General features: G+C 40.6%; 1 protein-coding gene across 1 annotated transcript; it reads right to left on the bottom strand.

Moving 5' to 3' along the window:
- Positions 1 to 966: 966 nt before the first annotated feature.
- LIFR (LIF receptor subunit alpha) lies at positions 967 to 82,615 on the bottom strand. The gene is made up of 20 exons (XM_047766721.1): positions 82,418 to 82,615; positions 60,600 to 60,754; positions 58,879 to 58,993; positions 55,871 to 56,007; positions 50,554 to 50,717; positions 44,763 to 44,937; positions 42,202 to 42,456; positions 35,808 to 35,937; positions 35,198 to 35,367; positions 33,006 to 33,151; positions 31,200 to 31,362; positions 28,825 to 28,895; positions 25,846 to 26,059; positions 16,846 to 17,025; positions 13,070 to 13,171; positions 12,219 to 12,386; positions 9,311 to 9,472; positions 8,077 to 8,170; positions 6,135 to 6,213; positions 967 to 5,761 (listed from the first exon to the last, which is right to left on the bottom strand). Exons 2-20 carry the CDS (start codon positions 60,733 to 60,735, stop codon positions 5,138 to 5,140), a joined length of 3,285 nt encoding a protein of 1,094 aa, XP_047622677.1. The 5' UTR covers positions 60,736 to 60,754; positions 82,418 to 82,615; the 3' UTR covers positions 967 to 5,137.
- Between the last annotated feature and the right edge of the window lie 39,281 nt (positions 82,616 to 121,896).

Here is a 121,896-nt window from a genome sequence, read left to right as displayed (position 1 = left end):
TTGAATTTATTGGTTTCTGTTTCTTCAACTAGGCACATTAAAAATATTCAGAGGATTTCCCTCTTAAAGCACTACTTTAAATTTCCATAAAAATGTTACACAGAATTTGTCTTGGATAGGTAAATTCTATAACATGGAGACTTATAATCCAAAATATTAACATTTTAAATGTAAGGATAAACAAGTGCTACTCATGGTTAAAAATAACAGAATTCTGTCATAACTCAGTATCAATTATAAGGGTTTGGATATATTCAAATTACAGCCCCTGAAATTTTACCATACCCAATAAAGCCTGACATTATCAATTAACAGAATGTTGTTCTTAATCTTCCATTACCAGCATTAAAAATGGTTCATCTGGGAGTTCCCGTCGTGGCGCAGTGGTTAACGAATCCGACTAGGAACCATGAGGTTGCGGGTTCGGTCCCTGCCCTTGCTCAGTGGGTTAACGATCCAGCTTTGCCGTGAGCTGTGGTGTAGGCTGCAGACGCGGCTCGGATCCTGCGTTGCTGTGGCTCTGGCGTAGGCTGGCGGCCACCGCTCCGATTAGCCCCCTAGCCTGGGAACCTCCATGTGCCGCAGGAGCGGCCCAAGAAATAGCAAAAAAAAAAAAAAAAAAAAAGATTAAAAAAAATGGTTCATCTGTATTATAACTAGCATGAAGATGATCATGTAATAGTTAAGAAAAAAGTACTAATTTAAAGGAATTTAAACGTCACCACGCTATCAAAATAAGAGGTTTAAATATTAATAGCCCTGGTACATAATCCACAGAGGTATAAATAGACCAAATTCAAAACGAGTCATTTCCAATGATATTCTAAGGTCATATCTAAAAGATGCAATTCCTCTAAGTTTGGCCACAAATTGTTTTCTTCTGTGAAAGATTTCCTTCTGAATATAAAAAGATGGACATGGTACCATGAAACTTTATTTCAGCAAGAAATACCAGTTTAAAATAAATGCTTTGAAGAAAGTTTATCAAGAGAATGAGTGCTCGTCCTAGTCAGCTAAGCTCACACCTTGTTGGTTTGCTAGAAACACTTGTTGGTTGGCACAAACATGTCCCGCATTGTGTACCCATCAAATAAGATACTGTGAACACTCAAAATTAAGCTGGAATAAGGTATCTGGTGACGTTTTGTGATATTTCTGCATGAGTCTTTCCCAGGTTTTCAAACTGTGGAGTCGCTTCTGGAGTAGATCTGAATCTTCAAGCCAAGAATCTCAGATCTGCAAAGCTGGATCTTGACATCTACTGACCTTTAGGAAAACTCTGCTGAATTTGCACATTCTGGGATGGGTCTCTGTCAATAAAAAACTGACTGAACTGTCATTACGTGCCTAGTCTTTGTGATTAGCTAATGACCCTATATTTGAGATGCCCAATTTCATACGTTCAAAATAAGGAAAAAAGGGCATTTGATTAAAAAAATACACAAATTTTAACAAGGTTCAAAGCAGAAAGCAGTAAAAATTAAACAAAAACTTTTTTTTTTTTTCCTCAGATTATATGACTCAGCAGTAGTAAAATTTTGAGATAACATTTTTTTGCAGACTGACATGTTAGGGAGTACTTTCATTTCAAAATATCATAAAATTGATTCCAAATTCCTTTTGGAAGAAAATGTTCCCTAGCCTCCTTCACTAAACTACATCTCATTATTCAATACAGAAAGGACTATAATATTCTTGCTTTTTTTTTGGCCCCACTGTGCAGTGGCTTGATGTGGGATCACAGTTCCCAGACCAGGGACTGACCCCAGGCTGCAGTAGTGAAAGCACCAAGTCCTAACCACTAGACCCCCAGGGAACTTCCATAATGTTCTCTAATTATGACCAGTATGAAGACAAGAAGTTACAGGACTAGTTTCCAACAAGAATACAAGCTGCATGAAGATTTAAGAATGTGACTTTCACCACATTTTCCCGAGGAGTGCGATTGGACTAGATATATTTAAATGCAATCCTTTAGATTCGTGAGCTGGAGAGTAATGCTGGTATGGAAAAGGAGGCTGAAACCTCCTCCCTTAAACTTTTCTGTGAGTGGCTGCCTCTGTGTCTAAGCACCTCTCTCACCTCAGCACATGAACATCAACTATCCAGATACTCGGGTCACAAGGTCAAACCCAGGCTTCTGCAGGTTCAGCACACTGAAACTTCAATCACATATGGATGTTAATCCATGCAATACATAAGTACAAGGTCTAGCTCATGTCAAAAGCCTAGCTAAGTCTTCTAAGAATATTTTTATATTAAATATTTTTTAATTAAGATGGCCACTCACAAGAGAAATGCAGTCACGATGACCACCAGAATCTCCATTCCTCCCAAGGGAAGCTTGATTTGAAATTGGCTAATAAGTGAACAGGCCTGTAGGAAATGTGAAAACATGTCCTTTATACAGCACTCATCAAGACATAATGCAATATACTTCTAGTTCAGACATTTAGAATTTTCCAACCAATGATTGGGTTTTAGTTGGAAACCCTGGCAGCAAAGAGGGGTTTCTCAATTATTTTCCCAGTCAGGAGGGGCTGGAGGGAATACTTCGGGCCTCCTCTTCTAAGCAGCCTTTAGTTGGCCCGTCTACAGAAAGAGCTAATCTACCTGGACAGAACCAGGCCTGGTCCCGGCACTGACAAACGGCACATTTACCAGGGTCTCCAGTGCCACAGCAACTGGATCTGGGACAGAGGGTGTTTTTCTGCCCCGTCTCCCCTCCCCTCTCTGTCCCCACAGGCCCAGGTGGGACGGAGGTGGGGAGGTAATCACTTCCCATCTACAGAGTAGATCTAGCTTCAATTCAATGGGGAAAGACAAGGAAATCCTCAGACCTAAAGCACATTCTTCTAAGCACATTGCAAATTAGAAGGAGCCTGCCCAGACAAACAGAGCCAATCCAGTGATCCAGTGTACAGACGGATCTCTTGAGAGGCAGGGGAGAGGTGAGCTGCACTTTGAACCATTTTCACACAGAAAAAGCTGCGAAGACTTGGACGGAGTGAAAGGACTTGAGCTCCAGTGATATTTACCATTAGTCAAACAAATGAGTCGTTATATATAGGCTGAGGCACTGGATCCAGATGGTCACAGCTGAAAAGCATATGCATTAATGGCAGAGATCAAACAATCTCTTCTGGCCTTTTCCTATTATCTCACGATAGTGGGGTTAAGATCAATAAACTTCTACCTTAGCCAACACTTATCCTAAGGAGATGAGGTATAGGACTGCTGCCCTTGTGGTGGGCAGGAGGGGTGTGATAATGACGAGCTTCTGCAGGGAGAGAAGGTAGCCTTAGCCTCTGTCTGGGTGGAAGGAAAGGGAAGGAGCCCAACAGGAGAAATGAGGACAGGGTGATCTGTTCAGAGGTGCTCTGGTTGGATACAATTTTCATTGTTGAAAATTATCATGCAGTTTTACTACACTATGTGTATACCTAATTAATTGTATTTCATTCCACATGTTTATATATCAGGAAGCTCAGGGATTTAATTGAATCCTAGCAATTAAAATCAGGGTTCATAAACAGAGTACCTAAATAGATTTTGCCCCTTGTCACTCATATTGTGCCTTTTTTCCACAATATGCTTTTTATAATGATACATTATGTTGGAAAAAAAAAATAACTGATCCATTATTTGTAAGTACATTACAGAACCTCAGATGATTTTAAAAAGGGCATATCTTGACTTACTCAGATCTTCCAAATTTTAAAGTACTTTTGCCTTAACTCTCAAAAGACAAAATACAAAGACAACCTGAGGGCAGGGAAAATGCAAGATAATGCTTTTTAGTTTTTCAGTTTTGCTTTTCCAAGAACCACATTCATTCTAGACATCACTTCTGAAAATCAGAGGGCAGAGGGTGCTGTGCTAGAGTTAGCAGAGCAACTTCTGCGCCTTTAATACAAGTAGGCCCACTGACTCCAAGCCCTGCATGAAATAGCCCTCGAGTAACTGTCCCTGTAAGAATCCTTATTTTTTTAGTTTTAATATTTAAAAGTCTGAGGACGGAATCAAATAGTCTGGACTGATGATCCTTTAAGCGGGAGGAACTGCTAAGGTTGCAGGAGCAGAGCAGGAGGTACCTGCCAGAAGGTGTCAAAGATCGTCACTGCCTGGGCAATGGGGCTCAATGCACGGTCTTGTCAGGAGGAACCGAGGCCAATCTGAACTATCCAGAGAGCTAATGGTGCCAGATATTGCTTAGTAGTCATTTGAAATAGTAAATCACTGGAATTATATGTTTATGAATAATATTGAATTTGTTCATATATTATAAAACTGACCTGTGTCAACAAAAACAAAAGAGCCAATAATGATTTTTTTTGAAAACTCAGTATCCATAGTCTTGGAAATTTAAGTTTTAAATATTAGGGCACCCTAATTAGGGAAGCTAGCATAAAAAATAATGGAACAGTTTGAAAAACCTACCAAAGAGAGAAGACATGATTCTGATTTGGGCTGGTCAGTGTCACGCTCATTTTCCAAGTTTGTACCCCTGAGAAAACTGATAACCATTATACAGTAGGCACGGAAATCAGCATACGTTATCAAACAAAACACTAAAGAGCTGTTGCTATATTAAAATTATATTAATTTTTTTAAAATGCAGTGGATAAAGAATAATGGTCAAAGTTTTAAAATCTATGCTTGGCTTTCACCTAGAATGGAGCAAATGCCAGGCAAATAAACCTCATCTGTTACTTTGACATTTTTCTCCCTTGCCTGCAAATCTGCTTACAATTCCAAAAAGCATATGCATGAGAACACCTGATGATGAACAATAGAACAGAATACAGTTGCTGTGGGATTTGTCTTGCACATATGGACCAGGCAGTTTTCATTAGTGAAATGCTTCTTGAAGGCAGAACAACATGAGAATTCTCTGGCTCGAATCACAGATAGCTCCCAACCATGAGTTGTGTGGACTGAATTTCTGAGTTACTGAATTTTGGCGTTTAGACTACATTAAAAGCACATGAACACTTGCAGTGTAACTCTTGTGAGTGACATCCACCTCACTAACCATGCTTCACAGGATCCCTCCAAGACACCCAGTGCTGCTGCGGCAGCACTGGCAACAGGAGCTTATTGAGATGGCAGACTGGAGTGTCGGGGGACACTGTTGTTAATCATTTGGTTTGTTCTGAAAAAAGTTTGTAAAGGACCACCCTCCTCCACTGGATTTAGGAGAATCTTCATCTTTAGGAGGAATCAAAAATTGTCGGGAGTTAATGGAGCAGGGGCTTCCAAAAGAGACAATTTCACTGTTGCTGTCTGTGGACCTAGGTGAGTCTGGAGATACTAAGTTCCAAGTATTTACATTTGCCTGAGGTCTGTAAGCTGCAATTTTGTCTAAGTCATCATCTGCAGCCAGATCTTCTACAGTAGAGGTAATGGGGAGGTGCATCTGAGGCTTATAGCCTGCCCCCACCACAGGGTCATTTTCTGGTTCTTCCTCTGGTTTTGCCTGAGGCTGGTACATGGACTGGACGTCGATGTAAATGACCTGTGAGGCCCCGCCGGCTTCATCCACTCCTGGGTTCCCTATCTCTTCCTCAATGACCGGTGGACAATAGGACACAACCACATGGTTTTCGGGTTCTGCATCAGAGCTCTCTTCCGGACGCTCAGCTACTGGAGAGATTATTTCTGTATCTTCTATTTTAGGAACTGCTGATCGAGTTTCCAGAACCTCAACATTATTTGGGGTACAAGGATTCATTTCCAATGTTTTAAGAGCACTGTTTCCCTAGAAATAAATTTTAAAATGGATTAGGGATGGCACAAAAGCTGCTGTAATGCCCCTCCTACAAAAAGAAACATTTTTTTTCCACAGCTGCTAATAAAAATGTGTCTCTACTATTCTGTAGTGCACAATAGAGCAAAGCTACTTTTTTTTCTACATCGGTGTTTTCCTTTGCTCAACAGTAGTGGAAAAAAAGGGGACAGTACAGTATAAAATTAAAATTAATAATTTCAGAAGTTCAGCAGATGTTAAAGCTCTGCTATTTTCTCAATACATTTTACTTTGGGTGATATCTGCATGTTAAAAACTTTTCACAAAAGACTAAAAAAAAGGAAGTCAATACTTCAAAGGTAAATGTAAGAAAATAAAGGATTACCTCACAGACACTCTTTTGAAACTGAAGAGCTTTACAATTTTCTGGATTTGGAATATCAGGGTAGAAGGTTTCTTTAATCCTTTAAATAAAGATTAAGCACATTTAATAATAAGATCACCAATTAGACAACAAATAAGTTAATAAGTTATCAGGCTTATTTTGAATACATCAATGAACATTTGAGGTAAAAATGGAAGATGATTTTCAGTGTGATCAGTCACCAACAGCTTTTGAAACAATGCATTGAGAGGTTCTATTTGAAAATTAGAAACAGTACCTTTATTTCTAGAACTGTAATATCTTATGAAAATGAAAATGCAAAGAATTAAAATGGTGATTATGCTATCAAGTCGAAAGTCCAATACAGGCATTACTCATCTAATCAAAATATGCACACTGCAGACCGGACTAAGCATGGCTGACTACTTGGAACATATTTGCATTATGCAGTCCTCCACTGCTGAAAATAGGCCCTGAGCTATTAGAAAAAGGAAGGCTGTTAATCTTGAGGAGCAACTGAATGCAAACAAAAATGAAATTTGTTCAGTGCCCCATAGCTGATAAAAAGAACCAGTGATTATTTGAAATTCCTGCAGAAAAAAAATTTTTGTTAAAATAAGTCCAAAATGCTCTAACTTCTAAACTATCTGCTTATTTTATCTTTGTTTGCATTGAAATCATTTTTAAAATGTGATTTTTGATAACGAGAATATGGTCACCAAAACAGGGTATGCTATAGTTCTGAACTATTACTATTCTGATTTACAAGCCAGGATTGCTAGTGTACATTTTCTTCTTTATCACAGATGACAGCAGTTTTAAGGCGAGTGAGAACAGTCTCAGCATGAACACAGCCCCCCAGCCCAGTTCCGGCAGCTGGGCTGGTCAAGCACTAGGCACTTGCCCCTGAGCCCGCTCACCTCACCTCAGCTCACACCACTCTCACCCTCTCGCTGCACTCTGACACACAGTTCTCTCTCTCCAGAGGATCAGCTCTTTCCAATCTCTGGGCCCTCACAGAAGCTGTTCCCTCTGTCTGGCCCATTCTTTCCCCTCTTCATACCCTTTAGGACCCTGATCCAGCAGAATCCACCAGGAGCCCCAGCTGATCACCTCCACTGAGATGGGTCCCTGCTCCTCTCCTCTCATGGTGCCCCTGCCTTCCCGGCCCCCAAGCCCACTTTGTATGCATGTATTCATTCACTGAGCATGGGTTTAACGTCCTTCCCACTCTCCTCTAAGTCTAAGGACCATGCTCATTTAGTTCACTACTATATCCCCCTTTCCATGCGAGGGGCTGTGCCTATTTGTTGAATAAATAAATAAATGACTGGATTTTCTAACTAGGTCAGCACCAAAACAAGGGAAATTGTGATCATTAAATTACATTTAATCTTATATATAACTACTGACATACTTAGGCCTGTAAATATTTTTTTTGAGCACAACTGCTATTAGTTTAATTAGTAAATACTATAGGGAAAAATTTACACTTTCACCTTTTTTTTTTTTTTTTTGCCATTTCTAGGGCTGTTCCCACGGAATATGGAGGTTCCCAGGCTAGGGGTCTAATCGGAGCTGTAGCCGCCGGCCTACACCAGAGCCATGGCAACGTGGGATCCGAGCTGTGTCTGCAACCTACACCACAGCTCACGGCAACGCCAGATCCTTAACCCACTGAGCAAGGTCAGGGATCAAATCCAAAACCTCATGGTTCCTAGTTGGATTCGTTAACCACTGAGCCATGATGGGAACTCACCTTGTTAACTTTAAAACCTGAAAATAATGTGCCATGTTCTTGCTTAATATTAACTCCAACATTAATTCTGACTAATACAGGTATTTTTTAACTACCTACTTTCCACCAAAAACTTATATGTTAACACATAAACTAAATAAACATGCCCCTGAGAACAAAACAGCAAGAGTAGCAAATCATTACCATTCTCGTTTCCGATAGCAAAGGATACTTGTTACCACTCCAACAATGACTGCCACTGCCACTGGGATGAGAATGGCAATAATTAATCCCACAGCTGAAAAGAATATTGAAAATGTTAAAATCACCATTTTTTAGTATTAACTATGGAATAAATTCATACTACAAGATTAAGTCAGTAGATTACTTGATGAAAAAAAATCCTAACTGCTCCAAGGAAAATAAAAAACTACGCAAACATAACCTTTAAAAAGTGCTGTAATAATTTTTATGTTCTTTAGAGCAGGGCTTCTCTACCTTGACCCTACTAACACCTCTGGGAGATACTTCTTTGTCATGTGTTTTGCAAAGAGGAGGCTGTCCCATGCACTGTAGGCAGTTTAACAGCATCTGTGGGTCTCCAACCACTAGATACCAGTAGCTCCAACCAAAATGTCACCAGGCATTGCCAAGTGTCTCCTAGAAGGCAAAATCACCCCCAGCTGAGAATCATCTCCACATGGTCCTTTATTTAAGGGTGAATGTGAATTCCAACCCAGGGCTAGAAAAAAACATTTTTTTTTGTCTTTTTTAGGGCAGCACCTTCCGCATACAGAGGTTCCCAGGCAAGGGGTCGAATCGGAGCTGTACCTGCCAGAGCCACAGCAATGCACGATCCGAGCCACATCTGCGACCTACATCACAGCTCATGGCCATGCCGGATCCTTAACCCACTTAGTGAGGCCAGGGATTGAACCCAAGTTGTCATGGATGCTAGTTGGGTTTGAAAACTGCTGAGCCATGATGGTAACACCTAGAAAATACACTTATGATCTAAAGGTCCTGGCTGTTGACAAGCTAGTCAAGTCTATCACTCTTCTCCGCTTTCCATCTTAAATTTGTTAGTGTTGTGCTTTATACTTTTTTAAAAGGATATTTCTTACACTCTTCCTTGATATGTTAAAATCACAGAATATTTCCGGCAGAAAAATTTAAAACTATTGACCATTATATAAATTCAACATGAACTTAGAATTCTAGACTTCACATGCATCTTTAATTCATTACTCTCTCAAGTACTCGTTAGGCCATAAGCTTCAGATTACTGATAATAAATATGAAGTCATCCTAATGCCCTTTTAACACTGCCTTCTACCCACTATAAAAGTGCAAAAAAACCCTGAAATTTTAAAACCAACAGCTAGAAACACAATGCATTCAAATATGGAAAGCAACTCAATGGCAACATTTAACTCACAATTTTCCTTTGTCACAACAAACATGCTCTTCTCTGGGCCCATTCCTCCGTCTGTATAGGCTCGTAAGACTAGATGGTAACTGGTTTTACCCTGAAGGTCAGCAATTCTCAGTGTCTTCTGGGATATGTCAGTAATATTCTTAACCTTTACGTCAGAACGACCTATTTTTAAAGTGAAGAAGATTATTAGTGATCTCTACACCGTTTTAAACACATGGTTACTCAAACCTGTCATACCCATATCCTTTTTAAATGAGTGAATGCTGGCCACCTCAGGACCAAGCCCATGGAGCCAGCCAGAGCCGTGTTCAAAGTTCCATCTTTGCCAGTCAGTAGCTATGTTACAGGCCTATCATTTAAACCACTCTGACCTTGAGTTTCTCCAACGTGAAATAGAATATCACAACTTACCTCTCAGGGCTGTGTGAAATTTCTGTGCATATTCTCTACAATACTGCCTGGCATATAGCGGGCGATCAATAAAAGTCTCTTCTCTTTCTCAGAGTATGAAATCCCACCCAACCAAAAGTCACTGGGGCGGGGACACTATCACTCAGGTTGATGGTGCCTGTGAGCCAAGTGAGAAACTCTAGGGAGCAAGAACAGACATCGAAAGAAATGGCCCCAAAGTGTGCAGGCAATGAGGCAGTGTGCCTGAGTTCTCAAATGAGACACTAGTGAGGAAGCCTGTGAATCATTCTGAAGGGAAACGTGAAGAACTATTTAAACTATTGTTTTTAAAATTTAACCAAAATAATACAATAGTTTAAAAACTAAATCACACTATGTAGCTAATAACCAAAAGTAGCAGTTTTCTGTCAGTACCCACCTACAATCACTTTAAAATCAAGTTACTGGTTTCTCTGGGTACTAACTTGCATATTTTGAAATAAACTTAGATTGGCAATGCTCACTTTTAAATTTTAGACATTATCTGCTCCAGTCCACACTGCATCTGTTTCCTCTTACTTCTCCTGGTGTCTTTCATGTTAGCAGATATCTCAACCACCTAATTATCCCTGTCCATTTGTCATGTTCAAGGGTGAGCCACTAAAAGGTGCACTGGAAGCTTGATGTGCATAGGTGGGGTTTATTGGTTGGTGGGCTTTACTCATCACTGGTGGGGAATGACCAGGTGGGTTCCTGGCTTTTCATTAGGATAATACCCCAAATAACAGCATCTTTTATGTCTTTCCTCAGGAGCCATTTACTCTGATCCTCTCATCACCTATCCGGGAAGTAGGCCTAGCTGAAGTCCTATTAATTAGGTGGGAAGGAAGAAGAGGGCAGGTCATACTGTTTATTACGGTGTCCCCTGTCAGAAGGCTCTCTGATTCAGAATAAACCTCTTGTTCTCAAGCAGGGGAGGGCAGTCACATGAGCAGCTCAGAGCTGGCGTAGAACTTGGGGCTTCTAACTGTTCCTTCCACAGACTTTCAATCAATTCCTTCTGTTCAGGCCAGATGCATCCTAATCGTTGGCCTGTAGGATGAACCAAATTACTTCTCACTGATCCCTGACTGTCCACCTAGATTTCCCCATCCTCTAGGCCACTTGGCCAACTTCCATACGTCAATGTTTCCAAATCCTCTTTTTTGCTTCTTAAGTTGTGTGTCTTTGTGGCCTAAAAAAATATATACATATATTTTTTTGCTTTTTAGGGCTGCACCCGTAGCAATGGAAATTCCTAGGCTAGGGCTCAAATTGGAGCTGTAGCTGCCAGCCTACGCCAGAGCCACAGCAATGCAGGATCCTTAACCCACTGAGAGAGGCCAGGGACTGAACCCACATCCTTATGGATACTACTCAGGTTTGTTACCCACTGAGATACACAATAGGAATTCCTCTTTGTGGCTTTAAGCATTTTTTTTTTTTCTATTTTACTCTAATTTTAGCAACTAATCCACCCTAACTAGAAGTCTACATGCTAGAATTTTAACTGGTTCAATTATAAAATTTCTGAAAATCTGAAGGAAATTACACTAGACTCTGGATGTTTGCAGAATCTGATCTTTAGGGCGTCCCTCAACTTTGAAGGTTGAGGAAATGCAGAACCTGGTCATCTGGAGGAGGTGCATTTGCAGCTGCTCTTGGGAGGTGACTCGGCTAGTGCCCAGTTGATCAGCATTTCCATGCAGCCTTGTTGTTCTCTACTTGTCAGACAGGCATTAAATAATTCAAATGATTTCTTGCCAAGGAGAGGTCGTTAGTTGGGAAAATGAAAGTTCTCAAATTGAAGACATGATACGCCTGTGTTGTTCAGCCATGAATAAGAAACATCTGATTCCCAACAGAAATATAATTTAGAGTTTAAAGCCAAAAGTCTGCGATAAACATTTCTGTATTATAAATCTGAGGATTCTCAAAGGTCCCTGGACATAACACACTAACCAATTGTCAAGGACTGACTGTACTTTTCAAGATTTAATGGACATACACATTATCCCTGATCAACAATTAAGTCAGTAGGGCCATGGCTGTGTGGATGGTTCTTGTCAGATAGGAGGAGGCTTCCAGGCCATTAGTTAGGTTCCTGAGTTTTCTCCTCCATCATTACAAGTACAGGAAGACTTTTTTTTTTTTAAGCAATCTTCATAAGATGCTATATGTTATGGATCATGCAAGATTAGTCAGAGATCGTCTCTGTCCTATGAGACTCAATCCAAAGATTTGGATTTAAATGATTTCTGAAAGACTACATGCCATTTATCACATGTGATATAAGAATCTTAAAATTCTCATATTCATCAAATGACTGCATATTCACTTTCCTATTTTTCAGAGAGTTTTGGAATTCAGTATAAACTACTCAGCAGCATTTTCTTCCCTCTTTTTCTTTTCTTTTTTTTTTTGTAGTTTAATAAAGAACTTACAAGAAATAGTATAATTATTCTAGTAATTTACCTACCTGATTCCAAACCCTCCATCTTAAATGTATCTCTCTCTCCTTTTTCAAAGTAAAATAAATATCCTCTTAAAAAGCCTCTAAGCTCTTCCACAGGAATATCTTCCCATTTCACTAAAATTGAATCTGCAGATGTATCCTCAACAGTAAAATTTGGTGCAACAGTTGGAGCTGTAGAAGGAAAAAAGTCAATAGCTAAATGAGGGTTTACTGATACAGAGCATGACCTTAGGTTTTTTTCTTTTCTTCCTTCCTTCCTTTCTTTCTTTCTCTCTCGCTCTCTTTCTTTTCTTTCTTTCTTTCTTTTTTCCAGCCTTGCCTGCAGAATCCTTAACCTCTAGGCTACCAAAGAACTCCAAAGCATTAAAGTCTAATGAGATTTTTAGCTTCAAAGACAGCTAACTTGGAATTAGAATTTCATTCTCTATTTAATCATAAACTTTCATAGATATTATCACACTTTTGCTGTGAAGACACAAAGGTAGAACTACAACTTTTAGAAGTGATACATATCTAGGGAGGTAACCTATGTAAAATCTTTAAGTGGCTACTTAAATAGACTTCATTTACATTTCCCCTCTTTATTGTTAGTTTTAAATTAACAGTTTTTAAATTTGTATAAGTACAAATTAAGTATTTTCTGACACCCAAATTAAGAATTTTCTCAATGACAACAGTAAAACTGCGAAATATAAACACTGAAGAAATGAAGAGTAAGTAATTATAATTTTAGTTTTACAAATTATTTTTCTTCCTTGAACTAATAAATAATTCAATCTCTTTTTAGAATTCAATCTTACAATTATTAAATATTTATAATTTCTCGTTATGCCTTGAACTCTAAGAAAACTTACCCAATTCTTCTATATATCCAATTATAGAACGCAGTAATTGATATCCTTGATTTCTGCATCCATACAGGAAAAAATTATATCTTATGCCTGGTCGAAACTGATCTATAAGATGAAAACAATCAGCAAGCTTTCATAAGTACATATTACTATGAATATTTGTCATTCATATTTATAATAACTCACTCTGAAGTTTCCAAAGCTAATTTTTTTTTTTTTTTTTGCTTTTTAGGCCCATACGTGCAGCATATGGAGCTTCCAAGGCTAGGGGTCAAATTGGAGGTACAGCTGCTGGCCTACACACCAGCCACAACAATGCAGGATCAGAGCCTCGTCTATGATCTACACCACAGCTCACGGCAACGCCAGATCCTTAACCCACTGAGCAAGGCCAGGGATCAAACCCGTAAACCTCATGGTTCCTAGTTGGGTTCGTTTCCACTGCGCCACAATGGGAACTCCTCCAAAGCTAATTTTAAAAAAATTATAGAAATATGGGAGTTCCCATTGTGGCAAAGTAGAAACAAAACTGACTAGTATCCATGAAGACTTGGGTTTGATCCCTGGCCTTGCACAGTGAGTTGCAGATCTGGCGCTGCCATAAGCTGTGGTGTAAGTGGCAGACACAGCTCGGATCCTGCGTTGCTGTGGCTGTGGCTTGGGCTGGCAGCTATAGTTCTGATTGGACCCCTAGCCTGGGAACTTGCATTTGCCGTAAATGTGGCCCTAAAAAGCAAAAAATAAATAAATAAAATATATATACACACACACAAACAGACCTGCATTTTAAAAATTGGTAAATATCCAGAGTGAAAACTGGTTCAACCAAAATTAAATGCATTCACCTCTGCTGTAATGAAAAGTTTAGGGCTGTAACATGACATCACGTTGAAGGGGAAAAATGGTAATCAAGACTTTCATTTTGTTCCTTCAAATGAAGCAATGACAACTTCTTCCCAGATTTGGTCTAGGGTTAGTTTTCTAACCTGTCTCAGGTGCATATCATGACTCTGAAAAGTTCTTCCCTAACTAGCGTTCTTCTTGGGTTGGAAGGAACCCGCTGATATTCCTGTGAGGAAGAACGTATCTTTCTTTCCAAGAAGCAGATACTAAAATTTCCACTCTACCATGACACTACAGTGTTAAAGGAAATGGGCCTTAAAGTCTATTTCTATTTACAGCATCACCATTAGTGTCCTTGAGTTAACTCCACAAGACAAGCAAGAGCAGAACTTAACTTTAATCTAAGTTGGTCATTTTAAAATGCCTCTTCAATACAATGCAACGGGGGAAGTGCTGGGACCACAGAGGTGGACATAACAAGGCCCCTGGCCTGGAGCGGCTGGCAGAGAGGTGGGAAGACAGACGAGGGGGGGGGGTAACTCTAAGACCTTGTGTTAGACTAGAGGGACCTCTCATAGCCTGTGTGTGGCCCTTTCAATGAGGCATCAAATGAATCTAAGAAGATCAGAAAAGAGCCACCAAGAGGTGCTATTTGAACAGCGCCTTGAAGGGTACTTAGTAGCTCACCAGCAGTGATCTAAGAAGAGACTGCTTTGGGGGAAATGGCAGCCTAACAGGGCTGCATCTAATTTGTGGAGTACCATTACTCTCGTATGGTTAAAGCACTCACTCTCTGATTCAGAACACCAGTGGTCTACAGGCTCAAAAGGAAGATGGTCAACCTCTAAAATCTCTTTGCAACTTTTCTCTTTGGGGACAAGTATGCTTGAGGGTCTGATTTTACACTGCATGTCTGTTAGTAAAACCAGTTTTATGTTATAATTATGCATATCAATATTCTATAGGGTTCAGCCACCTTAAAAAGGAAAAGAGTCTGAGTGGTTTAGAGCATTGGGACAATGTTTTGAGATCATAAAAGGGAGAGGAGAGTTGAAAGAGTAGATGAGAAAGGAAGAGGAAACATGCCTATTGTGGCCACACTGTGTCCTAGCAGCTGCAAATAAAAGACAAAAATCCCCAGCCTCTTAAAGCTCTGAATAGCTCTGAGTTGCTTTAAAGTTAAATTCCTGGTGTGATCAAAAACGAGTTTTGTGACCTTGGGCAAGTTACCCAACTTCTCAGAGCCTTTGTTCTTTCAGCCGCAGCAGGGCCTTTGCTCATCTGTCTTGGCAGTGCAAGTCCTCCTTCCCATCCTACAGGTCTCAGCTTACATTTATATCCTAGATATTTTACCTAAAGAGGTACATCTCCACATCACTCCACTCTGCCTGGTCCATGCAGATTATTCTCAAAGCCCAGGTGAGAAAGGATGGAAGAGTGGTCAAGATTTTAGAGTATACTTCCAATGTGTCAGGCTCAGGCAGACACGTGAGGGAAACACAAGGCAAGGGGCAGGGAAGAGGAGAGCAGGGTGCGGCTGGGCACACCAGTTAGTATATTTGCTATAAGAAAGGATAAAGGCTGAGTTCCCATTGTGGCTCAGTGGTTAATGAACCTGACTAGTATCTATGAGGATTCGGGTTTGATTGCTGGCCTTGCTCAGTGGGTTAAGGATCCGGCGTTGCTGTGAGCTGTGGTGTAGGTTTGCAGATGTGGCTCGGATCTGGTGTTGCTGTGGCTGTGGTGTAGGCCGGCAGCTGTACCTCTGATTTGACCCCTAGCCTGGGAAGCTCCATGTGCTGCAGGTGCAGCCCTAAAAAGACCAAAAAAAAAAAACAAAAAAAAAACAACTGTCAGGGTCTTGGCCAGTTACCCATGTGAAGGAGTTTGGCTGTACTCCAAGTAGAACTGGAAAATAATCTGCAGCCACATGTAGGAATCAGTGAACGGGGCTCACCCTTACCATTTGAGAGTGAACAAAGTAAATGAGCAGAATGTGCTCCCTGAAAGGAGGAAATCAGCAGCTGCTGGCTCTCCTGAGCTTCACTAACACCTGACGGAGAAGTGATGACGTCAAGAAGCTCACTACTAACAGGTTCCAGAATTCCCAAAGGCAGAGGCACAGGCTGCTCTCATCAGCTACTCAGAGGGCAGTGACAGTGGAGGGAGGGCTATAACTGCAAAGGACAAGCCTGGAAGTTACCATGAAGGCCTCCTGGCTGAACCTCAGGTGGCACAGTATCAGGGCAGGTCACTGTATGGGCTCCTTAGCAGTCAGGCACTGGGCGCTGCACCCTGCCCACCACTGTGCCCTTGAGCTACATCAGGGCAGGTAGTAATGAGTGCAAGTCCATGGTGCTCAGAGACCTGGCCCTGGGCAAACAAGGGCAAAAAGACAGTGAGTTGAGATCACAGTGCTTACAATTTTGCAGTCTGCTTCTTTTATGAGCATCTCCCTCTGCTGTTAAATATTTAGTGCTACTTACCTTTCCATTCTGTAACTGTGCCATAAATTACTCATTTTCCTATCGGCTGCTTGGGTTGTTTTCAATTCTCACAATTATAAATAATGTTGTGTTGAACATTCTTAGATGCAAATCTGTGCTCTCAGATTATTTCTTATAATAAATTCCTAGACAAGTAATGACTAGATCAAAGCCTATGAATCGCTTTACACAAATACTGCCACAAACCACCTTCCAGAAAAGATAAACCAACCCACACCCAGCCCAGTGGTGAAGGGCTACAGTCACTGAGCTGCAACCAGTCACTCCATGTGTTGCTCTTGTTAGAAATGTATTTTTTGGTGGTGAGCATGCTACGGTGTAGACAGAAGTAGTGGTGTACACGTGAAACTTACATGACGGTATAAACCAATGTTATCCTGATAAAAAGTAAATTTAGAAGTATCTTGAAGAACTCTGAGAGACACTTACCAGATTCTATTACAGTTTCAGTGCTGTTTGAAGGGACTTTTTTCCAGTCCATGAGGCAGGGTTCAGACCGAGATGAGTTACACCATTTAATTACGTAGTCGCAAGTCATGTTGGGGTTGTAATTCCAAGTGAGGAGAATCCCATTTCCCATTCCAACAGCCTGCTCTACTTTGAGATCAGCTTCAAGACAGAAGGATATTTTACCCGTGTTAAAAATATTTTAAGTAAATCTCATGAAAATGGGCAAGAGTTATAAAAATGACCTCACTGTACAGATATCGTAATGTAGTCTGGCTCTTTTTGCTAACTAGATGAACTGTTAGCAAAGTTTAGAAGCACTACTGCTCTTTTTAACTATGGCAATTACCTGTACACACAGATTAACCTGGCAGCTGGAAGAAAACAACAGAAAAGCACAGAGGATCAGGTAGGGATAGAGCAGGGCTGGGACATGGAGATCAAGAGCCATGCAGGCTGGGGCAGAGGGCATACGGGCACTAGAGGGGCACGGCATGGAAACGGGTCAGAGGGCAGGTGGGAAGCTGGTGAAGAGCGCGAGGGCAGGTCAGAACCCCTCCCATCGTCACCCCTGTGGATGTGAGCACCATGAGAGCAGGGGGGCTCGTCCCTGCAGCTCCAGCCTGGGGCACAGACCCTGCAGAGCAGCAGCGCAATGCAGTGAATGATGGAAGGCAGACTGCTGCCCTGTGGGCAGGTGACTGAAGGGATTCTGGAGCCGGGCAGGGATGAATGTGGTGGAGAGGAAAAAGCACCCCTAGAGTACAGAGGGGGTGCTGTGGAGGTTAGCGGAAGGGGGCCAAGTCTGGCTTCCTCAAGTTGCCTATCTCAGCCGAGGTGATAAGGGAGGCCCAAGGCTGGGGGTGAGGAAATAGCATGGTTAGGACAGCGTGGTCAAAGGGGAGAGGGAAATTTTCCATGTAATAGGAGAAAAAAGTAATTTTTTTTTTCTTTTTCAGCCCCACAGCATATGGAAGTTCCTGGGCCACAGCTGAGACCTGCACCACAGCTGCAGCAATGGCAGATCCTTAACTTGCTTCGCCACAGAGGGAACTCTAGAAGTAATTTCTATAATTGATATATATTAAGGGTTCAGGAAAAAGCCATGGAAAGGGTTTTTTAACAAAATGCATGCACAAGCAACTACTACTGGACACAAGACAGCAATCTGGCTTGGAACAGAGAAGACTTTGGATATGACAACTTCCTGGCTCAATGTAACTAAAATCCACAGCGTAAACTTCAGCTGAGGCTGCAAGGTCTCCAACTTGGGAGAGCCTCAGGGAATAATCATTTGTCTGGGCTTCAGTAACTGTCTGAAGACTGATGACCAGACTGTTGTTAGTTCCATAAATTACTATCTCCTGAGAGACACAGAGTAGAGGTATGAATATAGTTCCTGAATTAAAAAGATAATATAGCTGTTGCCTATTGTTGTGAGGGCTGTGAAATACCTATTCTAAATCAGTAGGTTATCTTGTTTTGTGTGTTCACACATCTCTCCCTTTTGTTATTTTTGCCTCCACACCACTGCCCGCGGACCCTTCTTTCTGGTGTTGTGTGTCTGTGAAACGGATTGTGTGCTTCCATTCCTTACTTCTAATGTACCCATGACCTACTGAAACAAAGGAAAGAACCAGTTACTTAACAAGCAGTAAGACACTGCCTCAAGCAAGAACTGAAAAGATACTCAGGACCCACATTGGACCAATTGTTCTTTCTCTAGGAGCAGGTGGCCATAGTGTGGGACGACAGCAAGGTGGGGGGTGGGCAGGGAATGACTCAGAAGAGGAATTAACTCAGAGAGGAGGCAGGGGTGGCACTGAAAACTCCTGATTCAAAAGCCTGTCGGATGGGATTAAGATGGTGGAATAGAAGGACTGGAGCTCAACTGCTCTCCTAAAAACAACAAAATTCACAACTAAAGGCTGAGCAATCTTCAACCAAATGGACCAGAAACCTTAAAAAAGATATCCTACTCCAGAAGACAAAGAGGAGGCCACATCAAGATGTAGGAGGGGTGATTACGTGATATAAACAACCTCATACCTCCCGGGTGGGAAGCCTCACAGACTGGAAACTAACTGGTTCACAGAGACTCACCTAAAGGAGTGAGAGTTCTGAGCCCCACATCAAAATCCCACATGTGGGGATCTGGCACTGGGAGAAAGAGCCCCTGGAACATCTGGCACTTAAGGCCAGTGGGGCTTGTGTGCAGGAGCTCCACAGGACGGGGTAAACGGAGACCCCATTCTTAAAAGGCGTACATGGACTTTTATGTCAACTGGGTCCCAGGGCAAAGCAAAGTCTCCATAGGAATCTGGGTCAAACCTGACTGCAGTTCTTGGAGGACATCCTGGGAAAACAGGGGTGAATGTGGCTTGTTGTGAGGGAAGGACATTGAAGGCAAAGCTCTCGGGAATATTCAGCAGTATTTATTTCTCTGGAGGTGGCCATTTTGGGAAAGTCTGGCCCCACCCTTCAGTCAGCACTGAGAAGCTCCAGGGCAAACAACAATCCAGGTGGGATCACAACCCCACCCATCAGTAAATAGGCTGCCTAAAGACCCCTCAGGCACAGAGCTGCCTTTAATCACATCCAGAGACTAAGCCCCACCCACCAGAGGGATTAGAATCAGCTCCACCTACCAGTGGGCAGGCATCAGTCCCTCCCATCAGGAACCCCACAGCAAGCCCCCATACCCACTTCAGCCACATGGGGGGCAGACACCAAGAGTAAGAGAGGCTACAACTCTATTATCTGTAAAAAGGTCAACACACCAAAAACCTATCAAAATGAAAAGAGAGAGAACTATAACTCAGATGAGGGAGAAAGAAAAAAAAAAAAAACCCAGAAAATCAGCTAAGTGAGGAGGAGATTCTTATTCTCCAGGAAAAAGACTTTACACTGTCGATGCTGAAGATGATGCAGGACATTGGAAATAAACTGGAGGCAAAGATGGACAATTTACAGGAAACACTAACCAAAGAGATACAAGACATAAAACTTAAACAAGAAGAGACGCAAAATACAATAACTGAAATAAAAAATTCACTAGAAGCAGCTAACAGCAGAATACAGGAGGCAGAAGAACAAATAAGCGAGGTGGAGGACAGAGTAGTAGAAATTACGAACGTGGAACAGAAAAGAGAAAAAAAAGATTGAAAACAAATGAACAGAGTCTCAGAGAACTCTGGGACAACGTGAAGCGCACCAACATCCATATTATAGGGGTGCCAGAAGGAGAAGAGAGAGAGAGAAGGGGACAGAAAAAACACTCCAGGAGATAATAGCCAAAAATTTCCCTAACATGGGAAAGGAACCACTCACTCAAATCCAGGAGGCACAACGAGTACCATATAAAATAAACCCAAGGAGGAACACCCCAAGACACATAATAATCAAACTGACCAAAATTAAAGACAAAGAGAAAATCTTGAAAGCAGCTAGGGAAAAGAAACAAGTAACATACAAGGGAACCCCAATAAGGTTATCAGCAGATTTTTCAGCAGCAACTCTGCAGGCCAGAAGGGAGTGGCATAATACTTAACATGATAAAAGAAAAAAACCTCCAACCAAGAATACTCTACCCAGCAAGGCTCTCATTCAGATTTGAAGGAGAAATCAAAACCTTCTCAGATAAGCAAAAGCTGAGAGAATTCAGCAACACTAAACCAGCCTTATGACAAATACTAAAGGAACTTCTCTAGGCAGGAAAGAAAAGATCAGCAACAGGAAACAAAAATACCACAAATGACAAGGCTCACCAGTAAAGGTATATGTACAGTAAAGATACGAAATCATCCATGCAGAATTATACCATTAAAATCAGAAATCATGAGAAGAGGTGGGTACAAATAGAGGACACTGGAGATGAACTTGCAATTAAGAGAACAACAACTTAAAACAATCTCATACACGTATAGACTCTTACATCAAAACTCCAGAATAACTGCAAACCAAAAATCTACAATTGATACTCAAAAAAGTAAGAAAAATCAACTCAAATACAACACTAAAGATAGTCATCACACCAAAAGATGAGAGAACAAGACAAGAAGGGAAGAAGAAAGAGTTACAAAAACAAATCCAAAGCAATTAATAAAATGGCAATAAGAACATACATATCAGTAATTAATAGACTAAACGCCCCAACCAAAAGACATAGACTGGCTGAATGGATACAAAAAAAACAAGATCTATATATATGCTGTCTTCAAGAGACCCACTTCACTTCTAGGGACACACACAAATTGAAAGTGAGAGGATGGAAGAAAATACTCCATGTGAATGGGAATCAAAAGAAAGCTGGAGTAGCAATACTCATATCAGACAAAATAGACTTTAAAATGAAGACTATTTTAAGGGATAAGGAAGGTTACTACATAACGATCAAAGGATCATTCAAGAAGAAGTTAAAACAATTTTAAATATCTACATACTCAACATAGGTTCACCAGAATATATAAGGCAACTGCTAACAACCTTAAAAGGACAAATCAATAATAACACAATAATACTGGGGGACTTTAACACCCCACTTACAGCAATGGACAGATCATCCAGACAGAAAATTAATAAGGAAACACAGGCCCTGAATTAAACATTAAACCAGATGGACTTAATAGATATTTATAGGACATTCCATCCAAAAGCAACAGAATACACATTCTTCTCAAGTGCACATGGAACATTCTCTAAGATTGATCACATCCTTGGCTACAAATCCAACCTTGGTAACTTTAAGAAAATTGAAATCATATCAAGCATCTTTTCTGACCACAACACTATAGAACTGGAAATCAACAAGAAAAAAACTGCAAAAAACACAAACACGTGGAAACTAAACAACATGCTACTAAACAACCAATGGATCACTGAAGAAATCAAAGAGGAAATTAAAAAATACCTAGAAGCAAATGACAACAAAGATACGACACATCAAAACCTATGGGATGCAGCAAAAGCCGTTCTAAGAGGAACGTTTAGAGCAATACAAGTCCACCTCAGGAAACAAGAAAAAGCTCAATTAAACAAACTAACTTTACATCTCAAGCAGCTCGAGAAAGAAGAACAGACAAGACCTAAAGTTAGTAGAAGGAAAGAAATCATAAAGATCAGAGTAGAAATCAATGAAAAAGAAACAAAGAAAACCATAGAAAAGATCAACGAAACAAAAAGCTGGTTCTTTGAAAAGATCAACAAAATTGATAAACCCCTAGCCAGACTTACCAAGCAAAAAAGAGAGAGGACTCAAATCAATAAAATTAGAAATGAAAAAGGAGAAGTAACAACATACATCACAGAAATACAAAGCATCACAGGAGACTACTATATTCAACTATATGCCAATAAAACAGAAAACCTAGAAGAAATGGACAAATTCTTAGAAAAGTACCATCTTCCAAGACTAAACCAAAACGAAATAGAAAAGATGAACAGACCAATCACAAGAACTGAAATTGAAACTGTGATAAAAAACTTCCAACAAACAAAAGTCCAGGACCAGATGGCTTCACAGGCGAATTCTATCAAACATTAAGAGAAGAGCTAACACCTCTCCTTCTGAAACTGTTCCAAAAAATTGCAGAGGAGAGGAACACTCCCAAACTCATTCTATGAGGCCACCATTACCCTGATACCAAAACCAGACAAAGATACCATAAAAAGAAAACTACGGGCCAATTTCACCGATGAACATCGATGCAAAAATCCTCAACAAAATACTAGCAAACCACATCCAACAATTCATTAAAAGGATTGTACATCATGATCAAGTGGGATTTATCCCAGGGATGCAAAAGTTCTTCAGTATCCACAAATCCATCAGTGTCATACACCACATGAACAAACTGAAGAATAAAAACCATATGATCCTCTCAATAGATGCGGAAAAAGCACTCCCTAACACCATACACAACACCCATTTCTGATAAAAACCCCTCAGAAAGTGGGCATAGAGGGAACCTACCTCACATAATAAAGGCCATATATGACAAACCCACAGCTAACATCATTCTCAATGGTGAACAGATGAAAGAATTCCTGCTGAGATCAGGAACAAGACAATGATGTCTGCTCTCACCACTACTCTTCAACATAGTTTTGGAAGTCCTGGCCACGGCAATCAGAGAAGTAAAAGAAATAAAAGGAATCCAAATTGGAAAGGAAGAAGTAAAACTATCCCTATTCGCAGATGACATGATACTATACCTCGAGAATCCTAAAGACTCTGCCAGAAAACTGTTAGAGCTCATCCACGAATTTGGCAAAGTCGCAGGATACAAAATTAATACACAGAAATAGACAGCATTTCTAGACACTAACAATGAAAGACCAGAAAGAGAAATTAGGGAAGCAATCCCGTTTACCATCACATCCAAAAGAATAAAACAGCTAGGAGTAAACCTACCTAAAGAGACAAAAGACCTGTACTCTGAAAACTATAAGACACTGATGAAAGAAATCAAAGATGACACAAATAGATGGAAAGACATACCATGCTCTTGGGTTGGAAGAGTCAATATTATCAAAATGACTATACTACCTAAGACAATCTACAGATTCAATGCAATCCCTATCAAATTACCACGGACATTTTTCACAGAACTCGAACAAAATATTTTAATGTTTGTTTGGAAGCACAAAAGACCCAGAATAGCCAAAGATATCCTGAAAAAGAAAAATGGAGCTGGAAGCATCAGGCTCCCTGACTTCAGACTATACTACAAAGCAACAGTCATCAAAACTGTATGGTACTGGCACAAAGACAGAAATATAGATCAGTTGAACAGGATAGAAAGCCCAGAATTCAACCCACGCACCTACAGCCAACTCATCTATGACAAAGGAGGTAAGAATATACAACGGAGAAAAGACAGCTTGTTCAATAAGTGGTGCTGAGAAAACTGGACAGCCACATGCAAAAGAATGAAATTAGAACACTCCCTAACACCATACACAAAAATAAACTCCAAATGGATTAAAGACCTAGATATATGACCAGACAGTATAAAACTTTTAGAGGAAAACATAGGCCAAACACTCTCTGACATAAACGACAGCAACATCATCTCAGATCCAACTCTTAGAATATTGACAGTAAAAACAAACAAATGGGACCTAATTAAACTTAAAAGTTTCTGCACAGCAAAGGAAACCCTAAACAAAACGAAAAGACAACCCACAGAATGGGAGAAAATCTTTGCAAATGAATCGACTGACAAGGGATTAATCTCCAAATTTTGTAAACACCTTCTGTAGCTCCATACCAAAAAAACAAATAACCCCATCAAAAAATGGGCAGAAGATCTAAACAGACAATTCTCCAAAGAAGACATACAGATGGCAAAAAAACACATGAAAAGATGTTCAACATCACTCATTATTAGAGAAATGCAAATCAAAACCACAATGAGGTACCACCTTACACCGGCCAGCATGGCCATCATCGACGTCTACCAACTATAAGAGCTGGAGAGGGTGTGGAGGAAAAGGAACCCTAGTACACTGTTGGTGGGATTGTAAATTGGTGCAACCACTGTGGAAAACAGTATGGAGATTCCTCAGGAAACTCAAAATAGAACTACCATTTGATCCAGCAATCCCACTCCTGGGCATCTATCCAGAGAAAACCATGACTCGCAAAGACACATGTACTCCGATGTTCATTGCAGCACTATTTTCAATAGCCAAGACATGGCAACAACCTAAACGTTCACTGACAGAGGAGTGGATCAAGAAGATGTGGTACAGGACTTACCGTCGTGGCTCAGTGGTTAACGAATCCGATTAGGAACCATGAGGTTGCAGGTTCAATCCCTGGCCTTGCTCAGTACATTAAGGATCTGGCGTTGCCATGAGCTGTGGTGTAGGTTAGAGATGTGGTTCGGATCCCACGTTGCTGTGGCTCTGGCATAGGCCGGCGGCTACAGCTCCGATTAGACCCCTAGCCTGGGAACCTCCATATGCTGCAGGAGTGGCCCACGAAAATGGCAAAAAGACCAAAAACAAAGCAAAACAAAAAAGATGTGGTACATATACACGTTGGAATATTACTCAGCCATTAAAAGGAAAGAAATAACGGCATTTTTAGCAACATGGATTGACCTAGAAATTATCATGCTAAGTGAAGTCAGCCATACAATGAGACACTAACATCAAATGCTTTCACTGACATGTGGAATCTGAAAAAAGGACAGACTGAACTTCTTTGCAGAACAGATGCTGACTCACAGACATTGAAAAACTTATGGTCTCCAGAGGAGACAGTCTGGGGGGTGGGGAGATGTGCTTGGGTTGTGGGATGGAAATCCTGTGAAACTGGATTGTGATGATCATTATACAACTACAGATGTGATAAATTCATTGAATAATGAAAATAAATAAATAAATAAAAACAAAACAAAACAAAAAAAAACCAAAAGCCTGTCAAGGCAGCCAGGCAGGATCCGTCTAATCACTGGTAATCCATCAAACTTAAAGGGGGGTGCTAAGAAATTTTAAAATTACATCACAATTGTTTTTTAAGCTTATACTGAAGATCTAATTTAGTTTTAAGAAGAATTTCTTATCAAAAAGGATTCCTATTAATAAAGAATATCTTATCAATAAAGCTGCCATTTAAAAAGAGTAGTTTTTCCTACCTGTTTGAAAATAGCCCAGCTGACTTAAGCATCAACCCTCACAGTCTTGGGGAGATATATGAAAATGGTATCTGGATAAACTATTAAAATATTTCTTCCTAAGAGTAATACCCACCACGACAACTCTACAACACTATGTGTTAAACTAACTGGGCTTAGTCATTATTTTATCCATCAGTGTAGGTGGTTCAAGTCAATACTAATGGCTCTCAATGACTACTCGATGTTAGTCTGCTTGTTCCTCCTTACCTATCAGCAGCAACAGGTAAGCAATACCTTCAAAATGATTCACCTTAATTTCCTGTTCTTATGTACTGCTTTTATCTTAAGTACTCACCATTTGGAATTTCCATACTAGCTATTTTAGAAGGTGGTGAGGAGCCAACAGAATTTTTTGCCACAACACTGATGATGTAGTCATTTTTATCAAGTTGTATTTCTGCCTTGTGCTGAGGATCAGGAATCTCAGAAAGGGACTGTGTTTCCTCATCTGAGGAGCATGATACATTATAGGAAAGTATTTTTCCATTAGCTTCATTAACGGGTAAAGGCTATGAAAAACAGAAAAACAAATTCTGTTATAAAAACCTGCAAAGACTGATTGTGTGACAAGGAAAGGCCTTGAAACTAAACTGGACATGCCACTAATTCTAACAAAGTAACATCAGAAAAGATGAAGTGGTTAACAAGTGCTCAACACAGATTTAAAATCCACCAAGACCTGGATAAATCAGGAAAGCAATGCTGAAGAAAAAACTATATGTGCTGTAAGCAGTAGGAGCACACAGAAATATAAAAATTAGCAACAAAACAATATTTAGCCTCACATTTTTCAGAAACAAAGCAAAAAAATTTATGAGAAGCACTGCTCTACTTAAACTTTAAAAAGTATGGCATCACGTGTCTTAAAAGTTACTGTTTTCTCATTTACTGCTTAAAAGTTACTGTTTTCTCATTTTAAAAGTTACTGTTTTCTCAATGAGTAGTACTTGCTCATTACAGAAAATTTTGAAAATATTCAAAAGTTGGAAGAAAAGAAAAATCTCCCACACTTCCATCTCTTAAATATTCTTACATTTTGATATTTCCTTCAAGTTGTTTTTCTAGATGGAGACTTTCATTACAATTGTTTCAAACAAACTATATAATTTTATATTATTTTTCACTTTTCAATAATATATACTTATCCATACTAATATAGTTATATACATTCTAATAGCTTTATATTTCATGTAGTGTTTTTACCAGTTTACTTGAATATTCCTTAAATAAATGAAATTCAAGTAGGTCTCAATTTTTCACAATACTAAAATGAACCATTTGGTGCCACTTTTTTTTTCTTTTCATGGTTAGGATTAATTCTTTTTTTTTTTTTTCTTTTTATGGCTGAACCTGTGGCATATGGAGGTTCCTGGGCCAGGGGTTTAATTGGAGCCTATGCCACAACCATGGCAGCACCAGATCCAAGTCAAACCTGCCACCTATGCCACATGCTGCAGCAATGCTGGACCCTTAACCCACTGAGCAAGGCCAAGGACTGAATCTGCATCTTTGAAAAGACAACATCAGGTCCTTAACCGGGTGAGCCACAACAGGAAAGCCAGGATTACTATTATTATTACCATTTGCTTTTTAGGGCCACAGGTGCACTACATGGAAGTTCTCGGGTTAGGGGTCGAATCGGAGCTTCAGCGATTGGCATATACCACAGCCATAGCAACTTGGGATCTGAGCCATGTCTGGGACCTACATACCACAGCTCGTGGCAATGCTGGATCCTTAACCCACTGAGCGGGGCCAGAGTTACCGCTGAGCCATGACAGGAACTCCCTAGGAATAATTTTTAATGTGGGTTCCCAAAAGTGGACTTATTGCATAAAAGAAGATAAACATTCAGACTTCTTTATTTATATTGTTAAACTACTTTTCCAAAAACTGCTCCAATTTATATGGCAATATATGTGACCCTCTGATCTAGAGAACACTGCCATTAATACGCTGCTGAAGACACTGTTCCAGCAGAGGTTCCCCTGTGGTTCTCCAATGGCTGGCCCAGTTTATTCATTACCATCCTTAGACCCATGGGCTTCATTTGATACTATTCACTTCTTCACACATCCCTGACACCCCTGGTTTCTGGAAAACTGCTTTCATCTGGTTTTCCTGCCCTTCTGACCTTCTCAGTCTCCTCTGCTGGATCCTCCTCCTTTGCCAGTCCTTTGTATGCTGCCATCACCTATGCTTCTACCCTAGTTTCTTTCTGCCCTGTGTGCTCTCCCCCAGCAATCCCATGTATAAGCTACTCAAAAATATGTCTTTAGCTCTGATCTCTCCAGAGCTCCAGAGCCTTAAGTCAAACCACTACTGACTGGACCGTGCTCCAATATCATTGGCACATGTTTAAGGAACGCAACATGTCCACAACTTAATTTTTCACCCAAATATGGCACAATCATCAACTAGTCACTGAATCACGTCAATATTTTAAATCCTTGGTTAACCTTCGAACAATATTCTGAAACTTCTCTACATTGAAGTAATTTGTATAACAGTTACAAAATTATTGTGAAATCTGAGTCAACTGAGTAGCCCAGGGACTTCTGAATTGAGAGTCACTTACAGACAGCCTCAGAGCAACGGAACATGTGCACAACTTGCTCACAGACTACACTTTACTCAAAGCTGTACTGACGTCAATAACAAAACTCAGTATTTAAACTGCTCCTATGAAATCTGATGGAGAAAACAAATGTTCATGGTTTGGATGTCCATAAATGAGATAAAAAAATACAGCAACAAAAATGTTTGCTCTAGTAAGGAAAAACTAGTAAAATATAATGCAATTCATATTTTACCTAAAATTTTGCAAAACTATGTAAAACTTTACAATTGTCATAATATAATGCAATTTATTTAAGGGAAAACAAATTACACATGATACATATAAAAGGTTAGTTTCCTATTCTTTGAAGAAAAAAATGCAACATAAAAACTTGGGATTCTAACTTGTAGTTTCTGGCTGTATTTCTGACTAAAGTGAGAGCGATGGAATTCATGAAATCCTCTGTCCTTTACGGGCCTCATAAAATCCAACTAAAGAATGCTCAAATCTGAGACAGACATCCTCCCTACACTGACTGTGGTCCAACTGCAGTGATGAGAAATTTGAGGGTTTTAGAAGCCAGGCTACATTCTCAGCAATGCTGCACACTAAGCCAGTCTGAGGAATCCTGGCAACCTGCTAACCCAAGTACCATATATAAGTAATTTAGCATAATAAAGTTATTTAAATATTCAAGGAAAATTAGATATTTACCTTCCAATATATTATTAAATTTTTTCCATCAGAACTCCACTCTCTCCAAGTATCTGGTCCTTTTGAAGGAACTAGGAAAGAAATGTAAAAGTTAGTATCTGAAGGTGCATACTATGTCTTTGGATAATATCAATAATTGGGATGGTAGTGTTTGAAATTTTTATCTAGACTTTTAGAATTCTCAACAAAAATGTGAAGCAGTCAGTGGCTTCCACTTAGAAATCAAAGCAACAGAATAGCTGAGCCCTGAACATATGTAAAAGACAAGGCCCCTAACAATGGGTCAAAATCACCCACAAGGCCCTAAGAGAGGGTACCTCTCCGTCACACATCCTCCTACCTCCCTAGCTCCTCATCAAAATGCCAAGGACACCTGCCCCAGGCGTTCTGCACTTTCTGTGCCCTCTCCTCCTCTGCCTAGAACTTTCCTCCTTTGCATTAACCATGAAGCTTGTGTCTCCACCTCCTTTCTATCTCAGATTAATGTCACCTTATTAGTGAAGTCTTTTCCAGCTACTCTAAAATTGCAACTCCCCATTCCATTCCCCAGTGCTCTTGCTAGGTTGATTTTTTTTTTTTTGGTCACTCTCACTGCCATACTATTATGTAAACCCTTAATAACTCATTTCTAATCCTCTATCTATAAACTCCATGGGCAGATGTTGTTGTTTTAGTCACTGCTATATCCCTTGTGACCAGAACAATTCCTGATATGTCCTAGCTACTTAGTATTTGTTAAGTCAATTAATGCCTTCATCTTAATGAGGTATAAATAAAGTGTTTCCTTTTGGCAGCAACAGCTCATCAACTGAAGGCCAAAGCTCCTGCAGTAGCCTGTCTCCAAAATGACCAATGATCCCTGTCATGCCTCCTGACATTTGCCCTCTGTGGTCCCTCCTGCACCGTTCAAGGTTGGCCTGTGTGACCAGCCGGGTACAGCAGGTGTGATGTTACGTTCTTGCTGAGGGTAGGCCACAAAAGACATCATGGAGGCTGCGCTGTAGAGAACCAAGACTGGGAGGTGCTGGCTGCCATACTGAGGACACTCCAGCAGCCCTATGGAGAGGCCTGCGTGATGAAGAACAGAGGCCTCCTGCCAACAGCCATGTGAGTGAACTGTCTTGAAAGCCAATCCTCTAGCCCCAGTCAGGCCTATGGCCCTACCTCCATCCTGACTGTAGCCACATAAGAGACTCTAAGCCAGAGCCACGCAGCTAGGCTGCTCCTTAATTTCTGACCCACAGGCACTGTGAGACAATACATGTTTGCTGTTTTAAGACACTGAGCTTTAGGATAATCTGTCATAGCAACAGATAAGTAAAAAACTCTCTCCCTGGACTTAGACATGATCCAAATAACTCTTACACATACTGTAAAGCTTCTCTTATCTCTCTAGTCTTTAGATGGGGAGACAAAAATCTGGATTAATGTTTTTGTCTTATTGCTGGTTAAATTTTTTAGAAGAAATTTTATACTTCCTATATTATATAGTACAAATAAAGCCTTTGCTCTCTTTTGTTGGATAACTTCTGAAAATTACAGCTATTTCTAATTTTTTTGCTGTTGAAGATGACATCTGATTAATCAAGAATAGAATCTCATTCTGTCTTTGGAAATTGTTATGTTCAAAAAACTAGTTACCTGATTTTACAAATATTTTGGCCTGGGTGTACCACAGAAACCAAAGTTTAAGACCCTGTAGTCCCAATCCATTTCTTAGGCCTACGTCACAAACAAAAATTCCACCAAATTATCATTATTAATAATTGTTTTCAATGAGCAGACACCTTAAAGTAGACTATTAAAATTCCAGGAATAGGAAGAAAGAGTGTGAGAAAGAAAAAAATCACCCTATAATCTTAATCTTCTACAGATTCAAGTTTGGTTCCCTATGTATCATTTTTTTTTTTCTTTTTATGGCTGTACCTGCAGCATATGGAAGTTCCTGGGCTAGGGGTTGAATTGGAGCTACAGCAGAGACCTACACCACAGCCACAGCAACACTGGATCCATAACCTACTGAGCAAGGCCAGGGATCAAACCCATAACCTCACAAAGACAATGCTGGGGTTCTTAAGCCATTAAACCGCATAGGAACTCCTGCATCTTTTTAATATAGTTGTAACCTTACTGTGGATAAGGTAGACTAGTCCTGTCATGAAACACATGCCAAGCATTTTTCCATATTATCCAAAACTTTAAAAACTATCATTTAAAATGTCTGCATGATATTTTACTAGTAGGTATTATACACCTACACAGTTTCTCTAAACATTCTACTTTTAGTCACTTTGGTGACATTTTCTTAAAAAAAAAAAAAGCATAATTTCAGGATCCATGGTAATAATTAGCTATAAATCATTCAGTAAACTTACTGGCTTCTGTGGTTAGATACTGTTTTTCATTGCTCCATTTGCTCCATTTCCAGAAAGGCTCAGTGCAACAACGAATGCGAAAAGTATAAAGGGTATATGGATTTAACTTGTCCACAACAGCAAGATAATTTGAATTTTCTATTCCTTTCACTGTGACAGTCCGCTATTAGAAAACAGATAAACATATATATTACATATTTTTAAGAAAAAAAGCCTTTCTTTCTTTTTTTTTCTTGTCTTTTTGCCTTTTCTAGGGCTGTTCCAGTGGCATATGGAGGTTCCCAGGCTAGGGGTCTAATCAGAGCTGTAGCCACCGGCCTACACCAGAGCCACAGCAACACCAGATCCGAGCCAAGTCTTTGACCTACACCACAGCTCACAGCAACGCCGGATCCTTAACCCACTGAGCAAGGCCAGGGATCGAACCTGCAACCTCATGGTTCCTAGTCAGATTCGTTAACCACTGCACCACGATGGGAACTCCAAGAAAAAAGCCTCTCAAATGTGTAGCATAAATTGACTGAATGTTGTAACAGTTTACCTCCCTAAGACCAAAGACAGTTCATTCAATATACTTCAATTCTTATATAAATGCCAAACCAGTGAAACTATGTTCTATAATAGGAATAAATAAAATTGATCTTTTTTTTTGTTTTTTTTTTTTGGGCCGCGCCCGCAGCATATGAAGGTTCCCAGGCTAGGGGTTCCAATTGGAGCTACAACTGCCAGCAACTCACGGCAACGCCGGATCCTTAACCCACTGAGCGAGGTCAGGGATCGAATCTGCAACCTCATGGTTCCTAGTTGGATTCCTTAACCACTGCGCCACAACGGGAACTCCAAATTGAGGTATCTTTTTAATCCAAATGTTGGATTTAAGTAATAGTGGTCAATTACATTATGCAGAGAAGATGACATAATTTTGATAATCAGTCAATGGCTACTGGTGATGCAACATACCTTAATATAATTTAGTAATCTAAATGATGACCTTGAGGATTAAATATTATTATTTGGATGGTATTTGGAAGCTTATTGGAGGCAGGCACCGTCTTATGCATCTTTTTGTATATGGCACTTAGAATCTCTAGTGTGACACTAAGCATACAGAATATTCAACAAATACTTGAACTAAATAAAATCAAGATGAAGCAATTCTAAACAAACGTGAGGATGTGCATGCCTCAGGAGTTTCTGAGTTTCCAGTTACCTACTACAAAGGGCTTTGGGTTACATTTTGCAGTCTGACTGATTTTCTAGAAATTGTCAGTAATTTTCCAAATGACTAAGTATAACATCATTTGTTTTGGACCTACCACAAATTACAAGATGGTGCAGCATAAAAGTCAACCTAAGTATTTAAGTAATGTATGAAAAAGTCATGTTTTGACATATAATGACCAATTATAACTTGCTCCTATCGCTGCGCTTAGCAGTTTTAAAAATCGCACTTCTCTCTGGTGCTGATCAGGCCATTAACTAACGCCAAAGGCTATGTACAGCAAAAACTACTTGTTCACTTCACAAATTTATTGAGCACCGGTTATGTGCCAGGTGCTATACTAGATATGGAAACATTCTCCTCTGAATAGTAAAAGTCAAACTTATGTTCTCTAATATCCAGTATTATAACTGTTTTTAAGTGCTAAATATAACGCTATCATGATATTGATATACATAATGCCTTGGCTCTTCTTAATCTCTGTAAGTAACTGAGAGATTATGCACATCAATTAATTCTTTTTGAAAGTTAAGTATTTTAGCTAAAATAAGCTCAAAGGAAGTTTAGATAAGAATTTTACTTACCAATTCACGTGCTAAGTTAGTTTTACTAACTTCAATTTGACATAACAGTTTAATCTTTGCAAAGTTGCCTGGTAAATGCCAGGAAAGAGTAACAGCTGTTGAATTAATATCCTTCACTTTGATTGAAGTGGGAATATGGGGATGAACTGTAAATATAATTTTCAAAGGTTATTTTAAAAGCTATTTTCTAATATGACAAATGAAAGTCAAAGAAAACAAAAAACAGGAGAGGTGTCATTAGTGCTGATCAACAATATTTTACCCACTATTTGTGGAATAAACAAATCTCACCTTTACTGCTGACATCATGCCAGCACTTTTTAAGAACCAACCACAATCAAATTTTCTCAGGTGGCATCAGAAATACTAAAAGGTAGGAGTTCCCATCGTGGCGCAGCGGAAACGAATCTGACTAGGAACCATGAGGTTGCAGGTTTGATCCCTGGCCTTGCTCAGTGGGTTAAGGATCTGGTGTTGCCATGAGCTAAGGTATAGATCACAGACGCAGCTCGGATCCTGCACTGTGGCTGTGGTGTAGGCTGGCAGCAGTAGCTCCAATCGACCCCTAGCCTGGGAACCTCCATATACCCCTAAAAAAAACCAAGGAAAAAAAAACAAAAAAAACCCTAAAAGGTTGTTAGATCATAGCCTCCACCTTTAAGGAACTCCTAATTTACTTGGAGAATGACAAAAAGAAAGAAAACCAACAATAATATATACAAGTTAAGTCCTAGATGTGTGGTACCAATAATAACTGCTACAGGCATTGATGTGTAAGTATAGATGTACAGTGAAGATGGGACTTCAGAGGCGGGCTGAAGGATGAATCAGACTGAAATTGGCAGAACGGCTGCAGAAAAGCATTTCAGGTTGGGGTCTTGGCAAGAACAAAGGTACATATCACAATGGTGATGGTATATATTAATTTGAGTAATGGTGAAGAATCATGTGGAAAATAAGGTTGCAATGGCAGAAGGCAGACACATGCAAACACTGCCTCTCAAGTATAAAGTACAGGCTTTCTGACCTTAGGGGAAAAAAATCAAGAAATAAAGATGATGCAAAGAAATAACTGATAAAAATGACTTACATTTACAAACAAGGCAACCAGAGTGTCTACTAAGCACTTGCCAGGCTATGTTTTAACACGTTTTGTTTAAGCCCTGATGCCCCTGACTCTGAGTCTCTATGAGGAGGCCTCCACTCCACTGTTCTGTGTTGCAGAGCCTGCCATGGAGTTGATACACATGGAATGACCCAGGAATGAATGCCCAAAAGAAGGACCTCTTTTATTTCTATTTTGGGCTATATATGAATAGGATTGATAAAAAGCCACAAATTTTCATCAGCAGTAAAAAGGAATGAAGGATGTATTGACACGTTCAACAGCGTGTATGATCTCAAGAACATCATCCTTAGTAAAAACGTCCACCTCCAAAGGTTACATAGTGTACAGACTCCATTTATAAAACAATCTCAAGATGACGAAACAACAGAGATGAAGAATAGATTAGTTTTTGTGGGGGACTGAGATTTGAGCATGTGTGTGCTGGTGGGGGGTGGGGATGCTAAAGTGACAACAGGAGGCAATTCCTTTGGGGCCATAGAACTGTTCTGCATCTTGATTACACTGGGTGATTCGTGAATCTATAAATGGATCCAACTGCACAGAACCCCCCCCCCGCCCCGCCCCCCCCCACAATTAAATGCCTATAAAAACGGGTGAAAACTGAACAAGGTCAGTAGTCTAGTTTGACAGCCTGGTTCAGTGTTGAACCAGTGTCAGCTGCCTAGTATGGATATGGTACTGCAGTTACATAAGATGTTACTACTGGGCTATGGATTTAACGTGTTAGTATTTTTGCTAAATTATGAGTCTATAATTATTTCAAAATAAAAAGTTTTTAAAAATTGGGCAAAAGATATTTTCAGAAATTAAAAACTGTTAGATAAAGCTACTTAATGGCTTCTCAGAAACAACCAATTCAAAATTTTATTTGAATTCAACAAAACAGTAAAACTTGAATTATAACTTTTAAAGATTTTTAAATGGAATTTACAAAATGAATATTAAGTAATTATAAAGAAAATAATCAATACAAAGTAATCCCTAGAAGCTTTTTTCATTAATCTCAAGACATTTTACCACTTCTAAAGTTATTTTTAAGATACTGGTTTATGCAGCAGCTTACCTTTTTCAGTTATGTTAACTAAAAGTGTTGATTCTGATTGACCCAGAGGATTATGAGCATTCAGCGTAAAATTGTATATTTCTTGGTTTGGAAGCATTTGAAAGAATAACTGATAGCTTTCATTTGTGGGCACTTCAACTCTTTTAAATCTAACATATTTTCCTGAAAAACTGAATTAAGAGAGCATTAAGGAATATTAAAATAACTTCAAAATGGCAAGGGATATATTGCAGAAAAAAAAATGGGTAACTTTCTAATAACTAATCTTTTAAAAAGAGTTTTTATTTATGATTACAGATATACTTCATACTCAGGAAAAGAAAATACATACAATATAGAAAATAGAATAATCAGCCATAAGCTCACTACCCAGAGACAGAGTCTGTTCACATTTGCAGGTTCTCCCTTCTAGGCTTTTTAAGAAAGAAGATTAAGATACCCAGTCTGCCTGTGTTTAAACTGCAGTATTTATAGTACACCCAATTTTCTACAGCGTATTTGATTTTATATATTGCTCATACTACAAACGAAATAGAGCCTTTCCCTGTGTCTTTTAACATCCTTCCAATGTACTCTGCGCTGTGTGACAACCTTTCCCAAACACCTTTACCTTTCAAATAAAGTGTAACTTGTATTGCGTGGGCCCACCAAGGATGTTGGTCTTCCTGGATTCCAAGTGCATATAATCTCTTTTAAATCATACGTCTCACAGTTCAGTTTTTGAGGAATATCAGGTGGATCTAAGAAAGAAATATAAAAAAAGGTATACTTTGATTGTATACATTTTCTCTGCAAACGTTATGTTTCGTAAATGTTAATTACATCTTGGAAAATTTCCTTAAAAAAGAAAATAGTTTGTCTGCATTTGAACGATGCAGGAATTACCATTCTTTGTATAGCATGTTACGTCAGAGTTCATATTACATTAGACATGATGGATTAAAATATACTAAAGAATGACTACTAGCTCATCTGGAAACTCCCCAGGAGCAACCTGAAGAGATCAACTACTATTTTCTTCCCCTTAAATTCTATTTTGGAGTCCATTAAATCTATCAGAGGAACCTGTGCCCAACTAGTTAGATAAATCTACAGGTTAAAAGTATTATTACCTATCATCTTTATGTTATGATTTGAAAAGGAGTACCAAATCATAAGTCAATAGAAGCCATGTTACAAATTTCAGAGTTCTGAACTAAGTTATAAGAACTATTATTTACAAAGTAACTCTTGGTAAAATTCTGCATCTCCTTATATTCAAAGTGACTATTGCTCTTTGGTTGTTTTTGTACTTTAATAAAACTGTTCTGTTTTTGTAGGGGCAAGATTAGAAAAAAAAAGTGTTTCTGTTTTTGTTTTGTGAGAACTTCCTGTGATAAATGAAAATTCTACAGTCTGAAACTGATTTCAGAAAGTAAACTTTCTGAAACCTTGTTTCACCAAGCATATACAGAAATTGATACTTCCTACTGCCATATTTATCCAAACTATCTTTCATTGGAGGTGAGTTTTTGTTAAATAATTATCTACTCCTTAAAAAAGTCTAAAATATAACTTTTTAAAAACCTAAAATTTTAAAAAAGTCCTTAGTTTATCAAATAAGACTTAGAAAATTTCACATAGCTGACGGGATTAAGATGGCAGAATAGAAGGAATGGAGCTCAACTTCTCTCCTAAAAACAACAAAATTCACAACTAAAGACTGAGCAATCTCCACCCAAATGGACTGGAAACCCATACCCTACTCCAGAAGAAAAAGAGGAGGCCACATCCACAGGTAGGAGGGGTGATTTCGTGATATAAACAACCCCATACCTCCCAGGTGGGAAGCTCCACAGAATGAAAACTAACTGGCTCACAGAGACTCACCTACAGGAGTGAGAGTTCTGAGCCCCACATCAAACCCTCACATGCTGGGATCTGTCACTGGGAGAAAGAGCCCCTGGAGCATCTGGCATTGAAGGCCAGTGGGGCTTGTGCGCAGGAGCTCCACAGGACCAGGGGAAACAGAGACTCCATTCTTAAAAGGCGTACACAGACTTTCGCGTGCACTAGGTCCCAGGGCAGAGCGAGGTCTCCACAGGAACCTAGATCACACCTGACTGCAGTTCTTGGAGGACATCCTGGGAAAACAGGGGTGAATGTGGCTTGTTGTGAGGGAAGGACATTGAAGGCAAAGCTCTCGGGAATATTCAGCAGTTGCCTTTCTCTGGAGGGGGCCATTTTGGGAAAATCTGGCCCCACCCTTCAGTCAGCACTGAGAAGCTCCAGGGCAAACAACAATCCAGGTGGGATCACAACCCCACCCATCAGTAAATAGGCTGCCTAAAGACCCCTCAGGCACAGAGCTGCCTTTAATCACATCCAGAGACTAAGCCCCACCCACCAGAGGGATTAGAATCAGCTCCACCTACCAGTGGGCAGGCATCAGTCCCTCCCATCAGGAACCCCACAGCAAGCCCCCATACCCACTTCAGCCACATGGGGGGCAGACACCAAGAGTAAGAGAGGCTACAACTCTATTATCTGTAAAAAGGTCAACACACCAAAAACCTATCAAAATGAAAAGAGAGAGAACTATAACTCAGATGAGGGAGAAAGAAAAAAAAAAAAAACCCAGAAAATCAGCTAAGTGAGGAGGAGATTCTTATTCTCCAGGAAAAAGACTTTACACTGTCGATGCTGAAGATGATGCAGGACATTGGAAATAAACTGGAGGCAAAGATGGACAATTTACAGGAAACACTAACCAAAGAGATACAAGACATAAAACTTAAACAAGAAGAGACGCAAAATACAATAACTGAAATAAAAAATTCACTAGAAGCAGCTAACAGCAGAATACAGGAGGCAGAAGAACAAATAAGCGAGGTGGAGGACAGAGTAGTAGAAATTACGAACGTGGAACAGAAAAGAGAAAAAAAAGATTGAAAACAAATGAACAGAGTCTCAGAGAACTCTGGGACAACGTGAAGCGCACCAACATCCATATTATAGGGGTGCCAGAAGGAGAAGAGAGAGAGAGAAGGGGACAGAAAAAACACTCCAGGAGATAATAGCCAAAAATTTCCCTAACATGGGAAAGGAACCACTCACTCAAATCCAGGAGGCACAACGAGTACCATATAAAATAAACCCAAGGAGGAACACCCCAAGACACATAATAATCAAACTGACCAAAATTAAAGACAAAGAGAAAATCTTGAAAGCAGCTAGGGAAAAGAAACAAGTAACATACAAGGGAACCCCAATAAGGTTATCAGCAGATTTTTCAGCAGCAACTCTGCAGGCCAGAAGGGAGTGGCATAATACTTAACATGATAAAAGAAAAAAACCTCCAACCAAGAATACTCTACCCAGCAAGGCTCTCATTCAGATTTGAAGGAGAAATCAAAACCTTCTCAGATAAGCAAAAGCTGAGAGAATTCAGCAACACTAAACCAGCCTTATGACAAATACTAAAGGAACTTCTCTAGGCAGGAAAGAAAAGATCAGCAACAGGAAACAAAAATACCACAAATGACAAGGCTCACCAGTAAAGGTATATGTACAGTAAAGATACGAAATCATCCATGCAGAATTATACCATTAAAATCAGAAATCATGAGAAGAGGTGGGTACAAATAGAGGACACTGGAGATGAACTTGCAATTAAGAGAACAACAACTTAAAACAATCTCATACACGTATAGACTCTTACATCAAAACTCCAGAATAACTGCAAACCAAAAATCTACAATTGATACATAAACAAGGAATCTCTGGAGAAGAAATATATCTCATAGTAAATAAGCGCATAATCCACCATGAAGGGGGTCATTTGACATCATTCTTGGAATGCTGAAGTCTTCTTAGATCTGATTTTGATTTCCTCTCCATCAAAGAACTTATGATAATTATAATTAAATAATGCCACTGTACAATTAAATAATTCAGTTCTACAATTGTATTATTAATAACCATTTCTCTCCATGGTACAATGTAAAGTCTATAATGTCTTGTTTATCACATCACCTAGAATGGTGTAATATCTTCATTGAAGAATCAATGAGATGGAACAAATTGTGAGGACATATTTATATAGTTACACTGTTTTTTTAACCAACTTATGCATTTTATATTTTACTTATTTTCAGAGGGTGTATTATTTTTGTTATGCTTACCAGTTAAGTTATTCTTTTTACTATGCTATATAAAATATTTAAGGTATATAAGGCTTTCTTCTTTATAAATTTTAGTTGCATAATATAACAATTTAATATAATGCTAATTTTTAAAGAAAAATTGAAATGTAATAGATAAAACTAAGTAGTAAAGATGAAAGCCATAAAATTGGGATAAAGTATAGAATAAATTTCCTATTTGTCTCAGCATATTTTCCATTCCACTTCTCCAGTGGGAGTCACTTAATCTGTTTCTTAAGATCCATGTTATAATAATCTGTGTGAATGTAATTGTGTGTAAATGTATGTATTTTATTCTGTAAAAAAATAAAAATAAAAGGGATTGGAAAAAAAAAAAGAAAATTTCACATACTTTCCCCAGAGATAAGTATTACATCCTTCAAGGTATCCTAGGTAACATTAAGAGAAGTAATGAATATTTATATGACATTTTAACAACTGGATAATAAAACTAAGCGACATGTTTATTTTGAAAATTGTTTTAAACTTAAGGTCAAACTTTTTGTCATCTTATTAAAATACCCAAAATTCTGACTATATTTAAACTGCTGATTACTTTAGGATTTGTCAGATATATTAAGGTGAAATACTTAAAATCCAAATAATAGGAGCAAACTAGACAGAAGAAGAAGGAGGAAAAAATAGAAGCAGGCAGTATTTGAAATATAATGTACTCACTAAAAGAATCAACTGAAAATAGGCAAAAGCCTGGTATAAATCAACTGTATTTCTAAATTGCAGCATATAGAAAATGCAATTTAAATACATCAATTTTTAATAGTATCAGAAAACAACACCTAGGAATAAATTTACCAAAAGATATATAAGACCTGATATTCCTCAAACAAATCAAAGAAAATCTAAATAAATGGAAGAATATATACACCATGTCAATGGTTTGGAAGACTCAAAAGTGTAAGGATAAAATTTCTCCTAAATTGATAGATTTAATGTAATAGCAATCAAATTTCTGGCAGGTTTGAATATGTATGTGTGTGTAGGGGAAATGTGACAAGCTGATTTTAAAATTCTTTTCAGTCTTTTCAGTAAATGGTAGGTTAATAGGATACCCATCAGGGAAAGAAAAATGTATACTGATCTCTAACACACCACAGCCTGCCCTTGCTGTAAGTTTCTAAAGAGCTCCTTCTGAAGTGAAATGCTACCGCTTCTCCTGAATTGACAAATAATGATTAATATTTCAACCTCCAAATGTTACAAATGAAAGCTAAATTAAGAATTAAATAGGTTTGCTCTAGTACTATGATAAAAGATTATTAGAATAAAAACAGTGAATATTCTCCTTGTTTACATTTTAAGTTTCCATTCTTTTAAGTGAATATCTCACTTTTTTTTTTGTCTTTTTGGCATTTCTAGGGCTGCTCCTGCGGCATATGGAGCTTCCCAGGCTAGGGGTCGAATCGGAGCTGTAGCTACCAGCCTACGCCAGAGCCACAGCAACACGGGATCCGAGCCGCATCTGCAACCTACACCACAGCTCACGGCAACGCCGGATCGTTAACCCACTGAGCAAGGGCAGGGACCGAACCCGCAACCTCATGGTTCCTAGTCGGATTCGTTAACCACTGTGCCACGACGGGAACTCCTATCTCACTTTTTGATATCACTTATTAAGCAGCTTTACTACACTGATTCTCAACTTAGATTCCATGATCATTTGTGAGGAATGCTGCCAGTCATTTCCTAAAATTCCATTTAGGAAAGAAAATTTAATTTTCAAAATTTAAATCTGAATATACCCTCACTCTCACTTGAACTTCAAAACACCTTACTGGGAAGGCCAAAAGAGAGTAAGGTTGCAGTCATCAAGCTGAGAAGGGCATCTAATTCCGGTTATTCCCTTGGGAATCTATCAGCAACTCAATGTAATTCATCACAAGTTTCTATGAAAGTAAAAAAGAGACTGCGAGTGGCCGATCTAGAGGACAACTGAGAATCATTAAGAAAAAAAAAAGTATAAGAAAAATCACTAAGCAATCAAAAGAAAATCACAAAATCCGCTTACCACATTTTACAGACTGTATTCATGACAGCCTTGGACCACTGAGAAGCTTTAAGTTAAACTGTGAGGAGGAAAGGAAGCACTGCGGCAGCACAGCCCTCAGTGCATCATAACGTTACAGTTACCGCAGGGGAGGGGGCAGAAACAGTCTACCTACAAAATTACCTGTGGCTGCACAACACAAGCCACAGTGGCAGGGCAGTCCAGACACAACCACCTTTGGAAATGTCATGGAACGCTGGAAGTGCCGGAGTGACCGTGTTAATGAAGACGCCCTGCGTTACAGAGCGTACATCACACACAGCGAGAGAGCACTCTTCCTCTCCCGCATCCTCCAGGCCCCCTCCTCTCATCAAAGAAGCACATGCTGGGCTATTGAGAGATTCTGTGTAGAATCATTATAACTTCTGTAATTTAAGTACTTAAAAAAGGTATGCTTTAATGAGGTGGGAAATGAAATTTACATGGAAAAATTCCCAAACAATGTGGGATTAAGAAATATCATACACTAACTATCCTTGACTCAACAAAGCTGTTAACTAAGAATTTAAACTAAAAATTAGCAGTTGAATGTTTCAAATCTTACTACAAAACCTACAAATTACACAGATATAGGTATGTAGAAAACAAGCTTAGAACTCACCTTAAAACAAGCAAAAATTCTGGTACCTTCATATATCATTTGTACCAAAGAAAAAAATAAGAAATAAAACCAACCCCCCAAAAAAGCATTAGGGCTCTCAAGAAGGACCAAAACAGATAAACAGAAACTCTTTTAAAAAAAATCATATACTTACATCCTGCAAAAATAACTGTTCCAAACATGTTATCTTCTACTGAGAAAACCACATTTGTTCCACTACTTTCAGAAGCAGAAATATTACGGATCTTGATTGCAACATTTTTCCCATCAAGATGGATAAGGGGACAATTTGTTCTGCCAATCTGTGCCGATAACACTTTTTCTTGAGTCACACAACAAACTGTTATATCTGAGCCTACAAGTACCACTTTATCTTGAGGAAAAACTTTAGTCTGAGAATCAGGAAACCCTAGAAAGAGCAAAAGGAATTATAAATACTTTAAAAGTCCTTTACATAAATTAGCCCAGTGTACATAAAACACACTGTTAGGTACCTTGTAATAATGGTGGCCCAAAGATAAAGTATGTCCCTCAGGTTTCAAAGGAGCAAGGCATACATAAGAAATAAAAATGTATGTGGTTTTATTTACTTATGATGGGGTGATGGTGGGGGAGTAGAGGGTATTGTAGGCCAATGTCTAAGGTCACAGGTTAATATCTAAGAAGTCTAAAGGTTCAAATTCAGTGGGTTTATACCCACATGTGAAAAATCCATGCCAAGAAAAAGATGTTCATTAAATAATTTCATTCCTTTGAAATTATTCTATGTATTTCTATCAGACATCTTACTTTCCATCAGCCTACATATATAGTTAATAAGCAGTCCACATCCTAAAGAGCCCTTTTTTAAAAATCCTTTGTTTTTATTTTCCTAAAGAGTCAATTATAAAAATTTTCTCTAGTCTCTACCTACTTACTCTATAATCTACTGCAACGTGGCTTCTACTCTGAGCATTTTACTAAAATGGCTGGCTGGTCTAATTGCTCAATCCAATGGCAGCTACTCAGTGATTTTTCCTTTAACTTCCACAGCATCTGGCATGTTGACTCAGGTCTTCCTTTTCAAAACTCCCAACTCTCTTGGGGTGCAGACCACTGCACATTTGCTATTCTTAGCCCTCTGCTTTACTGGCCACTTTTTCTTCTATCCTCCCATCTCACACAAGCTTCCATGGGATGTGTTCTTCGTCTCCATGTCCCTTTTCTTGAGTTAACTTAACCTCTAAGATTTTTTAAATTTTACATCACATATGTTAATGATTCTCAAATATACAGTTGACTCCTGAACAATACAGGTTTGAACTGCATGGGCTCACTTATGGATTGTTTTCAATAGTAAATACCATAGTACTACACCATCTGTGGTTGGCTGAATCCTAGGATGAAGAACCACAAATAGGACGATCTATGGATATGGAGGGCCAACTTTAAATCATATGTGGATTTTCCACTATATGGAAGATCAGAGCCCCTGACCCCTGGTTGTTCAAGGGTCAATTATGTATCTCCAGCTCCAATCACCTGGATGCCATCTAATCACCTGGAGGCCAAACTTACATTCCCAACTGACAGTGAGAAATTGCTCCCAGACACTTCATAGCCACCTCAAGCTCAACAGATTAAAAATGAAATTTGTCTTTCCCACCTAGTTTGTTCACACCATTTCTGTCTCATTGAATACCATCACCAGATGCCCAAACAGTCATCTCTGGCTCTATTTTTCTTCCCCTACCAAATGCACAGTCACTAATTTTGTCTCTAATTTCTGTTTTCATACCTCTTCCCCCTTTTCATGTCTAAACCCAAGTGTCCTAGTTTACACCCTCACCGTCTTGCTGAACTGCAACAAGATTCTCCTTATAAATCTGCCTGCCTCCAGTCCTTCCTTCCTCTGATTCATTTCTCCATATTGCCACTAAAGTGAATAATCTATAATAATTACCAGCCTTGTAAGGGCTTCATTTTACTGTCCTTGGTTTTCCAGGCCTTCTTTCACACTGCCAACATTCTACCTGCATATGAGTTTTATTTAACGTACAGACGATTTTTGGTATACCTGCAGAGTCCCATGTTCTCTGCAGTCCATAGGGGTCTGCTCTGGGAGCAAAAAATTGGGAGTCATTTTTAAAAAAATATGGACTTGATCTCATTACCACCTACATAAAATTCTTAAATGTTTTTCAATGCCTATCAAAGTGATTTTAAAACCTGGATGGGAGTTCCCGTCGTGGTGCAGTGGTTAGCGAATCCGACTAGGAACCATGAGGTTGCGGGTTCGGTCCCTGCCCTTGTTCAGCGGGTTAACGATCCGGCGTTGCCGTGAGCTGTGGTGTAGGTTGCAGACGCAGCTCGGATCCCGTGTTGCTGTGGCTCTGGCATAGGCGGGTGGCTACAGCTCCGATTAGACCCCTAGCCTGGGAACCTCCATATGCCGTGGGAGCGGCCCAAGAAATAGCAAAAAGACAAATAAATAAATAAATAAATAAACCTGGATGTTTATCCAATCCCTCAGAAGTTCTTTAGAAATACAGATTCCTGAAGCTGATCTCAGGGGTTTGAATCACAATGTTCTGGGACGGAAGGCCTGAAAGATTCCCAGGTGACCTTCATGCAGCCAAATGGGGTTCAGGGAAGTAAAGGCTTAAACTAAACCTTTCCCTTAAGCAAGACTAATCCAATTCATCTGAGACAAAAATTCTTTAAACATGTGCTTACAAGAGATATTCTTCAGTGGGCTCCAGTCACTCCACTCTTTGCGACCAGAGAAGAGAGGATCATCAATGTAGCATCTAATTCCCACGTAGTGAGTGGCACACTCTAAGGGCATGTCTGAGGTCCAGCTCCAGTGATGAACTGTATCTCTGCCGTTCAGAGTGGTGTTGTGGGTCACCTACATAACGAATACAAACACAAAATTCCATTTCCAAACACAAAATTCCATTTCCAAGGAGTGTCATGTTCTGCTTTCCTTCAGAGCTAAAAAACCCACAACAGACTCTATGTAATCACCAGCTAAGTAAGCTAAACTATCTCAGTTTTCTATAAGGCACAAAAGGAGAGTTACTGCCAATTTAGGACCAACTTCATCATTACACAAGATGTTGATATCCCAAAACATTCAATAGGGTGTGCAAGTATACCATTGCTTTAAGATGATCTCCATTTTTCACGGAGAAAAAAAAAAAAACTAATGGATTTGTACCTCCAAGAGTTAAAGTCAAAGAGAGGAGAACATCTCAACAAAATAAACTATTGTTTTAGACTGGATCTTCTTTCTATTTAAGTATTATCTATTTCAAATTTTATTTTTAAATATGCAAACTTATAACAAAATATTAATCTGAATTATGAAAAATGGGCAAGATTTCAATGAAACACTGAGGAGATATATATATTAAAAGAGATCCTGAGGAGTTCCCGTCGTGGTGCAGTGGTTAATGAATCCAACTAGGAACCATGAGGTTGCGGGTTCGGTCCCTGCCCTTGCTCAGTGGGTTAACGATTGGCGTTGCCGTGAGCTGTGGTGTAGGTTGCAGACATGGCTTGGATCCTGTGTTGCTGTGGCTCTGGCGTAGGCCGGTGGCTACAGCTCCGATTCGACCCCTAGCCTGGGAACCTCCATGTGCTGCAGGAGTGGCCCAAGAAATGGCAAAAAGACAAAACAAAACAAAATAAAAACAAATGAAAAAAAGAGATCTTGGAATTTCTGGTTAAAGACAACAGATTAAATAAATGTATTTCCTTCCCTTTACCTCTTGAAATCCCTCTAAAACAATAGTATGCAGGTTTTTTTGTTTGTTTTTGTTTTTTTTAAGGCATAGGTGCACAAGGGAAAAAGGCAGAAGAAATAACACCAGTAAGATTTTGACACTGGGAAGCACTTGGACAATGACAATTGACTCAGAGGACCTGAGAAAGCTGAATCTTAAGCCACCAATGAGGAAGCCAGAAACAACCTGATTTCCATCATGGAAAAGCCAAAGGGCTCAGGAATTGTTTGCACCAGGTTCCCCTGAAAATACACAATGAAGGTGAGGTGCTATAGGAAGACAGCTTGAAAGTTGTTTGAAGAGATGTTAGGCACCCAGACCTGTCTCCCACAATCTATTCCTCTCAGCCAAAGAACAGAGATTTATGCTCTGGAAAAGTAAAACAGAATTCCTCTGAATTTAAGAACTTCAGGAAAAGTTGAGACTGGGGAACACCATACTAAAAACAGGGAGATTGCTAACCATGCATTATGAAGGCCAGGGCACTCCTGCCTTCTTCCCTTATTCGGCCCCCAGGATACTGACGGCCAAGCATGTACTCACCAGGTAAGAGTCAAAACAAACTTTCCTGGGGCAATATGAACAGGTCAAAATAAAAAACTAATATTAAGACTTTTCCTGCTTGACAGCCCATCCTTATCACCTACAGTGAAGCCCCATCTAGGCAAACAGAAGTTCCAATTAGATTTTTTTTTTTTTTTAATTTTAAGAACCATTCACTTAAGTACAAGCAGCACCGGGATGACCAGAAATTGGAGAAAAAGTTCAAATATGAAAGTCAAAGATCAAAATAAAAGAGAAAAGCAACTTGAAGGAATGGACTGCACAGAAAGAAAAAAAAAATTAAATCTCTGATATCCTCAGAGATAAGAAGAGATATTATATTCATGAAATAAGAACATGATACACTTTATTTTTTAATTTTTTTGATACACTTTTTAAAAAAAGGACCAAGAACAAAAAGGGATCACTTGTATATTAAAAAAAATAAATAATGGAAATTCAATGGCAGGACTGCAAGATAAAGTTGAGGAAAAACTGTTCATAAAATAGAGCAAAATATAGACGGAATGTAAGACTGATAAGACAATTAGAGGACCAGTCAAAAAGTCCACTTTCTAAAGAAAGTAAGTTCTAAGAAAAGAAGCAGAAAATAGAGATGAGGAAATTGAAGACATAAAGTAAGCAAAATTTCCCATGGAACAATGCCTTCAAAATCTTGAGAAAAGTTGCCATCTAGAATTCTATACCCAGCTAAACTAGAAATCATGAGGGCATTCAGAGTAAGGCATTTTCAGAAATGTCATGCCTCAATGTGTTCATCAAGCAGCATTTTACATTCCCACCAGAAGCATATGAAAGTTCCAATTGTTCTACATCTTCTCAGTATTTGGAATTGATAGTCTTTTAAATTTTACTGGCAACCTACTTAAAATTTTTTAAATAAAATACATCTGCAAGCTATCACTGCAGTTAGCAGAGACTATCTACAATAAATACCAAATAACTACTAGAATGTATGCTTCCCCCAAGATGAAGAAATAAGAGGGAGACAAGGAATTTAGGAAAAAGTGGATTCATTATAAGAAAAATGTAAAAGGAATCCTCTAAATGATGATGAGGCATAGCTTCCTAACAAATATGTTGAAAAACACAGAGGTTTGTCTTGAATGAGTTACAGGCATGTCCAAACATTAATTTCTTCAAACCTAGGGTTGGCTACTATGAGTCGAGGCTGCTGGAGCTCCTGGGACAACCTTGGCCACAAGAATATTCAGCTATTTACCACACTCTGCACTATACAAATACTGGCAGTATTCATGTGAATTCTTATGTGAAAAGGGTTGGGAAGTAAGTCAGAAGGCCCTCAGAAGGATTTATTCATAAAGACAAAACTGATAAAATATGTTTGAACATTCTGACATAAGATTTACACAACCTAGAGAGAATTTAGGATTGAATTAATGAAGCAGACAAATAAAACTAAAAATACAAGATAATATGAGAAGATGTACCAAAAAAAAAAAAAAAAGGAAAAGAAGAGTATACACTACTTGGTTCAGTTATGAATGGTGTTTATATGACCATAGTATGCATAACGAATACTTGTCTACCAAATATTGTAACAGAATGATACTGGGGAAAAAAAAGAGGAAATGGAGAGAGAGAGAAAGCATATATGCATGTAAGTGCATGAGCAGGTGACTGTGTGTGCCCATATTGGGAGCTGAGACAGGACTAAGTTTTCATCTTCCACTGTGTGAAGTTAATAAAACATTGTTCAAAAACTGAAAAAAAAAAAAGGAAAAACAACATAAGCATAAGTATGCTATCTGGAAAAATGGAGACAAATAAAAAAAATAATTGGCTAAAAGAACTGAAATTCATTATATACAGGAGAGACAAATGAGGAGTTGAGGGGGCTACGGAATTCCCAGGGTCACTCGCATCCTGGTCTGAGCAGGGCACAGTTTCCACAGCTGTCTGTGAGGTTTTGGGCAGAAACTGTCACATTTTATATGAAACTTGTAAATGAAACAGCTGTCTGTGAGGTTTTGGACAGAAACTGTCACATTTTATATGAAACTTGTAAATGAAACACTCATTTATAGTGTTTTAGGGTCTTTAATAATCTCCTATTACAAAATAATAGCATTATAACCTGTCATAAAATAACTGATTAAAATAATTCTGCTTTAAATACTAATACTAATAATATAAACAAAAATGTCACATTTTACTATTGACAGGAATAACTTTTTAAAATTAATTTGTTCTAGCTCTATTTTTCTTGCCTCTTCCTATTTTTCCCCATACAAAATTTTTTTTTCAAAGATCATATTCCCAAAAATAGGGAATTACTACTTTGTCACTGCTGTCTTGTTATGCATCTTGTGGCAATGAGTTATATGACATTAGTATAATATCACCATTTGTTTATGTTTGATTTCACTTACACAGCGAAGATTATCCCTCTTATTCTAACACCCCTAAGTTAGTCAAAAAACCCCATTTAGCCTCCAAAGGAAGTAATGACAACTAACAGCTCTTCAGCAGCTTTATAAATATCATTTACTTCAGCAAATATTAGCACCACTTTACAAATAAGAAAAAGGACGTTTTGAGAAATCATCCTAAGCCAGTAAGCAGGAACCCAGAATACAGAATGTTAGGCCATAATAACAAACTACACAATACAATTTTAAATAAGTAATAGTTTTAGGACAACAATGGTAGAGCCGTATTGAAGTTAGCTGTAAATGAGACTGATACACAAGAATTGTCATTAAAATTAAAGAAATGAAAGCATCTTAGACTGGGGTAGTCAGTATGGGCTTTAAAATAAGGGGTAGGATTTGAGCTGGGTCTTGAAATGTGCATTCAGTTTGGAGAGGTGGAAAGGGGAGGACATCTTAGATGAAAGTAAGTCTACTGATATGGAATATGAATCATACTGGTTAAGAAAGAACACAGGCTCCAGTCAAGGGTCTGGGTTTGAGTCCTGGCTACACCACTTAATGTCTTCCTATGACTGTGTATCTTCATCTGTAAAACAGGATGATGCTAACAGCGCCTCCCCCAGGGACCGGTTGTGAAGATGTAAACTATTAACATATAGAGAGGTTTCATAACAGTGCCAGAAACATAGGAAGCATTGGATATTGTTATTTTAAGGATGTGATACATAGTCTGTCAAAAAGGAAAAATAAGACAGTGGCTCTGAAAACACAGAATAACCCTATTTATTATCTTTATAATTATATTTATATACTTAGGCAAATAACTGTAAAATCATGGTGTTCTAATTCTTAAGTCTACATATAATAGGCATATTTCAAGTCCATCGAGGCGGAAAAGTATAAAAAGAAAAAAGGGGGAATTCCCATATATGAGCTGTTAATACTTTTCACTATTATTTCTCACTATTCCTTAGATTAAAAACAAACTAAAGACAGATCATGAGGAAACCATTCACAAACAGGATTAAAAAAACTGGAGGAAAAAAGCATGTACTGTGAAATATAAGAATGTTATTTTGGATTCAGATAAAACAAAGATTTTTACAAAATTTTTAAATAATTACAATGGCTAAATAGACTTTAAAACATTTATTTTTATAATATTAGGCAGTTTATAATAGACTAAATTATATGTATATTTTTAATTATTATTTTTTTTTAATTTTGCTTTTTAGGGCCGCACCTGCAGCATATGGAAGTTCCCAAGCTAGGGGTCGAATCAGAGCTACAGGTGCCAGCTTACACCACAGCCACAGCAATGTGGGATCCAAGCCACCATCTGCTACCTATACCACAGCCCACTGAGCAAGGCCAGGGATTGAACCCACATCATGGATACCAGTCAGACTTGTTTCCGCTATGCCACAATGGGAACTCCCTAAATTATATGCATATTTTTATTTAATTTAGGTAAAAACATGCATTTCATAAAAAGACTAGACATGAATACATGAATATAATATTTACCATGTTCAAGTGGTATATGCATAGATTAAGCCTCCCTTAATTTCCTAAACTTCCTATAATGGTTACACATTATTCTAATAATTTAGGATTTTTCCATCACATAATATGGTTTTCAATGAACCCTGAAAGGATATCCGATCTATTTCTTTAACCTTTAATAATCTAAAGGTTCACTGATGCCACCTTAAATTTTAATTATTCAGTTTATTTAATGTCACAGAAAAAAAATTTATTTTTGTTCCAACTTACTGATTTTACGATTTCCATATTCTCTTTACGCAGAACTTTAATTTCCCAGATGACATTTGAGTGACGTGGAAAAACAGAACCCTTGTCATTCCACTTGAGGTGTAATGTGGAAGTTGAGAAATCAGCAGACAAGTTCAAGATCTCTGGAGTGCCTGGAATTAAGGCTTAAAATAAACAAAATATAAAACTTAGTAAGGTAGGTAATGATTTTTCACTTTGTAATTGCATTAATCAACTAATTTTGAATTCCATTCCATCTTGATCAAAAAATAGTTAAGCACATTCTCGCACCTACTATTGAAAAAAGAGAATACATGTATTAATTTGTATAAGCAGCTCCCAGTGATCCATCAGCCAAATCTGATAAAATTATTTATTAGCCAGCTGTTTCAAATTCATAAAAAGCCTTCTAATACGAACAGCAACTGGTTCCCACAACACATTCGTGTCATCAGGTCTGGACTCTGCAAAGAAGGAACATTAGAGAGAAGTAAAAGTGCTCCTTCGGTAGGGATTATGGAAAGCTTGCCATCTGTTTTCTCTGCACCCTTCCCACCCATCTCCAATTCAGAGCCTCCATGCTGGGTGAAGTCACTAACTTGAGGATACAATCAGCAACTACTGGCCTAAGGAGCAGTAAATAGCAGTAAGACCACAGTAATGACCAAAGCATTGAGCTGAGGAAGCCAATGGGGTACCATTCAGATCTAAGAAGTATTTGGCAGGATTTGCAAAGTCCTTCAGAAAGGCTAGTTTGCAGTGGTGTTTAACAGGCCTGCAAGGGATTAAGAAAGAGATATGGTGATCAAGCAGGAGACAGCTGGGTAAAGCCTGGCTAGAGTAAAAAAAGGACATGGCTCATGATGCCATATATGGAAAAGAAAGGACAAGGTCTGATGAGCCCTTTGAAGAAATGACTGGATCAAAGAAAATGAAGGATTAGTATGACAAGATATGAAAACACCTAAGATTCCTCAAGTCTCAGCCCAGAATGGAGAAAGAAAGGCAAAAAGAATCAGGGAGCACTGTGAGGAAATGCAGGAGCCTGGCTGTGGCTGATTAAGCGTCAGGACAGAAGAGCCCATGAGAGGGGGCGTGCAGATACTAGATGAGAAGGGGACCAGTCAGAGTGCGCACACAGACTAGAGGAACTCGCTGAGCACAGCTAGAGAAATGAACACGACACAAAGACACAAAACAGCTGAAGCTGGTTTGAGAACTATGGATAAACAGTCATACCTTCAAGAAGCCAGAGACCCCAGCAGGAATCCCAAGAGGGGGTGACAGAGAGGCAGAAGGAAATCAGAGAAAATCCGGGACTGCTGAGAACAAAGGAAAAGGGTTGTTATCTAGGATCAAGAAAATAAGAGTTCAGAGAGGAGGGCTGAGCAAAGACCACTGACACAGTGAAAGTACTGTCAACATCTGAGAAAGTAGGCTGGCAGGGCAGTGGGTCCTGAAGCTGCCTTATAAGAGGTAAGGGAAAAACCACATCCAAGGACATGGCCTCTCACAGGGAGAAGCCGTAAACCAAAAGTAGCAGAAAGAATAAGATACTCTTCAAACGCTTCAGGTCTTCCTATTGTATTACAAGGGAAGGTAAATTATAAAAAAAAAAAAAAAAAAAGGATCAGTGGAAAACACACAAGGTATGAGCCTGTTCTGTTCTGTGAAATGCAGGCTTTCTGGTATGAAGGGCTTTCTTGCCTGTTCTCTCCTCAAGTGACAGGAAGTTGAAGGTAGGTTAAAAGAAATCCAGAGACATAGGCTCTCAGGCCCCAGATCTATCCTAGTGCTCCCCTAGGAAGCTCAAGGACCATTAAGTAAGGTCATGGCCAACCTCGGCAGCAGCTGGATGTGCTGAGTAACAAAAATGGCAGAGAAAACCAATATAAATTAGTCTTGGAATTTAAACGTAAGTTTTGAATGAACTCACCTAAAATCTGCTGCCACAGTGCTCTATACCGGATTTATGTAAACTTTTTAGGGCTGCACAAGAACTAGAACATGTGGATTTAAAGCCTAAACTATGCAACACGGTCAACAGTTACACAGCTACATAAGGAGAGTGGAGGATGCTTTACAGAAGTTTTAAGTGGGAAACTGCTTTTTAAAAAGGAGAAAATGAGGAGCAACAAGCTGATTCAGTGCCAAGAGGGGCAAGTTCAAGGTGGCAGGGCAACCACACAGAGAGAGGCTGCCAAGAAAGCAGATCCTTCAAATGTTTCAAGATGTTACCATGTAGAAACTTAAAACTATGAAACATGGGAGTATTTTATTAAGGCAATACTCATCTACTAAAATGCTTCCTTTCCTGAAAAGTACACATAATTTATATTCTATCTAAACAGCAGTGGGCTGCTTTTCAAAACCAAAGACATATCCAATATCTCAGGCTAAAGACAGCAATAGCCATAATCACAAATGAAAAGATTAAACACACTTTCTTCCCCGACTTCAGAGTACAGGTCTTCATCGACTACCTGGGAAGTTGCTCTAAGCTCCAATGAGCTGTCACTTGCATTCCTTTCCAGCTAAAATACACTTGAGGACAATGTTAACTTGCTTTCTAGAAACTAGAAACTTTTCAGCTGGAAAAAAATTTCATCAGTGTTCTTTCTTTTTTAAAGTTGGTACACCTTTACCCATAACTTCACGCCCTTTTTGCTTTAGAACACTAGATACGGGAGCTTTCCTAGCTCTTTTATAGGATCCATGCTATTTATTCTGCCTCAGATGGATCCAAATTTTTAGGTTATTTTAAGGAATTTAGCAATTAAAAAATCTTATAAAGACTTCTTTTCATGCCTGTGCTTGTCAATCAGAAGCTTATTTTATATATACGCATATATGTTAAATATCTTGTTTGTTTTATATGTACACTTCTGAAAGCATCTTAAGATCTGGAGGAAACTTAACTTTTCATACTTTCATTAAGCAGCAAACTGCCAAAAAACCCAAATCTTCTAATGCACAGCTTCACTCTCATTTCACAGCTTCTCCTGCCCATGGCGGGTGCTCAAACATTTGCTGATGCATCCACCTTCCTCTCTTATGTTCATCTAATTTGCTTTTCCATTTTCCTATCAGTATTTTCCTATTTGAGTAGAAGTAGTAATATCTTAGCATTGGGATACTGTTCATCTAACATTCTAATCACAATCAGGCCCATTGTTATTAAAATGCTATCAACAAATAACATGATATGCAAAAACAATGAACTATTAATCAAATAAGTCACAGAGTCTGTCCTGATTTGCCTTTTTAATTCTAACACTGTTATCTTCAAGTAGCTTCCCAGACAAAACCTTCTCAATCCCTAATGAAAAAACAGACAACACAAACTGGGTCTCTGCTAGAGTCCCGGGGAAATGTTTTAAAATCTGGAATAAAATTAAGTTAGATTCCTCACACCTTCCTTACTACAAAATAATTCCAGGTAGTGAAAGATTTAAATCAAGCATGATAACAAAACAAAAAACACATTAAAAATAGCAAGAGATACTACTATATACAAATGAAAACCTGTGGTGTGAAAAAAACACTACAAAGTTTAAATTTTAAACTTGGAAGAATATTATAGCAAATATGACAAAATTAATAACCACACGATCCAGAAAGTTCTTATGAACTGATGAGGGAAAAAGTGAATTTCAACACACAAGAGAGAATTTACAAAGAATATAGGTAGTTCAGAAAATAAAAAAATGACTGATAATTTTTAAAAAGTAATCACAGAAATATAAAAACAGCAGTGCTATAATTTGGAGACCATCAGATTGAAATGGCAAAATCAAGAGAGATAGACAATATCCACTCCTGGCAAGGATGTGGATGATCAGGCATGCTCTATAATGTCTGCGGGAGTGCAAAGAGATTCAAAAATTTTGGAGAACAACTGGTAGTAGATATCAAGAGTCATAAAAAGGAGATGTCAATGCAGTATCCCCAGTTCTAGGAATTTAGCCTAAGAAAACCATCACACAAATTCAGAAACATATATGTGCAAAAAATTGTTCATTAAAGCATTGGTTATAATATTAAAAAACTAGAAGAAAAAATCTCACTGTTAATAATCAATGACTCAAAGTAATTACGGCACCTCCATTCAATAGAATACTATGCAGTCTGTATAAAAAAAGATTTACTTACATAACAACTTGAAAATCTGTATCTTCTGTTAGGCCTATTATAAAGTAGTATGAAGTTTATTGTTTATATGTATATACAAAAAAATGTATGTAAGTACTAACACTATTTCTCTGTGGGTATTAGAATCATGGCTGACCTGTACAAAATCTCACATGGATTGCACATATGACAATAGAAAGAAAATAACAAACATGGCTCCTTTTTATCTTGAAAACAACCCTAAATAACACTTTACCCACACAGTACTTCAGCCAGAAAATGAGACAAGTTCTAAGCTCCTAGACAGTATGCTTTGTTATTATCCTTTCAAAATCTGTGCTACCTCAGACACACACCACTCCAAATATGCAGTCTGTCTGTGAAATTGACAATCACCAGGTACTTATATTCTCTTTCCCCTGCTTCAGAGCAAGTCATCCTTATAAGACCCACTGTAACATCATTATGATACCACCCCATAACAGCTGTCAGAAGGCAACAAATCTGTTTACCCCACCATTAAGAGAGTCAAGACCACTGGGGTTTTTAAGGTCTCACTGTGTCGCAAAATTTCTATTTCCATCATCCTGGTTTTATTTCACGCCTCCACCCAGCCTACAGCATACGTCCTAGGCATTTGGTCAACACATCCATAGAAGATGCCTATGATGTGTTGGGTACTGGGCTAGACACTGGCTATAAAAGATAAAGTCTCTGCCCTCAGGGAACCATTTTCTTATAGAGGAAACAAGAAAACACATACACCTATTCATGATGTTGTGAGAAATGCCACAAAAGAGAAATATGGACAGTCTGATGGAAAGCTAAGAAAGGAAAGAGGTCTCCTCTGGGTGGGGATGGTCAAAGACTGCCCCCTAGGATGCCTGAGGAATTCTGAAAGGTGTACAGGAATCAACAAAGGAGAGGCAAAGGAGAAAAGCGTCCAGCTGCGGGATGGCCCTTGGACCTGTGTGACATGCACTTGATTGACCAGAGGAAGAGTTTGCCTCTGTCTGGATCCTGGCTACGCTCCAGAGTTGGAAGTACGGTCACTGGGTAAAGGAGTGTATTAGTGTGACAACACATGTAAAAGAATGGCAAATTTCTGTCAATTACAAGCACCACAATATTAACAAAGGCACTATACTGAGTTATTTTCAAATTGATTTTCTTTTCAAATACTTACAAACGTTTTTTTCATTTAGCGTAAATTTACTTATAAAACTTCCAAAGTCATGTGAAGGGTTTATTGTGATTTCATGATCACCAGGTAAAAGAGCTGGGATTTTAAAATTTTTCTCCAATCGATAACAAGAATGAGACCTGCAACATAAGAAATCAAATTCTAAGCAGCAGATAAAATTGAGTGCAATTTCCATTAAAACTTGACAAACACAAAGTGTACTGTAAAATACTTTATGTTCTTTTGTATATAAAAAAACCCCATTACAAGTTCTATCCTATTTTAAGATTGAAAAAGTGTGGTGGGAGGAAACATAACCGGACTGTACCAGAAAGTCAAGAAAATAAGCAGAGATGATTCTTTCAAGAAAGAAACTGAGGATTTTAAGCACACACTTCAAACCCCTACCCAAACTTCCCTGTGCAGCCTTGCCTCCCACCTCACAGACCCTGCCCCACCCCACCCCCGTTTCTGGACCAGATCATCACAGGCCACCTCTCACTGAGACTTCAACTCAACCTGTCTGCTCCTCTGTCTTGGCTCATGGTTCACCCATACAAAACGTTCTCATTGGCTCTGCTTTCAAAACGCTTCTAGTTCCCGCGCATTACCTCTCAGACAAAAATGATTTTTCTTCTGTGGTTCCATGGCCCTTTGCACCTCCCAGGGAACACTGACATACTTTTTCTTATTATTCACAAACATTTCTAACTTCCTATGAACATTTTAATTCAAGCAAAAGGATTCTTGGCACCTTCTGCATCCCCACCCTCCCCCACCCAGGCTTCTTCACATTATTCACTTAGGACTGAAGACGTAAAAGGCTTGGTTGCCTCCTCCCAATCTCACATGTGAGGCTTCTTTTCATACCAGCAACACAAAACCATCTGAATTCTCTAAATCATGATTTTTCATACATTCATGGCATTATACTCCATATTCTTTCAGGCCTTTTTGCCCTTTATCTGCTGAGAAAACTGAGTGTTTCTACTCCACAAGCATGCTTCTGACAGTTTCTCTGGACCTCCCACTCCGTGGTCAGTGCTCCCTCAGACCATCACTGACAATTTCCATCAGCACTTAACCCATAGCGTCACAGGATCCCCTGCTTGTGAACTCCCAGAGCCAGGACAACTTCCTCTCCATGTGGCCCACGGTAGTCAACTGCGCTAATTACCAGGTTTTTCGTGTCCTCCCCTCTGGATTCCCAGCAAGAGCGCATCTCCCTGCTCCTCTGAAGCAAGGCATGGCCAGACAGCGTTAGTTGCAGAGAAACTGGGCGAAGTCAAACCTATCACGTCAGGAAGGAGGCTCTAAAAGGGGGCAGTGTTCCTATGCACTGGGAGATGAGGTTACCCCCTGCCCTGGGGCCCTTGGGGGGACACGGACAGAGATGCCAACTGACCCCCAGTGGACATAAGCAAAAGCAGGAGATAATCCTGTATTTTCACTGCAGAAAAGAACAACAAGGGTTGTTTCTGCAATAAAACCAAGTTTATCCTGGCTGATAAATGACCACAACACTTAGACTAATGCTCAATAAATATACACTGACTGGGAACAAATTTGAGTGTATTTAAGGCCACACAGATGTCAACTTACATTAGGACCACTCATTAGCACACTGGTGCTCAGAGCTGCTGTGCCAGAACTTCTCTGGCATTGCTGGGATTAGGGAGGAGCCAGGAGAAGGCACTGGCTGGCAGACAGCCTGAAGGCTCCCACTCTAGGCTTTGGGACCTGCAGGCCTTTCAAGACTACTGGAGAGGGTAAGGCAGTGTGACAGAACCTGCTGCTTCCCTCCTAATATGCACATCCTGCCTTTTCTTAACAATGTTACCCCAAGGTTTATGGGGGCACATTGCCATAAGCTCTGAGGAAAAAACCCCCGGCCTCTTATGAAAATAGGCTTAGCCATTTGACTAAGTTCTGCCAATGAGATGTAAGCAGAGGTTTTGTTTGGGACCTCTTAGAAGTCTCCCTAAAGAAAATCATCCTCCTTCTCCTTCCTGATTGCTTGCTTGCTTGCTTTCTATATCTATCTATCTATCTGTCTGTCTGTCTGTCTTTTTAGGGCTATGCCCACAGCATATGGAGGTTCCCAGGCTAGGGGTCAAATTGGAGCTGTAGCTGCTGGCCTACACCACAGCCCCAGCAATGCTGGATCCTTAATCCACTGGGCGAGGCCAGGGATCAAACCTGCATCCTCATGGATGCTAGTCAGATTCGTAAATTTTTTGTTTTTTTGTCTTTCCTGCTTTCTAGAGTGCAGACATGATAGCTGCTCCTGAAGCAACATCTTGAACCACGAGCTCACATACTGAGATGGCCAAATAGCACGATAAAGAGGAACCTGGGTCTCTTATGGCCACATGCGCCCACGTCATGTCAGCCTTGAACCACCTATTCCAGACCTTTTACATGAGAGTAAATGCCTGTCTGTTAAGCCACTACTACTGACGTTTTCCCTTAGGTAGAGTCAAAACTTGAACTTCACTGAGTAGGCAGACACTGGATTAGGACAGGCCAGTAAAACTTCCCAGAGCTCGTCAGAATCCACAGCCCATGAGAAGGGTGTCCCACACTCAGTATTCATATAATAAAAGAATCAAAGTTGTAGCCAGGAAAAGGATTTGTTTCCATCCTGCTTGATACAGGATTCAGATTTTTAGGAAATAGAGAGTTAAGATTTAAAATTTCTTTAAAAAACTTTCAGGAAAAGGTTTTTTTCTTTAATTTTTACATATGTTTGATGTGATATTCACTACAGCAATGAAGTATAAACTAATATAAGAGAAAACATTAGAAATCATCAGCAATCATAATAAAATTATTTAGCAGTGATGTTGGGGGAAGAGAAGATCTGCTTAATTGTGGAAATAATAGAAAAACTAAACTCAGAGGCAAAAGGATGAAAATGTTCATCTAAATGTTCATTTTTAATTCTAAAATTAAAGACAAGCAAGCCTTATTAGGTTTTAACTAGAAAGTAATCAAAGCAGTTCCATTACCCGTTTTCAATGCAAGCTTCATAAGCAGCAGCACGGCCTGCTCCAGAGGGCGCTCTCCAAGAACAGTCCCACACTTGTAAGTTGTTTGTTACACACTTCAGATCACGAGGAGTCCCTGGAGCAGGAGAAACCACACACGCACATACACACACACTTATTAATGTAACTGCACTGTGAAAGTCAACTAGTCAACCCTCCCCAGCAGACAGTACAAGCGTCTGGGTCTGCAGAGGGCCGGTGTTCTTCATGCAGAGAGGAACTTGCAGTCACAGGAGGTGATATTTCTTTTTGTAGTTTTGCTTCTAAAAAGTTAGTGAGTAAACGATCAAAGTGGGCCAACCACTAGACCACTTGAGGGTTAGGCCTCTCTCAAAAATTCCACTTCCAGGCAACTAAGATAAATAGAGGGCGTGAGGGAGTGACTGTACGGATTTAATGAATGGACCAAGAGAGGGCCTGGGAGAATTTTTATCTCCAATGGCCCCGCTTGCAAAAAAGACAAAAAAAAAAAAGTAACTCTAAGGCTTTAGGTAAAAACTCCATTTTTCCCGTGCTACAAACACAGCTTCTGAGAACTCCTAACCACTACTGCTTTATGGCTTCTTACCAGACTGCCACCTACACAGAAATCCCATAGCCAATCTTTAGATTTTTATGAAGGAATCACATAAACAGTAATAAACTCACATAAATCTCTGAAAAATATGTATTTTGTGTAGGCCTAAACAATTCAAAAGTAACAAGTCATTCAGAAGATTACCGTCCTAATAGTATTTACATCTGTAAAATAACATCATAGAATATATAAATGATACACAATGTCATCTAAAAGGACAATGAAAAGAAAGAAAGGAGAGAAAGAGAGGGAGGCAAAGGACAAAAGGAAGGAAGGGGAAAAAGAAATTAGGGTGTGAAAAAGGTATTCTATCTCAAATTCTCTATGTAAGTGGCTACTAAAAAGGTTTTTTTCTTTAATTTTTACATAGAGTTGATATGATATTCACTACAGCAATAAAGTATAAAGCTATTTGTATAAGACAGAAAACAAAACATTAGAAACACATTAGAAATCATCAGCAATCATAATAAAATTATTTAGCAGTGATGTTGGGGGAAGAGAAGATCTGCTTAATTGTGGAAATAATATAAAAACTAAACTCAGAGGCAAAAGGATGAAAATGTTCATTATAGAGTAAGCTAGGTAACACCCACCTACACAAACATTTCTAATATATTTGAACAGGATGAAAACAAACCATATATTATTTAAAGCTGATATTTAGATTTTATTTTTGTGACATTCTGAAATTACAGACAGAAGATTACAGACAGAAAACAGATCATTGCTGGATGAAGGGGGGATGGTAGGGGCTGACAATAGAAGAGCATGAGAAATATTCTGGAATGAGGCAACTGTTCTGTATCTTGATTGTGCAAATGGTTATATGACTACATATTTGCCAAAACTCACAGAACTTTATCCTAAGAGCGTGAATTTTACTATATGTAAGTTATACCTTAATTTTTTAATGGGAAAAGAATATTTAGAGCTATCTTTTATGGGCCTTTTTAAAAGAAACCAAAAAGTACATTAAAAAATAATAAAGAAATGGATTTTAACCACTATCTGAAGGGTTCAGTAAAGACCCAATATTGCCTTTTAATCAAAACAGTAATGACACTGCAATCAGCTCATTTTCCCTGACTCTTGATATACTTACTTTTTTTCTGGCTGTTTACTTGACTCATTAAATACATAAGAAGAAACATTAATAAGAGCCATTGGAAATCGGAAGTCGTCCTCATTCTCCTACTGTCCCCCATCCAGGATGGTCTCTTCAAACGTAAGGAAATCATTCGTGAAATGCAGTCAGTCCTGTGTGAGAAGAAAAGTTTCAAACGGTGTTCGAACTGGTCCCAAAAGCATCCTTATCCTGTGTACATCAACACTGAAAATGGATACCAACAAATACCAAAACATACTGCATGTTAAAACCATGGAGACACTAGATTCAGCTGCCCCGGCTCTAGGAGACATGATGACTGGACACAGCTGTTGCTCTGGGATGCATTAAAGGGTCAGTTTTCAAGATTATAACTGAGCACATATTTATCGACACTCCAGTATAGAGTACAGAGAAGCAGTGCATAAAACTGAGGTTCTGATAATTTTAAGTGATATGTGAAATGGCTTTTTAAATTTAAATTAGTATATATTAACTTTTAGAGTTACTTATGAAAAGTATTATTGGTATTCTTTTCCACAAATACTGTGATGTAAAGTTCCTATTTCTCATAAATTTAAATTATTTAAATCCCCACCTTCAAGGAATTTAGATGCTAGTTCTAGGGACACATACATAAACAAGTAAGAAATTTAAGATCCTGATATGACTTTAAAAACTAGAGTAAATCAATAGGCATGAGAGCGAGTGAGTGAAAGTCTGTTTTCTGAGCTGGGATCTGACTGATGAGAAGACGGTCATGATAAGATCACAGGAAAGGACAGTAAAAGCAAATACAGAGATCCTAAGACAAAGGCAGCTTATCAGGTTCAAAGGTCAGGAAGAGGGTGGGCTGGTCAGGCCACATGGGTCATCAAGGGGATACCGAAGATTTCTCTACCTGCTACATAAAGAACAGACTCTAGGGGAGGACAGAGGCAAAGAAACCATACTCCACACAAGATAACCGGTGAGGACCGCAGTTCTAAGAGCGGAGGTGGTGAGAGGTAGGCAGACTCAGGATCTGTTCTAGAGATGCCGGGTCTTACCCATCCATTACAGGCAGGACAGTGTGGTGCTTATGAACACACACAGGCTCTGAGCTCCAGCTTCTGCACTTAGGTGTGACTGTAACCTCTCTGTGCTTCAGTTTCCTCAACTGTAACGTAAGGATGATAACTATATTTTGCTTGTAATTTTGTTGTGAAGATTTAATGAGTAAATATATGAAAAGAACTTGGAATAGTGCCAAGCACATATATGTGTTGTAAGTGTATTCTGTATATTATGTGAGGTGTAGGGAGAAGAGAGAAGGCAGATATGCTACTAGATTTGGTGGAAAAAACAATGCTGGCTGGATAGTGGGGCCACTCAAATCCTCTCTGGGTGCATGAAGAAGGAGGCAGTGATTTATGAGGGCTGGAGCTAAAGGGTTTGAAGATCTATTTATGGAAGTCAACTTTGACCATGCTCCTATTCCCCATTCCCAACAGAAGTGTTCTCCTGCAGAACATTAAAGAGTTGTTAGGGGACAGAGCAGCTAACAAAGACATGGTGCCAAGAAGGAAAGCCTTCTACACCTGACACAGGGATTCCTCTGAGTAATGGTGTTCTGTCCACTCTTGCTGAATGAAGGCTGCCAGCCAACAAGTCCTCCCTACATGCTAAAAACTCCTTGTTACACCTAATATTGCCTCATTTTGATACTGGAATAGACAATTAGAGATCATAATGAAAGATCCAAACTTATAAGCAAAGCCTAAATCATTAAAGAGAAACTCAGGATAAGCCGGATCACTAAGAAGAAAATAAAAATTACTCCCAGAGGAAATAGGGATTATGTGAGGAAGAGGAAAACTTAAAAACAAACAAAGAACAAAACAGAAAACCGCCTCTAAATATTATTCTGAGCAGGCACAGCACAGCCATAAAAACAAGAAGAAGAGAATGCAATGAAAAAGGAATAATCAAAAATAAATATAGCTCTTATATGTTAAATACATTGGCTGATATTAAAAAAAAAATTTTTTTTTGTCTTTTCTAGGGCCACACCTGTGGCATATGGAGGTTCCCAGGCTAGGGGTCTAATCGGAGCTATAGCCGCCAGCCTACGCCAGAAACACAGCAATGCGGAATTCCGAGCCACGTCTGCGACCTACACCACAGCTCACAGCAACGCTGGATCCTTAACCCAGTGAGAAAGGCCAGGGATCGAACCCGCAACCTCATGGTGTCTAGTCAGGTTCGTGCCATGATGGGAACTCAGACACTAAAAAATTTTAATAAACAGATAAGTGACAGTGAGTAATCTTTCAGAATAAGCAAAAGGCAGAAATAGGAAATGTGAGACAGGATGTGAGAAATGGACTTGACAAAGGAAAGGTGATCCAGCATCTAAATAACCAGTGTCTAGTAAGAGAATTCAAGAAATGTTTTTCTTAGTGAAAGCAAATGGCCGGATGACTGGCTGGCTATTGGTGAGTAGTACCAAAACTCAAGAAATGAATCCCAAACTGAGCAAATACTCATAAGCAAAGCACACACGAGGCATGAGCACACATTTCAAAACCGTTAAATTATTTTCTGGATGAATGAATAGCTTCCTAGTCAATCACTGTGTTGCCAAACTTCCTTATTAGAATGAAAATTTATTCATGGAATGTCTTAAATGCCAATTGCTTAAGTTACAGAATTACGTGGTGTGTACAGGAAAAACTGAATAAAGAAGACCAAACATGACCAAACCATTACTAAAATGATCACAAACCATTTTCACTGACTGGCTAAACATCGCCTTGAAATAAGACAATCCCTCAAGTTTACAGTTGTTCTAGAAAAGTAGAGGGTGTCCCATGAAGTGGCAGGTGGAAGATGAGCTCTGGACAGAGGTGCAGTGGACTTAAGACTCTCATCCTGGCTCCCTTGCTAATTAGCAGTGTGACTGAGCACAAATCACTTAATCCCTCCAACCTTGGCGGCAGGGAGGCAAGCTCTACTCAGGGTCCACACGAGAGATTTCCTGAAGCTAAGCTGGGATACTCCACTCCCACTGGCAGGCACAAGCCAGCAGTCGGCAGCTCAGGAGCACAAGGTCAGCAGCAGCCCCCAACACCACTGAGGAGGCCTGCGAGGCTCAGGGAGGGCATGCTCAGAAAGAGCAGAATCAAGGACACTGTCACCAAGGCCAGCTTCACTGAAAATAGGCAAGGTGATAAAGAGGACCTTCCTGTTATAACATTTACATAGAAAATTCTGAGGAAGTCATTCAGGCCATATAATGCGCTTGTAATAGATTTGGCTTCTCTACAAATTAGACTTATTTGAGGCCGGAAGAATACGTGAACAGGGCCTTCCAGTGTGCCTCCAGGAAAACAAGGACACATGAAACTTATCTCTGCTCCCTTCCAATAAGATACACTGTCAGAACTTATTTTTTTTCCCCACCAATGCCTTATGCCTTAAAGGAAAGCACATTTTTATGGAATTTCAAGAGCTAATTTTCAAAACTCGGATAGCTGTCTTGACACACAGAAGAATGCAAATGTAAATGCCTAGAGGAGCTAGACAGGTAAGAAACTACACAGGCAGGTGCCAACCGGAGCTCTGCGTCCTTGGTGGGGAGAGCCACCTGCTCACAAAGTGGTGATTATGAGCCTTGTCTTGGCAGATTTTCTTTTTTTTCAAGGCAAGGTGGAAATCTGGGATTTTACATGAAAGAGTCAAATTTGTAAACATTAGCAACTTATTCATATTTTTTAAACATTCTAAAGGCCAAACAAAATACACCTTCAGACATAAGCCCTTCCTGCCTAAGGGCTACCGGTTTGTATCCTGTGCGATGTAATTATTTGAAAGGATTTTAAAATGTCAATAAAACCTTCTGCTTAGGAAAATGGATCATGCAGAATCAAATAAAACTGTTGAAGAGAAAGAAAAAAAATCATGTTTTGCTTGTTTTTGTGTCTTTACTGGAGTTTTGGACCTTTCTGCTGACAAGAGTTAGAAAAAAGAGTGGAGAAAAGTAAAGCTCAAGGCAGAGGAGCACCAGGAACTGTGGTCCTAACCTATGTGGTTTATGGTCATTTTTCTTTGGGGGGGAGGGTGATGGGCAGAGAGGGAAGGTGACACAGAATGAGTAAGCCTTTTCTGCTGGCACGAATCTACCCCAGCCTAGGACAGGGTTTGACAAGTACCTGCTCGGTAGGGGGAGGTGAGTAAAGACGGCTCAAAGCCTCTCTATCCTTGTCACCTCAGTGAGATAACTCCCTAGTCGCTAACTCTCGAAGGAATGAGACACTGGAGGGAGAAAAACTGCCTAACTACAAGACAGCAAAATAGATGTGCTAGCAGGCTCCTGAGTCTACAGAGAGGAGGTGCTGGGCGCTCATGCCAGCAAGGGAAGCCAGATGGAAGGAAGGCAGTGTTCTAGAGCCAATTCCCATCTGCCTTAGTGTCCCTTTCTTTCTTGGTTTCTACTGGGGAAGATTAAAAGAAAAGTTATTTGAAAACTGACCAGCAACCTCTTTCCTAGTCACAGGAACTTAAGTTCCTCAAGCACCACCCTCTGAAAGGCTTTTCAGGAACAAACCTCACAGGTAGGTAGACTCCATGGTATCATTAAAGGGAAGGCAGGGGACTGAAGTCAAATGAGAGACATACCCATGAAAAACCCCCACCTGGCTGGACCCAGAAGCTCAGTTTGGGAAGGCAGATTGAGACCAGACTATGTAGGGAGAGTTAAAGGTTTTAGAAGCAGGAAGCTTGAAGGAAGCAGTGTTCTAAGAGACAACTGCAATAACAAAGACGTACAAAGAATCCATTTTCAATACAAAATTCTAGCCCTCAAAGAGCCCACCCAGTACCCAGCACAGCGAAAAAGACTCCTTCCAAAGTACAGCACCCAGGATAATTGCATAAAAGAAGATCAGAAAAGCTTGGGGGGGGGGAGGGGCAGAGTTCCCATATAGGGCCCAGGAATGGGTGCAGCAAGGGAACAGCCCCCTGATCTGACAAGCCCCCCACTGTCACATGGGGAAGGTGTGTACAGGAGACACTGGCAGTGTGGTCAGTAAATACTCTCGGGGTGGGGGAGGAATACTCCTTAGCACTGAAAGCGAACGAGAACATCCTCTAAAATCTGAGTGAAAATTGTTTTCACACTTGAATTCCATACTCATCCAAACTACTAATTGAGAGAATAACATATATTTTATTAAGACATCCCAGATCTCAAAAGAGATTCCTTCCATGCAGCCATTCTCTGGAGGCTACTAGAGGATGTGATTCACCGAAAAATGAGGTAGAAAACAAAAAGTGAGAAAAATGATACATGAGAACAGAGTTTTAACTCAGGAAAGAAGCCCTGTACCTCCCCTCTGATCTCACTCCCGTTCACACTAAAACTGATCCCATTCTCCCAGGTGCCAGACCCCTTCAGGACTATATTGGCATTGTCTTCCTTCAGCCTGGAATTCCCTCTGTAACTCTTTCAGCCCCCTCTCCTCCACTCGCCTGGGGGACTCCTGGGGGGAGGCAGGGAGAGCGCCTCATCACCTCCCTGATACCTTCCCAGATTCCCCTGGTCTACTGCTCCTTCCCCTGCTTCTAGGACATGTAATTACATCTCCATCACAGGGGTTGCACAAACTGACCTGTAGATCAGATTCCACCTGCCTCTGTTTTTGTAAATAAAGTTTTACTAGAACACAGCCACACCCATCTGCTTAAGTGCTGTCCAGGGCTATTTGCACAATTCCGTGTTGGGCCTGAACAGCTTCCACAGAGACCACAAGGCCAGCAGACCTAAAATATCGGCGACCTGGCCTGTTACAGAAAAGACTGCTGACCCTTCCCAATTCTGTAATTCCTCTGGTAGACTGGAAGCTTCTTGAGAGGAAACACTGTCTCTGTTCACAGTAAGCACCCCGTCTCCCCTCAGTGTCCAAGCACAGCAGCCACTCAAAACTCGAAGCTGGCTGATGGGTCAATGAATCCCGAGACGTAAATAAATGTGTATGTCTGCATACTGTCTTTGACCGCCAGGCTTCACAGTAACCCAAGTAGGCCAATACTGAGAACAAAAGTTAGAGCTATGGTTCCTGAACCAGGCATGGAGATGCCCCAAGGCACAAAAGCAAAAGATGTGGGGTACCAGAGTATATTGTAAATTTTCAGAGTAAACAATGCGACATCTGTCCAACCCTGTGAGAACCTTTAGCTCAAAGTAGTTGGGTTTCAGCACTAGGTCATGCTGCATTCCTCTCGGTGACATCATATCTTTGTGAACTGGGAGGGAAGGCTTGGATGCTGTGATAAAACACAAGTACCACCCCAAAAACCAATGGAGAAATGGAAATGAGGGTGGCAGTGCCGAATCTGTTTCCAAGATTTGAGAAGCTGTGCAATACACAGCAGGTTCACAGATGTAGCTTTTTAAGAATGAAATAAAAGTATTATTTCTTTTAAGTTGATATGCTACTGAAGTGTCAGGTCATAAATACTTACTAAGCTGTTTGGACCTAACTACTCGATAAAAAGAACTGTTAGGTATTTCTTTTGACCTGGGGGCACTGTAATAACATTAATGAAACACAAGGACACTGTGAACCAAGAAGTTTGGGAATTAAATTAGAGGACAGCTCTACAGCTCCATCCTTGAGTCCACATTCTGCGTGGAGGGGAATAATGCTGAAATTCAACTTTTGCTATGATATAAGAATCTAGCTTATGTTTTTCTGAATTTCCTAGGAATTTTTTACACACTGTCACCTAGATTTTTTTTCCCTCAGGATCCTTACACTCCTCTCTGTTGGTTCTGGTCTTCATTCCAGCAAGGACTTCCCTGTTAATCCAACAGCCTGTTCCTTATCATCTTCGGCATGTCAAAACAGATGTGAGTACATTGCTCTAGTGCTTAAAATCCTCCAAAGGTTCCCGCTGCTCCAAGCCCCTGTTCAACCCAGCAGACCAAGCCCTTCCAGGGGCCACCAGCCGTTGGCCTCCAATCCCCTCTGCGGTGGAGCTGAAGACCTGCAGCCCCCAAACCTCCATTCCCTCACAGGCCCTAGGCCTTCCCTCAAACCACGGCTCTGTTCTCCATGCTCCAATGCCTCCCGCCCCCACTTCAGGAGGCCCCAGAAGGCCCTCCCCCCTATAGCACAGGGACATCTGTCCACTCAACTCTCACCTCAGCTGGGTTGTTGAGAGTCTTCAACAGCCTTCAGTAAATGTCCACAAGTCCCCAGCAGACAAATGAACTTGTCTGTTCCTTCCATCACAAGGGTGAAACACTCTACTACTCAAGAAACAACCCGAAGAATATTCTTTCTTGCTCAAAAACATGTAAGAGCTCTTTAACATGCAAGAAAGTAAGATATAGGTTTATCTTCAAAAAGAACTAGGAACAGCTCCACTCCCCAGTTCATGCCTCTTCACACTCTCACTACTATCAAGGGTTATTGTTTTTATTCCATTTTAATCTCTTCTGACTGTTAGCCATAAGTCTCATTTCCTTGCTTATGTAATCAAAATATGTTTTCTAGCTTACTGGTAATTTGCAATGTTTTATTTATAAACTATTTATTCTACCGTTTGCCTGTCTTTTAAATTAGGCAATAATCTGTTCCTTACTGCTCAATTAGAAAGAAATATTATATAAATATTAACTCTATAATACACAGTACACATACATTTCTCAGTTTGTTCTCTTACTTTCCAGTGAGGTTTTTATTTGACTTTTATTAAGACAGATTTCTCAATTTTGTGCTCTATGGTTTCTGAATGTAAACTTCTTTCTCATGCTAAGATTAGATATATTGTCATCTTTACTGTCTTCAAGTACAATTAAGACTTTTTTAGCTTTAATCCATATGAAAGTAATTTTGGTGAACAGTATGAGCCGGAGACCTAGCTTTCCCCTTCCTCCACCAAAGGCCACCACTTGTCCCAACACTGTTTATTAAATAACCCATTCCTTCCCCCACTGACTGGAGATGCCATTAGGATACCATTCCTTCTCAACTTCCTTGGTGGAACACCTTTAACCCCCTACTCCCTCACCCCACACTGCTCCACGGAACAGCACCCTCTATTCTTGTGGCTTTAACCATCACTCCTAAGTAATGACATCTAACTATGTATTTCCAGGATTGTTACCTTCCCGGTTACAGATTAACTATCTACCGGACAGTTTCTTTCTTACCTGCACAAATCCACTCAAATGAGGTCTTTCAGAAATGACAAAATACTTTGATGCTACATATTCACTCAGATATTTCACAAGATTTCCCCCAAAACTCCACACATGCAAAACTAAACTCACTTTCCCTTCCAAACCTGCCCCTTGACAAGTCCCCATTCAAGGCACCAGTTTCTCCTGGGTCACAATCAACTCCTCCTCCTTCCTTACCCTTTCCACCCACTCACCATTTCTCCCTCCCAAACACACCTTGACTCTGCTCCAACACCCACCCCTTCTTCCATCCCCACTGCTCTGGCAGGCCCTCATCGGCATCTCCAGCAGCGGGCATTTAAACCACTACTTAATTCATCCCATGGCCTCCACAGGGGCTTCCCGAAATCCATCTTCCACAGTGACTTGCCTGGCTCTGAAGAGCATTTCCATCTCCATCTCATCTTTCTTTCAAAGTCCAGGCCAAACATCAGGAGGTTGTCACACCAACGGCACCCTACTCGGTCCCTGGCGCATTTCTGCCTCTCTATGCTCACAGACCACTGCGTCAGATACTGGCGGCCTCTTCATGTTCCTGCTGCTCTCTGGTGATTTATCGTATCACAACAGGTATTATGAAGATTATTCTTTCCCTCCTCCCATCCTCTTTTCCCATTGAGGCTTTTAAAAAAACAGATGTAGTAAAACTCTCCTTAAAGCCATTTCTAAACTCTAAGAGGAAAAAATTAATAATTACGTAATAGTTTTGAGAGGTTGAAATGCTGGTTTTAGCTAAGTCTACCATAATATGGAATTCATAAATACTATTTTTCAGATATCATGCATTGTTTATGTACTGTTTATTATAGGCAAGACACTATTTTATGTTCTTTAAATACAATTATTATGTTTAATTCCCATGACAACCCTATGAGGTCAGTATCATTATTCTCCCCCTTTTATAACAAGAGAAATCAGGCACAAAGAGTTTTTAGACATTTGATGAAGGTTGCACAGCTAGTCAACAGTAGAACTTGGACTAAAATCCAGAGCTGACTACAGATCTCATCTCCAGACCATTACACTAAACTGAAAAATGAGAAGCGAAAAACTCAATGAGCCGGAGTCAGGAGTCTGGGGCTCCATCCGCAGCCCCCCAATCCAGGCATGCAACCTTGGCCAAAACCCCCAACACCTCTAAAACCACATAGGTGTGACCCAGGGCCTACCTGCCCTCCTTTAAATGTCGTAAGAAATTCACAGCTGTTGTCTTCCTAGGACATCTTGCTTGTCATGTCTATGAACGAGGAGATGAGATGTAGACTGTGAGCAGAAAGGCTGCTCCCCCACCCCTGCCCAGCTGAGTGCAGTTCCTCATGGAAACCCAAGATGCTTTTACCAAGCACTTCCAACCACCGCATCAGGACAGATGTCAGGCAGTTACTGTCAGGGAACAAAATAGCAAAAAGCTACTCTCTTACTGTTCTTCCAACGCTTTTGATTGGTTAGCTCTCGACTCAGCAGGTGCGGGCTCACACACACTGAGGGCCCGGCTGATAAAGGGAGCAACAGTGGCCTGGGAAAGGCAATGAGGAGGGGAGGGCTGCAGCAGGCACCTAGCTGGCTATGTCGTCAGTATTACTACCACTGTGTAGGGACAAGCATCTGGTATAGTCAAAGACTGTCAAGGTTTTCATAAAGGGCCAGAAATGCAAGGGTTTTTTTAAACTGTGAAATTTCCTTATTTTTAAATGCTGGCAACTAATCCCAATGTTTTAAAAAACATTATGTGAGCCAAATAAAACGCATCTGCAGGCCAAATACAGTTCTTAGGGCACCAGTTAACAACCTGTTTCAAAACGTATTGGCATAAAAAAATTCTTGTCTTGCTGTTGAAATAATCTTAAAATATAAACTGTTTGAAGATTTATATTTCAGGGCAGATAGTGACTAAAATGTGCCTGAATGTTTCCTTAACATTCTTTGGGGTTAGAATCTGAAAGTTCTCCTCTCCAAAAGAATTGAAATGGGCTTTTTTTTTTTAATTGATCATATTACTCAATCCCAGATCCCTAAATCATAAGCAGCATTTTAGAATACAAATAATTCTCCAAAAAAAAAAAAAAGAAAGAAAGAAAGAAAAGAAAAGAAACAAAAATCTTTTGCTTCGGACCAGGGTTACAGGGTCTTCTAAGAATGTGAAAGTAGAGCATTGACCTAACATTTACTTGAGTCTTCCACAGAAGATTGCACAGAGAATGAAAAATACAACAGAACCTGAACTAACTGGCATTTGTCAATACTATTTTGGAAAGGGGCTTTCTATCAAGATAGTGGGTTCTACAGACCAGAGACATGTGAGCTTGACACTGACCCCACATAAGATTACAAAATTCATTAGGAAAGAGACCCTAATGCAACGTAGCTCAGCCCCACCTCACCCCTTACTTGATGAGGCCACTGGACTGGGAAAGCCAGTGTCAGAAACAGACACGAAATATCTGGCTTTGAACAAGACCGTCTGTAACACCTGAAAGATATTCGAGAGCAAGATAAAGAGATTCAAGTTGTATATAAAAAAGTGAAGGGGGCTCTTTCACCCCGCGATCAATCTTACTCAAAGGGTCTAAAATGGGATGCTGCCAACCTGGGATAAAGACTTTGGACAGACATGACAGGGTTCTGTTTTTCTGGACACTTTCATTAATGAACTGGAGGGAAATACAGGAATCACACTCATCAATCTGTGGACCAAAAAAATGAGCAAAAAAGAAAATAAATATATTGGATGTAATAACGAGGATTCTAAGAAGTTAATCTAACAAACTAATCCAAGAAGATAAATTTAGCATTGATAATTTCAAGGTCCCAAATAAAATGATGATGACGATGATGATGACAATAACACAGAGAAAATGAACAAATACAGTTTGGAGGAGATATGATTTAGCAGCAACATGCAGGAAAAACACCAAAAGATGGTTAGTGAGATGGGCCATTAACACAATGCAAACTGCCAGAATAACAAGAAGTGGGACAACTCTTTTGTCTCATTTTATCACAATATCTAAAATCCTGTCTTTCAGTGGTATTAAAACTGAAGGATTTGGAGTTCCTGTTCTGGCACAATGGAAACAAATTCGCCTAGTATCCATGAGGATGCAGGTTCAACTCCTGGTCTTGCTCAGTGGGTTAAGGATATGGCATTGCCATGAGCTGTGGTGTAGGTCGCAGACGTGGACTGGATCCTGAGTTGCTGCGGCTGTGGCACAGGCCAGGAGCTGTAGCTCCAACTGGACCCCCTAGCCTGGGAATCTCCATATGTCTCGGGTGCAGCCCTAAAAAGAAAAAAAAAATTGAAGGATTCATTTTTACTCTAAAAATAAGTAGATAATCCAACACCAAGGTATCATTAACATGAAACATAAGCTATTATTATTGTCTTCATTACTACCCAAATTATTATAAATTCTTGTTTCAATATAAGTCTTACTTGAAGTGTTTTTAGCACATCTCTCCAAAAGTGCAGTCTACTCCCTATTTTTCCCTCAGCTTTACTGAGGTATAACTGACAAATAAAACTGCATATACTTGAAGTACACAACGTGATAACTTGATAGATGTATATGTGCACTGTGAAATGATTACATAATTCAGCTAACGAAGCATCTACCAACACACAGAGGCCTTCTTTTCTGCGTGTGATAGAAATGCTGAAGATCTATTCTCATAGCACATTTCCAGGTTACAGTACATTATTATTAACTATAGATCCCCAGAACTTACTCATCTTATAACCGAAAGTCTGTGCCTTCTGGCCAACATCTTCAGCTCAAGTGGCTATTTCATTACTCCTACTTTGCCTACTCTGTTTTATAACTCCACTCACACTTAGGGACCCCTTGATCATTTAGCACCTTAAAGGTAAGGCATCAAGAAATCTGTGTTTGATACCTTTAAACACAATGAGTGCCTTTTCACTATTTAAGTTCAATCAAAAGTGTTAAGAAAAAGGCATGATGGGTTGAGCATGAGAAGAGCAGAGTCATTACTACTGCGAGTGTCACTGCCTTGACATTATTAGGACGATAATGACAGACTTCTGGGACTGGGGCTGGCTGGGGCCTTGCGGCGGCTTTGTCGGTTCTGTCTGCACGACTGCCAGGTTGCTCACTGGTCTCTGGATTCCCAAGCCTCCATGACACAACCTGAAACACCAGTCTCACATGGCTGAAACACCAGTCTCACATGCTAAAATTTTCCATAGCTCTCCCTAGCCCACAGAGAAGGGACCAACTTTCAGCATGGCACGAGGCCTCTCTGCTGTTTCATGCCACTGTTTCAGGCCACCTACCTCCACCCTCTGCCCCACACTGGCAGATATGCCAGGCTTTGTTGTCCTCTGTGTCACTGCACACACTGTACCCTCTACCCAGAATTCTTGTCCTTCCCACTCCACTCTTCCCTGTCCATTTAACAAACACCAACTCGTCCTTCAAAACTCAGCCTACATTGCTCCAGATCTAGCCTTCCTCAGTGTCCTTCCTTATTGGTCCCCAGACAAATTTCAGTTGTCATGTCATCTAGTTGATCATTCTTATCTATCTTAAATAGAATTAAGAAAGTAAAATATTTCTTAACATTTCTATCGAAAGCTTAGAGACAAAGGGCAGATCAGACCTACTCAGCAATGTTATGTGAACTTCTCTGTCCCCATGAGCTTTCGAGTTTTTGAGCCCAACAATAGAGCCCACGGGATGCATGATCACAGCAATCACAACTTTGACTATTTGTGAGCTGAAAAGTTCCCAAACAGAGTTATCTGTACTTTTACTGAAGCTGGCATTTGAGAAAGAGTAAGTTGGCTAAACTCCATGTCTGTAGGTCCACACAGCTTGGTTGCTCTCTAGTTACTACTACATAACCCAGTACATCTCAGGAGAGAGTATTTTGCTGTGACCCCTCCCGCCCCCAACTAAAAAAAGAAAGCTAACCGCTGGTTCCAGTGGAGGCCAGGGGAGTAGGGTGGGCCATGGAAAGCAGGGCTATAGACAGAAGAAATGTGACATAAAGGAAGAATTAAATGTTGGCTTTAGTAGCGGCTCCAACTATGAAACCAACTTCTTTTATTAGACTGCATGGGGGAAATAAAACACAAGGTCAGTATTTGTCATGAAGGTTATGAGACATCTTTCATGACTACTGACCATTTACTTTATGTCAAAATACTTACAGCTGTTGCCAACTTTAAAATAACTTCCCTACACAAGGAACAAATTATAGAATTAATGTATTTTTATACACTGTCAAATGGAAACCTTATTTTAAACTACATGCTTTACTGTCCTCATCCTCAGTGAGACCACGTGCTAGAATTTCTCAAATGGGATATCCATGAATTCGGTTCATCCTAAACGTATTGGTAGAAATCTATCACAATAATTTTATGCAAGATAATCTCAAAAAGGCATGTCCTTCACAGAAGATATATACCAGCAATTTTAAGACTATTAGCCTAGATATTCTCATACATGTATAAGTCATCACTAAATCATCAGTGAATGTCAAGGTGAAATAACCCTCATCTGCTCCTCCTGTATTTTGTGAAACAAGCAGGAGGTGATATTTGTGTTCACTGAAAAGTGAGAGGAAAGGAGGCCTACTTGACTGTCAACTGTAGTAACAGCGGTTTATTGAGCATGTGCGCCTCCTGGCCCTGAACTGCTCTGGTCACTTTCCATATCATTCAGGTGGTGAGGGCTGCTGTATCTGATGCCTACCCACTAGCTGGGGGTAAAAAAGACCCTTAATAGTTGCTAATGAATGAATCAATCACATTTCAGCAACTCAATAACAGGAAAGAAGACTGGACCCTGACCTTTAAGAATTTCTCATATAGTACTATTGAAGACAAGAGAAGGATAGGAGTTCCCATCATGGCGCAGTGGAAACGAATCCAACTAGGAACCATGAGGTCGCAGGTTCAATCACCGGCCTCGCTCAGTGGGTTAAGGATCCGGCGTTGCTGTGACCTATGGTGTAGGTTGCAGATGCGGCCCAGATCTGGCGTTGCTGTGGCTCTGATGTAGGCCGGTAGCAACAGCTCCGATTAGACTCCTAGCCTGGGAACCTCCATATAACATGGGTGCAGCCCTAAAAAAAAAAAAAAAAAAAAAAAAAAAGGACAAAAGACAACAGAAGGAAAAAAATGCCTTTGATTCAAAATAAAATTTCTTGGCAATGGAAAGCATTTCAGTTTTAAAGTAAACAAAAATTCAACAAAATATTTCCCAGTGACTGGAAGCAATATTTTGTCAGATCCTAAAATGCTTTTTATAACAGTTTGATATAAGTTATACTATTCTGCTTAGAAATCCTGTATTAATAAGATTATTGGGAGTCTCCGTCATGGCTCAGTGGTAACGAATCTGACTAGTAGTATCCATGAGGACACAGGTTCAATCCCTGGCCTCGCTCAGTGGGTTAAGGATTCGGCGTTGCCATGAGCTATGGTGTAGGGTGCAGACATGGCTCAGATCTGGTGTGGCTGTGGCTGTGGTGTAGGCCGGCAGCTGCAGATCTGATTCGACCCCTAGCCTGGGAACTTCCATATGCTGTGGGTGTGGCCCTAAAAAGAGTGGGAAAAAGAAATAATAAGATTATTGGCATCAGTCATAACAGAACAGAGAGGGCAAGGTAACATTCATCTAACACTACCGGCAGGTACCTTGAGCTGGATATTACTATTCCCATTTTACAGGTAAAAAAATCAGACACAAAACTTGCCCCAGTTCATACAACCAGCAAATGAGAAAGGAGATCGGTTCTCCTTCCCTTTACTACATAATATGCTTTACATATTGGAAATCCAGGAAAACAAAACTTGTGGTCACCTGTAATTTCAACACATAGAGAGATGGTCTCACCTAGCATTCTCTATACAGTCTTCCTTGCATTTTCTTACATTATAGGTAGAAAACTGTGTGCGCTCTCTCCCTTCCTCCCTTTCTCTCTCTCTTCCTCTTTCTCCAAAAACAAACCTTAGGTCAATTTACACGTGCTATTTTGCAATCTGCTTTTTCAGTTTACAAATTTGAATATATCACTGTCAACAAAGAAAGGCTTTTCCATTACATGTATATACCACAATTTATGTAATCAATCTCCCTATTATTGAACATTTAAGTTGTTTTTAGCTTAGAACTATCACAAACAAAGCCCCAAAATCATTTTCACAAACTAGAGGTTGAGTTTCTTGGTAAACTTTCTGAGGAGGTCACCAGAATCTGATGATGAGTTTTTTCCAAACTTGGGAGAGCAAGTCTCCTGATTTTGAGACACCCCACTAAATGGACTTCCCACCAAGGCTACTGACAGGAATACGGTGCCCACATGCCTTGTGTAGGCGAGAACCACTGCTATAGATTGGTCTCTATGCACATGCTTTATTTTTTTTTCCTTAGTTTAAATTCCTAGTGGTGGAAATGCCTGACTAAGGGACATGGCACATTTTTGAGGCTTTCGATGAGTAATACAAAATTGTCCTCCTGGAAAGTTATAACAATTGAAATACCCACCAGCAGCATTTGAAAGTGACAATTCCCAAAACCCAAGGGTTAGCCAGATTTGTTTTAAAACAATCAAATCACTCTATGGCCCAAAGTTTTAAAATAGCAAAGCTATTGATAAAACATATCTAGAAAAACAGCAAACAATTCAGACAACAAATGCTAGATTTTAAAGTACATGTTTTCAAATACAAAATATAAAACCTGAATGACACCACATCCTGGCAGACCGAACAGAATATTAGACAATCTAGCGACACCAGGAAAATCTAGTGACATGTGCCAAGTGACATGTGTAAAACTTCACATCTTCTCTTGCCCATCTGCCTAATATTAGTTTTAACAGTTTGGGTTTAATGGCAACATGCGCTATTGTTTAACAAGAAACTCATGAAACTGTATAGTCCTATAGGTACCATCTTATAGCTAATGTAGCAATTTTAGGTTCTCAAAATTCTCTTATGTATTCATTTATTCAACAAATACCTGCATGTCTACTCTGGGCTGCATGTCTACTGTTCTAGGCAGTGAACCCTATCCATTTCCTGCTGTTCCAGAGGTAGCTCAGAACCCTGCAGTTAGGAATCTGCAAATTATGGTTATGGGGCCAGTCTGGAACCACCAAATTCTTGGGTAAATCAGAACACCTTTGGGGCTTGGTTTTTCTATCTGTAAACTTAAAAAGTTGACCAGATGATCTGAGGCCCCTTCTTTGGTTTTGTTTGAATGCTCAAGCTCCTATTTTTCCTAAGCACTTTGCATTTTAAGTTCTATAGAGTTCTTCCTCTGAAGTCAGAACCAGGTTCTCAGTCAATCTCCTCCCAAATTTAACATCTACAGTAAAATTTCAGTGATCCAGGTAAGTTCAAAGAATAACACAGGATAAGATTCCGTTAGATGAATACTTATCCTCTCACCCTTTAACTGTTTCTTTGAAGAGGATACTAAAACATTCTTGCCTCCTTCGCTGTTGTACTGCACTATAAATACAATGGCATGAAATGTGAAACAGGACCCACTGGTATGGCAGCAGGTCTCCAAGCCTGTGGATGGGAAGGCTGGCACCCAGCTTTAAGGTGACATGCTGGCAATTGCAGCACTGAAGTCGTGGTGGTGGAGTCTTACATCTCTCCAGCTTACCCTCACTCCCAATCAAAGGTACATTCTGTCTACAGAACGCCTACAATTCTCTGCCCACCAGCATTTCCAATATTAGAAATGGGAAGCGTTATTTCTGCCGCCACTTGTTATTTTGCACCACATGTTCCTGCTACCACCATTTCAACTGTCCTCTGATCCAGGGTCTCCTTGGAGAAGCCTGCTGCTGCAAGAAGTTAGAGGAAGGCAAGGGGCCTTAGTATCCAAGTCACCACCTAGGGAAGAGGCATATGCTTTCTGGAAGTATTAGCACCTTCTTGTGGTCTTCCAGGATACTGCCACTTAATATTACAGATAGATATTCTTAGCTATGGGCACACAGGATGATTCCACATCTTCCTCTGTACCTGCCCTACAAACCAGAAGAATGGGTAAGAACCCAGATTTTCTCATCTCTTTGAAAAATACATGAAAAATTACCCACCAGAAGTTTTACTTCAACTTCCAACATAAAAGCATAAAACAGTATCTGATAAATACAACCTTTGCTCATAAGGCAGCAGCAGCAGCCAGGACTGGTAGGAATGTCTGTGTGGTAAATTTTAGACAATGAAAGACAAATCTGGAACTCCTGCATCTCTATAAGTTCACAAAGAAAATATAAAGGTTGTAGTAAAAGTACTTCAACTCAAGCATCTAAGCCTCCAAATGTACCACTGACCTATAAAACAGATGCTTACAGGCTTCTGCAATTTGCCTGAAGAGCTTCCACTGTAAGGAGGGTGACAAAAGGCAAAAGTGACCTGACTTAAGATTTCACAGTCACAGAATAAAAATCCATCCTTTACACAATGTGAGCACAGGGCTGAGAAGAGAATGCAGGAAGGTAAAATTATCCTAAATGGGAACAACTGACTGGGTTCAGGTGTCAACCAATTAGGGTAGGAAATACATCAAAAACCCTCATTCTGAAAGATTACGAAACACCTGATATTGAACAGGAGCTTAAAAGTCACAGTTAAGAAAAAGATAACAGATTCTTATTATGCAAGTATAACAACTTCTTGGAACAAAACTCACTTCCTCAGCTTTTAGTTAATATAAAGGAACATATATTTAGAATGACAAACGGATTAGAAATTGGGAAAAGGAAATACCATAGTTCCTGATACTCCCTAAAATAGAACATGTACACATTGTTCCTGTGAGAATAAAATGTACCTGCATAAAGTACATATATTTTATGTGCTCACTGGTCTGTCATCTGCCCAAAAGGATTAAAACATTTGCTATATAAAAAGGCATCTCTGAAAATTCTACACTTTAGCAAATGGCTAATTCATGGAAATCAAAGATGGAGCTTCTGATTAAATTACTCAGAAATCACCATAACATCCTGGAAGATTACGCACGTTTTTAAGGCTTCATCCTTGAATTTCAGGGAACAGAAATCAAATGCAGCTGACTTAAAGCAATAATTTGCGAGGATGTGTTACTAGTGGAATAGATTTGGTAATGTCAAGGGCCAGACCCAAGATGGAAAGCTTAGGTAAGGCTCCCAAATCTAGGTATTTTGACCAAAGCCAGGCAAGATTATCTTTTAAACTCTCTAATTATCCATTAATTTGATAAATATTCACAGCCCCTCCTGACCAAGGCTGTTCCAGGCACAGAGAAAGCAACCAGGAACAAGCAGGTTTCTGCAGGCCTCCTGGAGTTTCTAGCAGCTGGAGAAGCAGCACCCAGGTCTCTTCCATTTCTTCTAAGAGCCCCCTGACCTAGGCAAACACCCAGGACACAGATCCCAGAACTCACTCTCTCCTGACAGCCACTTTTTCATCATAAACTCCAGCCACACAGGCAGACCTTTGTTTCTCTAGCAAGCGAGGCTCAATCCCATTGCAGGGCCTTTGCACATGCCATTCCCTCTGGCGGAGCCACCATCCCTCCAGATCTCCAAAAACACACTCAACTTTCTGTTCAAAACTCTGTATCTCAGAGAGGCTTCTAGGGCCTCTCAGTCTAAGACAGTAGCTCCAACTCTCCCCCTCTTCGCCACAGTGATCCTATTATATTACTTCCCCAGCACTCATCACCATCTGATATTGTCTCCTTTACTGTTTCTCTGCTTTTTGTCCATCTCCCTAAGATGTAAACTCATTACAGCAGAGTCTATCTGGCCTCTGCACTGCTATATTCCCAGTCCCTAGAAACTTGCCTGGAATGTCACAGCTGCTCAGTAAAGACTTATTTAAGAAGAGCAAATACAGGTGACATTAGCAGTTTTGTAGTACAATGACAGGTATTAAATAACAAAGAAAGACAACACCTTAAATGCTAAAAGATTTGTTTGGTCAGTTAAAGAAAAAAGTCATTATAGCTCTTTACATTAGTCCTAAAAATACTCTCAAAAATAAGCATAATGAAAATATAAACCTCATCACTGGCTAATACTCAAATTTTATAATGTATTTGGCTCAAGTGCTAGCTAGCTAATAGTCTTACTTCTACAATTTACTGTTTTAAAAGCACTCTAAGGGACCTCAATTTTTAATTTAAAAGAAAAGGCCAAATATTTTCTAAAAGTATACTCCTCCTTAAGAAGTCATTATTAACCTTCTCCCAAAGTGTACAATTTATAACCATATTATAACATTAAAATATGATATATGGTGATAATCCACAGAAGGCAGGAATATTAGCACCTAATGACAAACAAGTTTTATGAAACACAAAAAGTCTTTCTCTTAAACTGAATCAAAGGTATGAGCCTTTTCTCCACGTTCAAAATAGTTAAACTCTTAAGAATTTTTTCTGACAGGTTATCTTAACTTCTATATCTGTTCTTTTATTGAAACAAAAAGCTAAGGTGTTAATAAAGGACTATGACCTTAGTAACTGGCCTCAATGGCTCATCCTTATGGATCACTCTGAATTTTATCAAAGCAAAAGGTATGTTGGAGAGAGGGGGCATTTATTTCCTGGAACACGATGCAAAAAAGTAAGTTATTGCTGCCCTTGAGCCTTTGGGAATAATTGAAATCCACTTAAAAACCTCAAAAACTTACATTCTATAGCAAAAGAGTAGAAACAACCTACACATCCCTCAATAGAGAGAGGTTAAATAAATTATGGTTCATTCTTAATGGGGTACTCAGCAGCTGTTAGAGAATGAGACAGCTCTTAGGTACCGATATCAAGACTGCCAAGATTTTAGCACTGTGGGGGGAGCGGAGGGTGGGGGAGCTGGCGCAGAACAGAGTATACAATGTGTCCTCATTTGCTGAAAGACAAATAAAAAGAACACATACACAATGTTTATACTAGCATAGGCTTTATCTGGAAAGATATACACAAGGCACTAGTAACCCTGGGTGCTGGGGAGAAGAGGGTGCTGTGAGGTCTGGGGGCAGACAGGTATACTTTCTACTCTACAGCTTCTTTTATCTACTGAATCTTCCTCAGGTGCTCAGGTTGCCTGTCCCGCAAATTAACATGATACACTGAATTGATACCATTACTAACATATTATTCAAGGATGACCATCAAAAAGCTAAAGCTTTCAAAAATCACACAGGTTTGTTCCCTTTAACAGCACAGAACCTGATCCCTATTTCCCAGGAAAGAATTCACAGCCCTACTAATGAGAGTGCCATGCTTATGATCTCACCTATTACAAAGCAAGTTAAGCCTCAAATCAGTTCTTGGAAGGAAAATTTAAATTGGGCTTGTAACTACTTAATGAAGTCTCCAAATTAACACAGCTTCCCCTTGGCTATAAAACAGAAAGTCAACGTAAGATACAAGTAAGAGGACAGTGTTTTTAAAAACACACTACACTTAGGTTTCTTTTCCTCTACAAAGAAGACAACGAACCCTCTGATACGAGTGTAATGTGATTTCAGATCTGTAGCAAAATCATTCTTTAAGAGAAGGAGCAAGCATCATTTGCACCAAACAAACGCTTAATTTTTCTTTGGGGGGGGGATTTGCTTTAAATTAATCTAGGAATCATTTTTGGACCCCTGATTAAATGTTACTACTAAGTGACATTAATTTTACTCCAAGCGTTTTTTTAAAATTAAAAGTAAACCTGAAACTGAAAATGAGCAAATCGGAAGGCAAACCTTAACCTGAAACCTTTCTGCTGAAAAATGTATCTTAAAAGACCACATTAAAATATGCAAAAAATCATTTCCATACAAATGCCATTCAATAACAGTATATATATGTCAATATTTGACTGCATTAATCACACCATACAAAAAGGCACACAGGTATCCAACTGTAAATAAAACATCTCATATATTTTTGGTAACCAAAGGTGGGGACGAGAATCACATTATTCAAGCCCAGGAATAAAGTCACAACATTTGAAGCGCAGAGTTTTCTGTCCGTCAGAACTCATGATTCCAGCTCTGTCCTTTTAAACAACATATTAAAAGTGGCATCATTAATGAAGCGTAACTTTCATCGCCAATCCTTTAACTCTGGATTTAATCAGTATAGTGCCTTCGCATAGAAGCACATAAAAATACAGGTAAATCAAATACACCATGAGTACAGATAACTAGTTTAACGAAGAGCAGAGGCACGGGGTCACGAAAACACTCGAATGATTACATCTGCTAGGGAAAATAAAAATTAAAGCTCCTTCCCATCCCCCAGGTAGCTGTGGCCTCAGAACTTACTGCCCTATGTGGAGCAGAAGTTCGTGGCCAGGGAGCCGGCGTCCTCCGGGAGCCGAGGGTGGCCCAAGGGCGCGAGGAGAGCGGAGCGACCTAGAGCCCCCGCCCCCCCCCCATTGCTCCCGGTCACTCCTCTCGGACGCTCCCCGACCCCGAGGCCAGAGCCGGCCGGAGCGCTGCCCCCCACCCGCACGGACTACCGGGCGCTCGCGGCGATGCGCCCACGGGACCGGGCTCCAGGCTACGCGGTTCCCACTTCTCGCACCGCACCCACCCGCTCCCCGCACTCACGGGCCGCTCCCGCGCCGCTATCTGGCCATCCCTGGCCGTCAGCCTGGCCGCCTCGGCCGCCGCCCGGGGGCTGCCCAGAGTCCGCAGTCGCCCGGGGCTGGAGGCGCGGAGGAGGGGGGCCGGGCACAACCCGCCGCCTCCGCCGCCGCCGTCTCGCCTCCCTTGTCCCAGCGCTGGGCTTCTCCCGGCGGCCACAGGCGAGAGGCGGCCCGCTGCCCACCGCGAGCCTCGGGAGCCGCCGCCGCCGCCGCCGCCGCCGCCAGAGCCGCGCGGAGGCAGCAGTAACGGCCACGGCCACTGGCGAGACTGTCCAGCCGAGACTGCGGCGCGCGGGGGCGGTGCCTGCACGCTGCTCGGCGGGGGGCGCTGCTGCCCTGGCCCCGGCCCCGCCCCCGGCCCCGCCCCGCCGCCCGCGCCCCGCGCGCCCCCGCCGGAAGCCGCCCGCGCGCCCCCGCTGTCGCCCCTTGGCCAGGCCGCGCGCGTCCGGCGCTCAGCTCCGGGCGGCCGCTGGGAGCAGAAGAGCGGCGGTGCGCGAGGTCGGAGCGCCGAGGGTGGTGCTTCCGCGGAGAGTCCCGTTTCGAGGCCGATCTTGGAAGGTCATGGAAGAGTCGGGGAAAGGAGCGGCGCAGCTGGTGCAAAGGATCCGGGAAGGCCGGCCTAGCGCGACGCGGCCCAGCATGAAGGAGAGCGGCCCTGAGAACCTTGTTAGTGCACACTGTAAAATAACAAAAGAGGAGAGGACAACGTAGGGCAGTGTTTTAGCTATGTAAATGTGCACGAAAACCAGCCCCTGCGCCTGGGCGTGGAGGGCGGGGGCAGGGGGAGCGATTACTTAGTTTTTGTGAGTTACCTAAAATGCCCCCAAGGGCTGGGGCGCTGCCGCTCAGGCCACCTTCCTCCTCCTGGTGCAGCCCGAGAGGGCCGCGGGGACATTCTGAGAATATCCTGGAGCCACCTAGTCTTGCCTCTGAGGCGTGGTGGGCTTATTTGTGCGGAGAAAAAAAAAAAAAAAATCCCTTAATGGGGTGAGATTTTTTTCCTCCTTGCATTGTTCCCATTTCCGCAGTTTCACTTGGCCTCGATTTTCTTCCAGAGTAAGGCACCAAATGAAATAAGCTGGAGAGCGTTTGATGGCGCAGAATCGTGGTTTGAAGATGTTTACGCTCTATGCCGGACGCGTTTGATGATGTTCTCTTCGACAATTAATTTTGCAAAGTTCAGAAATGTGCCAGATGGAGCCCCTGGCACGCAGAGTCACCGGGCTCTGCAGACACACCTTCAATAGGAAGCTAGCTTGTTTGTTTCATTTGTGATTTATTTGATGCACCAGCACCAAGGCCAACGTGTTTTTTTAGAGACCTTTGGATGAAATTCCAAAGCAATTTCTAAATTGGCAAAACGAAGCTTATTTTCTGAAATAACATTTCCCTGTTGATAATGTAACTAAAATGCTCACAAAACACCACCAGTACAGTGACTGAAAAGTGGGCTCCCTAGATAAAAATATGTTTTCAGGGTAAGACAAGGTCCCCTCTAGTGTTCCAATAGCCAGCCTCATCTGTATGCATATTTTGAAGGCCAAAATTAAATGCTTCCTATTATCCCTAAGAACCTGTTTGCAAAGCATGCTTCTACTATGTGTATCTGAACCCCTGTTTAAGACGCATAAGGTTGCTTTTTGTGTTACCCTGGTCCTTGAGTCCTTGGTGGTTTGGGAAACATTTTAAATTTTTTTGATGGAGGAAGGGGTTCAACAAAGGCAAAAGTGCTAGGGTTTAAGAAAATTGTGTTGCAGCCCCTACATGGGGTTGAAAAATTGCTTTCCAAGGGGAAAAATAATGTAGTTTAGTTCTTAGCATATTAAATAGAATGCTAACTTCTGTGACTTTGTTTTATGCATGCGCATATATATATGTATATATATAAACATTTGGAGGAATAATAATAGTTATCTGTTGGATACACACTATGTGTCTGGCACCATCCTATACCTCATTTATTCCACACAACACACCTGTAACTTAGGTACTGTTATTACACCTTAGGGTAGATGCAGGTTTTATGAGGCCTGAAATGTATGCAATTTGGGTGGTCCTCCCAAAGAAAAAAGAAAAACAAAACAATGCAGCACACCCAAGCTGTTCCAGCACCGCCCAACATGAGGGAAAGCGACAAGCGGAATATCCAAGTGGAAAGAGACCTCAGACTTAGCTGATGGTGGTTAAAATATCTTACTTTGGCCAGTTGTACAAAAACATGACCACGTGAATGTATTGCTAGGGTTCCTGCCAGGGCTTTGGATGGGGGCCTGGAAAGATGCCTTGAAGCTTATGCTTTAATTAGCTTCTCAGAAAACTTGCCTCCGATGTATACTCCCATTTCATAGGTCAGGAAACTCAGGAACTTGCCATAGCTACTAAGGAGGATCTGAGTGTCTACATTATACTGAGGCCTGCTCACCACTGTAAGAGTGGTGTTATTATACACACTTTTCATGAGAAATGATAGATTTTATATTTCCGTAACAAAGCAAGGGCTTTAAAAATGTTAGCGATATTCTGATGATGACAGAAACTCAGTCTGCCACACTTGATATGGTCCTGCTATCTGGGGTGACAGCAGTAAAGGTTCCTTAACTCTTGTATAAGATGTGAATTAACTACTGAGGATTCTTAAAGAAATTTCAACTCAATTTCAAGTGGCAGAAATTGACACCATTTTTATTTCCCTTGTCATAGACCACTCTGCTGTAAATACTATTTTATATAATATTTACTTTTTTTAAACAAAAGACCTGCGATGTTGCCAAATAAATATCAGAACATAAATTTGTTTTGTTTGATATTTATATTGTATGATATGAACAGCCTGGCGCATAGAAGTTCTCATTCAATGTTTGTCAAACAAAGAATGAAATGGAAATGATTACATAATTAGAAGGAAGAAGGTAGATTATATAAGCTAAAATTGAATGGGAATGAAGCAGCAAAATGTTACACTTAAACTACTTCCTGGATAAGCAGAATTAGTTTCTTTAATTATTTTATGCCCACAATTTGTGCTGTTTCTTTCTTTTTTTTTTTTTGTCTTTTGTCTTTTGAGGGCTGCACCCGTGGCATATGGAGGTTCCCAGGCTAGCGGTCCAATTAGAGCTGTAGCCGCCAGCCTACACCACAGCCACAGAAACTCAGGATCCAAGCTGTGTCTGTGACCTACACCACAGCTCACAGCAACGTTGGAGCCTTAACCCACCGAGCGAGGCCAGGGATCAAACCTGCATTCTCACAGGACGCTATGTTGGGTTCTTAACCCACTGAGCTACAATGAGAACTCTGAGTTACTATTTTTGTGTGGTGCCCTGTGAAGGCAAGCCAAGGATATAATATCAAATCTTGGTTTTCCCAGTTTCTTTCTTTATAAAATGGATTTATTAAAAGTACCAATCATAGGGTAGTAGAGAGGACAAATGAGTTAATTTCTATAAAAACTCTTACTGCTCTAAGTGTTTTCACTATAGTTTTCCTCAGACAAGGTATGTGTGTGTGTATATATATATATAGTTTTTCCTCCCCTCTTAGAATATCTTTTATGGTAAAGCACCTCAAATCCCTTTTGGAAGATTGCATGGTATATGTGCCTGACACAGAATAAGCAACAAATATCAGCAATAAATATTATCATTATTACCATTTCTACTAGCACTTCTACATCTGTCAAAGCAGACATGTGAGCCTGTTTGGGGGCTACATGTGGTAGTGATTTTAGTAAATCCTGTTAATCTCAGTAGGTAAAGCTTAGAGGCCTGTGAGGAGTAAATGGATATCCTTTTTATGGGTTGCTCATCACCTCCTGTCCTACATGACCTAATTGTTTGATCTGAGGAACCCTGAGTAAGGGGTGGGAGGTGGGGGTCCTTTCTCCGGATAGACTAACATTTAGTTAACTCCCTGGGTCCTAAGACGAGTCACCTCAAGAATCTTGTCAAAATTCTTATGCTTCTGAGAACTTAAATGCCTCAAGCTGCTAAGGCTAACTCCCTGAGCCAGAGCCCAGGGTTGGGGAGGGGGGCATACCAGGGCTGTGAGGAGAGCTAGCACAACCCTCTTTTTCTGGAATAAACCCTGCCTGCACCCTCTGCTCTATCCCCCTTCTCCATCCCTCTCATTTGCTCCAATGAATGGTGGTCTGACAGAATCTTCATCTCAAAACCTTGTCTTCCTCTTGTTCAGTATTTTCTTGTTTCTCTTCCCACCTCTCCCATCCTCTTTTTTCCGCATATGTCTCCACTCACACCGCGCGTCTTACCTTTCAGTCCTCCATCCTCTCAACTTTTATCTCTTCCTTTTGACTTACCAAGCCTTCTCCTCTGTCCTTGCTTTTCTCTCTCTTTCTCTATATTCTTTATCTGTTGTCTAGAGTCATTTAGGAGCAAAGCAAGACATTAAAACTGATGCTACGTTATTCCTTATAGCCCATCAAAGACCCAGAATCCTGTGCTCATAATCTCAGTTGAGCTAATGGATCCCACAAAAGAGCAATTTACTCCATTCTCGGTGGTGATATTAAGCCCATTATTTAATTTGTTCCTACAGCTACTGCACTCAGTGTGTTGCCAGAGGCATCTTGCACAGATGGAGAAAGAAGCCAAAAGATTAAGGAATTGAGCTGAGGTCAAGCCAGAGGTAGTGGAGCAGTTCGAAATCAGACCCAAATTCCTTAAATCCTTGAATATATTATTCTAACTAATGCACTTAATCCACAGCTTTCAATGGTCTGTACAAAAATCTAAAACCGGAAGAGAGTGAATTTTTGTTTCCAGTTGCTGACTGTGAAGAATTTTCAGTGGTTACACATTTGCCAGCCGAGTTAATCAAGACCTCTAACGCAATGGGTAGGTGAAAAATAACGAGTCTTTTAAATAATTAATCTTAATAACAGCCATGTCCCTGGGGATTCCTTAGGGGACCTAATCTGGAATACCGCCTGGGTCTCATATCGGAAAACAGAAGTGGCCATCACTATGGCAGCTCTGGTCGATAGGGACATTTCTGTGGATGATTTCCCTGCTGGAACTTAAGGTAACTGAGGACACCACTCTCAGAGGAAAAGTCTGAAGCTCTGAAATTCTTTTCTGTGACATGCCCAAGAAATCTGAGGTTTCTGGCTATTTTGTTTAATCACAGAATCTTATGCTCAAAGAGCTAACAGAAACTGTAACACTACCTAAATTAAGACCATCCAATTCAAACTCAAGTGCTCACAGAATCTCACTCCACCCATCTTGATAGGCCTAACCTGAACTACACCAATTAATCCAAGCTTGCTAGATTTTTTTAACTCTAGGAAAGAGAAACACCTGTGCATGTGACCATCAGGTTGGGAGATGACTATCAGCTGGTTATTAACATGGGCATTTTCATTGTGTTATAGATATAAGTCCCACTTACAAGTGAAGACACTGAAACTCAAAGAAGTAAAATAACAAGGATTTGAATTCCAATCTATTTCCAAAGTCATTGATTAAAAGTAGGTTCAGAATACTCACTTGCTATTTACCAGAAATGAACATTATTGGGTACTAAGAGCATGCCAGGTACTGGGTGCCAACTTCATCCATCCTTCTTGCCATGCTGTCATTATCAGTGTCAGCCTGGCTGCTAACCCTTATGCCACTTCTAGTTTCAGGAGCTTCACTGGGATCTCGCCTACAGTTTGTGGCTGCTGTTGGTGAGGATCTGATAAAGTTGGATTTTGATCAAGCTATGCAAAGCCCTTCTCCATCCGAAGGTATGCTCCGAGTGTTCTCCAATCTCTCCTTAGTCCAAACTGCTTCTCTCCTTTAGTTGGCATGAATCTAACTCTTTCTCTCAGACATCCCTGTTTCAGATTTTATTACTCACTAAGATAGATGATGTGCTGTTTCTTCTGAGTATTGATTGATTGTGTTCTGCCATATTGCACAGTACTGTGTCTTTGCAGGACCTGCCCCCAAAGCTCCTCCCTTCCCACTATCCCCAAGCTCCTCCCCTCTGCATTGAGACCCCGAGAACAGATTTTTTTTTTTGTCTTTTTGCCTTTTCTAGGGCTGCTCTGCAGCACATGGAGGTTCCCAGGCTAGGGGTTGAATCAGAGCTGTAGCCGCCCACCTACGCCAGAGCCACAGCAACGCGAGATCTGAGCCGCGTCTGCGACCTACACCATAGCTTACTGCAATGCCGGATCCCCAACCCACTGAGTGAGGCCAGGGATTGAACCCCATAACCTCATGGTTCCTAGTCGGACCCGTCAACCACTAAGCCACAGCGGGAACTCCCCCGAGATCAGATTTTTACAGAACCCTTTACCTCTGTGGGTTTCTGCTCCCTTTAAAGTGAAAGTGCCTTGGAGTTTCCATAGTGGCTCAGAGGAAATGAATCCAACTAGGAACTATGAGGTTGCGGGTTCGATCCCTGGCCTTGCTCAGTGGATCAGGATCCGATGTTGACTTGAGCTGTGGTGTAGGTTGCAGATGAGGCTCAGATCCCAAGTTGCTGTGGCTATGGCGCAGGCCAGCAGCTGTAGCTCTGATTAGACACCTAGCCTGGGAAACTCCATATGCAGCAGGTGCAGCCCTAAAAAAAAAAGGGAAAGTGCCTTTACATTCAGAGGCTCCAAACAGCCAGGAGCATCCCCAGATTTTTCTAATAGATTTAGAGAGTGTTGTCTTTGCTCATACCTTACCACAAGGTATTTTATTTTACACAGCACTTTTGTTAGAAGTTTGATAGAACAACACTGGAATTAGATTTAGTTTTTGAGCCCTGGATTTTCAATACATTTGTTCATCTTTAGACAAAACAAAACAAAAACCTCAAGTAAAGAGCAGAGTATTAGTATTCTACAAATTCCACAAATGCAGTTTTCAGTATAATAGATATTGATGAAGATTGATCAATGAAGATTCCTTTCCTGCAAGTGGTCAAAATGCCACTCTAAGTTTGCAATGCAGGGCAAAAAGGGAGCAGAGAGAGAGCATGAAAAAACAAAAACTTTCAGATAGCTGTGGAGATTTGTGATTAGGGCTGTGGAAGGAAGATTAATCCTAAATAAAGGGATGTGTGATTGGCAGGTTTATGAGGAAGCATAAGATGTGATTAAAAAAATGTACCTCTGTCATCATTTTTAGATTTTTAAATTCAAGAGTCAACAAAATATTCATCGAACACTTACCATATACAAATGTTAATGATACAACAGTGTGGAAAACAGAGCCCTTATCCTCATGAAGTTTGCATTGTAAGACCCTTTCACAACGTAGAATGCAATTAATTTCCTATTAGTTAAGTACAGTTTTCTATTGCTCTCTGCTTTTCATTTTTTGTTCCTATCACATCTCTAGATAGTTTTATACCTAAGTGCTTAAAACCTTAACATTAATTTCTCAAAAGTCCAGGGTAATTACAGCTCATAAATGCATTAGAAATTAACATGTAATATCCAGCCTAAAAGATACAGGAAATCTCTAGTTCCTTTGATTTTTAAACCTTTTTTAGTGACTAAAGGTCAAAATAAAATATGCAGACATTTCAGTTGTTTTAAAATCAACACTTTTTCCTCTTCTCTCTCTCTTTTTTTAAGGGCTGCACCTGAGGCATATGAAGTTCCCAGGCTAGGGGTCCAATCAGAACTGCAGATGCCAGCCTAAGCTACAGCAACACCAGATCCCAGCCACGTCTGTGACCCACACTGAAGCTCACTTCAACACCGGATCATGGGGCCAGGGATCAAACCCTCATCCTCGTGGATACTAGTTGGGTTTGTTACCACTGAGCCACAACAGGAACTCCAAATCAACACTTTTTTTCAATTTAGATATTTTCTAATTGCTATTCCAGGAAGAGGGAAACATTAAAGAATTATTTTTTTCCCAAACACTAACAGCAATAGATCTACATACTAATATTATTTTTATTCTTAGTTCTCTTATCTTGTATCTCTATACTCTGGTTCACTAGTTTCCAAAGATGTTAGGAAGTTAATCAAGGTTTTATGGGAAAAGGGGGCTACCTTATCAAAGGCATTTGGGTGACAATGGGTTAAATAAAGGCAAACAGCTTTTTATATTGGGGCTGTCGTTAGAGTCATTGGTTCATCTCCAATTATAACGTAATGTGATGCAAAGTGATAATATAACATAATATACATTGTAGGGGACACTGCCCAATATTCATTCTCCCATCCTTCAGTAACAATATCCTGATTACCTGTTAGGGAGCCACCCCTCCCCCATTCTTAGTCCTTTAGTTCTGTGGGTCCATCTCCCAGTCCCTGGTCTTTAGAAGTAGTCATAAGACCAATGGATGTGTTGGTAGGTATTTAACAACTAATTCTCCAAAGAAAAATAGCCTTGACTGATAGCATTTGCCAATTTCCATGGTGTAAATACTTCCACTGTGGCCAAATTCAAGCTACCAAGGTGAAATAGCTGATGTATTGGGAAGATCCATGCATGGTGAGTTATAGGAGCCTTTCACATATCATATCAGATATATCCCAGACTGAGTGAATCAGGCCACTTATCCCTCTGGGTGCATGACTGAAGCCAGACCAGCTCTTTAGGTTCCATTCCTTGGATTTTTTTTTTTTTTTTTGAGCTGTTGTGGAAGAGTCGCTGTCTTTAGCTGGGTTTGCTGATAGAAGGAATTGGAACTAATTCTGGTAATCTACTTGCCATGTGTGCCACATCAAAGGAGGCTGGCTGAGAATGCAGTCAACTCAGAGAAAGGCAGAGCTGAGAGATGAGAAGAGACCAAGTTCTAGTATTACTCAGACTCCCTGGATCTGGTCCAGCCTGAGCCTCTGGAATTTGCAGTTACATGAGCCAATAAGTCCCCCTCCTCTTCCTTTCTCTCTCTGTCTCTCTGCTTCTCCATCTCTCTGTTTCTCTTCCTCTTTTTCTTTCTTTGATTGTTTACATATTTTTCTTTTATTACACCTGTTTGAATTGGGCTCTGTTCCATTGAAAGACTATAACCATGCTATTTTTTTTTTTTCAAAGAGCCTCTCATGAAACAAATATTCCCACAGAGCAACTTGGGAACTGCTATTCTAGCTCATTCTCCCTCATACACTTAGAGGGTACTAGATGCCCCGAGGAACTTCATTTTCTCTATCTTTACAGAAACCTGAACTGGCAACTGTCTTCTAAACTTCAGATGTGACTGTTCTAAAGACTGTTCAGACTAAGCATATGCAACATGAAACTATTTTCTACTGAAAGTTCACTCCTTCTATGTCCCTGATTGTCCCAGATTTTCATTAACTTATGCACAAATGATGGTCCCGACCAGGGATATAGCAGGCCAGAACACAAAGTTCTGGTCCTCATAGAGCTCTTATTCTAGAGAGAGAAGCACACCAACAAAGAGGTAAATAAGACAATATCACTGTCAACTTGAAATAAGTGCTTTGGGAAAAAATAAGGTGGGTCTGGGAGATAGAAAATGATGTTGGGAGTTCCTGTTGTGGCTCAGCAGAAACGAACCTGACTAGTATCCATGAGGATGCAGGTTTGATTCCTGGCCTCGCTCAGTAGGTCAAGGATCCAGTGTTGACGTTAGCTGTGGTGCAGGTTGCAGGCTTGGCTTGGATCCCACATTGCCCTGGCCATGGTGTAGCCCAGAAGCTGCAGCTCCAATTCGACCCCTAGCCTGGGTACTTTCATACTTCCATATGCCATACCTGTGGCACTAAAAAGCAAAAAAAAAAAAAAAAAAAAGAAAGAAAAAAAGAAAAAAAAGAAAAGAAAATGAGGTCGCTATTCTAAGTGGGCTAACTGGGGAGGCCTCCCTGAGAAGGAGATTTTGAGTAAAAAGGTATAAATGAAATGAGAGCTGGAGCCTTAAGAATATCTAGGGGGCCAATAGGTGTATGGTGGAATGTTCCAGAACTGCAAGAAGGCCAGGGTGTCTGGAGCATGGGGAGCATGGAGAGGCTGGAGAGGCATCGGGGGTCAGATTAAGTGGAGTATTATGGGTGAAATAAGGATTTAAAAATTTTTCTTCTGTATGTGATCCCTCTGGCCTAGGTGTGAAGAACAGATCTTAGGGATCAAAAAGAAAAATAGAAAGGTCATTAAAAGAAAAAGAACAAAATAATGCCATTTTCAGCAACATGAATGGAACTAGAGACTCTCATACTAAGCGAAGTAAGTCAGAAAGAGAAAGACAAATACCATATGATATCCCTTATATCTGGAATCTAATATATGGCACAAATGGACCTATCTACAGAAGAAACAAGAACAACAACAACAAATTAAAAACTCATGGACTTGGAGAACAGACTTGTGGTTGCCAAGGGAGAGGAGGAGGGAGTGGGATGGACTGGGAGTTTGGGGTTAGTAGATGCAAACTATAGTATTTGGAGTGGATAAGCAATGAGATCTTGTTGGATAACACAGGAAACTATATCTAGCCACTTGTGATGGAACATGAAGGAGGATAATGTGAGAAAAAGACTGTATTTATGTGTATAACTGGGTCACTTTGCTATACAGCCAAAATTGACAGAACATTGTAAATCAACTATATAAAAAAATAAAAAAAAAGAGAAAAGTCATTAAGGGGCTCAACAGTTGTCCAGCGGAGACACCATGCTTGGACTATCATCCTTCTGGCTATCTTGGTTGGGTATTGTCTTTGACTTTCCTTCTCTTTCACTTGCTACCTTCCTGCATAGATGCCTGACTGCGGGTTTTGTTTCTACAAAACACCATACAGCCGTTGAAAGCAGATTGTGTTTCCCAGGATGCAGACTTTAAGACAGAGATTAGCATGCCGGAGACTTATTAGGGAGTACTCTTGGAACAACAGCTTGTTGAAGAAAAAGGAAGGAATCAGGATCTGGGAGAGAAAGAAGTTCAATGGCAATTCAATGAGTTTGGAGGCTGGGATGATCCTTCAAAACTGTCCCCAGCTGGGGTGAGAGGTAGGGGCATTTATGCTCTGACAATAATTAGTCACTGGATGACAACCATCCTAGGAAGAGGGTGTGACCTTGGGGAAAGGGGCTTGACAGAGGAGGGCTCTATAATGGCAGCATTCCCAGTGACTTGGATAGGAAGACTTTTCTCCCTAAAGGGGGGTCTGGGCACCATATCACAACATCCATCCCTTTTGACATGTGTCACTGAAACTGCCCTGATTTAATTTCTCATTCCTCCTGTTTAGGCTATAGCCCACCATGCTACCTCCAGAATTATACTCCAAGTAAAAGTCAAATTGCTCCCTATTGCCTGTAGAATTACATTTAGACTCCTCAGCACAGCATTCAGAACCTTCTAAAAGTCAACCATCATCTCCCTACTGCACGTCTCACAATCTGTATAGAAAGCCAATTTGGCTCACCCTAAAATCCACACTGCTGCTTGAATTTGAAATGGTCTCCTCCCCTTTATCTATCAAAATCCCATCCTTCAGGGCTCACTCAAATCTGACCTTCTTCTTTTCCCAGAACTTCTGTTCTAGTGCTCATTCCATTCTGCTGGGAGTGAGTTACTTATTTCTTAGCTGGGTTAGCACAGTAAAGAAGTCTTCATCAGTTCCTCTGCAGCATTCAGTCTAGTGGGCTTCCCATAAATCTAGGGTGACTTGGTTGGTTTCAGCTTTCATCAATGACTCAACAATATCCTAAGTTGGCAGTAGAGCAGAGTGGTGAAGCAGGGCTCCTGGACCCCTACTATCTGAGTTCCAACTGGGCTTATCACTTACTAGGTCCATAATCCTGGGCAAATTTAACCTTTTATGTCTCAGTTTACTCATCTGTAAAATCCTCATTTTCATAATCAAAACATCTCCTTCATGGGGTTGTTGTCAGGATTAAATGAATTAGTGTAAGTAAAGTATTCAGAACAGTGGCTGCTCCCTAATAAGCACATATGTGTTGGCTTATAATAGGGTCCATGTCACTAGGCCCCCTGTTGACCTGTGCTCATCCCTGCTCATCAAGACCACCACAGAGGAGACCACGGCGCCGCCCTTTCTACGCATCATATATTCAGTGAAAGGGTCTTCACATAGCTCTTCTGCAGGGAAATATGTTAATAGAGCTCTTGTTTCCCTCTTTTGAGCATTCCTTTAATGAGTGAGGATATTCTTGCAAAATGTTCTGGAATTCTCTGCTTTCCTGAGGCCCTTTGAATCTGGACTCAGACTTGGTTTTATAATGAAGATTATGCACTTCTCCAATGTTGCAAGAAAAAAACAAGCACAAAGCATCACATTTATAATTGAATAGATTCACAGACACTTCTGAACTGAAAGGAACTTTAGGGATCACCTAGTCCAGGAGACAAGAAAACAAGGAGATTATGTGACTTGTCTATCTCATACAAACTTAGCCAAGTTATTCAAGTTGGTGAAGATTCTCAATAACGTTATCCGGTTTTTGCCCAAAGACAGTTTTCTTCAGTATGTATAATTCAAACAAAAGTATACCTAACTTGCTCAATCTCCATAGGGAAAAAAAGAAAAGAAAAATAAATCTTGTTTATTTCTCAGACTTATTGCTTTATTGAAATTTCCTCTTTGATTTGGTGTAATACATAGTGGTTTCATAATTAGCTTTTCTTGTGAGAACAAATAGTCACCATTATTATTCATTGAGTTATGTAGTCATTCATTTACTCAAAAGATATTTATGGAGTATCTTTTGTGTACCAAGCAGTGAACCAAAAATTGGAAACTTTTAAAATGAATAAGCCCCAGTGTTCTGCGACTGGCCCACATCTGTGGAATCTGTGTGTCTGCTGGGTCGTTTAAATTTAAGTAAATTCAGGACATGGGTTCAGGCTAGAAACTGATCTTCATTGGACAGATAAACATTGTCAATAGTTACTAAGTCAGTGCTTGGATTCGGAGCAAATTTTCCATATATGCAAACAATTCTCATTAAGTAAGAAAAGTTCTCAGAGTTTCCGTTGTGGCACAGCAGAAACAAATCGACTAGTAACCATGAGGTTCTGGGTTCAAACCCTGGACTCACTTAGTGGATTCAGGATCCGGTGTTGCCATGAGCTGTGGTATAGGTCACAGACACAGCTCAGATCCTGAGTTGCTGTGGCTGTGGTATAGGCTGGCCCCTACAGCTCCAATTCGACCCCTAGCCTGGGAACCTCCACATGCCATGAGTGTGGCCCTAAAAAGCAATAAATAAATAAATGGTCTCTAGAAACAAATATTATGTATTGGTCTCTCTCTTTCTCCCACTGATTGAGCTCCACAAAAGCCAGGACCAAAAAAGATGGCATTCCAAATTGTGTAGCACAGCATCGTGTTATTATAACACAGCATCAATGCAGATGTTATCATGTTTCTATGAGATGTTAAGTGTTAGATGGAAAAAAAAATTCCAGGGTCACAGCAATTTGAAAAAATGCTGGGTGCAACAGCATTAAAGAGGTTTCTTGTGGTGTGCATACTTTTCTGAAACTTTAACATGCTGATATACATCATGGATCTCTACAAAGGGAATGAAGTATTTGACCTAAATCAAACTAACTTGCCCATGGAACCCTTTGTTTGCAGTGCATTTCCCATGAATATTTATAAGCCCAAGGTCAATTTGGTAAGTTTCTGTAATCCACTATCCATCAGGTATTGCTTTTGTCTAATTAAAAAATCCTTATATTAAGTTTAAGCCTACTTATCTACTTATATATCATGTAATATTTTGTGTTGTTTTGGAATTATTTTATAGAGAAACATGACTCAAAGTCATCTGTATGAGAATCTTCTCTGTACTTGAATCATTATTAAAGCACCCCTTAGCATGTGTGCTACCAACTGCCGATCCAGCTCTCATGGCAGATATCTCCGATCCATCACAGAACTCATTCCATGCAGATCCAAAAGAGGTGCAGAATCTTTCCAATGCCGTGCTTTAGGCAGCAGTCTCCAATCCATGAAAAAATTGGTCCTCTAGATCAAAATGAACTTGTCTTTGTTGTTAACAACAGCCACCCCTTACAATGTGCCTATCTGCCAAGCATTTTGTAAATCCTTTTACTTACTATCTCCAATTTCATCTCCATTTTGACTGCCGTCACACTGGCCAGCATCTCTCATCCAGACTATTGCCATCAACTCCTAACCAATCGTACTGCTTCCCTTGGCGCTAAGAGAACAATCTTAAACACTTCCATGGTCTCCAAGGCCTGCAGGATTTGGACCCTGCCTACCTCCCCGATCTCTACTCCTACTGCTTTCTTGAGGTGCAGTCATTGGGCTGCAGCTGAATTGGAGGTTTGGCGGTTCAGCCTTCTTAGTCCACTCTCAGGGGAAGAAGCCCTAGGAAATGGACTCAGTGCTAGTCAAGTCATAAGAAATGACTGTGTACGCACAAGGCTAATTTATTAATTCACAGTGAGAAGGGGAGCAATCCAACCAACCAGATGTTTGTGTCGGCTGGTCTGCGACCTCTTTCTGGAGGCTATAAAGAGCAGTCATTGAGAGCTTGTGGGCTGGAATGCTGGAGTGTGAATCCTGCCTCTATACTTACTAAGGGGGGGGGGGGTTCAGTCATGTGGTTCAGAGTGCCTTTCAGTGTCTACTTCCCCATCAGTAAAACGGGGATAATAATAAAACGTACCTCCCTGAGTTGTTGTGATGAAGATTAAATGAGGAAATTTACTCTCTCTGCACTGCTTAGAACGGAAGTTGGTGCACAGTAACCCAATCAATACAGCTACTGTTCCTAGAGTGAAGAGCTATTTTAACTAAGTTAATATCAGGCAAAAAGAAATTAAGTAATTTTCAATAGTTATTTTTTTAAACATATACTTTTTTTTTTTTTCTTTTTAGGGCCATACCTGCAGCATATGGAGGTTCCCAGGTTAGGGGTCTCATTGGAGCTACAGCTGCCGGCCATGGCCACAGCAATGCCAGATCCAAGCCGTATCTGCGACCTACACCACAGCTCATGGCAATGCTGGATCCTTCACCCTAGGGATGGAACCTGCAACCTCATGGTTCCTAGTTGGATTTGTTTCCGCTGTGCCACGACAGGAACTCCTATTAAATAGTTTTTTTTTCAAGTTATGTTAACCTCATAAATGGCTATTTATGTATTCATCCATTTGATACTTATTGATATCCAAATAATTTCAGACACTACCAGATTCACTTGGTAGTCCCACATTCCATAAGTATAAAGGAATTCTTGGTTAAATACTTTGAAATGCAAATTCACAAAACAATCTCTATTTTTATGCTTATCCAATTCTGTCACCACACCTTCTCCATTCCCTGGCCTTCTCCTCACCTTCAGTTTAAAATCGTTAAAAAACAGTGATGTCAATGTCATCACTTAAACCCTGCCTGCCGGCCACCTCGTCTCTCCCCTCTCCTCCACATGCCTTTTGTCTGCACACTCACTGTCTCTTTTCCTCACACGTGCCAAGCTCCTTCCGTCCTTAGATTTCTCTTGTGCTGTTTCATTTGCCTGGACTTTCTCACCCCCAACTCTTGCCCTGGCTCATGTCTGCTTGGCCTCAGAGAAAGCCCTCTGACCCCTAGACTAGGCTACTAGGCTAGATCTCTTCATTGCTTGTACTGCAATTATAATGAACTGATCATTGTTCACTGCATTCCTTCCCAGTAAAATCAATGAGGACAAAGACTCTTTTTTTTTTGCTTCCTAGGGCCTTACCTGCAGCATACGAAGGTTCCCAGGTTAGGGGTCTCATGGCAGCTACAGCTGCCGGCCACGGCCACAGCCACAGCAATGCCAGATCCAAGCCGTATCTGCGACCTACACCACAGCTCACAGCAACGCCGGATCCTTAGACCACTGAGAGAGGCGAGGGATCAAACCTGCAACCTCATGGTTCCTAGTCAGATTTGTTTCCACTGCGCCATGATGGGAACTCCCCAAGACTCTTCTGTTCACCAAGGAATCCCCAGTACCCTGCACATAGGTAGATATTCAATCAGTAGACATTGCATGAATGATTTTAATCTTCCCAACAACCTGCATTTCATGCAATGGAAAAGCCAAAGCTTCTAGTTGCCAAATGATGCATCCAAGCCATGCAGTCACATCTGGTGACTGACTCAAACTCAGGTCTGACTCCCACCAAGCCCCTTACCATCCCACACAGCTGCCACGTGATTTCTGCAAGCTATATGCCTGTCTATACACATCGTTCTCCATAACATCAATTACACTCTACCTCACACCCTTGGTGTCATAATGTTTTCTCTCCTAGTCTCTCGGCTTTTCCTTTCATTCTTGAACCAGTTCAAATCTTCCCTATCATATTTATATGACTTTTACTTCTCCAGCTATAATATGCTACATTTCATATTATTATGACTTCTTTTCTTTTCTACAACCCTGCAATTCCACTCTTAGCAGTATACTCAACAGAAATGTGTACATGTTTTCACCAAAAGGCATGTTGTGGAATTTTCATAGCAGTACTACTCATAATAACCTAACCCCAAACTGGAAACTATCTTAAGTCTTGTCCAAGTAGAATAGACCAACTATTTTATATTTGCACAATGGCATATTATCTAACAATAAGAATGAATGGTCTACAACTTTCTATGACAATATGGATGAATCTCACAAACACAATGTTGAGAGACAATTACACACTCTATGAGTCTATTTACATATATATACATATATTTTTTTTTTGTCTTTTGTCCTTTTTTTTAGGGCCGCACCCAGGGCATATGGAGGTTCCCAGGCTAGAGTCTAATTGGAGCTGTAGCTGCCAGCCTACACCCCAGCCATAGTAACACCAGATCTGAGCCACGTCTGTGACATATACCACAGCTCACAGCAACATCAGATCCTTAACCCACCAAGCGAGGCCAGTGATCGAACCTGCAACCTCGTGGTTCCTAGTTGGATTCGTTTCCGCTGCACCACGGCGGGAACTCCTGATTCTATTTATAAAAGGTTCTAAAACGGGCAAACAAATTTATAATATTTATGTTAGTTAATTCATACTTATAAATTAGTTAATAAATTATATATAGTTAATTTAAAAATTATTATAATACTTAATAATCAGGATAGTGGCTACTCTTAGAAGAACAGTAACTGGAGGAGGTGGCAAAGGTTTTCAGGGCACTGGTAATGTTCTGCTTTTTGATCTGGGTGCCAGTTATGTATTCGTGTTTTGCTTGTAAAAAATCATCAGTATGTGCATTCAGGGTATGTACACTGTTCTTTATGTATATTACACTTCAATAATAGGTTTTATGAAATAGCTTCATATCTGTCTGTTTCTGACTACTTCAATTTACAGAGACCAGTTTGAAATCTCTCACCACTGTCTGATGTGCTGGCCACTATTTGCTCAGATTTACATGCCTTTACACTAGGCGTGTAAAGAGCCCACTGTGAATTGTTGAAAGTCGCAGTTAGAACAAAGAACTCCCAATGGCGACAACCCAAAATGTCTCCATTCATTGCCAAATGTCCCTTGGGAAACAGCTGACCTTGGTTGAGAACCACTGGCCTAAAAAGGCTCAGAGGGTCCCTCACCTTCAACCCTTGCCTGCTTCTCCTATCATCTGACTCTGCCCCTCACCTGCACGAATGCAGCCACCTGACCTCCTTGCCATTCTCTGAATACACCAGACACACTCTCACCTCAGTTCTGCACTGGCTGTTTCCTCTGCCTGTAATGTTCTTCCTCCAGGTATCTGCGGGCCCACTCCCTCACCTCCTTCAAGGATCTGCCCTAAGGTCACCTTCTCAGGCTTTCCCTGACCTCCTTATCTAAAATTTGAATCCTTCATTCTCCCTGTCTCTCTACCTTGCTTTATTTTTCTCTAGAGCTCTTATTACCCATTCATCTAGTTTAAAGTTTAAAGTTTATTTTGTTTGATATCTGTCTCCCCTATGAAAATATAAGATCCAAAGGGGCAAGAATTTTGTTTTCTTCTATGCCCAGAACAGTGGCTGAAACATAGTAGATGCTCAATTAAAACTTGTTGGGTAAATGAATGGATAAAATCTATAGCCCACTTTGGTATCTGACATGCATATGACATCCAGATTAAGACTTGATCACTGTGCCTCTTCTGTCTTACTGTTCTTGTAAACTCCACCCCCAAGATTAGTGTCTGTCCCTTAATTCCAGATGGCACCATGACTTTGGTTGACTAGTGCTCTTGATCCCAGCTACTTCCTTCCTTCCCACCACCTATGGTCATGCTTAGTCCACCTGTGAGGACATTCACCTGCTCATCTCTCACCTCCACCTTTCCAGTGCAGGTTACCTGTCTGGATTGCCACTTCCCTGTTCCCTAGGTGCAGTGACCCTCTTCTATCTCTTCTTCCCTGCTCTGAGCCTGTACACTCTCCCCTTCTTCTCCCATCAACACCTCACCCCCACCTTCCCAGTTCTAACATGACCTACCAACATCCCCAACTCCACAACTTCCTTCTGTCAAAATCTTGGAAAAGTCAAGAGACGACATCTCCCTTTTCTCTGTTCACTGACCACGAAATCTGAAATCATGGGAGGCCTCTCTTCCCATGAAGAGCTTGCCTGAGTTGTCTTGGTTCCACTTGACTGTAATGCGAGCCAGCCCTTGGAGCCATAGAAACCTGACACTGTTCAAGAAGCAAACAACTGTAAATGCCAAGAGTCAAGATGCCTCAAGCAGAGGGAAACTTGGAGTCAAGGTTGGTCATCATTTTTATTGCGTTAACACGACATTAGGCAGTTTCTTTGGCAAATGTTACAGTAATGTCAGCAGGAACTTCTCTGGATACAGTAGTTAGTTGTTTGTGATAATCAAGAGTCAAGTAAGCAAACATCTACTATTTCTACTTCAGGTTTGCCTGTATGCCTGTTTGGCGGAAGCATTTGGGAGCAAAACTCCAGATAGACCCAAAGTACAAACCTGTAAAGATTGGCAAAGCACTGCTCTTAAAACTAAATTTTTATCTAGAAAGAGATGTGTGGAAAAATCCCAAAGTGCTTCCTTAAACAAAACAACTGATTGAACTCTAAAGTATTTGCCTGTGATAAAACTGAAGATCATTCATCAAACGCTCCATGGAACCCATGATTTGAATTGACACCGATGACATAAACGGATATTCAAGGTTATAAGAATGTCAAGAATAGCTCAAGGAATTCAAGGACACTAGCTGAAAAGATGATTATGGTTTGGTTTCTGGACATCTGGCCATGGTATTCAGCCAACTCACTCTCCTCCCTCCTCTCTCTTCCCATTCTGATTTCTAACAGTTGTCCTACAGCTACCAAAGGAAAGAGCTGACAGAGATAAGCCCTCCATGCCCTTGAACTTTTCAGTGCCTGAGTGCTATGGGGGAGGGCAGCTGTAATCACTCCCACAATGGCCAGAGGCAGGACAAGAGTATGGGTTCCTGGCTGGTTTTCTGTTTTCTAGAATGGTCTAAAAATGATGAATACACTTGTTACTGGATCACCCCTGCAGGAGAGGAAATGTGATGTGAGAAAGGGCAGCAATGCTCCAACTGCATGGCCACACAAGTTCTATATGGATTATATGTATCAGCGCTATTTCTCTGCAGTCAGATGTTGAAATCTTCAATGCTAAAGTTAGCATCTAGGTAGAGTTTAAATAGTCTTCCCAGTTAGACCTTTTTTTTTTTTTTTTTGCTTTTTTAGGGCCACATTTTCAGCACATGGAAGTTCCCAGGTTAGGGGATGAATTGGAGCTGTAGCCGCTGGCCTACACCACAGCCACAGCAATGCAGGATCCGAGCCGCATCTGCAATCTACACTCAGCTCACGGCAATGCCAGATCCTTGACCCACTGAGCAAGGCCAAGGATCAAACCTGAGTCCTCATGGATGCTGGACAGATTCGTTAACTGCTGAGCCACAATGGGAACTCCTAAACCTTATTTTATTCATTGTGCTCCCTTTATGTTTTGAGCATTAACAAATAAAAGTAGCTGTTACATTTAATTGTTTTTAAAACCATATTAAAGAAAAAAAAAAATCTCATGTTTGGAATTTCCCAAGTCTCTGGTAAAACGCCCAAATATCTAGATCTTGGGAGAGTTCCAAGTTGTCTCAGAAAGGACTCCAAAGGGCTTCAGTGAATGGTGGCAGAATGCAAACATGTTGATCCTTGGTTGAGTCATTAATTAATGGCACGCTGAACACGTGTTGTATGTAAGGAATCATACTAGCGCAGCATCCAAACAAAACTATAAGCAAGGGAGCCTCATGATACCATGGGGACAAGCAGAGGGAGTTTTCTTTATGTAAAAGGAATAGGGTCATGGATAAACAACTTTACAAATAAACTTCCTTACCTTAACATTGCTCCATGAAAACAAGACAGTGAAACTATGAGCCATAAATAGAAAAACACAGGAGAATCCAAAACCAGCTTTTGTCAAGAGACTCAAAGTGGAGCATCTTGTTTAAAATTCACAAGTCAGTCAGTAAAAGACACAATAAAGACTGAACTGCTTTCTCTCTGGGGCATTTTGAGAACTCTGGCAAATGACTCTCATTTCAGCCTTTAATAACAGATTTAAAGGGACATGAGATTGCCAACATTTTTCTCCTTAAACTTTATGCATCTATAGAAAATCTGGCTTCTTTGCAAACTAAATAATTGCGAATTTAAAGCAAGATTAAGAGGTATGTGTAGGAGTTCCCATCGTGGCTCAGTGGTTAACGAATCCGACTAGGAACCATGAGGTTGCGGGTTCCATCCCTGGCCTTGCTCAGTGGGTTAAGGATCCCAAGTTGCCGTGAGCTGTGGTGTAGGTTGCAGACGTGGCTCAGATCCCGCATTGCTGTGGCTCTGGCGTAGGCCGGTGGCTACAGCTCCGATTAAACCCCTATCCTGGGAACCTCCATATGCTGCGGGAGCAGTCCAAGAAATGGCAAAAAGACCAAAAAAAAAAAAAAAAATGAGGTATGTGTAGGCTCAACATATCTAATGGAAAAAAATTTCATTAACACACAACCTTGAAGTAGAAAACACAGGTTCCTATGATAGCAATTAGTCCTAACTGCAGTCCATAACACTGGGTTCTCCTCTGATATTTTCCCAAGAAGGAATAGGCCCAGTTTGCTTCCTTCAAACACTAAAATTGCTTGCTTTATTCATTTTATACATTTTTTAAAAAATCCCCTTTGGGGGAAAGGGAAATCCAGTGTGTGAGCTCCCTTCCCTGTCAGATTGCTGATCCAGAGTAGGAGAAGGTCATCAAGTCTCCAGTAAACTGATTGAATTTTCCCTGCCTGGTCCTCCTTGCCCTCTTTCCTTCTGGGAATAGCAGAAACCTTCTTCCTTTCAGAGAATCTTTGTGATTCAGTAGCTGTAACCCATTCCTGTCTCCAGAGATGAGTACTTGGCCCAACAGGGCAACTCTGACAAAAACAACTGAGTCAAATGTTGGCCTTGAACTCAAGCCAGACCTATAAGACCCACTGTGGGGATGACAAAGATGGTGGCCACCATCCTGCTCCTCAGGGAAGAGTCTGCCTGAGAGTGAAGATAACATGGAGAAAAGCAGAGCTGAGACATGGACAAAAGTGGATACCTGAAGCCATCTTTTGAGCATCTAGATCCAACTACAAGGGAAGTCCTGATTCTAGCTGATGCACATTCTTTTTTTTTTTTGCTTTTTAGGGCCACACCTGTGGCATATGGAGGTTCCCAGGCTAGAGGTCAAATCAGAGCTGTAGCCACCGGCCTACACCACAGCCACAGCCACGCCAGATTGGAGCTGTGTCTGTGACCTACACCATAGCTCACAGCAACGCCGGATCCTTAATCCACTGAGTGAGGCCAAGGATCAAACCCGAAAGCTCACGATTCCTAATCGGATTCGTTTCCACTGCGCTGTGATGGGAACTCCCACGACTCACGTTCTTTACTCTGTCTATCTCCCCGTTCCTTACCCCTTGGTCACTCCCTGCCCAGCTTCCAGGTCTTCTACCAGATCACACCTCGCCAACCTTCTCCAGTGCAAATCACATGCTTAGACTTCCGTCTCACTTGTCCAAACCATCCAGGTAGTGCCCTGTCTGGTGGGTCTTCCACCCAAGAGATCCTTCACATCACCCCTGTTTTGCCCGCTTACCTGAAACATCCTCCTCTCCCAACACCTTCCCAAAGGCAGGTCTGGCCTCCAGTTCTAACATGTCCAGCCCACTCAACCAGCAACTAAACTTCATTCCCTCAAAGCCATGGCCATTTTAGTTCTGTAACCAATAAATTTGTTTTGCTTCAGGTGGTTCAAATTAGGTTTCTGCCACTTGCAACTGAAAGTCCTTGATCTTCATAGGTAATAGAACTTGTTTTGTTTTGTTTTTTAAAGCAGATTGATCTTTTTTGGAAGAGCCAAAGTCACCAAGTCAAGCTTTTTGAATAAGGTAGGCATTAAAGCACAGAATACCATTTTGTACATCAAATGTTTTCCAGTAAAACATAATGAAATATAATGAATATAAACAAAATTTAATGAAACTGATTATACATGCTTCTAGTAATTCAAAAGAGGAGTCTCCATGGTGCCTCTTTAAACTGACATGGCATTTCTTTAAATGCATGTTAGGGTGTGGCTGACAGACCACCTGCATTGGTAATATCTTGGGAGGTTGGCTTAAAATTCAGATTCCTTGGACTCATTCCAAGCCCACTGAATCAGAATCTGGGGGACGTGGATCTGAGAGTGTTCATTTTGGTAAAATTCCAGGTAATTTTCTAGACATACAAGAGTTTGAGGGCCACTGATTTTAAGTCATATTTCATATATCTGTATCTACATCTATCTATATATCTTTAGTAAACCTTCAGGTATTATTATCTGAACCTAAAGCATAATTCTGCAAACACTGCATCATTGATAAGATTGAGACTGAATGAACATACCTGTAAAAAGCTGTAAAATCCAGGTAATTTATAAATTCTTAGAGGTAGGATGTTAGGCTAAGTTAACCTCGGTAATAAGTGACATATTAGTGGTTTACAACTTCAAAGGTTTATTTCTTGTGCATTTACATACATATTCATCACAGGATACTCCAGAACTCTGGGCTATTGGAACAATCTTTCTTTGGGACACAGCTGGTCTTATAATGCAGGGTAAAGAGAATATGAAGAGCACAGGCTGGTTCTTAAAAAAGTCTGCTCAGAAGTAATACACATTACTTGAAGCTATATACCACTGACCAAAGCAAATCACATAACCACTCCTGTGTTTGGTGGAGCAGGGGAGGATAATCCTATAGAGAAAAGATACCAAAGGGAAGAGCAGCCAACACTTTAAACAGAAATATAATTTACCACCTAGGACATTTGATAAGGTAGGTTATGTTTTCTTGGGGAAATCTATGGTCAGATAAGTTTGGGGAAGACTGCTTATTCTAGGCACCTCTGGAGCTGCACAATGTAAACCAGCATATTAAAGGCTCTCAGAAGTCCTTCAATGGAAAAAAAAATTAAGCTCATTTAACCCAGTGTTTCCAAGCTTTGTTTCCATGGAACCCTTTTCAAACACCATGTCAACACACCTCCACAATTTGAGGTGCACTGGACAAAAATGTCATTTGTGTTGCAGACAAAGTAACATTTTCTTCTTCCCCTACTACAAGGCATGCATGTGGGATATTCCTAGCAGAATATTGCATAATAAATTCTGTGTAGCTTCAAGCTATTCATAGTTTAAAAAACATTCTGGTATTCTACTAGGTCATCAAAAAACCTGGGGAATTCTATGCAAAAATCTTTCATATTATTCTAACTAGTTATAGGCCATTGAAATGTAATAGTGTTACTGGAGGGCACTTAAGAAGTGAATCTAATAAGCTGGTTCTTCCAGGTATTGAGAGTGTTCCAGAAAAGATTTTACTTTTAAATCTATCTCATTACCATGTTTGGAATTAGGCAATTCCTGTAAATTGAGGCAATACACTTTTTTTCCCCATTTATAGGAACCCATCATTTTAAAAGTTCATAAGCGGTTCTGTAGTTATAAATAAGCATAAAAGTACTCCATTCTATGAGCATCATGATGGGAGGAAATCATTTCCTACTTTTTCTCTACCTCCACCAATGCAACCTTGTACCTCCACTGGGATGCTGGTGACATACCATGTGTGGGCCTCTGTGTAAGGGAGGTCCTTATTTCTCAAAGTCATTATGTGGCCAGAACATGCCACAAATAGAGGTGATTGTGGTCACCTCCCAATTTTTCCAGTTTTAGGTCATTGGTGGTGAATACCTTTTTGAAAGCCTATCCTCTGTTCTCTGGCTCTCTTCTTTCCTTTATCACTGACTCTCAGTCTTTCCCTGGCTCCTAATCTACTCCCTAAGAAATGGGGTCCTTCTGATTCTGCCCTTGGCCTTTTCTCAACTCACTCTACACATGCCAAGGTGCATCAGTCCACTCTCTGGGCTTCTGCCCCACCTGGATCTATCTCCGCCTTGCTCCTGAGTGGCAGTACCCTATTCTAATCGCCAACAGATCATCCCTACCTGGTGCTGCTGCACACCTGCCTCAAAATGTAAGTATCCCAAACAAAACTCTTCATTTTTCTCCCAAACTTGCTCTTACATTCCTTGATTCCAATCAGTGTTTCACTGCCTATTTAATCTCCTGGGTAAAACATGGGACAGTATTTCTGGCCCCTCCACTTCTTCTACCTTAAAACTCCAAATCATGCCCACATTCTGGGAAAACTCAGAAATATGAGACTTGAGACTTCCTCTCTATCCCCATGCACTGATCACCATTTGCCTGGATTCTGAGAGTGTGGTGTGGTGGTGAAGCGGATAGATTCTGGCACCTGGACAGCTTGGATGGAATTCTGACTCTAACCACTTCTGGTAGACTAACCAAGCCAAGTTATTTACCCTCTCTGTGCCTCAATTTCCTCTTCTACACAGAAGGATCATTATAATACCTACTAATGGGGTTGTGGCGAGGATTACACTGGTTATTATATACCAAATGCCTGCCATGTAGTAATTGCACAATAAATGTCAGTTACTAGTACCATAACAACTTTTTAGCTAATTTCACTGGTACTAGTATTTTTCCATTCCCAATAGAATCATCTTCCTAAGAAACAAGTCATATTATATCACTCTTTAACTTCTACTGACTTTCTGCCATTTAAGGAATGAAGTTCAACTTTCTTAAGCAGGATATGCAGGACCCTTCAAAAATCTCTTTCTAACTCGCTTTTTGGGTTTATTTCTGGCCACCTAGGCTCTAAACACTGAGTCTACACTAAACTTCTCACCATTCCTCAAACACTGCAAACTGATTGATAATTCTGCACCTTTGCATATATTATTTCTGTGTTAGTCAGCTTTCCCAAGTTATGCTACTATAACAACCATCCTCAGGTTTGAGAGATTTTTTAACAACACAGGTTTATTTCTTACTTACATGTTGTCTGCAGGGCAGCTTCAGCCCTACTCCAGGCATCCTCCTTACTTTGAGATCCACACTAAATCTTAGCAGTTAAATCTTAGCAGTTTCTTTCTGGAAAAGGTTTGCTCATATGGCAGAGGGGAAAGAGTGACTTTGCAAAGTCATGATGGATCTTAAAGGTTTTGCTTAGAAGTAGCATAAAACACTTCTACTCAAATGTTATTGGCCAAAGTAAATCACATGGCCAAGACTGACCTTAATTAGGGAGGGGAAATAGAAACCTTTCTTGTCCCCATATATCTTTCCTTATACTAGGAAGATGAGAAACAAATAATTAGAAACAATAATATAGTCTCTCAAGGTTCCCTATATTTGAAATACCATCACATGTCCCTACTTTTCCCATTCTTCAAAACTTTCAAATTCTTCTATTACCTCCCTCGTGACGTTTCTCTGTTGGTATGAAGCAGTAAGTTCTCTTAAGTATTCTCTCAGGACTCCAACTGCACTTCTAACAAAGTACTTGCCAGGCTATACTAAAAGTATCTGTTTACATGTCCCTTTCTCTCATAGGCAAAGAATACAACTTTTTGATTTCTCTATCCCTGGCTCCAAGCATCCTGGGACTTAGAATATGTCAACAGAATGAATGAATGAGGCAGTTTGTTGCTTGGCCATTTATAAGCAAGGTTGGTTAAGCTTTTCTGCTAATATGCAGTGGTAAGTGGCCAAGAACCAAGTAACTCCTTCATGCAGGCAGAAAGGAGACTTACAGAAAGACCAGTGAGAAACCAGTTTGTTTTTTCCCTCCATGCCCACCAAATATTACATCATTTTCTTATTTTGCCCTTGGTCCATTGCCGTGAACCATGAATAAATACCTTGGAAAATACCATTTGTGCACATAGACTTGGGAATTTACATACATGTAATATGCAAATGAAAACAGATTATGCCTATATAGTATTTGTCAAAACTTTGTTTTGAATCCAGTTATTTGTCAAAACTTTGTTTTGAATCCAATTATCTCTTAAAAAGACTATACCAGTAAAATCATCTCAATGAACCATCACTAGGTCTCATCTTTGGTAGCCTTCTCAGAAGATGCTAAATCAAGTTGTCAAGTTATCCAATTTTACCTCCTAAGTATTGCAAACTCATCCCATGTCATCTCCTCTGACATTGCCTTAGGTGATCATCACTCCTTACCTGCACTTTTACCATGAACTCCTACTTGGTTTCCCTCTGCAAAGAATGCCCTCCTTTAATCAAGAACTCCTTGGTTGATGAAAGATGCCTTTTCATTAGGCATCGCCTTCCTTCTGACCTCTCCAATGCCCTGGTTTCACCATCCTCCAACGGGGTGAAATCCTGTCCCTGTATATCTTTTTATCATCATGTTTTATCACATGGCATTGTAATTATTTGTGTATGTATCTGTTTCTTCTCAGGGGAATAAGAATCTTTTGAGAGCAGGTATTATGGTGACCAATTCCTCTCTTACTCAGAGCACAGTGCCTTTGCACATACATAAGGTGCTCAGTTAATGTTTGTTACACTGAGCTGCTGTTGAACTGAAGGCAAAAATATATGATTTACACATTTTGTGCTGAGTAATATAGTAGAATTGAAGACATTTTTTCGATCTGATGTTTTAACATGACAATATTTTCATGATTCATGAAGAATGTAGTGTTTCTTACATTTTTGAATTAATATGTTTTGAGTCAATATGAATTCTAAACTTTATATGCAAAACTTTTTGGGAATGAACCAATTATCATGAGAAATTATTAGTAGACTAAGGAAAAAAAAAATTTTTTTAATGTTTTGTTTGTTGTTTTCCTCACCAGAGTGCAACTGCATGAGAACAAGGGCCTTATCCATCTATCTATCTATCTATCTATCTATCTATCTATCTATTTATTTATTTATCTTTTGTTCTTTAGGGCTGCACCCTCAGCATAGGAGGTTCCCAGGCTAGGGGTCCAATTGGAGCTGTACCTGTCGGCCTAAGCCACAGCCACAGCAATGCCAGATCCGAGCTGCATCTGTGACCTACACCACAGTTCATGGCAATGCCAGATCCTTAACCCACTGAGTGAGGCCTGGGATTGAACCCACATCCTCATGGATTATAGTCAGGTTCGTTAACTGCTGAGCCATGACGAAAACTCCCAAGAAAAAATCTCCTAAAAATATTCTTTAGAGGACATTGTATGGCTAAAGAAAATTTAGAAGATACAATGTCTCTTTACTATACTTGCCACAGAAAACAAAAAAATGAAATTTTTACTGAGACATAAAAGCATAATAAAGGAAGACAATGGAAGTTATGTGTGGCTGAGAAAAACAGTAAAACATGCTAATTTGAAGATGCCAAGTGCAAATTACATTCATCTAATTAACTCAAGAATGAAATTTTCAGGAGTTCCCGTCGTGGCGCAGTGGTTAACGAATCCGACTAGGAACCATGAGGTTGCGGGTTTGGTCCCTGCCCTTGCTCAGTGGGTTAACGATCCGGCGTTGCCGTGAGCTGTGGTGTAGGTTGCAGACGTGGCTCGGATCCCGCGTTGCTGTGGCTCTGGCATAGGCCGGTGGCTACAGCTCCAATTGGACCCCTAGCCTGGGAACCTCCATATGCCGTGGGAGCGGCCCAAGAAATAGCAACAACAACAACAACGACAAAAAAGACAAAAAAAAAAAGAATGAAATTTTCAGGTTTGGTAACTATAACACATGTTATGTAAGAGATCATGAGTCTGAGAGGGAGAGAAAGAGGGCGAAAGAGGTTGTAATTAAAGTTAATCTTCCCAGAACCCTGGATTGCACCAGGAACGTGGCCAGAATAAGCAAGGCTACTGACTTTTGCCAGGGTCATGTTTAGAGGTTACTTTATCATAGCCCTTGCTCAAAAAACATAATTTGAGCAAAGAAGGGCTCCCAATGTTCAGTGATCTCCATGTGCTTCCCATTAGGGTCGGAAGAAGAAATGCTGTGGTGTCCTCCACAAATGGAACAAATTGGGAATTTTCAGATCTCTTTTTGACTTGGCAAGAGATGCCAGCCTGGACATCAGGAAGGCCCAACTATTTTCTAGAGCACAGGAATGCACAGGCATATAGTCACCTAGGAACCACTATGAATAGTTACTTAGTCACTCGTCTTCTGTGTACAAAAGTCTCTAGCTCGATTGAGAATGGCTATCGACCTTAATTGAAAGAAAATCATAATTTTTAAGGTGTAAGTGAAGTGCAAAATATTATTAGCGAGCTCCCTTGCTAGCTGAGTTCAGATTTGGAAGGCCCCCAGAATGGCTTCTCAAATCTTCCCTTATTCACCCGCTCCTTACCAAGAGTGCATGACTGATCACATAGGTCAGTCAATCCTCTTCATCGTCTTCCATGAGCAACCAGGATGAAAAGAAGACCAAGCCAAGTGTAGCATCACTGTCAGCTGCTTATCCAACATCCACTTCCCTCTTTTTTTCTCACTAAACACATCTCCAGCTAAACAGTCTCTTTCCCAGCCAATAAAACACAAGTAGATGTTGGCCTGGAAGTTCTGATAAAGCCTTTGATTTCCTGTTAAAAGGAGGCAGAGATAACACTCTCTTCCTGCTTTGAAAGCACATGTGATGGCTGAACTATAGCAAACATCTTAGAACATCTCGGAACATGAGACTCTAAGGATTAGCAGAGTAGAAAGGCAGAATGACCTGGGTCCCTCATGACATTACGAGCCACAGACAATGCCAGCAAGCACTTAACTCTGGATTTTTGTCATGTGTGAAAAAGAATCCCCTATTTGTTGAAGCTACCATTGTTTGGGTTTTGTTACTTGCAACCAAACACACTCCTAACTGATACACCAAGTCTACTAACAGAAGCTCAATTAGCGATGCTCAGAGAAAAGCCAGTGTCAGGAGGCCACTAGCAGTGGAGGGAAAATAGTTTAGAAGACATAAAAGCTAGTCAGATTTTTCTTTCCCTTTCCAAATGTCCCATCATTTCCCTTACAATCTTTTGATGAAATTTTGGGCCAATTACAGAAATGGAATTAAAATCCCCATTGAAATACATCAGCCCTGATATATGACATACCAACATTATGACTTCATTTCACTGAATCATGAAGCTTCTTCCAACACTGTGAATCATGAGTATCTATCCTGCCTGTACTAGATTTCAGCAAAGTTTGTAACTTATGAGGCCTGGTCAGTTGAAAATAAAAGAAGTCTCACACTTACTTATAATTTTTAATAAAGAAGATGCAACTCCATCACAACAAATTTTATGTAATCTGGATTCCATTATGAACATCCTACTTATAATTTCTGGCTGTAGGTAGAGTATTCACCTTTATGACTCAAGTTTAAGACTCAGATATAAGACTTTCATGTGGATTCCATAATTATCTTTTGAAAGTTGTATTTTTATATGATATTCACTACCAAGTACTAACATGTAGGTTTCTATAGGCATAGATCATACTTCTGCTAAAAAAAAAAAACCTCTCCAAACTGGTAACACATGGTTGATGGACTGGGTTATGGATGTTTGCACCTGGAGTGTAGCCAGACCCGAGGCCCATGCAAACATACAATTACACTCAATCCATCACATCAAAGCTGTTTTCTGTCCTGGCTCCAATTTTGGTTTGGCCCATTGTTTCATCTCATTCTGCTCTGAAACTCTCTGATAGTAATCGGAAGAATGGGTACAAAAGAGCAACTTGCTTATTTCCTTTAAATCCCATTTGGAGACGTGCCCATTGAAGAATTTAGAAATGAAACACATCTCTGTTAATGACCATAGCCACCAGTGGCTGAGATATTTACCAAGTATAAAGAGGTGCGCTGAACATCATCTCCTTCAGCCCTCCCAAGTCTGGGAGGAGATCACCGCCTCCTGATACCAAGTCTTCACACATCTAGTCTGTGAGTGTTATGAGCAGACACTGGGCTAGACTCTGGGACCCCAGTAGAGAAAAAAGTAAAACTGACGCTCCCCAGTCCATGCCAGCCTCACCTTCCACATATTCACAGATACCTCATGGAGTCTAATGGTGGGAAGAGATATCACGATGTGTTGAAAGTAGACAGGGGGAGACTAAGGGGCATATAAGGAGCCCCTATATGGGGGCAGGAAGTAAATATCACTGAGAAAATGATGTTTGAGTCTAGACATTCAGGGATATTTGGGGAAGAGGTACTGATGCTGGTGGGGGTGGGGGGAGTCATTCTAGGCAGATGAGACAGGACACCTGTTGGGTAACACAGGGGCAAGAAAGTGCCAGAGAGCACTTTTGAGGGACTGAGAAAAGGCACTGTTGCTGGAGCTAAGAGAACCAGAGACAGAACAGTGAGAGGGACCAGAGCTTGTGGGATGTACTTAGACTTTATCCTAAAGGCAAGGTGAAGCCATTCAGAGTGGTGGTGGTTGTCACTGCTTTGTGTGAGTGTGTGTGTGAGGGGGGGTGGCAGGTGGGTGGAGAGGGAGAAGAATGGTCAGATTTAAATGCAGATTGAGGGTACTTTTGTCCAAAGTCACTCCAAGACAGCAATCGGAACCCTGTGTGCTTGATTTCCACTCTTTGCTCTTAACCCGTCATTCTCTACCATCTTCTCACTTTACCAGCTGCATTCTCCCTCATCTCCATCAAATCTGCCAAAAGACCATTCGAAAACACGTGCATCTAGTGCTTACTACTACGTACATAAGGAGAAGGGATGCAAAGGTCTTGCCTTCTGTACCTTCTCAGAGGCGACAGTGGAATTTGGAATCTGTACTCTGACCTCACGCATTTATCCATGTCCCAAGGCCCATTTTACTTTTGATTGATAATAACATTATGTCCAAGTGAAAGTTAACTGCGACTGGGGGATGCAAAGGAAACCTTTCTCCTACTAGCAAAATCCCCCCCATTGGATCTAATTCTGACAACAACCTTGGGAAGTAGGTACCCTGCTGCAAGTGAGTAGACCGAGGTTCAGAAGGTTAAGCCACTAGCTCAAGGTCACACAGATACAAAGCTCGGGGACTGAGAGACCAGCATCTGTCCTCTGGGACCAAACCGAGAACCAAGCAGTTCTCTCTGATGGTCCTGACAAAGGAGGGAGGGGAGATAAAGGGAAGAGGAAGGGGCTTGAGGGAGATGATTTTGACACAAAAATTACTGTATAAAGCATGAGACTGTCCAATCATTCCTCATGGGGCTTTAAATATTTTTTTTAAGCATTTTTTTTTTTTGTTGTTGTTGTTGTTGCTATTTCTTGGGCCGCTCCCACGGCATATGGAGGTTCCCAGGCTAGGGGTTGAATCGGAGCTGTAGCCACCGGCCTACGCCAGAGCCACAGCAACGCGGGATCCGAGCCTCGTCTGCAACCTACACCACAGCTCATGGCAACGCCGGATCGTTAACCCACTGAGCAAGGGCAGGGACCAAACCCGCAACCTCATGGTTCCTAGTCGGATTCGTTAACCACTGCGCCACGACGGGAACTCCGGCTTTAAATATTTTTAAGCAAACTTATTATTATAAAGCCCCACAAAAGTCATTACTACATAGAAAGAAAATGAATTTTCAATTCTAATTAAATCCCAAAGCACATTTTTTCTTTCCCATTTTTTTTTTCTTTAGGTTAAAAGTTGTACCTAGAGAAGGCTGTTAATAGGATGTATGGTTTTGCTCAGATAAATAAGTAAGGAATAAAATATTTACAAAATTCAGAGGCAATGTTTGGTTAGGTCTTTGAGTGCCTTTTGAAAAAGGCCTTAGATCCCTATGGATTAATCAAGCACCTCCCAGTCCTTTCAGTGCTCAGGAAAGGGATGGCTTCTAATAGGATAAAAGGAACATTAAGACCCGAACTTGGGAATTTGTCTGAATGTTTCTCTTTAGAACTAGGTTTGCTTTAGCGAGTTTTATAAAACACTCTGAGCTTTCCGCTTTATTTTCCAGATCATCTACCCAATCAGCTATCTAAATCATTGATCTCTAGGTTAGCTCTGTTTCTATATATTCTCCCCATCAGAATTAAATGGATCAGATTACTCACATATTTCTTAGCATTAATTGTACTTTTACGTTGAGGAGATCTATGATACTGCTGTCATTTTTTTTACAATGATGTTCTTTGGGATACTGCCTTCTTTAAGTGTCATGCTAACCCCTCCCCCCCTTTTATTTTTTTGCAAATAACTATTGATCTTGCTAGATCATGTTGAAACAAGAAATACTCATGTGTAGCCTTAGACTTCAAAGAACTATGACTATTAAAGTGAGTGTTCATTAATTATAAAAAATGAATAAAGTGGATGAAAGTGATTATACTTATTAAAAATAATTAGGTTTTTAACAACAGCCAACTCTCAAACAAATGAAATTGAATCCCAAATTACATAGGAAAAAAACTTGTTCCTGAAATGCTATAAAACTCAAATCTAGTGTCATTGGATCCGGAAAATGAGGGGAGGGAGTAGGGATAAGATATATTACCTTATTCCATTAAGGGGCAGTATACAGAAAATACTAGAATGGAATTATAGCATTATTCAAATTTTACTTACAAATTAGGGAAGAGGTCGGAAGGCAAAGAAAAGAAAGTGTGTGTCAGTGTGTATGCGTGTGCGTGTGTGTCCTTCCCTACCCCTCCTTTGTCCTTAGACAGGAAAAAGCCCCACCATTTAAAAAGGAAGTCCCTAGGAAAAGGAAAAAGCCCTTAGCTAAATCTCCTAGATCAGTTTGGAAACTCAGAATGACTAGAGTTGGAAGGGCGGGGATGGCAAAATTGTTCTTTTCACAATTTGGGAAACTCTATTCTCCTAAATGGAACGAGGCCCTTTGCATATTTATCTCATTTAATTTTCATAAACCCAGACGTGGGTCCCATATTGATTATTCCCATCTAACTGACAGCATGCTGAGACAACTAATCAAGTAATTTACCGGAAGTGACACAGTAAAAGCAGAATCTAGAATTAGTCTCAAGTCTTTTTTCTTATTTTCCCTTCCTGTCCTGAATTCAGAAATACAGACTTCTATCATTTACTTTCTAGGGATAAATTATTTCCACGAGAGCATCCTCTACCTATGATGGGTAGAGACAGATCCTATAGGAGAGGCTTATTTGCAAGCTGGGGACTTTCTGGGATGATTGGCTAAATGGAGATGAGAGGATGCTACCAGGAAGTGAGAGAAGCATGATAATGTAGAGGTGGGAAAACATTTTGTAACTTTTCCTTGGCCCCTAGAGATCTATGAACCATTGTGACCATCATTTTAGTCTTTCCTTTGACTGGCTTACCATGCAAAGGCAAAGCAGCCGTCCCGCTACAGTATATGTAACCAAAGACCTCCCTATAACTGCTCCTTCAAAAGGCAAAGAGTCTTTCAGTAACAAAGAGCTGTCATTTATGAAGTGCTTATTACATATCAACTATCATCATATAATCAAAAATTATTCACATTTAATGAGTCCTCCTTGTGTACCAGACACCATCCTAAGATCTCTGCGTATCTCACTTACTTCTCACAACTATTTAACCAAGTAGATGCCTTTATTATCCTTCTTTACAGAAGAGAAAGTGAAGATAAAGGCAGAAAAGCTACTTGTCCAAGAACACAAAATCCAAGCCCAGGGATTTGACTACAGTGACTCTAAATGATTTCCATGGTTCACTCAAAAGCCTTGTGTGGACTCCCTCCTTCATGCCAGGCTCTGAGCAAAAGCTGACACCCTCCCTGCCTTCTTGGAACTTACAGTCCAGTGGGGAGAGACAGTAGGCAAGAGATGCTATAAACAAATGTTCTTCGCAATGGTGCTGGAGACTCTGAAGGAAGGGTTTATAGCCCTCTGCCCCCGTTTCCTTTAGTCATCACAACACTCTTCCTAGTCTTCACCACAGCAGCAAAGTTTAGGGAGAGAAAGAAGAACAAAATACCTAAGCACTTGACTCAGGACAATTGACTCTGACCCTCCCAAGTTATGAATCAATTATTTCACTCTGGAGCATGTCACATTTTAGTTCCCATTAGCAAATCATTTAGCTTGGAAGCCTAAGTGCTGATTATATGCACATTAAGAGTTCCAGAACCCAAATTTTCCTTTAGCACAACTCACCCTATGTTTATGTGTAGAGATTTCCTACTGCTTATATAACAGAGACCAAGCACTGAAGTGACCACTCGCAGGGGCGTGCGGGCGAGAGATACTCAGCCAGGGAGTCCATGCTTCGACTTTTCATCTGTTTTGTGGAATGTAGAGTTTGGATTAAAGACTGTGTTTATTTCTGTTCAAAGCACTGGAAATAAAAGGTTTGTGCAAATGTTTTAAGGACACCATATAGACTATTCACAAACTTTTGTGGTCAGTTTAGCCACTAGAGTTGGGACCAATGACTCACTCTGAACTGGGTTTTGTTGGTTCTTAAAATATTGTTTCCGTCTTGTCCTTAGCAAAGTTAATATGTTCATCACAAACATGACGAGTTGGTGGAGCGGGTGGTGGGGGTGAGATTGGGGGAAATATTACATGTGGCCACAGTTTGTTTCCCATTTTCTAGTCATTCCCAGGCGACTTTTGATCCAAGGAGCATTTTAATCTAGGAAACACGTTGAACTGGAGCCTCTGGTCAAAACTCTTCATTCTTTTTTTTTTTTTTCTTTTTAGGGCCGCACCTCGGCATATGGAGGTTCCCAGGCTAGAGGTCAAATAGGAGCTGTAGCTGCCAGCCTTCACCACAGCCACAGCAACATCAGATCTGAGCCACATCTTCGACCTACACCACAGCTCATGGCAACGCTGGATCCTGAACCCACTGAGTAAGGCCAGGGATTGAACCTGAGTCCTTACGGATACTCATCAAGTTTGTTACCACTGAGCCACAAAGGGAACTCCCAAACCCTCGTTCTATGAAGGAGAAAGCTGAGTCCTTGCTGTGACCAATGTCATGGGCCTGCTGGGGGCACAGATGTGCTTAGACTGCCAGCCTCCTGAAAGCCAGTCCATAGCTCCTGACTCACTCCACGCTGACTCCTGGACTACAACTCTTAATTGCCTTTGATGCTATTGTTTCTTCTCTTCCCCCTCTTTCATACCTTAAATGTTGTGTCACCATCATCTAAAATGGCATGTATTAACCCACTCACAATGGCTTGCAATTACTGCCAACTAAAGCATTAGTTATGTAATTCTATTCTGTTTTCTAGGAGTATAGAGTTTTGAACAGAAAACCTTTAGCAGAGGGAGACATAAAAACACATAAACAAGGGACATGGGCGAGCCTCATAAAATTCAATAGATTTTACAAGACATGTTAATGTTTTGTTTAAGGAAAGACTGTGTTTGATGGTGATAAATGTGACAGGTGTAGGAACTGTGGATTTCAGCAATGGGGTCAGGCAGAATTCAGTGTCTTTTCTAAGGAGTAAAGACTCCAAGGGGAAGGAGAGGACCTGCAGTAGGAAGGAAGGGGGAAGAGTTTCCGAATGCTATTAGCATGGGTGATCTGGCGTGGGCAAAAACTTAAATCTGTGCCATGTGGCACAGGAGCTATTGGCCTCATGGGGCTATTTAAGTTGAAATCATTAAAAATAAATAGAATTTGAGAATTCAGTTCCTCCATCGCACCAGCCACATTTCCAGTGCACAACAGCGACATGAAACTTGTGGCTCCTGTATTGGTGGCACCAATTGCAGGACACTGTCATCATTGCAAAGAAGTCTTTGGGACACCGCTGACATAGGAAATGCATTGTGGAAGGGGAGGGAGGAATGGATGGAGAAAGGGACCACAGAGTAATGTTTATGGAGGAAAAGTTGTACTAGATAAGGAGACATAAGGGAGTGGGGATACGCTGAAATGACCCAGGGAAAGGACCTAAGTTAGGTTTGATTGCAGACTCAAGGCATTGGCTAAATTTTAAAAATTGGTGCATCTCTGGGTGAAAAGAACCCAGTGGTTTTCAGCTGGAGATATTCCTTTGTACAAAGAAAAGTTTACCTTCCACAAAACTATGACACAGTAAAAAGAGCAGTGGTTTCCAGGGCCTGGGAGGTTAAGCAAAGGAGGGAGGTTTTGGGGAAGTGAAACATGGGCGGGGGAGGGGCGGTATTTAGTTATTTATTTTTTGTTTTTGCTATTTCTAGGGCCACTCCCATGGCATATGGAGCTTCCCAGGCTAGGGGGTCTAATCAGAGCTGTACCCGCCGGCCTATGCCACAGTCACAGCAATGCAGGATCCGAGCTGTGTCTGCAACCTACACCACAGCTCATGGCAACGCCGAATCCTCAACCCACTGAGCGAGGCCAGGGATCGAACCTGCAACCTCATGGTTCCTAGTCAGATTCATTAACCACTGAGCCACGACAGGAACTCCCAGGGGTGTTTTAGAGCATAGAAATAATACAAAAATGGTGAGTACGTGGCATTATACTTTTGTCAAAACCTATAGAATGTACAACAGAAAGAGCGAACCCTAGTGTAAAGCATGTTTGTAATAATGGGTCAATATTGGTTCGTCCATTGCAACAAACGTACCATAATGAATGCAGGAAGTTAATAATAGAGGAAACTGGAGGTGGGGTGCGAGGGAGTGGGTAGGAGTATGTGGGAGCTCTCTGTACGTTCTGTTCAGATCTTCTATAAACCTAAAACTACTCCAAGAAATAAAACCTATGAATTAACTCTTTCTCATAAAATATTTTCAAGCACTCATTTTCACAGAAACACTGAGAATGACAATAAGACATATTAATCCAGTCTCAGTCAATCAGCTAGTATAATTGTGTGTGTGTGTACATATGTGTGTATATATGTGTACACATACACACACATATATCATAGTGAAAAGAAAACAAAACAGTGTACCTTCTTCCAGGCGTCCATAGCACGGTGTCAGGCACTCATCTTCGTGAGCAGAGCTCAAGCAGGATTGCAGTCCACACTTGCCCCCTTCCTCAGGAGTCTTTGTGCAGTACACAAACTATACAACTGTATGCAGTGGCTCTAGGGGACTTCATCCATTGCTATTGTGGGGCACCAAGCAGTGACAAAGGAGGATCCTCTCTGTAGGGTACAAAAGACTGAGTGAGGGAAGAGTCAGTTAATAGATAACAGTAAGTCTCCTTTGTGGCTCAGTGGAAACGAATCCGACTAGGAACCACGAGGTTGCAGGGTCAATCCCTGGCCTTTCTCAGTGGGCTAAGGATCTGGTGTTGCCATGAGCTGTGCAGGTTGCAGACACGGCTCAGATCTGGTGTTGCTGTGGCTGTGGCTGTGGCCGACAACTGTAGCTCTGATTAGACCCCTAGCCTGGGAACCTTCATATGCCGCAGGTGCGGCCCTAAAAAGACAAAAAAGACAAAAAAAAAGAAAGAAAGAAAGAAAAAAAGACAAAAAAAGAACAGATAACAGTAAACCACATACGAAATAATAAGCCCAACATTCAGAAGCAGTAGGAAGACAGGAGCCAAATCATAGCAATACTGTACCTAGAAACCTACATCTGAGACACAGCAGCAGCACTAGGAGCAGCTTCCTCTCTGAGCTGGAATTTGGAGCCGATATTGGGTGGTCTTAGGTGAGAGCAGATTTGCACAGTGAAAAGCCAGGGCATCTGGTGGGAGAGACAGCTGTGGGAGAGAGGGTTAGGATTTGAAGACGATCACCCCAGGAGGCTATATATGCTTGTATAGGCTGGGGGCTGTAGGGAAAAAGGAGAAGAAAAACGCATCCCAACAATGCCTGGAATGCATCAGCTGTGCAAAACAAAACTCCTGGGAAAACCAAGCTGAGTCTTGGATTGTGGTTCAAGGAACTAGTAACGGGATACAAAGCTCTCCCTTCCAAGCTAGCAGCATGAGCCCAACCCAGGTTAGGAGTTAGCAAAGGGCTTCAGACGTCAGCAAGAGAGGAACTGATGGGGCCTATCTAACCTTCTAGTATTAGAGTAATCCTGAAAAGAACCACCTGCCACAATAGGTAACCCTAGCAGCCAGCTTCACTGAATGACTGAAAAGGGAAACTGAATTGTGATACCTGCTCCTTCTCGGCCACGAGGGGAGTCTCTTCTGAACAAGACTGGGGCACTGGAAAATTTCTGCTGTGCCTGTGTACACAGGGCAGTGCTTCCCTGAGCTCGGGCCTTGGACTCTGCCTCTAATAAATCACCCTGGGATACTTAACAAGGCAGAGACTTTCCAGGGCCCACCCCAGACCCAGTGAAGCTATATCTGCGATGGGGTCTGGGAAGCTGCATTTTTTTCTTTTTCAGTTACAGCTGATTTACAACATTGGGCCAACCTCTGCTGTACGGTCAAGCGACTCAATCATACCTATATATATATTCTTTTTTTTTTTTTTAATAAATATTGTTCTCCATCATGGCATATCCCTAGAGACTGAATAGAATTCCCCATGCTATATAGTAGACCCTTATTATTTATCAATTCTAAATGTAATAGTTTGCATCTACTAACCCCAAACTCCCTGTCCATTCCATTCCTTCCTCCCTCCCCCTTGGCAACCATGAGTCTGTTTTCCATGTCTGAGAGTCTATTTCCATTCTGTAGACTTTATGGGAATCTGAATTTTAATCAGCTTCCTAAATGATTCTTGGGAACACTGCAGTTTGAGGGTGACAGCTGTGTACCCGTGTGCCTTAATATCGCCTGGAGGGCTTGTTAGCGCATAGATGCTGGCCCCACCTCCAGAGCTGCCAATTCAGGATCTGGGGTGGAGCAAGTTCCTAAGTGATGCTGCTGGATTTCAGCATGACACTTTGAGATCCACTGCATCACAGAGAGAATCTCTCTTCACCTAGTAATTTCTTAACAGCTAAGAAAGTATAAAATCCATTTATCATTCATCCCCATAATTAAACTAGCTCCTCCCACCCTGTTATTCGGATGACCAGCAACCATGACATCTTTCTCACCTTGTTGGATAACCTGGAGCTTGAAGCTGACAATATGAAAAGGGATCTCACCTGGTTAGCCCTAATCAGGACCTGTCTCTTGTCCTGATTCCAAATGTTTATATTATCATCAGCTCCATCCTTTTCTC

Source organism: Phacochoerus africanus, chromosome 1 (genome assembly GCF_016906955.1).
Source record: "Phacochoerus africanus isolate WHEZ1 chromosome 1, ROS_Pafr_v1, whole genome shotgun sequence".
Classification (NCBI taxonomy): Eukaryota; Metazoa; Chordata; class Mammalia; order Artiodactyla; family Suidae; genus Phacochoerus; species Phacochoerus africanus.
The sequence above is the reverse complement of the archived record's forward strand: the minus strand, read 5'-3'. Positions and strand labels throughout refer to the sequence as shown.

What these genes read in the sequence shown, in the direction of transcription:
- LIFR (XM_047766721.1), bottom strand. Translation starts at nt 60,735, where the DNA reads ATGATTTCCTTACGTTTGAAGAGACCATCCTGGATGGGGGACAGTAGG. An exon ending in TGGATATATAGAAGAATTGG is followed by an intron (nt 12,387 to 13,069) that starts GTAAGTTTTCTT and finishes TTCCTTCTACAG; the next exon opens with CTCCAACTGTTGCACCAAAT. An exon ending in TGCTATCGGAAACGAGAATG is followed by an intron (nt 6,214 to 8,076) that starts GTAATGATTTGC and finishes CTTTATTTAAAG; the next exon opens with GATTAAAGAAACCTTCTACC.